A 143112-nucleotide genomic window follows, 5' to 3' on the forward strand; every position below is an offset into this window, starting at 1 on the left:
TCTGTGTGAATTCTTTAGTATACGGAGCATCATATCACTACCAGGATGTCCTAATCTGTCATGCCAAAGCCAATATGTGTCTGAATCCAAGAGATCTTCTCTTATTACATTATTGGATTCAATAGGTCGAATTGTAGTGACATAAAGTCCACTAGATTGACACATAAGCTTCTCTAAGATGCGCTTTCATCCGCAATCATTAGAGGTAATGCAAAGGAACTCTTTTCCATTCTCATTATGCGTTTCAGCATGGAATCCGTTTGCTCTAATATCTTTAAAGCTCAATAAGGTTCTATTTGCCTTAGGAGCGTAGAGAGCTTCAATGACTTTAATCAAGGTGCCATTTTCAATAGGAATTGGGCCATTCCATGTCCTTGAACTAAGCCTGATGGCCCAGCCATCGTAGTCACAGAGGAATATGTAGGCAACATCTCTACGAATAATTGCCTATGTTGTAGAATGGTGTGCGTAGTCGCACTATCCGCAAGACATTGTAGTTCATCCATTCATAAAAGAAAAGCTCATAATTAAAAAAAATGAGTCATAAAGAAAAGAACTCAACTTTTATTAATAAGCCAAATGGAATTACATCATCGTTTCTTTGACCAAGGAAAATCTAATCCAATAAACTAGCTAATGCAAAACAATGGTAGTCGTCTAACTCCTTTCAGTAATTCCAATGCAAATGTGACCAGGTGAGTAGAGAGATGTCGGTGGAGCAAAGCTCGCTTAAGTACCACTTATCTCAAAACCTTCCTAGACATCACACTTACATTGAGTAAGCCTACTTTGAAGAAAGACTAATACCATTGGCATCTACTACAAAAATAATATGGCAATTGCCTACATCTCTTGGAAAATCAAAAGACTTAATCAAAATTGCCAGTTTCTGGGTCTTGATCCTTGTAGTCTTCCACCCTTAGATCGAGATCGCCATCTTGATCTTCTTGTTCCATGTAATTTGCCTCCCTTGCTTCACGATACATCTTGTATGCGTTTGCAACATTTTGGGATGCTTTACATGCCTTTGCCCAATGTCCAGTTGATCCACATCGAAGACAAACATCTTTATGGTCTGGCTCCCTTGATCGAGATACTTTTGGTGCATGATTTGGACGACTATTAATTATGGTGGCGTCACCCCTATAGCCGGAGGCTCCGCCTCTCTCTCTCTCTTCACATGTTGACCTCCATGGTTCCGTGCACGCCTCTCTTGGGGATTTCCTTCCTCTTTAGGGTGAGAATATGGACCAGAACGTCCAGTATTGTCCCTACTTTTAGGGTTTCGCTCCTTGCATCGTCCCTTGGGGGCGCGACTATAGTTAGGCTCCAGAATAGACTTGGTTCCCACGGGTCTAGCATTATAGTTCTTCACAAGTATATTGTCGTGCTTCTCAGCTACGTTCACGGCACCAATGAGCTCATGAAACCTTGTGATATGTCCTGCATTCACATAAATCCTGTAATTCTTTGAAATCATTAGGGCAGAGATGGGGAAGGTAGAGAGTCTTCTTGATCAACATCATATCAGTTATGGTTTGGCCACAAAAATCCATCAAGGACTTAATACAAAGGGCTTCCGAGTTGTAATCAAGTACGGACTTGAAATCACAGAAGCGGAGGCTATGTTATCTCACTTCTAAATCAGGAAGCAGGGAGTCACGAATGTTGCCAAACCGCTGCTCAAGTTCCACCTATAGTTTTCTGGGGTCTTCCTCATTGAGGTATTCACTTTGGAGCACGTCATTCATGTGCCTTGTCATGAGAATTATGGCTTTAGCTTTATTTGCTTCGAAAGCACGAGCTTACTGTATAGAGAGCACGTTCTGACTAGGCTCTTAGATGGTTTCCAGAAGTCCATCAGCATTAAGATGTTAGCGCACATCTCGGACCCACCTATGGTATCCAGCGCTAGTTGTCTCTAGTGGAACAAAGTTCAGCTTATTTAGGTAACTCATCCTGAAAAAACAACACAAGATTAGGGTTAGTTTTGGAGCATAAAAAGGCTACCACAAAAACAATAAGAATTTCTGAGTGTAGTCGCTTCCAAGAAATTAGGGATTTCTGAGCGTAGTCGCTTCCAAGAAAATCCAATTCCAAGAGGGGTTTTAGATTAGATCGAAACAATGATGTATGTGGTCGATCGTTTTCTTCTCAACAAACTCTAAGTTTGGAGGACTCTACAAGCTCCAAGCTTGGAGTGAGCACGAACCCCCACAGTTCTGCTTTTGGTCTCCCCTCTGAAGAAGAAAGGGGGGGTAGAAGAAGGGATGTTGGAAGTTCCCGAGAAAATAAGAAGAAATTGAAAAGCTTCAAAGACAAGAACTTTTAGAAAAGTTTGCCTTGAAAAGATGCCGGAAATCTTGACCCGAAAAGATGACGGAGGTGGTCGGAAAAAGGTTGTCGGAGGTCTCCAAAAAAGTGGCCGAAGACTGGTGGCCAGCGGTGGTGGCCGGAGCTAGGCAGGGCTGTTGCAGGGATTGTGAGGAACTGTTGCAGGGGTTGTGCGGAGCTGCTGCAGGGGTGCTCGGCAGGTGTAGGCAGGGGCTTGCAGGGGGCTGGGCGCAGATGTAGGCAGCAGGTGCAGGGGCTCTAGGCAGATGTCGCTGGGAAGTCGGCAGGTGCTATGCAGGGCCTTCTGCAGATGTCGATAGGGGCAGCCACAAGGGTGCAGAGGGCTCGATAGATGCGTGCAGGGCTGTCGGCTGGTCTCGGTAGGTCTAGACAGGGGCCTGTGCAGGGCTGTCGGCAGATGTAGGCACATAGGTGTGCAGGGCTCGACAGTTCTCGGCAGCAACTCGGCAGATGCGCGGAGGGCAGGCTCAAGGCAGGCACAAGGCAGGGGCTGGTCTGATTTTTCCGATGGCCAGTTCAGGTGTTTTCCGGCAGATTCCGGGCTCCTTAGGACTAGGGCTTCAATATGTGGGGCGGTGGATGTTGGAATTTGAGGGCTACGAAATTAGGGTTTTAGGGTTAGGGCTCTCATGCTGATAACATGATTTAGGAAATCATAAATTGAGAGAAATTCGCTGTGTATTCTCATTGATAATAGGGGTCTCTTTATATAGATGATTGCAATGCATAGAATCTCAATCATACAAGGAAAGTAATCGTACATTGATTAGGAATCTAGATCCTTTTAATTTAACCATATTACTACTAGATCAAGTAACCTAGAGTTTGGGCTAAACACAAATTAGGATTTACTTGAACAGGATGTGGTTTTTTCACATTAACTATCACACATAAGGTGATACTTAAAAAGGTGACTCAATGAGCATCACTCATGAAACACATACATATTTCAACAAGTAAACATGGCCTAGCAAGTTTTATAATCACTAAAATTAAGAATTTCTGCCACAACCACTATATAAATTATATTTTGTTAGAGATCTACAAGTTGCTTTCTAAGGGTGTTTCACCCATAAGGACAAAAGTCTCTCAAACTCTCCCTAAAAGCTAACTCTCCAAAATCAGGTGCCATTTCGATCCACTAATTAAACCCATAATGCAACTCTTGTCTCTCTCTCTCACTCATCTCTCTATCTATCTGTTCACCACAAGCTCCACAACGTCACCCCCAAACTATAATATGGTTTACGGGTAAAATAGTCCCCACAAAAATTAAAAAGACATGATTATTATCCCTGTGGTAAAATAGTTGGGTTTATATTATGGCTAGTTTGAGATTGCTATGACTTTTAAAAAAAAATTGTTGCTGCTGTGTTGTGAGAATAATCAGCTATGATTAAAACAGTTTCGTGTTTGGTAATAATATTTTTAAAAGTGCTGTCAGTATATAAAACAACTGCAGAGTGTGTTTTGATCCACAGCAGCTTCTAAAAGCAACCTCTAGGCTGCTTCTAAAATCTCACTACTAGAATAACTTAATCAGACGACAGCCATCAGACGACACATGAATTTTTGCTGTCGTCTGAGTTAGTCAGACGACAGATTTTTTAAACCTGTCGTCTAACATCTACTCATCCAGCACATGAACCTTTGGTATATTTGAGAGATTTCAGACAACACTAACAAGAATAACTGTTGTCTGAAAAACGAAAAAAAAACTAATTTATATTTATTTTTTTCTCACTCAAAATACTAAAGCCTTTGTGAAAACAGGTGTTTCCCTCCCAAATTGCTCTCGGCCTCCGACTCAATAAAATTTTGGGTCACTCTCCCTGCTCCCAAATTGCTCTCGGCCTCCGACTCAATAAAATTTTGGGTCACTCTCCCTGCTCCCAAATTGCTCTCGGCCTCCGACTCAATAAAATTTTAGGTCACTCTCCCTGCTCCCAAATTGCTCTCGGCCTCCCTCAATACCGTTCCGCAGCCACCCCAACCCGAATCCAAACCCCAAGGCTTGGAACCGCGACGCCCTCACCACGCTCAAGCTCATCTGCAACCTCGGCAGCGTTATCCTAATTAACTCTCTGCTCCGCCGCGTTATCCTAATTACCTCTCGGCTCCGCCCTCTTTCGTCTTTCAATTCTTTGAGCCCATAACTCCATCTCGATCTGATACCCCCGATGATTACTCAGATCTCCTCCTCGTCTCCACTTTCCATCACCTCCTTGAGCTATTTTCCTCTCTAGATATACCAAATTCAACAGAATACAATGTTAGGAATTGGATCTAATTAGTGGAACCCCAACTGGTCCAACCGGCCTCCACACTTTGTTCTTTGTTTCTGGGTTTGCAGATTTCGGGTTCTTCCTGCTCTCTCTCCGTCTCTTTTGATTTTTATTTCTTTTTAGAGTCTCTGAAAGGTTTTCCAAAAAGTTACAATCTTTTCTTTTCTTTTCTTGTGTTTCAGCATCTGCTTTGAGAGAGAGAGAAAGAGAATCAAGAGCCAATCGATTCAGAGGAGTAAAGCCCAGGAAGTCGATTCTCCGCGATCGCCGGAGCAGATAAAGAAAACGCATCAGATTTACAGGTTTCTGCAGAAAAAGTATATACTCCGAATTTGTTGCATTTAATGGTTTTTGTTTTTGGATAGTAATTGGGGATTCTGCAGTTGAATCAGAAAATTGATCGGAAAATAAACAATGTTTCATTAGTTCAGTGGTGTTTGTATGCAATTAACTCAGAAGAATTCATTTTTTAGTCAGCTGAGTAGTTCTATGTTTGAGTATGCTTACTTCATGGAATGTCCTTTTCTTGCATGATTTGGTTACCTAAAATATGTATTATAGCTTGGTCAGGGTGGTAAAAGCAGCTGGACTTCTACACTATCCAAAGGTGTTAGCTTTGACAAATTGTCATGTTGTTTTGTGCATTTGAGAATTACTTAAGTTCAGTTTGCTATGTCTGTGTGTGGTTTTGTATTTGTAATTGAAGCACTTAGTGTTTGCTCTTACTGTGTTTGTCTTGGCTCTAATTTGAGTAGAAAACTAAGGAAGAGAGGGAGAGGCAAATTGGGTCAAACTAGATCATGGAATAAGCACAGAGGAGCTTAGTTAGCTAAAAGGGTGAACATTGAAAACATTTATATGGTACTGCTGGAAACATTTATAGGTGCGCCAATTATATGGTACTGCTGGAAACTTTTGTAGCTGCAGGTAACATTAATTATATTATCTACACCACTCTTTTGTGTATTTTGTTGATGATATGCGATGAAATCTTAACCCGCAAACATGGATGTATATCTCAGGTATGATGAACTTGCTTCTAACCCTAACATGGAGTACATTGCTGGAGGTAAAACATGGATTACACTTGGTTTTGGATTTCAATGTTGTTATTGTGGATATCTTAAGTTACTCCATTTGAGTTGCCCAGGTACTAAATGAATTGCTTTTTGTGATGCTCAAGTAATCCGATGATTTACGTCCTTCTTTAATTGTCATGATTCACCATAAACTAATTTCTCTTTACTTTCTGCAGTGTACACGAACAAAACATGAACTTTTCGAACTCATGTGGTTTTATAACTTGCAACAAGTAATTTTAGTTTTCCACCAGATTTGCTCGAACTTATATCTCCCTTCACTACTAATTCTTTTTCTAAAACGGGACTACTGTTACGAGGATGAGTCTGCACTAACATGTACTTGTGGTGTTTGTGTAATGGGTGGTGCAAGGTGAGCTTCAGTTGAAGCTTGTTTAAAAAATTTCACATTTTGCCTGCCAATTTAATAGTTGTACTCTATACTTCTTACAAATATAATAGATACTCAGAACTTGGTGTGGAGAACTGATAACGGTTTTGCTCAAGAAACTTAGGTCATACTTATTGCCAATTCACATCCGCTAACTGCTACAAAGTTGAGCATTTAAAAAGACTAGAAAATGGGCGTTGGATGGGTAACCGTTCAGCCAAGTGTTTTAGGTTTCTAATTTCGTTTCTCTAGTGTTTCATCTTTCTGAACTGATTTCTTTGTCAATCCTGTTTGAGAAGTTGAGAAGGCCAAGTAACTGTATCTCCAGAACCATTCAGCTTGTTGCTAAAAACAACTGGTCCAACCGGCCTCCAAGGAGTCTATCGTCCTCGATTGGTGCGACTTTGAGCACCAAATGCCCGGGACGGAGGAACCGTACACAACTGCGATGACGACGGCGCAACCGGCATCAGGTACTCTGTTCTATGTTTCCGGGTTTGCAGATTCTGGGTTCTTCCTGCTTCCTCTCTGTCTCTACCCATCTCTTTTCTGCTTAAAGATAAAATCGCATAATTGCAGCAGCCATGGCCACCGCGTCGCCCTTGGATTCTCCGAAGACAGACTCCGAAGCCGCCGACACGGAGCCAAACCCTAACCCTAATCCTTCAAACGCATTGTTCCCTGTTTCCCCAAACGACTTTGTTGTCTGCCTTCTCAGGTTCGCTGGGGACTCCGGTGGTGCATTCATGGGCTCTATCTTTGGCTATGGTTTCGCCTCTTCCTCTTTCTCTTTCTGTTTATCTGCCTGTTGCGTGGCCTATGGGAATTTGAGTTATTTTGGATGTTGATTTTAAATTTTTTACAAGATATTATATGCAGTTTTCATTTGGGATTTTGCTCTTTCCAAAGAATAAAAGGATTGTTCTTTTTGTTCAATACTGCTAATTTTTAAGTATGCTAGTGTTTGAAAGTTTGATGTTATGGTTTGTATGGTAGAATTGAGTTAAGGTACTTAATTTGATGCATGAGGGTGTGATTTGTGTCACGAACGGATGAATCAGTAATTGGGATTAAGTTGTTAGAACTTAAAACAGTATCAAAGGTTAGAAATTGCACGAGTCTAAGGTTGGAGATGGATTGGTGCATGATACATGACTGGTTTTGGCCTATGGTGTTATTGGTTTTGTAATACCATGTTTTTCCCAATGCAAGTACCAAGCCTTTAGAATTTGTCATGCAAGACAATTGTTTTTTACAGTGTTTTTTTCAATCATTGACTCTATCATGAATTGACAGCGTCATTGATTTCTGGGTAATCATGCACACATTGCAAGGGATGAAGAACAAACCATCCCTGTTAAATTTGGCTTTTGATTTGAAAGTTTGTACTTGTAAAAGGAAGAGATTCAAGGATATAAGTTTAGCACCAAATCAAATATGCACAGACCCTTCTTAAGAATCTATGCTCAACTATCTCAGTTAAATTGTTATATGTATATATGCAGTACATAGATCAAACTTTGAGAAACTTTTAAGAGAGATACATGTAAATGTGTCTGTGTGCCCATGGTTATATCATTATAGTTCGATGTTGTAATTCTGGTGGCGAAATCTTTTCTTTATCAACTATGTGATTATCTGTGTAATTCAGTACTTACTGTGCAATTGCATCGGTATTCTTCTATGAATGTCGTGTCTCAATAATTCAAACTTCTTCACTACCTAGTCATGGGATTTTGCAGGAAGTGTAAATACAGTACTGCGTTTCTTTATATCATGTATATAGTTATTATTTTCTCTTTATGTTTTAAATATGTTAGTCTGGGAGTTCATCATGAATTAACTCTTCGGTATGAAAAAGGTACATGCAGACATAGAAACTGAACATATTGTTAAAAACTAAAACAATATGCCAGCATTTGAGATTAAATTGACAATATTGTAATGCTCTACTTGCTCTAGAAATAGTAAAATAGAGTTAGAACTGCCATGTCTTTATGTAGCACTTAATTTTTTCAGTCTGACGATGATTTGATCCATCTGTGTGGAACTGATCAGTACTACCCATGAAGGCTATGGATAAGGGTATCATGCTCAATAGGAACAAGGTATTGGATAGTTTGCTGACCATTAAGTGCAAATCAATTTGTTTCAGTGGGAGAAAAAAGGGAAAGCAGCATATACCCAGCAGCATATTGATGAAGTCAGAAACGAGTGGGCAAAATTTGTTGTTAAAACATATATGTAAGCTTGTGGTTGGGTATCGACTTATTTTGGTAACCTTGATTTTACAAGATATATAGACAATATTATTATTACTTGCTAGATTGAGGTTACTTTTGGTTAGAATTGCTGGATATAGATATGTACTTTTGGAAATGTTTTGGATTGGCAATGTAAGAACAGATGACATTGATATATGACAATGTTATATTTTGGATTTGTTCAGGATATGAATGTTCATGTTTGCAACAATTGTGCAAAGTTAATTCAGACAACATATATAGGTCAAATAACTGTAGTTTCCAAAGGTATCACACAACTGAAGGGTTCACAAAACCATTGTCTGAGATCTACTCATACAACACATCTAAAAACAGCAAATAACACATCTAATTACAGTATCATCAGACAACACATAAATTTACACACATAATACCTATTGTCTGAGGAACATTCACACAACAGTTTTACTGAAGGACACATTGTGTGTAATTCCTTGCAACGACATGACCACACTATCACTGATGTCTGAGGTTCATTCAACACAACAGATGCTTCCGGCACATTGTTATCTCATACGCATTCAGACAACACATGCATCTCGAAAACTGTTATCTTAAATAAATTTCAGACAACAGGAGAAAAAAGTATATGTAGTCTGAGGTTCATTTCAGACAACAGATTCTTCCGGCACATTGTTATCTCATACGCATTCAGACAACACATGCATCTCGAAAACTGTTATCTTAAATAAATTTCAGACAACAGGAGAAAAAAGTATCTGTAGTCTGAGGTTCATTTCAGACAACAGATTCTTCCGGCACATTGTTATCTCATACGCATTCAGACAACACTTACATCTCTCAAACTGTTATCTTAAATATATTTCAGACAACAGGGAAAAAAGTATCTGTAGTCTGAGGTTCATTTCACTCAACACCAAAATAACAAGCAGTTGTCTAAGTCAACACGCATTAGATTTTGGGTAAATTCAGACAACAATTTTTTGCTTATATGTGTTGTGTGACTGAGCAACAGACAACTGTTTATCGACAGTTGTCTGAATGAGGTCAATCAGACATCAGGCTACTAGACAACAGCAGGTTTTTCATTCAGACAACAGTCGTTCGACAGTTGTCTGATTAACTTTGTGGTATAGTGTCTGCTGCCAGTGACCTATAACTTTCAATTAAAGCGGTTTTTTTTTAAAAAAAAAAATTTATCAAACACAATAAAATCTAAAATTTTGAATAAAAGCTGATCTTTTTTTAAAAGCGAAGCAATCCCAAACTTGGCCTTAGACTTGTTAGAAAAATTTGTAATAAGAGGAAACTTAGGGGAAAATGGTACTATTGGGTAGTTTTCTTTATATTTTTTTAGAGAATGACAAATTGCATTCTATTGCCAAGACTGTTATTTGGTTTTATTTACAGGGAACACTTTGGCCAATTTCATATTTTTCATGCAATTTTGCTGCAACCTATATTATCAATACAACCAGAATGATACACTTGGGGAACATAGAGTTGAATAACCATAACATACAAGTTAAGAGTAATAGCAAATAATGATATCATCTCTCTACATTGTAATTCTCATCGAGCTTTCAATAATTATTGGCATTCTCTCTCAAGTAGTTTCACATGTCTTCACTTTTGATTCTAGAGCTCCTTATTTTCTTTTCACAAATGTTCATATATATTATTAAGAGACAGTTCAAGATAACACTGGGAAGAGAGTTTCTATTGGGACCTCCAAATCTGCTCATTTGACCTCACTCTATTATGAATTATTAAAAGACATATATAACCTACTATAAAATGACTATTAGGGACAATAATTATACTAAAAAAATGGTTATATTTATTTTCTCTAGATTTTCCAATTCAATAATATTAGATTGCATTCTTTATTATTTTCTCTATCTATTTTCATCTTCCAATTTCACTACATACTCATTAAAGCATTCATATATATATATATATATATATATATATATATTAAGAAATAAAACTATGTTTAAGATAAAAATGTATGATATGCATATTGAACGCATATTGGTCAGGGAGAACAAAATAAATTGTATTATGCCCTAAATCTAAATCTATCCATTATATTTGTAAAAAGAAGAAGAAGAAAAAAAGATCTAGCAAATAAAAATAAATAAAAAATATTTAAATAATTAATCATGAGGTACAGAAAATAGAGAAACATTCATAATTAATCTTTTTTATTTTTAACAGCTAAAAAAGAAAAAGTAAATAAAAAAAAATCACATAATAGTTCATGTTATTTTATTTTTATTAATTTTTAAAACTCAATACCTTGTGTTTGATTTTTTTTATTGGATAAGAGATTTATGTTATCTGATTAAGGAATAGAGATGTAATTAAGATTTATAGAGTAATTAAATCATTGAAATTACTAAGTTTTTTATTATAAAGATCTTAGTTTGGTTGTAAATTAATTATATGAGTGAGATTATTTGAGGAACTTTAGTGAGGTTTAATGAGTAAATTTAGTATTTGAAAATTTGATAGGATGTGTAAAAAGCATAGAGGTCAAGTGAGTAAATTTAGAGGTTCCAATAGAAAAACTCCACTGGGAATTTCCACATGGGAATCAAAAGTTTAAAAATTAAGTTTGGGAGAATTGACCTGGAAAACAATATCAGGTTGCCATACAATAAGTCGACTCAACTACCATTTATTGTTTAATTTTTAACAATAAATGTCATTAGCACGACCAACCATATAATTGAATGCAAACAAAATCAATTTGGTATCATTTGAACAAAGGTCTCGCAAATATATAAAAGAATTCATCGTAAACAAATTGACACCCTCTTGCAATTGCTTCTTAATTTCCTTGAACAACCTTCAATAATTTTTAATATCTGCCGAGACTTGATCTCATAAGCAACAAAACTTACGCGTATTCTAGGCGGCCACACAATAATTTTCCTCTTTTAAAACCTGCAAGCTGTGTTTTGGTATATGCCAGTCTTGCTATTTAATTTTTTAATATATACAGTGTCTTTTTGGATTCAGACCAAAAAAAAAAAAAAAAAAAACAGTGTCTTTTTGGCGAATTGAAGTTACGTAGGATTAATTAGGTGCGGTATGCGATCACCTATCCCAGAAACTCTGTCCTGAACCTGTCTCTTGTGTAAAATAATGACACCTGTCTCATTAATTTAACGCCTCTAACTCCGTTAACTCCCTCCCTTTTTTCATTTTTTTTTATTCCGAAACTTTTCTCACAGTACCAATCCGCCTGGGTTTCTAGTGCAAGTTCATGATCGGCCCCTATTCACCAATTGCATCACAAGGAAGACTTTCAAAAACGTTGAAGAAGACCACCAAAATAACTATGAAAAAAAAAAGAAGCCCGAAATCAAAATCTCATCTTTTTCGATCAATTTTGTTTAGAGATGAATACCTTGCGTTGCTTAGAAACAATGTCTATTTATCAAGACATGAGATTATGAATATCTTCCCTTATACGAATGACAATTTTCTATAAGTACAGTGTTACATATAGTTGTTATATTGACGAGAGATTTATGGCATGTTGTCACCGTATATTATGAAGATCTTAAAGACACATTGCTAAAAGCAAAATCTCAAAAGTAAAGTGTCATTATAAGCGTTTTGCTTATCAAATCCTTGAAGAATTCAAAATGCAAGACCATGAATGGTTGAAAGAGCCTGAAGCTAACTTATGGAATCAATGAGTCTTAAGCTAGCTCATATGTACTCATTCCGTTATAGTTAACGCGACCCAAATTGCCTCGATGAGTATTAGGACAAGACTACGAAATCGAATTCGAATTATGATTATAATGTTGCAACATATTCTAACTTTCGCAAAGTTATGAATTATTTAGAGCTTTTGAAGAGCTTAGATGAGATGTATCAATACATAAAGATATTGATATGTATGGCTAGGTATGCCATGATGATTTTTCAATGTTTTAAAGTATTCAAAGTTAAATGTGTCAATTTCATTATATTGTCTAGCTTTGTTAGTATTGCTTTAACTTTGCAGGTATGAAAATTTGTGATGATCCCCTATATGCAAATCACACATGGTCTCACTTCAGTGATAGACACATCAAACCACTATACATGGTACATGTAGCTTATCGCATACATAATTGAGGCTTGCAACAATTAGGGAGAGACTCTCATCAGGGGGAGCATCCAGAAGTATGCTACCTATGACATATGCGCGTTGTGCTCTTTTTGTCCTTCGACCAGGGTTATTTTTGTCCCACTGGATTTTTGTTATCTTGCAAGGTTTTTAACGAGGCAATAATAAGTGCGTCCAATACCATCATTCATTGGTGGACATCCAAGGAGGAGTGTTGTAAATATTATTATATATGTGGATATCCACGTAAATACTCATTAGTTATGTACTTTGATGTAAATCCTACCTCTATATAAAGGAGGCTAATGAGGCTGAATGAGAACACTTCTACTTCCTCCCAACCATTCTCTCTTCATCTTCTCTCTACTTTTATAACACAATTGGGTTTATATTAGACTTGTTAGAAAAATTTGTAATAAGAGAAAACTTTAGGGGAAAATGGTAATTTTGGGTAGTTTTCTTTTAATTTTTTTTAGAGAACTACAAATTGCATTCTAATGCAAAGACTGTTATTTGGTTTTATTTACAGAGAACACTTTGGCCAATTTCATATTTTTCATGCAATTTTGCTGCAACCTATATTATCAAAATAACCAGAATGATAAACTTGGGGAACATAGAGTTGAATCACCATAACTTACAAGTTAAGAGTAATAGCAAGTAATGATATCATCTCTCTAAATTGTAATTCTCATCGAGTTTTCAATAATTATCGATATTCTCTCTCAAATAGTTTCACAATGTCTCTTTATAACTTGTATTTCACTTTTGATTCTAGGGCTCTCTAATTTTCTTTTTACATATGTTCATATATATTTTTAAGAGACATTTCAAGATAACACTGAGAGTTTCCACATAAGAAGCAAAAGTTCAAAAATTAAGTTGGGGACAAAAACGATATCTGATTTATCATATAAGTCGACTCAACTACCATATCTTGTTTAATTTTCAATGATAAATGTCATTAGCACGACCAGCCTAATAATTGAATGCAAACAAAATCAATTTGGTGTCATCTGAACAAAGGTATCGCAAATATATAAAAGAATTCATCGCAAACAAATTGACACCCTCTTGCAATTGCTTCTTAATTTCTTTGAACAACCTTCAATAATTTTTAATATCTGCCGAGACTCGGTCTCATAAGCAACAAAACTTACACGTATTCTAGAAGGCCACACAAAAATTTTCTTCTTTTAAAACCTGCAAGCTGCTTTTTGGTATATGCCAGTCTTGCCATTTGATTTTTAATATATACAGTCTTTTTGGCTAATATTAGATTGAAGTTACGTGGGACTAATTAGGTGCGGTATGCGATCACCTGTCCCAGAAACCCTGTCCTGAACCTGTCTCTTGTGTAAAATAATGACACCTGTCTCATTAATTTAACGCCTCTAACTCCGTTAACTCCCCCCCTTTTTCATTTTTTTTTTTATTCCGAAACTTTTCTCACAGTACCAATCCGCCTGGGTTTCTAGTGCAAGTTCATGATCGGCCTCTATTCACCAATTGCATCACAAGGAAGACTTTCAAAAACGTTGAAGAAGACCACCAAAATAACTATGAAAAAAAAAAAAAAAGCCCGAAATCAAAATGTCATCTTTTTCGATCAATTTTGTTTAGAGATGAATACCTTGCGTTGCTTAGAAACGCCATCTGCGATCTGATTGAGAAGCAGGGGATTTGGCACCGACCCGAACCGGTTCGACTAGAGAGACGGCAAAACCTCCGACGAAGACGTCCTGGGTTTCTGCCGTACGTATCTTCATCATGTTTGATTTTCTTCTTTCAGTATTAGATTTAAGTGGATTTAGGTAGTTGTGGTAAATGTGGTACTATAGCATTGAAAGATTATTGTAGATGGACAGATAATTAAAAGATTAATTTCCTTTGTTTGCCATGGCTTGTTTCAATGGATAGATTATTGTTGATGGATTATGTTAATTAAACGAGAATCTAGTGTGTGTTTTTGCTCTCCTCTTCATTTCTTTTGGAGTATTTACTATGACACGATTCTAACGTCATGCAATGATTCTACATTTCTAAACCATGTTCAAGGACTCGTGAAATGAAACTCCATGTAAATAGAAATTGAAGCAAGAACTATGAGATAAATGTGCATTTATTTTAGTTTTACATTGTCTCATCTGCTGCCTGAATAATTAACATTTTTGCCACACAGTACTGCACCAGAGCTGGTTGGTTTGCTGGCAGAGCTTAAAGATGCACTTACGAGAGCTTGAAAACAGGGTCAATCCAATTTTAATCAAGCTATTATTCATGTTTCATCAGCATTTTGTTTATAACTTTGAGTTTTATTCTATGCTTCTTTTGGTAGGAATGTCAGTGTTGTTGGCCTTCCCTCTGTTCTCATCTCTGCATGGAGCATTTGCTAGCTAGGAAGAGTAATCAGGAAATATTCTTATGATAATCCTGGTATATGAACTGTAATGACTTGTGGTATATTCTCCATTACCCATTGTTTGCCGTCAATTTTGGTCCTTGTTTTCAGATGAAATCTATCTCATTTATAGAATTTAATTTGGGGGGAAAAAATTGAGACTGTATACATGAATTGAAAAGAAGAAGGAAATTTGATTTACAGTTTTGTTTTACGTATCCTAAATCTTTCCTGATCATTTATCTTCTCTTATGTAATCTGCAATAGTTGCAAGTTGGGATGAATTGGTCAAGGAATTTGTGAAAGCTGGCAGTGAGGAGAATTAGGCAATCCTTTCCAAGGTCGACGACAAAGTTGGGTAGCTTAATGAATATATTGATTTCTATTGAAATATTTTGTGTGGTATTAGAAATGGGAGTTAATTCAAATTTAATCAAATTTGTTCAGCTGGTTTGGGAATTTAGTGTGGAAATCCTTGTTTAAAGTTGAAGCCTTTATGACTAGAAAGACCACAGTTCCTATAAGTGCAAGTTCTACATTTCCTTTTATTTCATTAAAAGTTGATGTGAATGGTTTTTGTGCAATGATTTATTTAATGCAGTATGATCTTAACTCTTTTTCTCAATGACTAATCTGATTTTGTTTATATCTGCTTTCTGGAATTCCATTGTCCAAGTTTCTGTTCTGGTCTTCAATTGATTGAATTATCTCAATGAATCTGTTATGGAGTCTTTAGGAATATGAATCTGGTATCATTATTTAATCTGCAATGCTTAAGGATTGGAGATGAAAGCTCATAGAATCTGTAATTTTTCAGGATGAATGTTGTATTGAGAATTCATTCTAAACATTTGGTCCTTTGGTTTGTCATTTTATTGGGAAATTGTAGCAGATAGATAGTGCAGATAAGCATGGAAATTTACTGAAGTTAGTTGACTGTGAAAAAGACTTGGTTGAATTGCAATTAAGCCATAGATTACACTGCAAAAAATCTTTCTAGATGCTCTTTCAAGATATTAACCCTGTCATTTGCTTTCAGATTGTGGAAGCTTCTCTGAATCAACTCAAATTGTTCCTGAGGTAGTTTTTCAATTTCAATTTCAACTTCATCTTCTTATTAATGTTTGATTGTGTTCAATTTAATTAGGATTTGGCTTTTTATGTCTGTTTTTGGTTGGAAGAAAATGGAGAGGGTGAGATATTTGGAAAGGGAGACAACAGATTTTGGAAGAGTATTTGGCCACGTTTCTACACCCTCAGTGATATCATTTGAGGTATTTTAGTGTTGATTTGTATGTTCTGAGCATAGTGTTTTCAACTGAAACTGTTGAGTTGAAGTGAAATTCCTAATCTTTGACCTGTGTTTTAAGGTCTTGACCTTAGATCCGTGTGAATTCAGAATCTTTAATTGAGAGCTGGGACTTCCAATCCGTGTTGAGGGGTTAGTGATCTTAGGATTGCATTAAAATCAGAATTATTGAACTTAGGAAAGAATGAGAAAGGATAGAGCTTTATATAGAATGATAGAACAGTATCGAGGAAAGTATAGATTCATGAGGCTAATGGCAGGATCTTATCAGCTTCTCTATGTTGTTGGGGTTTTTTGGTTTATTTATAAGGTTGGATCTAATTGGGGTGCTGATTGGATAGTTTTCTTTCCATGATCAGTAGGGTTCAGGCATGGAAAGGATGTTATGAAAACATTTATACTTCACAATTCACGTCATATTGTATCCTTATATCTGTACCATGCGAGTTAAAGCCAGCCTTTGATCTTTCTGCTTGCATTTTATTCCTTCTCTAGCCTCCCACCCCCTTCTTTTCTGGAGTAATGAAAACTTTATGACCTCACTGTTTTTGTTAGTCTATTACAGCTGACAACACCTAACACTTTCTGAGATTCAGAGAGAAATTTAGAAGAGAAATAGAAAAGAGATAAAAATAGAGAGAAAGAAGAAATTGATATATAGAACAGGGATATCAGACAGGCAGACTGAGTAAGAGGTACAGAAGAAAATAATTACAGGTAGAAAAGAGGGCGATAGCAAGAAGAAACAGAAGAAAGAAGAATCAGGGTTTGGAAGAGATAGATGTAATTACACTGAGGCTTTGTCTGCCAATAACAAGCTACAATTGTTCATCTTACAGCCTAAAACGAAGTCTAGATAATTCCTAATAAGCGTAGGTCAAGTATAGTTCCCTTAGTAGTCTTAACTCACTATGTCCCTAAATATCTTTATAATAAAATACTTTATATGAAAACCATGAAAATTAATGAGCATAAAGAGATTGTGTCTACTTTGGATCTAATATTTACTACATCTGCTGTTGGGTTAACTACTTGCATTAACTTCTGTAGGTCCTGATGCCCTCTCCACAAAGTTAGACCGGGAAAACCAATTGAGAAAAGCTTTTGAAGCTGCAAAAGGTTTGGAGCATCTCCATGAACAGGTTAGTCCTCCAGTGATTCACAGAGGGTTTAAGAGTAACAACATTCTCTTGGACAAAACATTCCATGCCAAAGTTTCTGATTTCGGATGGGCCAAACTACCCTATTTTTCATGCTTTCGTGAATTGCTTATCGATTGAATGCTGTTTGTAATTTGCTGAATCTTGAATGAAAGGATATGACTTCCATACCAAGAAATATGCTGGATGAAAAAGCCTGAGATTTCCATACCAAGAAATATTTTGGGTATTTTTTATATTCCTGGATTTATATAGTTTCAACCAACGATCAAGCTAGAGCTACCTATGACGATGAACAGCACTTTAGTTTATCCGTTTGTGGTCTTAGATTGTTCTGATGATGTAATAAATTGGAATACCATGAGAATCATTGCCTGCACTAACAAGGGAAGTAAACTTTAGTTTCAGTTTTCTTATGCAAGGGAGTTATCTGGTTTCTAACATGTGATGCATAAATTTAAAAATGGTTAAATACGAATGAAATCTTCCATAGTTTATGTTGTACACCTTCCATAGTTTGAACTTGATGAATGAAATTCGAAGTAAATGTCTATGTACTTAGAACTGAGTCTGTATTATATATGACTAATCTTTAGTGTTTTGTTATTAATCGTCTTTAGAAACTCAAACTATTTTGGAGGTAGGAACTCTTATTTTTTCCATTACTGTTTGATAAACTGTTCCGATTAATGTGTGGGGTTTAGCACTTTGATAAAACATCAAGTCCTTTTCGGTTATAATGAGGTTCTATGGACAGTTTATGAAGACTTGCTTTATTTTGTGTTTAAATTTCAATGTGAAGATATAGACCCTAATCGCATATTACTGCTTTACCCGAAGCTATGGCTTTTATTGTCAAGCATTTTCTTTGAAGGTGCAAATTTTGATTTCATGTTCTTACTAGGTTTGAATTTCTGATACTTTCTGTATTTGGATAAGTCTGCTGTAATGGGTTTTTGATTATGGTGCTTCTTCTTTCTAAAACAAATTTCTCTGTCCTATGTGTTATTGTCAATTGAATTCAAAAAGTGATGTGTTTGATTGCAGAGATACTTAGGATGCCAATACAAACTTTGAGCTGACAAAGTTTGATGATGAAAATATAAACTTTGAGCTTTTATGGGAGTGTCGGCTACGTGTCTTAGTGTTTGTGATATATGTACAGACTTTTCTATTTTGTATCCTTTTGATCATCGAGGAATTGTGAAATGCATTAGCAGTTCATCCTCTTACAGATCTTTGCTGACATGAAATTTCTGACCATCGACTTTTGTTGTACGGCTCTTCTCTTCTGGCTTTTAGGCTGCATCAGTATTGGAGAATGTGGATTATGGTATGTATATTAACTCTAAGTCAGTTCTTTGTGTACCTTTTTCCATGTATGTAAGGGATAAATTATGGTTTTGAATCATCTACTTTTCTGATCAGCGATGGTGATAGATCCAAGTTTTGGCTTCTGTTTGATATTCATAAGTCCCATTTACAGCTCACACTGTCATCAACATCACTTGCTTTGAGATAGTTGAATGTATTATAGATTTCTGTAAATATGTGTACAGTACACTGAATTTTCAAGAGGCTCTTTCTGTCTCGGAACAATATTCCAATGCATTTACAGATTTTTGATGCATACACAGAATTTTCAATTCTCAAATTCACAATCTAAATAAATCTCCAAATTCACTCTTATATGTCGATCTGGGATTCCAGATCAGTTCTCTGGAACATTCGATTATTGATGAGAATCTAGGATTCGAAATCAGTTCTTTGCATATGCATTTGACCCTTGGCTTCATATTCTGCTCAACGTACAATGGCAAAATGTAGAAAACTAGCTAAAGATGTGGTCTTATTTTTTTTTTCTTTAATTATAGTGATGAACTTTCAGTTTTTTAAAGTGTTAGATAGTGTCTTCTGTCAAAGGAGTTTCTTGCTTGATGTGCTCGCAATCCCAAAGTTTTTTGCTCTTGAATGTGTGTACTTGGGGTATGTTCTGGTAATTGGTGCAAAAACTTGATGATGCTTTGGTTTAATTTTTAGCCTGAAGTTGAGTTAATTCTTAATGCATGTTTGTTTTCATTTGGTTGGTATGTATATGAGAAATTTCACTTGTGTTATGTAAATGTAGATGCATATTGGAATATTGTATAAATTCAAATTAAAGAGTGTATGCATTAGTCATTCAAGTTGCTTCATTACTTTTTTCTATTTAGGAGTTAAGATATCTACAAGTTTGCATCTGTTAACTGCAAATTTTCTTGCAGAAAAGTAGTAATTTAGAGCCTACAAAGAAGGAAGGTAAAACAAGTGAGAGAGTGACGGCCAGGTCTGCCACCAAGGATAAGATTTTACTTCCTAGCTCTCCGACGACTTCTCAGCAATGGAACCCAACTCCACTTGTAGCCTTGAAGGCTTAAGCTGAACAAAATGCTGCTACCTTTCAGTTTCCTGGGCACAACAGAGGTCGAGCTGCACCAAATTTTATAGCTGAACTTATTGGTTTAAAACCTTTTCTTCATGACTTACCGGGGGACATACAGTTGAATCCCCAGATATTAGAAGTTAAAAGAGTAACAGCATGTAGCGATATCCCAGTTTACACTAGTCTACAAAGATAAGCAAATTCGTAGTTTCCAATTAACCCTGGCTCACAAGTTGTTCACCAAATCACAAGTTTAAGTTGATCTTTAGATTGCTAGCTAGGTATTACTGTGAAATCTTGGAGTTCAATGCAGAGATTATTAGTCTTAGGTTTTATTCGCCTTCTGCAAGCAGCAAAAGATGCATTATTAATGTTGAAGATTCTCTATTTCTTCAGGAGGATACATTAGTGCTTATAGCTTTGAGCCTTTGACAGATTTTGGTAATTTGCAATATATTTGGACAGAGAACTGTATGCAAACACGTAGTAGATTAAATACCAAGATTTATGAATGAAATGAAATGTACAGTTTGAAAAATACAATGGAGTGAATTAGACACAGAAATGAGCACAGTGAGAGATGGCAGTCAAGAACTCAAGATAAGAGTTGGACAAAACAACAAAAAACAGGCAAGACTTTTAACAGGAAGCTGGTTGACGAGACTCGGATCCAAATTGACCTACATCCCTAGCCGAGTAGCCGTTCCCTATTAATGGATCAAAGACAACTCCGAACTCAACAATTAGACTAACAAAGCTGGGAGAGGAACCAAAAAGAAGAGTCTTGTGGATTGAACCAGATTAAAGCACCAGCAGCAGCAAAGGCATGTAAACATTCGGGAGAGGTCCAATAAGAACCACACTGGTTTTTTCTTCTTTTCCTTGTTTTTCATTTATTGCTAAGCAGAAAGTAAATACTACATACACACAAGTCCACACATGCATATCAATTGAAATGCAGTAAAATGTTCATACAAGCATTTTCACCAACACTCGTTGTGCATACTTCGGTGCACAACATAGTAAGCTGAGAGAAAAACCAAAAAGAAGCTACAGTGCTCTCGATTGGAACTAGAACAAAGCACCACCAGGACCAAAGGTTGCACAGTAATGAGAAGAGCTCCAATAAGAATTACTCTGATTTTTTTCTGTGCGGTTTCTTTTTCCTTTTTTGTAAGCAGCAAGAAAGCAACACTAGCACACATGGAATAGAAGCACAGGAACTGAAATGCAGCTAAATCACCACACAAACCAATCAGACAAGCATTTTCGCAAACACTTGGTGTGCATAGCAGACGCCATAAGTTTATAACACACGAAGGCCCACTGCGGTGAACAATCTTCCACTTAAGTCGGACCAGAAAGGAGGAGCAATTTCGGCGAGGTGGAGCAGTAGAATCTGGAAGGTGGAGTAAGGTATTTGTCACAACAATAACAAATTTGAAGGTAGAAGCTAGCAAGAAATTCTAATGTGTATATAGATAACAGAAAGAAAGAAGGACTACTTACAGTGAGATGTGGTTATGATATCAAACCAGTACTTGCCAAATTCATTTTGTCGTCAGCAGTCAGCCACTTCTCTGGAGATATTACACAGATTGTCACAAATCAGCATTCCATATACAAAATTTTCAATATGAGGACTCTATTTGTATGCACGGATAGACATACATATAGCTTGGAAATTCCATGACTTTGGGCACCGGAGAGAAAATATATATATTGGGAAAATACAGAACATTGAACGCATTTTTTCTGTGTAGCCTTTGCTGTAAGATTTTTATAATTCTACTCCATGTTCCTATTCTCAAACAGAAGTTATAGTCCTATATCTCCGAAAAAGCCAGATGAAGTTTATATATTGCGATTCAGTTACCAATATCTGAATTTTGAACTTTGATCATTCTCTGTACACTATGCTAAGGAAGAGCTAACAACTCAGCCATATCGGACAAATCAAATTTATCCCAATAAACTGACCCATATCAGAAAGTACATAATCTCAGTCAAGTTCTAAGCATGACATGTTCTCAATATTGATATCTTCTCCACAGGCACCAGTTATTAAATGGATATATTGCAGATCCGACAATTCCATAACTTTGACATACAATTTTACATAAAAATAGCCAAGGAGAACAAAAATCTTACCACTTCTCGTCAAACATAAACGATATTTCCTTCCACACCCCATTATCCAAGAACAGATAATTTCCTTCTACTATGACCACTTTATTCCTGCAAAGAAGAAATTAGAGAGTTACCTCCACCTGTGAAAGATGCCAAAATCCAAATGACACAATTTTTGGACTAACATTATGGCTTAATGTTCTTGGCATCCTAAACCATTTATATCAGCTCATTTGTTACTGATAGATACTCCTGAAATAGCTAGTTGCATTTACTAATTTCAATCCACTAATGGCGAACAAATCCACCATCAAACTAAAATATTGGCAGATGGCAAAAGATATTATCTTTCTGACCTATTGAGAGCCCTGTTAACTTGTAGTAAATATGCACCTTTTACCCAGAACCTTGTTTCTCTTTATAGGCTTATGACTGTGCAAACAATAATAGGATGATGATGCAAAATATCACAGCAGAAAACCACAGCACACGGACACAGAATTTTATAGAGGTTCGACAAAAACTTTGTCTACGTCCTCTGTGTGATCTCTCTTGAGAATCACTAGCACTATGGAGAATAACAACTTGATTACAAGTACTTATTGAAATCCCTATGCTAATCCCCAACCTTTTTGCTAGATCTCTCTATCACCCTTGGCTCTCCCTGCCCCTGTGTTTGTATGTTAACTGAGAACTCTCTGAGATCTCTTCTCTGATCTGAGGACACGTTATGTGACCTCCCTGCAGCCCTATTTATAGAGTATAGGTGCTGGTTACAAACATGTCACATTAGGATTCCTAAAACTATTAGAACAAGGAAAGAGAGCTAGCTTTCCTATTCCTAACTAGAATAGAACTTACTTTCCAGGTCTAAATCAATAGGAATAACTCTTCCTATTCCAAAACCCATTGGGATACTAGAAGAATTCCTGTGCGCACTAATCTTCACTTACCCATCTGGTTTTGCCTTGAATCCTAATCAATTTAGGCATATCAACGAGCCAAATTCACAACAATCTCCACCTTGGTGAGTTGATACCAAACTGATTGCTGCAACCTCCAGGATATCTTGTACTTCTTGAAGTAATCCTGAAACCTTCAAGAACCTTCACCTTGGCAAGACTCTTCTTGCCTCAACACACCTCAAGTAAGGAGGTGCTCCACCTCAATCTCAACATGCTGTAAGATTGAGCAGGTTCAAGTAACACTTGAACTCCTCCATGGCAATGGTCCTGGTCAAACAATCTGAGACATTCTCCCTTGAATGAACTTTCTCAGTTGTTATCTTCCTTGAGATGACCCAATCTTCGCTGCGATGATCATAAACATCAACATGTTTCGTCTCTGCTTGAAACACTTGATTCCTTGTCAAATTGATGACCCTATTCTTCACCACAACTTCTTGTTGAATTCCAAACTCACTTATTAATCCATTAAGCCATAATGCCTCTGCGGAAGCTTCTGTTAGTACCATGCAATCTACTTCAGTGGTAGACAACGTCGTAGCTGATTCTTTGGTTGCTCTACAGCTCACTAAACCTTCACCACAAGTAAAAACATAACTTGTTGCAGGTCTTGTCTTGTCTATGTCTCCTGCCAAATCTGAACCCTTAGGACCAGCAATGCATGCTTGTTCTTGTTGTCTTTCAAACACAGATTCATGCTCCTTCGTGTCTCTCAAGTAATACAGAATCCACTTCACTGCTTGCCAGTGCCGTCTACCCGGATTCACCATATACTTTGACACAATGCTCAATGCTTGAGCTAAACCTGGTCTTGTGCAGATTCTAGCATAGATAAGACATCCCACTACTCTTGCATAAGACACATTCATCATCTCATCTAACTCCTTCGTAGATGATCTCTGCACACTCAATTGGAATTGTGCTACTGGTGGAGTAGACACGGGTTCATAAAACAGCCATATTTTTCCCGCTTCTCTGTCCCTCCTTTTCTTCACTCCTAGGATCTGTTGTGCAGCTTCCAGATCCTTTATGTCGAATTCCTTCCTTAGTTGTGTCTTTAACTTTGAAATTCTAGACATATCCTGACATGTAGTTAACACGTCACCTAAATAAAGTAGCAATAGTAAAACCATACTATCCTTGAACACATGATGATAAACGCAGCTATCCGCTGGTGAGATTTGGTCATAATTGACCTTTACTTTCTGCGAATACTCCTTGGCCAATACCCGAGCTTTGAATCTCATGGCTTCCTTATCACGCATTCCTTCATTTTTCCTATAAACCCACTTACAGCCAACCTGATTTCTTTCTTTGGGCTTAGGAACCGACTCCTGAACCAAGTCCTTCTGTATGGACTTCTTCATCTGTTCTAACATAGCTCCCATCCAACTTTCTTGTACATCATTTGCTAAAGCTTCCTGATACGTGGTTGGATCTCCTGGACTGAAACTTAGAGCATACTTGTCCAATGCTATGCTTCTCTGGAACTCTTGCCCAAGTGACTGACGAACCGAGTCGTAGGTTCGCAGTGCTAATTGCTCCACCTGAGCTTGTATTAATGACTGTTGTTGTTGCTCTAAGACTTCTTCCTCGATAACCCTTTTATCATGCTCCACCTGCTCAATTTGCTCCACCTGAGCTGGAGTTTCTTCCATGATCCCTTTGGTTAGAGGAACTTCGGTTGCTTTCTCTACAACATCAGTCTTCTTTTTTCACCTTACTTGTCTTAACTTCATTGAACGGCATTGTCTCCTCATCAAAAATGACATGTCTACTTAGAACCCTTTTCTTGCTGACAATATCCCATAACTTGTAGCCCTCTACTCCTTTCTCGATACCGAGAAATATGCACTTGCGTGACTTTGGCCTGAGTTTGGTTTGCTCATTGTTGGAAATATGAGCATATGCACTACTACCAAACACCCTTAAGTTAGAGTAGTCAACTGGTTCTCCAGACCATACCTCCTCTGCACACTTGAAGTCCAAGACTTTTGATGGTGACCGATTAACCAAGTAACACGCATGGTTAACTGCATCTGCCCAAAACGTGTCCGGTAATCCTGCATGCAACCGCATGCTTCTTTCTCTCTCCAAGAGAGTTTTATTCATCCTTCTAGCAGCTCTGTTTTGTTGGAGATTCTCTTTCACCGTGAAGTGTCTCGTGATTCCTTCATCCTTGCAAAATTGTAAGAACCTTTTCATTCTATATTCATTGCCACCGTTACTTCTCAAATACTTGATTTTTCTGCCTGTTAGATTTTCTACTTCTGTTTTCCACTCCTTAAACTTGGTGAAAACCTCGGATTTCTCCCTCATAAAGTAGACCCAAATCTTCCTCGAAAAATCATCTAAAAAAGTAACAAAGTACTTGAAGCCTCCCATCGACCTTACTGGTGTCGGGCCCCATACATCTGAGTGAATATAATCCAGCAATCCTTTGCTTTTGTTCTCACAATTTGCTAACTTGAATGCCACCTTCTGCTTCCCAAGAGTACAATCCTTGCAGAAGTTCAGTTTGCAAACATTGACACCTTCTAGCTTACCTTTCTTGTGGAGTTCCTGCATTCCTCTTTGACTCATGTGCCCAAGGCGATGATGCCATAGCTCAGTCTTGTCTTTTACCTCAGTAGACGTTGCAACTCCACCTATTATTGTAGTCCCTTGAAGCTTGTATAAGTTGTTAGGTTGAATGTCGCCCTTCATCACAACAAGTGATCCCTTGAGAACTTTGAGACTTCCCTCTTCAGAGCGATACCTATATCCGGCCTTGTCCAAAGTACCCAAAGATATCAAGTTCTTCTTTAACTTAGGAATATATCTGACATTCTCCAGCGTTCTAACAGCTCCATCATGCATTCTGATTTTCACTGATCCAATACCTAGGATCCTACACGATGAGTCATCTCCCCTAAAAACCTCCCCACTGCTACTATCCTCAAATGTGTCAAACCATTCTCGGATTGCACACATGTGGAATGTACAACCGGTATCCAAAATCCAATTTCTGAAAGCATTGGAGCTGGCTGCTACCACAAGGAGTTCACCGTCATCTTTATCTTGTTTGATGACTACATTGGCTGTGTTTGAACTCCCTGCCATCGCCTCTGCTCTCATCTTCCCTTCTCTGCAGTTTCTTTTCAAGTGGTCCGTAGCACCACATTTGAAGCAACCTTTCTTGTATTTTTCCTTGGATTTTGATGTACCCTTATTACCAGATTTATCCTTCTTACTCGTCAACTGACCTGTCTCCTTGCCCTTGACATGAATGCCTCCTTCTTGAGAGCTTTCGGTCTCCCTACTCATCTTAAAATAAGATTGAATAGCTTCGGTAATCTCACCGTACTTGAGAGAATCCTTACCGGAAACGAGTTTGGTGATGTAGTGCTCGAATGAAGCTGGTAAAGATCTTAGCAGCATAAGTGCTTTCTCCTCATCTTTATACCTCACATCCACCTTTGATAAATTGGCAACACAAATCTGAATTTTATTCAGATGATCCTGCAGATCTCCGCCTTCTTCCATCCGAAGACTATAGAGTTCGTCTTTCAAGAAGAGGTTATCCGCGTCAACCTCTTTGACATTGTCCAATGTCTTACTACTGTCCATATTCTCACCAATATGAACCTTACCCGCATAAACCTTCTCGAGATAATCCCAGGTCTCCTTGCTGTTCATATTCTCACCGGCACTAGCCAATACATGAACTAGTACATGATCAGCAAGATGTAGCTCTATAAAGCTCTTTGCCTTCTTGTCCATCTTCTGCCAAACCTTGTCTGCCATATCAGCTGCCTTATTCTCTATCCCGAGAATAGCCTCGTACAGACCTTGTAGAATCATGACACTTTTCATCTTCCTCTGCCATAATGTGAAGTTATCCTTCCCATTCAACATAATGGGCATCACATTGCTGCCTGCGTCTACCTTGTCATCTGCCATTTTAGAAACACCTTGAGCCTAAGCTCTGATACCACTTTGTAGTAAATATGCACCTTTTACCCAGAACCTTGTTTCTCTTTATAGGCTTATGACTGTGCAAACAATAATAGGATGATGATGCAAAATATCACAGCAGAAAACCACAGCACACGGACACAGAATTTTATAGAGGTTCGACAAAAACTTTGTCTACGTCCTCTGTGTGATCTCTCTTGAGAATCACTAGCACTATGGAGAATAACAACTTGATTACAAGTACTTATTGAAATCCCTATGCTAATCCCCAACCTTTTTGCTAGATCTCTCTATCACCCTTGGCTCTCCCTGCCCCTGTGTTTGTATGTTAACTGAGAACTCTCTGAGATCTCTTCTCTGATCTGAGGACACGTTATGTGACCTCCCTGCAGCCCTATTTATAGAGTATAGGTGCTGGTTACAAACATGTCACATTAGGATTCCTAAAACTATTAGAACAAGGAAAGAGAGCTAGCTTTCCTATTCCTAACTAGAATAGAACTTACTTTCCAGGTCTAAATCAATAGGAATAACTCTTCCTATTCCAAAACCCATTAGGATACTAGAAGAATTCCTGTGCGCACTAATCTTCACTTACCCATCTGGTTTTGCCTTGAATCCTAATCAATTTAGGCATATCAACGAGCCAAATTCACAACATAACTTTCATTGTTAATACTGTTCTCAGACATTGTATGAGTTCCCAGCTTTCTTTTGCTTTCCAATCAGTCATGTTTCTCTAATACTTGCCCCATATTTATAAATGTTTAGCTAGTGTAAAGAAGAACATTCATGTGAAAGGGACAGATTACTCACTGAATGCTCACAAAGATATCATCTTCTACTGGATCTCCAACACCATGGTCAAATGAAGATGCATATACTGATCCCTGCAACAATCTTTTGTTTAGAACGTATGTGACAGAGACAAGTAATCATAAGTAGTGAGCATCAAATAATCACCTGACTTCTCAGAGTCTTCAAAGACTTGAGTAGTAGCTCAGGGTTGAAGGTCCATGGAGCTGATCCACCAATTCATAACATCAAAGTTTAAATTGCGTACAAAAGGTTTCAAACTATAACTAATAAAATATAGAAAACCTCACCTCCCCTTCTTGCATGAGCTTCCTCAGGATTCTAATATGCGAGAAAATTATGGCAAATTAGAATCACCCCAAAGATATTCATCAACATAAATGTTTGCTTAACATATTCACATATTCCGAGATTAGTGCCAAATTGCTAATCATGTCGTGTAGAAAATAAGTGTTGCTTCAAACAAATTTAACTTTCTTACTTCCACTATCACCCAAGAAAAAAAGTAGCATGCCATGTGAAACTCGTCAGATGCATATATCACAGTAAATTAAACAGTTGAGCATCTCAGTTTAAAGCTGATACATGATCAAGGATGACAGCTACAATAATAGGACTTGGATCACTTCAAGGTTGGTGACTTTTATGAAGACAGGCTAATCAAAACGTCAAAATCATGTTTTGGGTATCCTAAAGAAAATATTCTGAAATCACTGCAAGTACATTCTAAGCTTTACTAGATCTTTCAATAATTTCATAACTTCGAGAAAGAAAAAAAAAACTGCTAGGACTGCCACCCACAAACCATGAGCAACTCAAATCCAGGATGACAAAAAACAAAACTCAATAATATCAGAAGGCTAACCTCCATTGCATCCAGCTGAGAACGGTAAAGATGGTATCCATCTATGGGAATTGGGAAGAACTGCAGCCACATCTAAAGGCGTAACTTGGGAATCCAATGATGAAGCTTTCTGAGGCCATAACTTGTTTACGGTCCGTACTACTTCAGATGCAAGAGTACTCTTTCCAGCTCCAGGATGACCAGCCAAACCCACAATATGCCTACACAGTACCTCAGCCAGATGGATAACTTTGAAGAGTAACAAGCCTAATTGATAATGAATACATATTCATATGGAGTTGTTGTTAACTTTCCAATAATGTCAAGCTACCCTCATAAACTAATATTTATTGCTTTCCTACACTCACATAGAGAGTGAAAAACAACAATAGATTAACATCATACGACTGTTAACAGCAACTCTCATCCAAAAAGGAAAAGTCATACCAATATTAAGCCAGGTAACCAAAGAAAAGGGGGTACAATAGTTATCAGTATACTTGTGCAGTTCATGGTCCCGGTTATAAAGATATACTTGTGCAGTTCATGGTCCCGGTTATAAAGATTATAGCATTGCATAAGAAATGTACAAATACAGATGCAAGAACTTCTTAACCCTATTGGAATCGATAACTTACTTCAAATTTGGATTTGACATTGCTGCTGCTGTAGGAACAAGGCGTTCAGCCAAAGCATCATATACTTCTTCTATACACCCTAGAGGAAACAGAAGCAACCAATCAAACAATCAGAAAAGGACAAACAAAAAAGAAGTAGACATTCGGTTCAACCATCAGAACCAATAGCCATTCCAAAAGACATACAAAGAAGACGCATATGTGAGACATAGCTTCCCTGTACTACTGGAGCTTCCCTCTTTTGATAACATAAAACCTGTAGAGAGAATACAGGGTATCAACATGAAAAACCCATTACACCGAAAATTGAAAATGTTAAAACTTTATGATCCGAAACACAAAGAGCCATTAGCAAACCTTCAGAGAGCTCCAGTTTTAGCAACCAAGGGTTGTCCAACTCTTCTAGTGCACCAGCAAGACCAAAGATTGCACAAAAATGAGAAGAGCTCCAATAACAAGCACTCTATTTTTTCCGTCTGATCCTTCCCCCACACACCCCCCCCCCCCCCCCCCCCCCCGGTCCTTTGTTGCTAAGCAGCAAGAAAGCAAGACTTGCACACATATATCAATACAAGCATAAGAATTGAAATGCAGCAAAATCACCACAGAAACAATCACATTTTACCAAACACTTGGTGGGCATAGCACAACCCATAAGTTTATAGCACATGAATGCACACTTTGGTGAACAATCTTCCACTTATGTCAGACTAGAAAAGACGAGCACTTGCGGCCAGGTGGAGCAATAGAATCTGGAAGGTGGAGTAAGGAATTTGTCAGAACAAGTAATAACAAATTTGAAGTTAGAAGCAAGCAGAAAATTCTAATAGCCCCTCCTCTAGAAACACAAAGAAAGAAGTTTTACCTATAGTGATATCAATCAGAACTTGCCGAATTCATTTCATCCTCAGCAGTCAGCTCCTCCTCTAGAAATATCACACAGATAGTTGCAAATCAGCATTTCATGTACTGGGAAAACACAAAACATTAAATTTGAATGGTAAATTGAGGCGTTTACCCAAGAAATCAAGATCTGTGTCTTCCTCTTCGTTGGTTAGCTGTAGCGTTTGGTCATGAGCTGGGAAAATCTTCAATTTGAGGCGGTTGCTCATGGTCGAAGTTTCCAAGGACGGGAATTTAGCAATGCAATTTCCCGAGCAAAAGCCTTGCAGTCTTGGTAGACCCAATAGTTTCAAATGTTTCAGCCGCCTGAATGTAATCTCATTTTTTGAATTGCCGTCTCCATCGCTTCCCACTATTTCCACCAGTCTTGGGCAATTCTCGACTTCCAGTTTTGTGAGTTGCATTAAACTTTTGGCCATGGAGTAAGTTATCAAGTATTTGAATCCATCGCAAACACTTACTCGCAAGCTTGTTAGATTGTTGAAGGATATTGCGGATGATCTCAGATTCCTTAAGCTGTGGCAACCATTCACTAATAGAATTTGCAGGTTTGGAAAATTTGGGATGCGGGGGGATGATTGTGAGTTGTCCTCCTCATCATCCTGGCCTAGATGCATCAGCTTCGCCATTCGAATAAGCCTCAACTCTTTTAAATGTGGGAGCTGCTGCTGCTGCTGGGTCCCAATCCCAACTGCACTACTACTGCTGTTTCCTTCTGGGTCGAGTAATTTGTCAAGGAAAACAACAGACTTGGACTCTGTACAAGTAACATCAAGAAACTTTAGTTTGCTAAACAACTGCGCTACTGCTGTGAGTGGACCATTCCAAAACACCATTGCTTCCATGGTCAACCTTTCCAAGTTGGGAAATGAATCCTAAAACATAGTCAACGCATAGACAAGATCAGATAATTTGATTATATAGTACAACGCATATACAGTAGAACTTATTTGGTAATTCTTGTTTTCAGAGGTGAGACAGAATGCATGTGTGCCTAGGACTGATACATTACATAAAATGCTAACAAAAAGTAGATCAAATATTAACCTAGCTTTTCATTTGTGTATGTACCTCTCCACCGCTATTTAATCTAAAACAAACATGATAAACCTCCAAAATGGAACAGTATGGGTCTAAGCTTTTGGATATCTGCATTTTTTGAGTTTTGAGTCATCCTTTTTTTTCTTTTTTTCATTATTTTTTTATTTATTGCCTGATTGCATAAACTTTTTTCCTTTCCTTCCTTGAACCTCCGTAGAGATTATCATTCTAGTGACATTCCTATCACAATACTTTTGGAATATTTTGGATGCTGAGGCAAAGTTTTTGAGGTACCGTATCAGGGTATATCATCTTCAAATTGATTAACAAAGAAAAATATGTATATCAAATACTCATACCTTCTCAATTGAAAAGAGGGACTGCCGATCAATAAGAGTACTGGAACTTTTCGGGTCACCCTTTTCTTGGAAACTTGAAATTTCTGTAACAAATATGTCCACTTTGTCGCATTTATACACTCCCAAATCATTAAGCAATGGCCAGCTAGACACATGTATATCTGGGTAGAAATTCAATAGTTGAGACAAATCATCAAAAGTCACTTGTGTTACTTTTGGAAACACAAATTTAGGTGTTGCTTGTAGTCCTTCCTCTCTTGCAACGATTTCCTCCACTCCACAGCTCCTCACTATCAGCCTTGTTAACTGTGGAAGATTTCTAGCCACCGAAACCAGGAAAATGTTTTTCAAACTCTCACAGGAATAAATTTCTACTGAATCTAGATTTTCACAGTCAAAAGATCTCAGCTGAGTTGCTCTTGACATGTCATGTATTCCTTTAACATCAGTTCCCTCAAGCTGAAATACTACTTGTACAGACTTGCACTCCTTTATCAATAAGGTGGCAAGAGCATTCAATCTTCCTATAGTACTGGGCACAAAGATACTTATTAGATTTCCACATCCATGTACTTCAAGGTCATTGAGTCTGCTAAAAGAGTTTGGAGAAAGTTGACTGTGCCATATTGCGGTCAAATTTGTCAAACCCTTGAGGGACAAACTCTTCAACCTCGGAAAGTCAACCTGTATAAAAATATATATTAGTCATCTTATGGAATTGTTAAAAAAAAACTTTGAAGATATGATACAAACAAATAGTTAAAGAATGTTAAACAACTTTGTAATTAGTTATTTCACCTTGTTGTCAAAAAGAAAAGGTTGCACTACTTCAGTCTCATAGTTTTCGCTTGAGTCGGTGTCTTTGATGTCATTGCCAATTGTATTACTTTTACCCACAGAATCAAAGATGAACGTCTCCAGTTGAGTACAACTACTCATCGATAAATTTTCCATGGCTGGGAATTTGACAATGCGAGTCGTCGAGCAAAAGCCTCTCAGACTTGGTAGAGCAGAAAGGTCCAAATGTTTCAACATCCTGAATTCAACTTCATTTTCTGAATCATCATTTTCATTGCTCCCCAATATTTCTATCATTTCCTCACAATCTTGGACTTCCAGTTTTGTGAGTTGCATCAAACTTTTGGCCATGGAGAAAGATATCAAGTATTTCAATCCCTTACAACGACTTACTTGCAAAGTTGTTATATTCTTGAAGGATATTGCGGATGATCTTAAATTCTTTAAGCTGTCGCAGTCTTCCAGCGTCAGAGTTTCCAGATTTGGAAAATAAGAGCATGCTGGTCCGAAGTTATCCTCCCCAAGATTCATCAGCTTCCGCATTCCGCAAAGGTACAACTGTCTTAAATGTGGGAGGGTCCCATCCCCAACTGCATGTATTTCTCCATTACTACTCACATTGACTTTTTCAAGACCAAGTAATTTCTCAAGAGAATTCAAAGATGAGTTGGTGTATGCATAACTACAAAGATATTTGAGCTTCCTGAACAGGTAGAGTGGCAGACTATCCCAATTCTCCATTACGTCCAAGCCTAACGTTTCCAAATTGGGAAATGAATCCTGAAATATCAATCACGCAACTCCTGGTCAGTTATGATCAATAAATATTTTACGTAGGGCAACAAAACTCAAATATTGATTTTTGGTCGTACGTAGCTTTGAATGGAGAACTTGATTAAGTACTTATATATATATATAGATTTTAACGCAGGTATGAAGAGGAATTATGTAAAAGTATTGTTACCTTCTCAAGTAAAAACAAAGATTGTTTATTTGGAGTGCAAAGATTGTTCAACTCACGCCTGACGTCTGCAAATATTTGCACTTTAGTACAATCGTACACCAACAAAGTTACGAGTGACGGCCACTTCGAAGAATGCAATCCTGGATAGAAACTCCTAAGTCGGGGTAAATCTTGAAATTGAACATATGTTAGTTTTGAAAAAACAAACATAGGTGTTGTCTGTACATCATCTTCTTTCGAGACGATTTGCTCTACCCCACAATTCTGAACTTCCACACTCCTCAACTGTAGAAGACTTCTAGCCACTGAGGCTGGAAATATACTTTTCAAACTGTCACATGAAACAATTTTTATTCCCTCTAGATTTTTTGAACTCTCTAGAGAAAGTTGATTGTTCCATACTGTTGTCAACTTTGCTAGGCCATCAATGGATAACTTCTTCAAGTTTGGAAACTCTATCTGCATATACATGATTTTCATCTTACTTGTGGAATTGTGAAGAGAATTTGTAACTAACCGAGAATATTAGAAATAAAATGTGAAATAAAATATGTCAACGTATTAGCAAAAAAGAAATTGGAATAGGTAATAGTTCACCTTGTTATCAAACAGAAAGTGTTGGATTACAACGTCAAGGTTTCCAGTTGAGTTTATCTCTTCAATTTCATCACCAATTGTATTTCTTTTAATACAGTCCTCCAATTGCAGTCTACCAGAGGATGGATTTGAAAATTCAGTATACTTTCTTGAGCAGAATTTAGTGAGCTTTGGAAGGTCTTTTAGCTCCAAATCTTGTAGTTGGCAAAACAGTTTCTCTGCAATCTCATTAAATTCTTCTATTGATACTATTGCTTCCATGATTTGACATCCCGATATCTGAAGACGTTTGAGTTGTAGAAGACTTCTAGCAGTTGAAGATGAGAACAAGAATCTTAAATCATTGAGTCCAGTCACCTCCAACCATGTTAAGTTCGGAAAACCAACCTGTACACATTCCACAATTCGATCATGTTTATGAAATCACAATGCAAACTCATTGTTAGAACATTAGAAACTGTCAATGTAATAAAATGCCCAAAACAAAAGTACAAAAATCAATTTGGTAATTTTGGACTTCATAATGGCATAGAATGACTAATCGATTTTATTTTTATATGAATTTTTTACATGAATTGTGGGATAGGTTACTCAGGAGAATGTTAGTTATAAAATGGTATGGGCCTGGGATAAAAAGGATTGTTATTTGATAAAAATTTAGAAGAACGACTGTAATAAATGTAGGAGAAATTTTCTATTATAAAAATAACAAGTTATTCAAAATATACTGATAAAAGATAAAAGAAAATGAGACAATTTAAGGAGTGTACCTTGCCATTGATGATGTATGCAAAATCAGTATTGTTTTGGACATGAAGATGTTTCAGTTGCTGAAAACCTTCAGTAACTAATTCATATAAAATACTATGATTTACACCCTCCATGTCCTCCAAATACAAGTCTTCAGTTCTCTTAAGTAGCATTTTTAAACCTTGGTCCAATTCATTGCTAGTGGTGAATTTGAGTTTCAATGCATTGAGGGTTTCATCGACATCAGCCCATTTCCACGCAGAACCAATACATATTTGGAATGTCTCCAACTTAGTGGTGAACAAATCTACTGGAAGAATAACATCATCTGGGATATGTAGTTGTAATGCAATTAGCTGATGCAAGTGCTTTAGCTCTTCAAGGCTTGCATTACTTCTTTCAGTACTGATGACTCCTTCAGCCTCCCATTGATTAAAACTATTTCCCATTCTCAAGTCTTCTAATCTTGTCAAGCTTGATAGAACATTAGGTGGAATAAGTTCGAGTTGAGAGCAGCCACTCAAATCCAACAATCGTAGACAAGTTAATTGCCCTATTTCTTTGGGCAACTGCTTAAAATTGGATCCTTTAAAACTGAGAAATTCTAAGCTTCCAAGTTGCCCGACTAGAGATAGATCTCCTAACTTGCAATGATCTAAACACAATGTTTTAAGACTCTTCAGGAACTCTAGAGATGGTGGTAGTGAAGGCAAAAAACTCAATTTGGTTAAATCAAGTACCTTGAGTTTTTCCATCTTTTCAAAAATGTTGCATGGAATTTCCAATGTAACATCCCTACTCCACAAAATAAACATTTTCAGTTCTGGACATTCCAAAACTTCAGGAAGACGGGGGATAACCGTGTAAGGAAAAGATATTGCCGTGCATTTTTTAAGCGAGTCCTTATCTGGCCAATCTTTCAACTCATCTTCAAGTGTGGATGATATGATGTGATTATCCCTGACCATAATCCGATTAGCAACATCGCCTACAAGATCATGCATTCTGCAATTTGAATTAGCATAGCCATCTAGCAATAGACAAGAATCTTTGAGTTTTTCAAGTAGAGAATACAATGCAATCAGTGCTTCTGCTAATGTATTCACGTTCTTTAACAAGCTCAGACCCATGCTATATTTAAACAGATCAAGGATATAAATAGTGTTCGAATACCCCGACATAATATGTCCACACAGTAAGAACAATGATTTAAGCTCCTCATCACCCAATTGATTGTAACTCCACTCAATAGCAGAGTATGTTTTCTCTGTCAATCCTTTTCCATCCAACCTTTTTAGGCGTCTGAAAGTATCTTTCCATGCTTGTAATGAACTATTTCTCAGGGATCTTGCAACAGTGACAATCAAAAGTGGCAAACCTCCACACTTTTCAGCTACATGGGTAGCTATAGTTCCAATATTGGGATTCTTAACAATATCACCTGCCGTCTTCTGAAATAAACTCCAAGCTTCATCTTTATCTAAAACTTCAAGAGGAAACTCCTTTTGTGTACCCATATCGGAAGATAATACTAGTTTGCTTCGAGAAGTCAATAATATTTTAAGAGTTTCCATTCGAGGAAGACCCACATCCCCCAAATCGATGTTTTCCCAAACATCATCTAGGATCACAAGAGACTTCTTGTCTTTGATCCTGTTATTTATTCGACGTGCTCTTCCAGCTAAGGTCTCAGTTTCGAGAATCTCGAGACCTAACTTCTCAGCAATTTCTTTTTGAATTCTATTGATGCTGGGATTCTTTTTCAGATCGAGTACCATAACTACCTCATCAAACAGCTTCTCACCTCCTGTAGCTAATTGCTTATAAACTTCTTTGACAAGTGTTGTTTTTCCCACACCCCCAATACCGTACACCCCAATCATGTAGGTATTAGAATTTCTCAATTCGTTGATTACATCCTTCGCAGCTGAAGTCCTTGAATCAAAGGCCTCATAATCTTGGAGAGCTGCTACACACACCTCTTCTTGGGAAGCAGCATATGCAATATTGTCAAAGTTCTTCTTTTTCTCATAAAGCTCAGCCACCTCTTGAGCCATTTTTGTTGATTTCCTGCTTAGATGATGACGAAGCTTCAGATTAGGACAAAAGCCCTGTAGACACTTGGTCTCTGCATGGTGTTCATCTTTCAAGAAGTCATCTGCTTCTTTAGTCAGCTGATCCACTTCAGTCAGCCAGTTCTGGACCCCTTTTTCAATTTTTTTACCTTTTCTTTCTTCTGTTTCAACAGCATGCTGCATGCTTATTCTGGCTCCAACTAAGTCACTGACTTGATTTTGTAGTTTTTTGAGGTTCTTGTTGTAGCAGATTATATAACCTGCTTGGCGTATAACTGGTTCAACCATGTACTCAGCTAGCTTTGCGACAATTGTAGTACCAATTTCAATAAGAAATGCCATGACTGTTGAAGATAAATGAAATCTAGTCAGATCCCTGTGACAACAAAATTCATAATTGTATTCATAAAGGTTCAGAGGATTTGAGATCTAATCCTAGTTTTGTTGGTGGTCTCCAGGGAAGAGGTTAAATTTCGAATTTTATGGCATGTTTACTTACTTGGAATGGAAAATAATCATGAATCAGATATATAAATGGAATGAGAGAAGAAAGGAATCAGTAATGATTCCGGAGGATTGATTTCTAAACCCATCTCCGCCCTTCGTAATCAAATTCCTGAGTATTCAGGAATCGATTCCTGATAAGGAGGTGGGACCTACATCCATTCCGATTCCTTCATGTGTTAGTAAACGCATGAATTCTTTTACCCGGAATCATTCCGATTCCTTTATGTGTTAGTAAACGCAGGAATGTTTTTACCCCGTAATCATTTCCTCTCATTCCAAGTAAGTAAACGTGCCCCTAAGGTTTTAGAAATGCAATATTTTTGCTTGTTTGGTTAAGTAGGTATAAATTAGAAAAGAGAAAAGGAAAAACAAACAGAGAAAATAAAATGAAACATGACATTTATGTAAAAGAACTTAACATACATGACTTAAGAATACACTGGGTCCATAAAATAAACGAAGACATAGCTTTTCTTGTAAGATTCATAGATTAATTTGGAAACAATTGCAACAAAGAGGATAGTAGAAACTGGATGGCAGGCCGAAATGCCGAATGAAAAGTTGAAAACAGTGGAATCCCTTGGTTACGCAACATAAATGTAGAAAGAACTAAGGCCATGTTTGGTTGGTGGAAAGGAAATGAATCATTTTCCTTTCTTTTGGGAAAGTGAATCCTGAGGGGGGCGGAGGAACCAATTTCCTCCACTTTTTCCTTTCCTTTGGGAAAGTGTATCCCTTCCTTGACTGTCCCAGACGCATGAAAGGAAAGTGTTTCCTTTCCCAATGCCCAGATTCTGGGAAACAAACATGGCCTAAGGGAAAAGTTCAGATACCATGATAGAATAAAGTAAAATTCAGATACTAATAATGATGATAAACCCTTTTCAAAATCGATAAGAAGGTAATATATTTATAATATCATTTTCTCATGTGTGCCAAGATACTATACCAATAGGCCTAATTTTTCTGATCCATGTAGAAGTATTAATTAAGCAAACAAGATTCAAGTTGTTGAATTTGTCTAATAACGAAAATATCCTTACATAATCTATACCATTATTAAAAAATGAGGTTTTATTAGCCAAAGTAAGTGTGAAATTACATATTACATATAAATCCTTACATCATATATTAATTTAAAATTATATATAATAATTGAGGGATAAGAAGGTCAAGAGTTCGAGCCCCATCAAGGGTGGGAATGGGGTGGGGTTTTTTTTTTAAAAAATAAAATAAATTGAGGGATAAGAAGGTAAATAACAAAATTAAAATTAAAAAAGATAAGAAAATAATTTTTCACTCCTCTGCAGATAATTTCTCACTTACCCAATGTGTGCATTCCACCCATGACAAAGCTTTTCACTATATGTAATAACTCCCCCCTTCTTTTGAAAAAATTTTCCATAATTATTCAGTTAATTGTTCACACATATCGGGTCTGATAAATAAGGAGGTCCAATGCTAATTTTATATGTATGAATAGATACAACCATTACGTATTACCTCCTCCTCCTTCTTCTTCTTTCTCTCATCTCCTATCAATTTTGTCTCATTTTTCTTATCATGACCATTTTGGTAAATACTAGGTAAATGTTACATATATATTTTTTTATTAATATTTTATATTCTATGTAAACGTATATATATGTGTTAATATTTTTGACTTCATTTGCCTTCATTTTATGGGACAAATTGGACAGAACAAAATATTTAATAGATCACAATTAATAAAGAAAATATGACTGGACTATACGTCCACTATTGAAGTACAAAATTATACTTTTATTAAAATTGAAGTACAAAATTATACTTTTATTAAAATTCCTCAATTGTAGTGAACTTTAATACTATTAAACAAATTCTCGAAAAAAAAAAAAAACACTATTAAACAAAAAATTTCATAAATATATCTTGATTGCCTTGTGGTATTGTTCAAGACAGTTGGAATAGTGATGGTCACTAACACATAACGGTTACCCATGAAATCTTGATTGCTGTTTCTATCAACTTATTTTATTCTCTTTAATTTTATGTAGATGGATAAACTTATGATCACTAGCGGACATAATGACATTTTTTTTAAATATATATTAACCTCAATTATACAATTGAGAACTGATTACATCAACGAGAACGCATACTCTATTTGGTCTAAAATATGAAGGTTTATACTTAGGTGCAATTTATTATATTTATAAGGTAGGCACTCATTATATTACTGAGGACTTCTATATCTTTTGGTCTAATATTACCTTTTACGATATTTACTACACAAATGTTGTCACATTTGTAAAATGATTAATAATGTTATAAATGAGGTAGTATGTGAAGTAAGTACACAAATACGACAAAAATTATCATTTGGTACATCAATTGTTGTAGTTTATAGTAAAATGGTGATCAGATAAGTAATGATCATATTGATGATAAAAGTATCGAGGTTTACCACTCCCAGAACAGAATCGAAGGTATGCACTCATTATACTACTGAAGACTTCCATATCTTTTGGTCTAATACTACCTTTACCATATTTACTACATATACAAATGAGACAACATTTATAAAATGATTTATAATCTTGTAAATGAGGTCGTATGTGAAGTAAGTACCACAAATAGCACAATCATTATCATTTGGTACATCAATAATTGTCACGACTTACGGTAAAATGGTAGTTAAATAAGTAATCATCATATTGATGACAAAAAATATTGAGGTTTACCACTCCCACAACACAATCATTGTCACATTCAAAATTGTTCATGAAATTGTATATGAATTATGAGTGAAGTACTTACTACAAATAGAACAAATATTACCAGTTTTATATCAATTATTGTGTCAGTTTGTGGTAAAATGTGTCGTCAGAAAGTAATTACTCCATGTCTCCATCGATGATGGAAATTACATAAGATAGTACTCTCATAAGACAGATAACATATGCGTGTTTAGTTTAAATAAAGAGGTTTACCAGTATAATTAATAACACATTTGTGATCACATTTATAAATTTGTTCACAAAATAGTACTAACTAGTTATACGTGGTGTAATTGCTACATTTAGAACAAAAATTACCACTTCAGCTAATGGTCGAAAATATTAAAAAAACTAGTTATATGGCAAACAACCCAAACCCATGGGTGAAATAGGTTGGGTTGGTGACCTGTTTCACGCCTCAATCCAGCAGGAACTGCACCGCTCTACTGACCCGATTCCAGTCCCTGAAACGACCTTCGTCCGGTTCCTCTGCCCAATTGCCGGCTCCTCTTCCTAATTGCCGGCTCCAGCGTCCTCCACGGCGGCTTGGGCCCCTCTCTCCTAGCAAGCTCGACGGATTAAGGACGCTTATGCTGCACCGGCCCATAAGATCCATTTCCTCGGGAACCCAGAAAGAGAAGTTATGTGGTTTTCTACTTTGTGAAGCTCCTCGTGACGAGAGTAATCGAGAAACTGGAAGAGCCTCATCGGAGGAGATTTTTTTGGATCTCCGAGATTGATCAAAAGCTCCTCGACCTCATCGGAGATCTAGTTCGAGGCGAAGATTTTTTTGTAACTCACTTTTTTTTTTTCCTTTGTAATTGTGTATTGCCATTGTCAAGCCCACCCGAAGTCCCTAACTTGATACTCTCAAACTCTCAATCGAACTCTTCGGCTATCCGTCTCACGTTCTCTCAGAGACTCAGACTTTAGTCCGTCCACCTCTTCGTCTTCCAAAAAAGCTTCAATTCCAGACTCAAATACAATCGGTGAACACTTTTAATTTATGAAATTGTAAGTACGTGTTCAATTCAATTTGGGGCAAATTTTAGGGTTAAGAATTTATGCTGAATCATATGCCAAGCCTTGGGCAGAGACAATCATAACCGTTTCTTCAATCACACCTCCTTTGCCTTCATACAGTTGTGGTTCGCGCTTAAGAAGTAAACTTCTGTTTTTCTTTGGGATTTTCTTTGTTACTTGGGTTCTGCAGTTCTGCTGCGCTTTTTCTTTTGTTACTTAGTTGGTTTGATACTTTGATTAATTGATAAGAAACTGCATTGGAGTTGCCATTAAGATTTGGATGGTTCAATATAAGGCTATTCCTTTTTCTTCCTTAATTCTTCATATAGTTGTGATTTTTTCTTGCGGGCGATTTTTCCTCTACTTTTATCAGAAACCAAAAGTGATTTTTTTTTTTTTTTTTTGTGTGGCGCTGTGTTGTTCTTTGGATTAGAATATGTCAGAGGCTCTGAGCTTGGTTAATTGGTTTGATACTTTGATTAATTGATTATAGTTTGATTTATTAGATTAGAAGATGTCTGAGCTTGGTTTGATTGAATGGAGTTAGAAACTGAGAAGCCTGAGGAAGAGAGAAACGGGTAGCGTTACCTGGATCTTTCGGTTTAGCGGTGACCCGCGATCTGGATCGTACGACCCAGAACGCGGTGCGTTCGCAAACCTAATCACAATATCGAGCGATCCAATAGTTCTATGTTCTTAAACATCTAAAACTTGTCTTCTAAAGAGAAAAAAACTGACTGCTTCTGAGTTCTGATGATCCTAGTCATATTCATATCTCTTTTCTCAGTGGGCTGTTCTTGACATCTTGTATCTAGATTGCAGACTTCCTATCATATTAAAGACAAAAATTTATTGCTCGTATTTACTTTCTTTCTTCCTTGGATAAGGCCAAGAGAAAAAGCTATTTTATTTGAATTTGTTTTTTTTCTTTGGCTCAATTAAACCTAATTTGATAAGTTTGACCAGCCATTAAATGATTAAGTTCATTTTTCTTTTCTTTTTTTGTAAAAGATGATCAAATGATTTCACTCCTACCCCATGGTGACTCGAACCTAAGATCATAATCATAGGTAGTGGGTGCTCTAATCACTGAGCTAACACCACTTCGTCGATTAAGTTCATTTTTCTGTTTTTAGCTTTATTAAAAATTAATCAACAAATTTGATCTTTAGAATATACTGATCAAAGTAAATTGATTGAGTATACTTAGCGTATCTCGTACCTAAATAACTGACGTACTGCGGTTTTGTACCTAAACGACCCGCGATCCAGGAGCAGTGATGGGAGAAAGAGCTTTGACTTCAAAATTCCGGAGAGGAGGATCCATGGAGAAACTCTCACAATAGAAGCTAAATAAAAAAATAAATAAAAGGAAGAAGTTCGAAACTTATTTTTTTAACTGATCTAATCTAATCTTCTTGGAAAACAAAAGAATGATGATAAAGACGAGTACAAGTTTCGGTATAAAAAAATATAATATTTCATCAAATTAAATATTTTATTTATTTTTAGCTAAAAATTTCAATTTGAAAAATGCTATTGATGGCATCCGATAAAGACTAGTTGGTGTTTTAGTATGTAGATGTTATAGTATTGGGAACTTCGGTGATGCAATTGTGTAAAACGTTTGCTCAATTATAGTTTGAATAATTTATTTAACAACATTGCTGGTCTAGCGGCGTGAAATGCTAAATGTTCTTTTGTTTAATTATAGTTTGATTGTTAAATCCGTTTTTGAATTGGTGTATTCCAGTAAGGTTTGAATCCAATCCCACCTAAGGTTTGAATCCTTGATCCGCTACTGCCTATAGTATAAATTGCTCCAAAAATTGAAAAGAAATATAGAGCAAATAAGATTGAAGAAGAAAATTAAAGGACATTAAAGGACATACCTTAGCTGTTTGGTAATGACTTATGAATGAAGGTATGTTCCTCCTTCAAATTCTCTGCTTAAAACAAGATAGAGTAGAAACAAAATCTGTATCTGCGAAAAAACATAAGAATAAAGGTAAAACGAAAGAATGAAAATTCTTCTGTAAAACATTAAAAAAATAACAAAACCATGCATGAGCTAGCAGAAATGATGTAAAGGCAATACCTTTTTTTATGGCTTTTTTTGAATATTATGAGAAGTACGTGGAGCAATAATCAGAGTAAAATTGAAAAAAGGTCGCTCGCCACAAGTGTGTAGGCCGGGGCACAAATCCGAAGACAAATGAAAAAAATGGATAAAACTCGATCTTTCGGTTTTAGATATCAAAAGAGAGCAAAGGAAATTTAATCAGCGAGCTGTTTTATAGGGCCTGAAGGTAAATGAAATCAGAAGACAAATGAAAACAATGGGCAAAACTCGATCTTTCGCCTTAAGATATCAAAGAAAGAGAGCAAGGAAAGCTTAATCACCGAGCTGTTATATAGGACCTGAAGATAAATGAGAACAAGTACGAGAAAACGTTATGTGAAGGTAGATGAGTCAACGTTTGAATAGTTGGAAGAGATGGATCCAAGCCAAGCTGTCAAGTCTATGATTATAAAAAGAGAAAATTCACGTCACATGCTTTGCTTAGTAGCTTGCACCTTAATTTGCGGAGATTTGATGCTTAATGGCTGTGTATTATATGGTGTTGGCAAAAAATTATGTCTGCAGTAGTTGACTTAACTCAATGATGAACTTAATAATTGAATTTAAAAAGTGAATTATATGCAGATAATTGAGGAGATTAATTAGCATAGAACCTTGACTTGGTAGCTGAACCAGTAATACGTAAGGTATCATTTGTACCAAAGAAATAGAGCAATGGGGGGAGCTCTGTCCCACTTATTAAAATTTGACTCCGTTAAGTCACAATATTTTTTCTAAGAAATTTGGCCGCCGCCTTTCTTCTCCACCGAATGAAGGCTGACATTTTCGACCTCTTTTATCTCCAGATTAATCTTGCTGGAGCCTTGAAGGATTTCTTTTCGCTGTTTCTTTAATTCCCCCCCCCATTCTTCAACAGTTGAAACCCAGATCTTTCTTCTTTTGTTAAAACCAAAAACTTGATATTTGATTATAGATATTTCTTCTTTATTTTGTTCTTTTCACTGTTTTTTTTTTTTTTTAAACCAAGATATTTCTTGTTTTGCTTCCCCATACTTGATTATAGATCCAGATTAATTGCTCGTGAACCCAAATTAAATTGATTGCAAAAACCCCAGATCGTAACAAGCAATAGCTATATAAAGCAACGCAGAAAACCCATCAGTTCTATCTTTCTGTGAAGCACTTGATGACTTCGATATATATTCATAAATAACATGTTCTCTCTGTAATTGAGAACCAAATTGGCATGTATAACATTAGGATAATTGAGATAAAGAGTAGCGGGTTATCGACTGGGCTGCATCCAAGGGCGTAGCTAGCTTAGGGCGAGAATGGTCAATTGACCCTTCTCAATTTTTAGAAAATCTTTAATTAGTGTTAATGATCTATGAATCTTAATGGAATGAAGTAAAATTGACCCTTCTCAATTTTTGAAAAATCTTTAATTAGTGTCAATTTTTAAAATTCAATACAAATTTATCTTAATTAGTTTTAATTATCCTTGAACTTTAATGGAATGAAATAATATTTTACACTATTAATACACTACATATATCTAATTAATACGAATCTTTTCAAGGTTTTCCTACCCTATTGATCGATATATGCCTATATGCGCATATTTACGATTCTTTAATAATATGCTAAATTGAAGTAACACATAAGTTTTTCTATATTTATCATTCATCTTAAATCCCAAAATTTATTCAACATGATTTAAGGATCTTTCAATTTCAGCATAGTACAAGAAATATTACACCTAAATTTTCTTAATTATACTAAAATATATATTTATTTGGACAAAAGATTGTGTTATTTTTAGAGGACGACTAGAAATGAATATAATTTGTTAGTTAATAAAGTTTGACCCTCCTCCTTTCAAAAAAAAAAAAAAGTTTGACCCTTCTAAGAGAGATTTTTGGCTACGCCACTGGCTGCATCGGCCGGAATTCTTTTGAGTTCAAAACTTGTTTGTACGACGGCAAGTAATGAATGTTTTTGAGTTTTTCATCAAAGGAAAAAAAAAATGAGTTTAACAGAGTTAAGACTAATGTTATGTAGAATACAGGTGGTGGGACAGAGTAGGGATAGAGTGACAAAATAGGGAGGCTAACAGGGCCCATCTCAGATGAACGTGAAGATAGAGCAGAGTCCTTGTTTATTAAAAGGGAGGATTCTGGATCACATCACATGCTTGCCAACTTAATTTGCGGGGACTTTGATACTTGATGCCTGTATTATCGTTGGTAAGTTTGTAAATTCACGCTATCGGGGATCTCAATGCTCAATTAAAACATCTTTTTGTTTAGTAAACGTGGAATTCGTATCATGTATTCACTTGTTGGCAAGTTGGTAATGTGAATCCGGCATCTAATCCATCTATTGGGGATCTCAATATTCAATTAAAGCATCCAAAAGTTCAGTAAACGTGAACGTGGAACCAGACATAAAACTGAAATTGATTAAATTATGTTTAGTCTCTATACTATGACCATTTTTTCGTTTCAGTCCCTGACATTCTTAATTAATCTGAAAAGTCCCTAACGTCAAAATTTCCGTCTGATTGGTCCCTCCCGCGTCAAATTAGGAGTTGGCCTTAAGTGAAATGTCCAATATACTCATCTGTTATTTCTTTTTCTCATTTTTTTTTCTTTTTCCTTTTTAATTTCTTTTTTTCCTTTTTTTCTTTTTTCTTTTTTCTTTTTTCTTTTTCTTTTTCTTTTTCTTTTTTAATTTCTTTTTTGTTTTTTTATTTTTCATTTTTCCTTTTTCATTTCTTTTTTTTTCTTTTTTCTTTTTTCTTTTTCCTTTTTAATGACCATCGTATCCTGCTGCATCAGTAGCGCCACTTCGGCGAACCAATCAAGATCGACCCGAAACCCCAATTCTTGTTCTCCACGCCCGCGGCCCTTTTTTTTTCTTTTTTCTTTTTCCTTTTTAATTTCTTTTTTCCTTTTCCTTTTTTTATTTTTCATTTTTCCTTTTTAATTTTTTTTTCCTTTTTTCTTTTTTCTTTTTTTCATTTTTAATGACCATTGTATCCTGCTGCATCAGTAGCGCCACGTCGGCGAACCAATCCAGATCGACCCGAAACCCCAATTATTGTTCTCCACGCCGGCTTTTCTTTTCCATCACTATTCTTCTTCTTCACTTTTGGTTTTGGTCAACTTGGCCATCAAAAACCATAATTTCAACCAGACCCAAAATCCAAATCACCATTTTGAGCAAGACCAAAAAACCTCAGGGTCTGAAAAAATGGTAGATTTCAGTGAAAAATTTCCAAATTGAGGCTTGATGTGGAGAGAGAAAGTGAGATTTGAGTGGGAGAGAGAAAAGTAGGCTGTGAAAACAAGAGGGGAGTGGTTTAGCGGCGAATTTCCTAGCTAATTGGGATCTGCTTGTGTTTGGGAGATGGCGTCGGTGACGATGGAGGCGAGGGTGGATCCCAACAGAGGGAGATGGCTTCAGAGAAGGTGAAGAAGTGATTGATCAGCTCCTAGCCTCTTGCTTTTGCTCGATGTCCATCTCTGCACCGCCAAAGGTAGGTCTTTGCTGGGTTTGGTTTCAATTTGGGGAGAGAAACAGATGGGTTGTGGAGTTTGATCGGAATGAGATTGGTGGGTTGAGGAAGGAGAAAGTAGGCAAAACAAAAAGAAAAAAAAAGGAAAATAAGAAATTAAAAAGGAACAAGAAAAAAAGAAGAAAAAGAAAAAAAGAAATTAAAAAGAAAAAAAGGAAAAAAAAATTAAAAAGGAACAAGAAAAAAAGAAGAAAAAGAAAAAAAGGAAAAAAAGAAATTAAAAAGGAAAAAGGAAAAAAAAGGAGAAAAAGAAATAACAGAGGGGTATATTGGACATTTCACCTAAGGCCAACTCCTAATTTGATGTGGGAGGGACCAATTAGACGGAAATTTTGACGTTAGGGACTTTTCAGATTAATTGAGAATGTCAGGGACTGAAACGAAAAAAAGGTCATAGTACAGGGACTAAACATAATTTAATCCAACTGAAATTAACATCTGTTGTTAAGTTAACTAACTGAACGCGCCTCATGAGCCAAAGATAAAAAAAAAAACAGAGCTCGAGAATTTGTCTCTCCCGGTAGAGCGTAGTTGGAAAATCCGTTGTTATGTCTCTGTCCGGGAGGGGATTTTAGTTGTTTTGGAGTGCATGAGTTTTTGCTTCCATTCCGGTGTTTGTTTGCCGTTGTGGGTTGGTGATGGTGTAGAAGGAGGACAAAAGTGACTCGGGTTGCAGATCCATCTTCCCCAGAAAGGGATGGTCCACATCGGGTTGTCTTTGAGAGAATTTCTTAACTAGATCGAGCTGCTTCTCCTTCGACCTATTTCTTAATTAGAAACTCATTCCAATATTTTACACCTACACAACATTCATGCATTCTTCATCTTAATTTTCTCTAAAACAAACTAAATACATACATGGCAAATGCCTTACAAGTAAATTTCTATGGTGCCACTTCCTCTATTTTCCCTAAATCAGTCCTATTCATTTTTATTTTTTTTTGGGTTTTTTTTCTTGCCCACCCCAAGCCATTATGGCCACTTTGCACTTATTGGCTCATCGACGGACGACGACATATAAATATGAAGGAACTGCAGCCTTTTATGTTCTCTTTATCTATATTATGCCCAGGGGTGGACCGACATAGAAGGCTGTATGGGCTTGAGCCTAGACAAGATTTTGGGCTAAAAACCCTTAGGTATATATATATATCTCCCATACCCAACCCAAAGAAAAAAAAAAAAAAAATTTGGATAACAGCTGCTCCTCACGACCTCACCGCTCGCAGTCGCAGACTCACAGTCACTAAGTCACAGCAGGTCTGCCGTCTGCACTCAGCAACTCACACCTTTCTCCTTCCCGGCTTCCCGTAAACGAGGTATGAAGCTCTATGCCTCTATCGTATCGATCTCCCCTGTTTCGAATTTTTGATCATCTTAACATCTCTGATTCTCTGTGTCTGTTCTTCTCGTGCTTTGTTTTCCCAGATTCCCAGATCTGAGATCTCCTCTCGCAGTCAGTCGGCCCAGATCAAGAGCCTTGCCGTCCGCCGTCGCCGATTGTGTTTGCTGCGGACACCGTGCTTCCTCCTCGACCAAATCAACTCCGTGAACCCCCAATTTCAACCTCGATTCAGCTTCACTTCTCTGACCTCCGAATTCTGTCGCTTCATTTGCTTGATCGCACTTCGGATTCAGCTCCGGCAGTAATTCAAGTCTGCTATGCCTATATCTGTGTATGTATGTATCTGGGTTTGTATCACTTGACATTTTTTTGTGAATTTTTTTTTTTTGGGTGCTGGTTTGTGTTTTTCACTGCTTATTTGTATATTTGTATAATTGCATTTCAACTATTTTTAGTTAGAAACTTAGAATTACTGACTGAATGCAGAATGACTGATTGTGCACTTCTATAATTAGCCTCCCACTGGGTTCCAAACCTCAAAAAAAAAAAATTGTGCACTTCTATAATTAGCCTAGATAACATTTGAATCCTGGATCCGCTCCTGATTATGCCTATTGAATTTGGATTGATGTTGGCAAGTCCAGTTACAACTTACAAGAGAGGGATACGTGCAAAAGATTCTCTGATGCCTAACTCAATGAAATTTTAAGTTGTAATAAGTGGAGTTGGGCTTGATTGCTTACCCAGATTGTTCACCTTACCAAGTACTTATATGTGAGTTTGAGCAAATATATTAGTTAGTGCGTGTGCGCAACTTCCACAATTCAGGCGTTAGTGGGTGTTGCTATAGATTCAGTCAAGCCGACCGATTCTGTCTTATCCAAATCCACCTCAGAGAGTCAAGTTTCTCAAATAGATTCCGCCTCCCTCTGGACCCATTTTTTGACTAAACCTGATTCAACTTTGTCAGACCCTCCTCGAGGGGATTTCACCTTAACCTATCCAATTCTTCCTTAGAAAGATTAACTCTAAATAAATTTGTCCTCGAGAGAATTTCTTAACTAGATCGAGCTGCTTCTCCTTCGACCCATTTCTTAATTAGAAACTCATTTCAATATTTTACATCTACACATCATTCATGTATTATTCATCTTAATTTTCTCTAAACAAACTAAAAACGTACATGACAAATGGCTTACAAGTAAATACCTATGGTGCCACTTCCCCTCTTTTCTACCTAAAATTTTCGGGATTTTTCTTAGCCATCACAAGCCCTTATGACCACTTTGCACTTATTGGCCTCATCAATGGACGACGACATATGTATATGAAGGAACTGCCGCCTTTTATGTTCTCTTTATGCCTGTAACTATGGTGTGGAAAAAGTTTGGTAGAAGATCTCCTCACATACTCTGCTGACTGGCCTGGAGTAAGAGTGAAGGCTTCTTAGTCAAGAGGTTATTACTAGTTATGCCTTTTCAATTTGGATTGATATTGGCAAGTATAGTTAGAAGAGGGGGATACGCGCAAAAGATTCTCTGATGCCTAACTCAATGAGATTTTAAGTTGTAATAAGTAGAGTTGGGCTTGATTGCTTGCCCAGATTGTTCAGCTTTCTAAGTATTTATATGTGAGCTTGTGCGGATATATTGGCTAGTGCGCGTGTGCAACTTTTACAATTCAGGCGTTAGTAGGTCCTTAAGGCCAATCTTAAGATGATGTGGGGGAGGGTTTCCCGCTTGCTACGGATTAAGTCAAGCCGACCGATTCCGTCTTATCTAAATCCACCTCAAAGAGTTTTCGCCTCGACAAGTTTCTCAAATAGGTTGGGCTGCCTCCTTCTCGACCCATTTTTTAACTAAACCCGATTCGACCTTGTCTAGATCCGTCTCGGGAGAATTTCACCTCGATCTATCCAATTCTTCCTTAGCCAGATTATCTTTGAATAGATTTGTCCTTGAGAGAATTTCTTAACTAGATCGAGCTGCTTCTCCTTTGAACCATTTCTTAATTAGAAACGCATTCCAATATTTTACACCTACACAACATTCTTGCATTCTTCATCTTAATTTTCCCTAAAACAAACTAAATACATATATGACAAATGCCTTACAAGTAAATTTCTATGGTGCCACTTCCCCTCTTTTCTGAGTAAATCAGACCTATTCGATTTTTTGGGTTTCGGATTTTTTCTTGCCCACCTCAGGGCTAATGTTATGACTATATTGAGTTCCTATGTCTATTTAGCTAAGACTCAAAGAAAGTGACTCAAAATATTTTGAGACGTACATATGCCCATCGGTTCTTCCTTATGTATTCCTAGCTCCAAAATTGTATCCACGATCAGAACCAACATAAGTATTATGATTATCATTAGCATATTGGTTGTAGTGTCATGATTTGCCACTCCCTCTATCATTTTCATAATTCACCTCACGATTAGTATAGTCATAACTATTGTCGGTGACTACTTATTGTAGTCACTATTTATTGTCGATGACAAACAAAATTTCGAGATAATTTTGGTGCGAATTTTATATATATGCTATATATGTGTAGATATTTAGGAAATTAAAAATATCGTACAATTTAATGAAAAATTTCAGAAAATTTCAGAAAACTCCTCACAAAAATGACATAGCATATAAATTTCATATAAGTATTTTAGAATTACGAAAATTTCAGCTGTTTCAGATAAATTTCAATCCTTGTTAGAAAGTGAAAATAGTCCATGTTAGCTAGCAGACCAAGAAAAACCAAATTAAAACGATCGAAGTTACGATTACATCCACTCTCTCAGCCGCTACGGAATTGAAAACTGCATAACAGAACAGAACATGTTCAGTGTTTCTGTGTTCTCAGCTTCCTCAGACCTCGTAAGTTTCTTCTGACTCTCTCTTTCTTTCTCTCCCTCCACTGTTGGGTCTGTGTTACTTATCCACTGCGTTATTTTTGCAGAGTTTTCATTTGGGTTTTAGAAATAACTGGACTTGTGGAAGACCAAGCGCTTCTCTCTCTCAGGTTTGTATAGGTTTCAATGCCCATGTTTCCCATTTCTACATTGTTAACTTACTTTCTGGTTTCGTAGGTGAATTAATCTGAAATGAAAAGAATCCAGTTTGAAATTTTGAACTTTCTGTACATTCTGCTGTCATTATTTTTGCTGTCCTGGGTTTCTGGTTTTCCATCTTTGTAGTTGTGTATGAGAATCGTCCTTTTTTTTTAAGGATGAATTGAAAGTGTTGATTTCATATTTTTAGCAATGAGACTGGACTTTTCTATAAATATCTTGAAATTGGGGAATTATTTATCAAAAGAGCATATCCATGGCAGAGAAATTGGAGAAAGCAAGATACACCTAGTTTTGAAGTTGGAGATTTTATATCCTAAATGGAAATGATTGCATTAGTTGGATTAGCTATGATAGGACTTATGATTGATGAAAGGTTTAAGCCATTGGACTTATAGAAAGCTGTATTCTTGTGTGCTTCTTGTGAATATGTTAGCTGCCCATTTTGGTTTTAGGCTTTGGGAGCTGGACGCATATTTTATTCTTTCTATACCATACTTCAGTTTGGTATATTTATCCTCAATACATACTGGTCGCTTGTTTATTTTTCACAAATGAGAATGAAATTGGAGCGGATGAATCAGAGTTATGAGTAGTAATGTAGGAGACAAAATCTTGTGCATGCCATCACTGTAACTTCAATATTGAATTCCGAGAGTTTGCTCCCATGACACTGGAGTGTGCCATCAGACTTCAGGAAGCATAGGTCCTAATGTTCCTTCCGACTTGGTTTCTCATATATAACTATTGGGTTCCACTGCTGCATTACGTTGGACCATCTGGCATTATCAGTGTTTGCCCCTCTCAACTGGGGAAGAGAGTATCCTCATCTTTGAAAAACATGTCAGATTCGATTGTTGTATAAATTTAAATCAAAGAGTGTATGCATTAGTCATTTTGAAGTTGCTGCATTGGTTTTTCCTTTTAGGAATTAAGATATCTACAATTTTGCATCTGTTAACTCCAAATTTCCTTGCAGGAAAGTAGCAATTTAGAGCCTAGAAAGAAGGAAGTGACGGCCAGGTCTGCCACCAAGGATAAGATCTTACTTTCTAGCTCTCCGACGACTTCTCAGCAACAGAACGCCACTCCACTTGTTACTGCCTTGAAGGCTTCAGCTGAACAAAATGCTGCTACCTTTCACTTTCCTGGGCACAACAGAGGTCGAGCTGCACCAGATTCTATAACTGAACTTATTGGTCTAAACCCTTTTCTTCATGACTTACCTGAGCTTCCTGAACTTGACAGCCTCTTTTCTCCGGAAGGGCCAATTTTAGATGCACAACAACAGGCAGCCAAACTCTTTGGCTCATTGGAGACATGGTTCCTTGTAGGAGGTACGACATGTGGAATTCAAGCAGCCATTATGGCTACTTGTTCCCCTGGAGATATTTTAGTTCTCCCTCGGAATTCCCATATATCAGCTGTATCTGCTTTAATATTGTCTGGTGCAGTACCCAAGTACATTATCCCTGATTATAATTTTGACTGGGACATTGCTGTCGGGGTCACTCCATCACAGGCACGTCTGCTATAATGACAGTTACGATTGTTACTTTCAAATGACTACTTTGTTACCTCTCAAACCAGTTTATCACTTAAGAAGATTAGATAATTTATTGTTCAATTGAATCATGATAGTTGGTAAAGCACAATAAATTTTTTAGGATGTTCTATTTCCAGCTTTATTTCCTGTTTGCTGTTATATGTTTTAATGACTTAAAATTGGCTGTAATAGGTGGAGACGGCTATCAAGGAAGTGAAGAAAGAAGGGCAAAAGGCAGCCGCTGTTTTCATCACTTCCCCAACATATCATGGTATATGCAGCAACTTGAGCGAGATAACCCAATTGTGCCATTCTCATGGGATTCCTGTAATTGTTGATGAGGCCCATGGGGCACATTTGGGATTTCATCCCCATATGCCGAATTCAGCCATGCAGCAAGGTGCTGATATAGCTGTCCAATCCACTCACAAGGTTCTTTGCTCTCTCACACAATCATCGATGTTGCACTTGTCAGGTAAACTTGTAGATAGAGAAAAGATTTCTAGATGCCTTCAAACACTTCAAAGCACTAGTCCTAGTTATCTTCTTTTGGCATCATTAGATGCTGCTAGAGCTCAAATTAGTGAAGATCCTGAAACTATTTTTGAAAGAGCATTGCAACTGGCTATTGAAGCTAGGAATATGTTGAGAAAGACTAGAGGTATTTCAGTGCTTGATGTTTCAAGCTTCCCTAAGTTCCCTGCAATTGATCCTTTGCGGCTTACTATAGGATTTCGACAGCTTGGCTTGTCTGGTTATGAAGCTGATGAAATTCTGTATGAGGATCATGATATCATTTGTGAACTTGTTGAGACCCAATGCATTACTTTTGTAATTACCCTTGGAACTTGCAGAGAGCATGTTCAGAAGCTTGTATCAGGCATAAAGCATCTAGCAGCCACTTCTGCATCGACTTGTGCTGATAAAAGGAAGGTGGACGGCGATAAGCTTGCACTGTTTGCAGATATTAAAACTAGCTTGATTCCTAGAGATGCATTTTTTAGTGGTAAAAGGAGAGTGAGTATCGAAAAGAGCTTGGGTAAAGTTTGTGGGGAGCTTATATGTCCATATCCACCTGGGATTCCAGTATTGATTCCTGGGGAGATTATCACAAAAAAAGCTTTGGATTATCTGCTACATGTTAGAAGCAAGGGCGCTGTCATCACTGGAGCTTCTGATTCCCAACTTTCTTCCATAATTGTCTGCAACAAGTAATGCTTCCAATGGAGAAAGTGTAACTAAATGTCAAATTTTTCTGCTTCAAAGGAGCAGCAGTTGCACATGAAATAGATAAATGTACAGGCTTACGAACCACAACCAATTTATTCAAGAGGAAAAAATTTTGTTAGAAACCAACATTAGCATTCAGATGCTATTGATGTTATCAAAAAACATTCAGATTTTATTGAATGATTCGAGTTTTGAGTTTGGTCTCATCTCCCAGGTATTTGGTCTTAGTGTTCTTTTCAGCTAATTTTTTTGGGTGGACCTTTTCTAGTTAAAAGATTGAAATTTCTTTTTCTTTTTTCCTACAAGGGATGAGAATAACTTTCTTATGTGTGTATAACTTTTGCAATAGAGTGATTCTATTTAGTGGAAATTCTACGAAACATCAATGTTCCGATACATCAAGTAGACTAATTCAATTCAGATGTTGACCGGCTCCAATTATTAGTAGACTAATATCAGACTATTCTATTTCTATATCGAACTAACCTATCTTTGTATGGAACCAAGTCTATTTCTGTATCCAACCAAATCTACTTGATAATTTGATATATCAGTACATTAGGGTGTGTTTGGATGATAAAATTATGAAATCCGTAGGAATTTATAAATGATGGAATCTTTAACTCCATCAATCTAAAATTCCATTAATTGCAATTTCTATAATTTGGTTGTATCTATTTAGGATTTGAAATGTGTAATAAATTAAGAAAGTTTAAAACAAATAAAAAAATAAAATAGAAAAAAACCTTGTTTTGGAAATGAAAATTGAATACTGCAAAGAAATTTGTAAATGACATTTATTTTGGTAGAAATTGAAATGAAGAATTTAAATAATGAATTCCTTGGTTTTCTTCAGCTGAGAAATTTAAATTTTCCAATCTAATAATGTTGGAGGAATTGGCTTTGAGGAATTATGAAATCCTTATTTTCAATTAACTTCTATCATTTTTTCCCTCATCCAAACACACTCATAGAACTTTCTATAATTTACGGCGGTTACAAATTGAATTTTGAACTTTCTATAATTCTCTCGCTGCTTTCGAGATTTCGCACTTTTTAAAAAGAAGGAGAAGGGGTAATGTGGGTTTTGGAGCATTGAAACTAGACATGAGTAAAGCCTATGACAGGGTGGAGTGGAGCTTTCTAAAGGTTGTTCTTCAGAGGTTGGGGTTCAGTTCTATCTGGATTGATTGGGTTATGCGCTGTGTGCGCACTGTCACATACTCATTCATAGTGAATGGGGTTCCTAGGGGTCGTGTAATCCCTTCACGTGGGCTGCGGCAGGGGGACGCTATCTCCCCGTATCTCTTCCTCCTTTGTGCAGAATCCTTATCTAGAATGATCTTGAGGGCGGAGGAGACAAACGAGATTCATGGTGTTCAAATTTGTTCAGGTGCTCCTTCTATATCACATCTCTTTTTTGCGGATGATTCCTTTATTTTTTTCAAAGCAGAGTGGGAAGAATGTGTTGTGTTGAAAGATATCTTCAAGAGGTATGAACAAGCATCTGGGCAGGTTATTAACTATCAGAAGAGTTCTATTGCTTTTAGCAAGAATGTGAGGCGTGGTAAACAGGATGAATTAGCTGCTGTCTTGGGTGTTGAAAGGGTAGAGAAGCACGACAAGTACCTTGGGCTACCAATTGAGATCAGCTACTCGAAGACGGAAGCGTTTAACTTCTTGATAGAAAAAGTCCGAAAACGTACTTCTGGTTGGAGAGATAAGACTCTGAGCAATGCTGGTAAGGAAATTTTGATTAAAGCAGTGGCACAATCTATTCCAACATATGTCATGAGTTGCTTCGAATTACCTAAGCACCTTTGCCATGAGATGCATAGCTTGATGGCGAAATTTTGGTGGGGTGATAGGGTTGATGGAAAGAAAATACACTGGTTATCTTGGGAGAAGCTTTGTATTCCTAAGTCGAAAGGTGGGCTGGGGTTTAGAAATATGGTGCACTTCAACCAAGCTTTACTGGCTAAGCAAGGGTGGAGATTGCTCCAGAACCCCAACACTTTGCTTTCGAGGTTGTACAAAGCACGTTATTTTCCGGAGTCAGACTTATTGGGGGCTCGGGTGGTGGGGGGGGCTTCTTATGCTTGGCGGAGTATTATGCATGGGTGTGAGTTATTACGCAAAGGGCTTCGCTTTCAGGTTGGTAGAGGTAATCTAATTTCCACATGGAAGGACCCATGGCTTCCACTTCCACATTCTTTTCGTCCTTTTACTATGCCTATGGAGGGGTGGGAAGACAGCAGAGTCGAGGACTTGATTGATTGGGAAGAAGGGGAGTGGTGTTGGCCCCTAATTGAGGCTCTTTTTTCACCTATGGAGGCGAAGATTATTGCAGGTATTCCCCTGAGCGTTAGGGACACAGATGATAGGCGGGTTTGGCACTACGATACAAAGGGGAGATACTCAGTAAAAAATGGGTATCATGTGGCTAGGAAGGCGGTGGGTTTGACGGATTGTGCATCTAGTTCTTTGGGGCAGGTTAGAACAAAAGGGAGGTACTGGAAGCGTGTCTGGGCTGCTAATATTCCTCCGAAGGTGAGATCATTTATATGGAGGTTGCTGCGTGGTGTTCTACCTATGAAGAAAGCCTTGGCTTATAAGGTAGCCATGCATGATTTACATTGTGTTTTTTGCGGCTTTGATATTGAAGATGCCTTGCATGTTTTCAAATCATGCAACGTAACTCAATGCTTCTGGTCATTTGGAAAACTTGGTTTGAAAGCAATTAAGGTGCAAGGGAATGTTCTAGAAGATTGGGTGTGGAATGTGATGGATGTGTGTGCTGTGCATGAGTGTGATTGGTTTTTTATGTATTTGTGGGCCCTGTGGTGTGAACGCAATAGCATAGTGTGGAAAGGTACCCAGTTTGATGCTTTGAATACGGCCCTGAGTGCGTTGAAGGTTCTACAGGATTATCAATTGGTCCACCCAGTTCAGTCTACAAAGAGAACAAGGTCCCGGACTAAATGGACTTATCCTCCGAGTGGACGACTGAAAGTCAATGTGGATGGTAGTTTTCGACCCGAGTTGGGCGTTGGTGGTATTGGGGTTGTTATCCGGGATGAACAGGGTAATTGTGTGGCTGCTCTGGCTAGGTATTTTCCTCATGCTTGCTCTGCGTTACACATGGAAGCGGAGGCTTGTAGGGCAGGACTATTGTTGGCCATTCACCAGGACTATGCGGAGGCTGAATTGGAGAGTGATTGCTCACTCGTGATTGCAGCCATGTCTCAAGAACATGATGACCTTTCTGAGGTTGGGCGCATTATCGACGATTGTAAGTCATATTTGACATTTTTTCACTCATCTCAGTTTAGGCACATTATGCGTGAAGCAAACGGTGTTGCTCATAGATTAGCACACCTTGCTAGTTATAATGCTCTAAATGATGTCTGGTTAGATGAGACTCCTGTTATTATTCGGGATGTTCTCTATGAGGATGCTTGTAACATTGCTAGAGGTCAAGGCGTCATGTCCCCCTCTATGCAACTATTTAATTCTAATATAATAAGTCAGGCGTGGGGATGAGCCTCCCAGCTTGGCTGGGTTCCAAACCCCTTCAAAAAAAAAAAAAAAAAAAAACTTAAAATATGAATCTTCACCTGTTTCCCTCATTAATTTCCGGAGAAGAACAGATTAACATTTTTCACTACAAACACTTCAAATATCAACACTGCTGACTGCTCCATATTTGATTCAGTACTATAAAAGAAAATATTATTGTAATCTGTAATTCAAATTCTATGTTCCCTCTTGTATTCCATGATTTCATTAAATAAGAAGTGTGTGATTTCATTAAATAAAACAAGACTTGAGGGCAGTCAGACACTCACCATTTTCACCAAAAAAAAAAAAGAGAAGAAGAAGAAAGATATGTGTGTGTGCGCGTAGTCCTGGAATCGTATAAAGCACAAATTCTTTGCAGACACATATTCACAGAAATAAAATTCATAGTCAAAAAAGAAAAATTGCTGCTCTATTGCACAAGCATAATTCGACCGGTTGGACCTTCATATGATCTGCAATTTCTTTTGATTTTTTTTTTCTACACAAGACGAGCATCAAGCTTACAACAAGTCAATATGCCCTAGACCCCAAAATGTTCTTTCCTCTCCTCACAAGTTCAAAACCCTTCCTATTCTTTGCTGGATATACCGTATATAACATTATAGTGTAAGCCAACACAAGCCGAGATAAGAAAAACAAGACAGATACAACGTGAAAAGGTCCCCAGAGAGAGCAAGAAAGAGCAACCAGTTTTAAGAATGACATAGGCCCTTCTAGCTCGACTCTGTGCTGATATTTAAATTACTATTGTAGACCCTTGATGGAGTTCTTGTTTTGGCTCGCTTCTTTGTAGGTCGACCAACAGGGTCAAACACATGAGCCTCCAAGTACGGAGAACCAAGTTGCAACTCTGTATCATCTGGACCAGCCCATGCTATGGGATTTGCTACAGAAGATTAAATCAGAGTTAGTTTTGTGTTGATTCGTCTTCTACATGAAGCAAAAGATAACATTACTGAGTATCAAGTCTATGATCAAGGGGTTCTCTATTTTCCCCAAAAAGGGAAGAAAAAAAAAACATATTACGTAACAATGATGGCTAATCACTCATTTTCCTGCCTCCATTTTATAAATCAAATGATGTCATATTAATTCTTATGATGTCCAAGATGCAAACAGCAAATACTGTAAAAGCTAAGGATGTACAGGACATCCACTCGAGGGTTTCTAGGGTCGAACCACATAATCTTTCTGATAAGTCAAGACCAGTGCAAAAAAGAAAACCAAAACATCCAGCAAAGAAGATGCACAAAAACTGATTGATATCCACGTCAGTACTCAGTCCTCAATTATGATGTCCAAACACTGATTGAACTAAACAATATATGTATCAAGTGTAAATTTGTCAGACACTTGTTTGACTAAGCATCTATTAGGCAAAATTCAAAAAGCAAACTACATATCGTGTTTTTCCCTGTTTCAAACAAATAAGACGAAATATGCACTTCCTTTGTTATGAAAGGAGCAAAATAGTCAATTTCTAAACTTGTTAAGATAGATGTTATAGTGGCAGACATGCCTCAGTCAAAGCATAAAGCTTTTACACCTCAGAAAAGCATGGCAAATTGGCAATCCATATTGACATACACAGCAAATGATCTGACGGAAAACAGAGTCTCTAATTCAGAAGAATTAAAACAGAGTATATAAAATGCTTATAAATACTCACCTTCAGTAGGTTCAAGAGTTCTACTGGCATGAGCAGCAGCTGTCAAACGAGGAGCAGCAGGGCGTTTCCTCACATAATTCTCCTGCAGAGGCCTTGGAATTTGAAATGAAAATTGTGCCATAGATAGCCCATCCACCATATACTCAGGATGTTCAATCAAATACCTGAAAACCCAAAAGCAGCCAAATCATTACTTAAAAGAGTCCAAATACATCTCTATGTGATTCACATTGCACTTATTTGCACTAAAAATTTTCAGGGACCAACCAATCTCAATAAACAGAAACACTAAAAACATACTTTTGAACCTCCACCATGGACCGAAGTCTCTTGCCCGACGGCGCTTGATAATAACTGAAAAAAAAAAAAAACACAATGTATCAACACAGGCACATTAGATTACACTCGAATCAGTATTATATTAGTAATGCTAATGTTGCCCATAATGACAATGTCACACTTAAATAGTCACATACACATCTGCAAACTTGGTGCTTCCTTCACCTCGAATCCTGAGTAGCCGTTGCCAGCCGGGCGGTGGCTGAGCAATGTTAGGCCTATCAATGGCCCAGAGCCGGCTCCCGTCTTGAGTAATGTCAGCCGGATCATCACACGAAATCGACGGCCTCCATTCCTTTGCAGTCTCACAGTAGAACGGCCGTTCCAGAATGTGCTCCCGGATTTGCTCGTACTGCTCCTTCGTCGGAATCAGCCTCCACTTGAAGCAATTGGCACACTGCACAGTGAAGGCCCCGACCGACGGCAAAACCCTAGGACCTTGACTATTCGAAACCGAGACCGGAGAAATGGATTTGTTCAGATTCGGAATCCGATTCACTGTAGCAGCGCGATTGGCGTCACCGCCGGCATTCGCGGCGACGGCGGGATCGTAGAGCACGAGCTCCTGGGATTGGAGATGGGACTGGAGAATCTCGTCGGAGGAGGAAGGGGAAGACGGCGGCGACGAGACGGAGGAAGACGAAGGAGACTGGGCGGGTTTGTCGTCGTTCGTTTTCGGCTCTTGTTCTTGTTCGTCGTCTCTTCTGAGCTTGAGGGTGATCTTACAAGGGCTCGGAGTCGTGGATTCCATTGGGCACAGATCCCCGAACACCTCCTGCCTGTGAAGAAACGAAAGCGTCAGAGAAACGGGGGGGTTTGGGTGCGTAGCCAGATCTGGGGGGTGGTTGTTTACCTGAGGATGGATCAGAGATCTGCGGCGGTGATCGGAGGAGGAGCGATCGGAGGTCAGGAGCGCATGGAGTGGTGGGAACTGGGAAGGTTTTATCTTGTTTAGGAAAGAGGAGGAGGAGGAGGAGGAAGGTTTGGGGGAGTGTTCATAAATGTTTGAAGTGGAAATGTCTTTTGTTTTTGGGTAAATTTTGGGAAAGGGGAGGGGTTTATTTAGCTTCGATTAACTGGAGTTTGTAGTTTAATTAATTCAATTACCAAATGCGAAGTATTTAGGATTAAATTTGGTTTGGGCTTAAATAGCAAGTTAATACGTTGCACATTTAACACAACGGAATGCTCATTTCATACCCTTTTGAGGTTATTTTGCTGTTAGAAATTATTATCCGTCGTGTGATTTTATGTTCGACTAATAGATTAGTTACTGTTTGAGTGAAAATTAAAATAAAGAGACATTTAAAGGAATTATTACTAGAATAAATTAAGAGTCTTACGTTGTGGATCTACTATTTAATTCTTTGGAAAATATTATCATTTGATGTGGAATAGAGAGAGGATTACAATAAAGAGTTGGAGAGAAAGAGAGATGTCTACTGCTTAGACCATATGATACATGTTTTTCTTTTTCTGTTTTCCAGTTTTGATCAAAATGTGTTTCTTCCTCTTCTTAATCTTTGATTCGATAGTGATTTCAAATAAATAAGATTTCAAAGTTTGAATTTTAACTTTCTAAATTTTATGGATAGGCTAGAGTATGTGATGATGTTTCTTCGAGACATAACTGATCCGATACGCTACCAATCTCATTTTCTTTTTGTGGTTTAAAGATTCTTTTGTATTGATTTGTGTTTCTTAACTTACCTCAAGCTACTTGGTTTTAAGTTTTAACTAATAAAATACATTAACCTATATCTAAAAATACAATTTAAATTGAAAATCAATTCTAATGAGCTGAAAACGAAAGAAAATTAAAAAATCTACTACTCTTCTATCGTAGAATGTACCCATCCAAATTGAAATTAATTAAACTCTTGAGTTTTTCATTTTGCAATTTCATTAAAAAAACAAAGACTGGGGTGAGAGAGGCTCGAACTCTCGACCTCAGGATAACTCACTCTTTAAGCTATGAGACCTACGCGCTAGCCAACTGCGCCACCACCCCGTTGTGTTATATTTCTCCATCTCTTCAATATATATGATGCCCACAATAAATGTACTATAAGTCTGCCAACAGTTGCCGTTTCGTTACAGAAAGGTAGCTTTCAGTCTACGATGTCCAGATCAGTATTAGGTGGCCAGAATATAACGCATCTCCAACCAAAATCTCTTTTTTCTTCACTATTTTCTCAATACAACAAAAACTGCCTCACATTTTGAATTCATATTTTAATACTCCAGTTCAACTTGTACAGGTGACGGAGAAGTTACAGAGTATGCTATAAATGTATATGAGATTGACTGGTAATGGGTAATTACGTTTCTTTGGTAAGAAAAGAGATCTTCATTAGAAAGAAAATACAAAGAAATGGACAGGACATCAACCTAGTAAGACAAGACCTCCTAGACGTTACTATGGTTCATTAGTCCCTGACCAAGTAAATGAACAAACTGCTGCGCCAGCACCCAGCAAAACACCAAAAAGAAAAGGAAAGAAAACCACACACAACAGAATGAACGAACTGCTGAATTGCAGTCTAAGCAAATAGCAAACCATTTATTCCTAAAAACTGACGAAAATGAATCACCAAATGATGTCAAATATGTCAAACCGCATCCCGCTTCACATTCTTGTTCCTGCCCTGTCTAAATGCAGATGATCGAAAAGAGAGCTATAACAGCACATCTCCACAGAACCAGCCCCCTTCTTTCATGCTTTAAAAACTGTTAACTTCGAGACAACAAAGTCACACGATCTAGAAATATGAAAAAATTTCACCAAGAGAACTGTAGCTGGGTATGGAAGTTAATAGATCTCTTTGATCAACAAGCAAATTTAAGGTTTATTGCAAGGGTGACACAAACTAAACTGGCACAAGTAGCACATCAAAAACAGACACCTCTATAACTAGGAAAAACTTACGAACCATAGGCCTCATAACCTAGAGCAAATAAAAGCTAAATAAAAAAAACAGCAAAGAAATAAACTCTAACCTTTTTGATTGAATTCCATTCCAATTGCCTAGTGATGTCATTAAACATAAATGGAATCATTCTATAGAGGAACTAAAGAAAACATGAACTCATATTTCTTGTGAGGGGTTGAGAAACCTCGAGGAGACAAACTAGTGAATATCCTTAAAATATTTCCTCAACTACTCTAGAGTCCTTGAGAACATTTGATAACTCTTGCACACCTGGTGTACATACTCTTGTATGCGTACAAGTGGAGTGCTAGTGTTTGTAAATGTATGGCAGCAAAATAAAAAAGAACCTCAGATTGCAAGGTAATCAAGATACTATATGTACCAAGTTTTCAAAGAACAGAACAAATCAGCTATTGATAAATATACTGAAGAAATCCCAAACATGAGGATCAGGCAGACAGAAGACTTGGGCGTCCTACCAAGTAGCAGGCGATGAATCACCACTGCAAGTTTAGCTGCTAGACGCTATCACTGAATCTAAATAAAGCAATTTTGGTTTGATTTAAAATAAGGACACAACTGATTCAGCCAAAAACTGGGAACAATGACCGACAAGCTCACAAGAAAAAGCAAAATTATTAGCAAGGCTTCCTTTGGTACTGGCTGCAAATTACTGTTTTTTCAACTTCGATCTATATACAAACCAAACTTTGTCACCAGGGAAGCATCCCACCCAAAAATACAGCGAAAGATTCACTTTTTCTTGTACTGATGATAGGTAGCATGATTAACAAAGTGAGGCATGTAAACAGATTTATAGCTGCAACACATAAGACTTGTGATAATCTGAGCTACAAGAACATAAAAAATAATGGAACTGCAATCACTTTGATGATCATACAAAGTGCTTGGCTTTTTCTTTTCTTTCTTTTTTTCAAATGGTGAACAGTATCTATAACATGACTGGTTTCAGCCCTCACATGGGGCTGAAAACTAGTAGTCATCCATGCTTTACATTCCTCAAGAAACAAGATGCTATCGGTGTAGCAAAACGTGGAATATATAATTCCTGAGGGGTTAAACATAACATGAAGGTACAGCTTTGTTCACTCCGCGAAAAACAAAAGATTATATACACAGGATTATCAATAAATAAACAAAAAACGCAAACAACCAAAAACAGGAGAGCATAGAATCATAAAAGCAACCGCCCATCAAACTGAAAATGCCCCGAAGCAATGAAGCACAAGGAAAATTATTTATGAAGCATAAACCCATTAATATGAACTCAAATTACAAACGCAAATTTCTCATTAAAATATAATCCATTGTTCGTCATGCCAAAGCATACACAATACTCGACAATAACATACTAAAAAAAACTAATACCTCCTCTCTAAAGTACTACACTACACAGTAGTACCATGAAATAAACCATGTAGATTCGACGAATAGGCGCCGACCCATGACCCCACCGATCGGGGCCGACCCGACCCGATTGGGATCGGATCTCAGACGGGGCTGAGAAGCTGAGAAAGTTGGGGCTTGGGATCGGAGTTCATGCCGATGACGATGATGAGAGGAATGAAACCGTAGTGAGTGACGACCTTGGCCTTCTTCATGGTCCAGGAGGTCCACTCCTTGACGGCCTGAGAAATTGACCGGTCGTCGGAACCCTTGGAGCCCTTGTTGGTCGTCTTGCCCTTGCTCTTCAAGCTAACCCTCGACGCCATTTGATCTCTGAGTGCGAGGCTCTCTCTCTCGTTCTCTCTAGAAATTGTGGTGTAAAGCCCCAATCTAAAACCCTAATTATAAGCAGTGCTTATTATAGGGCTGCTCTTAGAGAGAGAGAGAGAGTGACGTGTGGCGCAAATCACAGCCGTCCATTTTATTTTCTTTCCTGTCCTCCAAGTTTCTATTAACTCCAATTCCTTTTTCTTCTTCTTTTTAATTAAACAGAGATGGGAATTTGAAGTTGTGCAGGAGTAGGGATCAGTCTAATCAGAATGAGCCTCGGGCTTTTTCAATATCATCATTTTAGAAATAAAAAATAGTTAATGGTATTTTTGTAGAATTTATTACAAAATTCATGATTCCAACGATCTCTATTGTTATAAGGCCTTTGGTTAACTAGACAAGTGACCGCAGAGTATCAAAAACATGAGGAAGTCTCGCACCACTGGAACCCTATTGGCGCCGACTGAAGGTGCTAAGCACGAAGATGGCGGTCTCGGCCGTCCCCGTATGACACGCCAGGCTCGTTCTGGCGTTGGCTTTCTTCCCATGGTCTTTTTATGGATGTTTTGTCAAAACCGAGTTCTGATTTCGATCGGATCTCTCCCCTCCCTTACCGCAGATCCGCTCTTGAGGGTGAGGAGTTATGCTGGTAAGTGTCTGGCCTCTTGGGCTACTGATGGTGGGATGACGTGTGCCATCTCAGTGTGGCCTCCCAGCAATTTGGCTCGACGGTGTACGGCGGGCCTTGGCGGATTCAATTTATTTATTCTTGATTTTGACGGAGGAGGTGTCGTGATTGGGGTGCAAGTATCGAACATGGTGGCAGCGAACAACCAGATTGGATGGAGCTCTGCGTCGTGGGACGGAATTGTTTAACCGAGGGGATCCGATCTGAGAGGCTGGAGGCACCGCTGGGGGCATCAGGGCGAAACAAACCCTACTCGGGCTGTGATGGTGCAGGTCTCCAGCGACTTGTGACGGCAGGACGAGGGCTGCGCCGGGTCTCTGTAGTACCAACGGTGACTGGGACTAGTATGCTCGAGATCAAAGCGGTGGCGAGTCATGGGCAAGAAGACGGCCCAAAAAAATTGGCGGGAAACCCTAGTTTTGCACTAGGGTTGACCGTTTGTGTTGACTGAGCTGATTTCTAGGCCAAGGATGATTGGGCCTAGGGTAGGGATTGGGTTGAAGGTAGGGACTGAGCCTATTTGGCCCAAATATGAAAATGGGGGCTATATGCTGCAAACTCTCAAGAAGAGCCTGCGGAGCAACCTGATGCCAAAGTTGTCGGCTACGGAGGAGGCTGCATATGGTGTTGGTTCCAACCCTACGGGGCAGAGACTCGCGCTGTTATAAGTCCTCAAAGCTTTTAGACATTCTGGACTTAAGCCTTTTGAAGTAGGGGTAATTTCTATAAGCTTTTCTAAGACGTTTCTAGTTGTTATTTGTACCACAATTGTGTGCTTGGCAGATTATACTAGATGAATATTTTTTCCTTAGAGAGTGAGATTATTCTTGCATAGATTAGGCTTGCTATTCAGCGAGCATCCCTTTAGACTTTAATGAGTTTAGTTGTGGCTTAGATAGGTTACCTGGTTTGTCTCGGGATTTCTTATGTAAGTTCTGTTAGACTCTGGCCTGTTTTCATGGCTTGATTACTAATGCAATCAATTCCTATTCAAAAAAAAAAAAAAAACGATCTCTATTGTTACAAGTTTATGTGTCGCATATGTAATAGGTTAAATCTGTCAACGACTACAAGTTCGGTCCACGGTTTAGAATGGAGACTATTTTGTATTTTGACGATATGGTTGTTGTAAGGGTTCTATGATGAGAGTTTTGCATAACTCGCTCGCTCTTGGTTTTAGTTCAACTTCACCTAGCTTGTAAAAAAAAGTCAGTCATAGGGTAGATGTGACTCTTTGCAAGTCAAGCCAGTTTTGGGCTAACCAAGATACTAACTTGGGTTCGGATTTGAGTGATCATCTTAACCTGATGATCAAGATAATCTATAAATTAGGTGTGAGTGGGGTGCAATCCCATACTTTTAATGTTTTTTGATACGCGTCAAGGATGTCCTTGATATAACCCCAAATGACGTTTTAAATTTTTCAGCCACCCTTTGATCTCCCCAACATTTAGTGACTTGTAACAAAAAGAAGGAAGAGTTAGAATGTGGTGCACCTTTCCGCAAAGACTTCGTAAGACATTGTAGGAAATCAGAGATCTTAAACTCAATTCATTATTATTTTTCCCCTTTTCTCGGGGCTGTGACCACTTACCCAATTTTAGACTAAAAATTGCCCACTTACTCCACTAGGAGATTTTTAACGCCATCTACCCAATTTAATATTTAAGTACATTTTTGCCCTTAACTCAATTATTTAATTACATATGCATCTCCTTGTCTCTCTCATCCCCCATTCCCCCGATCTGCTCTTTCTCTCTCATCCCCCATTCTCTCTCTCTCTCTCTCTCTCTCTCTCTCTCTCTCTCTCTCTCTCTCTCTGTGGCAGCGTGCTGGGTGTGCGCAGGCGGGGTGGCGCTAGGATGGGCAGGCGTTGGGCTGCGCAAGACGTGGGTGTGCTGTGGTGCGCAGGCGGCGGGGCAGGGCTGCCTGATTCTACAGCGATCTGTGTTGGGATCTGCGCTGTGGGCTGCGCGGGTTGGCCGGCGCGGGTGTGCTGGCCGCGTGGGTAGGAGGACGATGGGATGTTGCTGTGCGAGCAGGAGAGGGACTAGGTGCGGGTGGAGGCTAGATCAAAGGCTGGGAGGCTCCGGTGAGGAGGCTGGATCGAAGGCCGGAATGCAGGCGGTTGGGATCGGTGCTGCAGGTGGTTGGTGCTGCAAATGACTCCGGTGAAGGGGAGGCGGTGTTGCAGTTCCTTATGGGCTGACGGAGAAGAAGGACGATCTGGTGGGTAGGCCGCCGGGAAGAATTTGATTATTGTGGGTTTTGTTTGATGGTCTACTGGGGGGCCGTAGACACATTATTGGCCCCTAGTAGACTTTGAAATGAGGGACAGGGATCACTATAGTGTGGTGTTTTGATAAGTGACCTGTTGTTTTCTGTGTATTAAAGTCAAATTATCTGTGAATCCTACAAAATGGTGCATTTTTGGTGGTCTATTGGGGGGCAGTAGAGACATTGGACTTTGTATTGGAGGCCAATGATCTACTATCTGATCAACAATGCAATAATATGATTCTTGGGGGGCAATAATATGATTTTTGGGGGGCAATAATATGCATATTAATTGATTAATTGTGCCTGTAGTGTATTCATTTTGGTTTTGGGAGATTATGCAATTCACTGAGAGGGCAATAATATGATTACTGGGAGGCAATAATATGATTACTAGGGGGTAATAATATGGTTACCATGTATTATTAGGGGGCAATAAATTCAGACGCTAGAATCCGGTCAACAGTACGGTGGCCGGATTCCGGTCATCGGTCAACCGATTCCGGATTCCGGTCATCGGTCAACCGATTCCGGATTCCGGTCATCGGTCAACCGATTCCGGTCACCGGTGGCCAGATTCCGGTCACCGGTCACCAGCCACTGGTCATCGGAGCACAGCAAGGTAGAGGATGACTTTTCTCTCTAAGTGAGAAAGAAGGAGAGGGCAAAAAAGTCCCAAAAAGAATAAAAAAAGAATTAATTGGGTAAAGGGGAAATAATCCCTTTAGAGTGTTTTGGATAAATGAGGTTAAAAAACTATTAGTGGGTAAATTTTAAGCTAAAATTGGATAAATGATCATTTCCTCTTTTCTCTTTATCATACAACAATTAGTAAACGACTACGGGAGAGTCGAACTCATGACCTCTCTTTTTCAACTAGAGTTAAAAATGCAACTACGCCATTGGCCCGTAAATACCAAATACAAAAATAAAAAAAAATAACCAGTAGCATTATTTCGCAGCCAAACAGCAGATAGAGAGCTTTTAGGTGAGCATCGCAAAGACGCAAATTACAAAGGCTACAAACTCTAGAGAGAAGGGCCAGCAAGCAGTGAAATAGAAGAAGAAAATGGGAGGAGGAATGGAGGCAAACAAGAACAGGTTCGTGGAGGAGTGGGGCGCGGCCAGAGAAAATCTCGAGCACAACTTCCGGTGGACTCGCCGCAACTTCGCCATCATCGGAATCTTCGGCATTGCTATCCCCGTCCTAGTCTACAAGGGCATCGTCCGAGAATTCGTAATTACTCTCTCTTTCTCCTTTTCCTCAATTGGTATTCAACGTATTCTACTATGCTTTCAGATCTCTCTGTCATTACGACTCCTGGGTTTCGAAATTTTGTTCAATTTTTTTCTGGGTTGTTTGACTTTCTGGTGAAAGAATTGGTCTTGGGGCAAATTATGTTCTTTTTTGAGCAATAACAAGTATGGATTGGATTGCTTGATATGGATTTATCCCATATTGGTTTTACAAGTAGTGTAGATTCTACATTTCTGAAGGGTTTAGGGTTGTGATTAAAATCGTTTGGCACTCTTTAAAGGCTATCGGATTCTGTACTGTCCTATAATTTAGGGTCTACATAGTTAAGGAAATGGACTGTTTTCATCATGAAAGGTATTCTGCCAGTTAATGCTTAATCTTGCTATTTGAGACTCCTGCTAAAACTTATGTTGTTGAGACCTCTAGAACTAGTTTTAGACCTCGTGGGAGGTTTTCGTCCTTGTCTTTTTTAACCATTCGCACAGTACAGCCTAAATCTAGAAGCTTTTTGTGTGTTGGATGAGGAACCTGGAAGTGTCATGGGATTGCAAAAGATGGGATTGGGAAAGTGATGGGATGAATTGTGTTAGGACTTATACAGTTATTTTGCTGGTGATGGGATGCTTAATTATCGGATTTCTAATGTCATATTAGGATATAGGTTTAGTAACAATGAATAAACACTTCGACAGATACTATATAATGTGCTAATATGAAAGATAAACACTTGAAGAGAAGATGACCCTTTTACACCAAAATTCAAAATCCTTTGAATTTTGCAAGTCCCATTTTTCAATTGCCTACTCAGGTACTTGCGGATTTGGGATTTTAACTACCACGTAAACCTTCAATTTCATAATGGAGTTTCACATCCAAACTCATTAAGAAGATGCTCTAGCGGAGACAATGGTGGAGAACCCATGGTCACTCTGTCATATTAAAGAGCCGATATGTTCTAGTTTCCTCGGGTTTTAATTCTCTTGTACAGTCGTACATTTCTGCTGGAGGAATGTCAATTAAATTTCTCTTCGTCTGGAGCCTCTGTAAGAGATCAATGTAGATAGTCAATGAGGTTTCTGTGCGAGAATAAACTTTTCTGCAGATTCAGGGGTTTGAGGGTCGAGGGTGATTTAGATAGCTTTTAGCTAATATAATTGTTAGTTCCATGGCTTTATTTCTTGTTTTCATTATTTGGCCTTTCTTAATTACTTTGCTCTTAGTTGCTTGCTTTGTTATGGTATGGGCGCTTGTGAAGCAGTTTTCTCTTTTCTTTGAAAGTGGAATCATTGATGCCAGGAAATGTATTCTTGTTCATTATTTCAATTGTACCTTTTGATTAGCAATAAGTTGCCAGATTACCTAATACCTTTCCTATATAACATTTCCTGATATCTGTTGTAAAGTTGTCACTTTCTCCAACTTCAATTTTTCCTGCCAACATACTGGTAGTTTTCCTGTTGGACACTTTCCTCTCAATCTCATATTAGGCACTTCGTTCATAAAGTCCATTACAGTAAATATGATTTCTCTCGAAAAACTTCTTTTTCTCCAATAATATTTCTTTAAGACGCAGTCTCTCCCTTCCTCTCTCTCTCTCTGTCATACATTTTATTTTCTTCATTGGAGCTTTCTGATTTTCTTAGTTTACAATATCCTATCCAATTTTACATAATACAAAGAAGTATAGATGTAAAGGTTCTTTTGCTAAATGTAAAAGTTTGAAGTAGTCTCTGACACACACACACACTTTTTTTTCCTTCATTGGAGCTTTCTGGTTTTCGTAGTTTGCAATATCCTATCCAATTTTACATAATACAAAGAAGAATGGATAGATGAAAAGCCTTCTTTGCTAAATGTAAAAGTTTGAGGTACTGAAATTTTTTTATTCTGTTTTGTGGATGTGATTAATCATAAACAATAGATGTTTTTACCTCTTTGTTTTTCTTTTTAATCAATCTCGATTTGTTTTATTATCCCTAAGTTCACATGGCTGCCTTTATAGATTTTGGTCTTTTGTAACACTCTTAGTTGCTGTTACTCGTCGTATTCACCGGCTGTTTCAGTCAATGAACCATTTTGCTTGCTAACATTTTTCATTTCTATGGTGACAGCATATGCAAGATGAGGATGCAGGCAGACCATACAGGAAGTTTCTGTGAGTACTGAGACGGTGCTTCACAATAACTGTGGGACTAGTCATAGAAGGTTCTCTACTGGACCCACAGATTTTACCATCCTTGTATGGGAAAGCATTTCCTTTGTTAATGTCAACGTTCATTAAACATAATGTTATGTGAATTTGCCTTTTATTTTGGGTTGTATTTTTCTGAATACTGCACAATCAATGGTAAACTTCTGCTTTTACTAGTATTTTGTCCAGTTTAAGTTTGTTGATCCTTATTTCAGAGATATGACCTCTCACAGTCACTGACATACACAGAAACACATTCCCACTATCTATCCTCTGATTTTGGTTTGATTCCAAGTTTAATTGAAATTTTTGATACCCTATGCACTACACAAGCTGACATCATATCATTTCATTTTAGGGGCTGTGACCACTTACCCATTTTCAGCTTAAAAATTGCCAACCTACTCCACCAAGAGTTTTTAAACCTCATTTACTCAATTTAACATCCATTGACAGTTTTGCCCGTATTTTAATTAATAAATTACATCTCTCTCTCTCCCTTCCCCCTCTTCGATCTATTCTCTCTCTCCTCCCCCCTCACCGGAGACTTTCCTTCTCTCCTCGCCAGATCGTCGTCCACCTCGTTCCATCCTCGCTGCGCAGAGGAAAAACGTCACCCTCTCCAATCATTCCCTTCTCCATGCCGGAATCAAAAGCCCAGACGCAGATCGAAAAATTCTGATCGGATCCAACCCATATCGGGTCAGATTGCGCTGAGCCAAGCAACGTCACGATGATCCCATCAACTCCAGTCCACCCCCGAACTAGCAACGCCACTCTACGCCGCCGACAGCCCTGAACTCGACGTGGACAAGATCATTGACGCTGGTGGCAAACTGTTGATGGTGGAGTCGGACTCCACAACAGATCGAAGGACTTGAGGAGCGAGCGGACTCGGTGGCCGATGAGTCTGATTCGGATTCCGCGAGGGCTTGGGTGTGATTCACTCTATGCTCTACCATCCCACCGATCCCCTGGTCCCAAATACCCCAGCCTCCAAATCGTTGCCGGGGAAGCACCAGCGAAAAAAAGCCGGTCTCACACTTTGGTGGGTGCCCAAAGCACTTTTTTTTTTTTTTGGGTATACTGTGAGCAGAAGGCTTATAAGGAAGGAAAGAAGAATGAAGAATGAAAAAAAAAAGGTTTTATTGAGGAGTTATATATGTCTATTGCGGGTCAATAATACAATTATTAAGGGCCAATAATAAGATTATTGGGCAATAATAAGATTATTACGGGGCAATAATAAGATTATTTATTTCGATAAACCTATAAAGACTTTCAAAATTGTAAACATCTTCATTTTTCATTAATTATTGATCCCTAATAAACTTGTTACTAGGGGGCAATAATATGATTACTGGGTATTATTGGGGGGTAATAAAATTAGACGCAGGAATCCGGTCACCGGTCCGATAGCCGAATTCGGGATTCCGGTCACCAATCCTCGGATTCCTGTAACCGGTCTCCAGATTCCAGTAATCGATTGCCGGATTTCGATCACCTGTCTTCGGAGTCCGCTGCGGGCCACTGGTCACCGGAGCACAACAAGGTGGAGGATGACTTCTCTCTCTATGTGAGAAAGAAGGAGAGGGCAAAAAAGTCCCCAAAAAAAAAAAAAATAATAAAAAAGAATTAATTGGGTATTAGGGAAATAATCTCTTAGAGTGTTTTGGATAAATGAAGTTAAAAAACTGTTGGTGGAGCAAGCGGGCAATTTTATTGTTGAAATTGGGTAAATAATCATTTCCCCTTCATTTTATCTACCAAAAGCAGAATTATAATGAAGTGGTAGTCTGTTGTTTTAGTGGTTTGATGGAGGTGATTGAAACCACATGTTAAGAGCATTAAAATCATGAACAAGAGCTTTTTCATCACAAAGAATGAATTTCATTAGTGCAAAAGCACTCTTCCATGTACTTCAAATCATTGAAGTTGTAGGTATGAATCATGCTTATTGCTTAACATAAACAACAATGATACTGTTTGGCAAAAGCCAACTCTCAACTTTAACAAGATGAAACAATTACATACACAAGCAAAAGAGCTGCAGAGAGTTTATGCCCTTTATATGGGAGACAGAGTCTCTATGAATGGAAAGGCGTCTGTATAGGAATGGCGGAGCTTTAAATCGTGAACAGCTTCCCGAGACAGAACAAAACCCGTATGTCTTTTAAGCGTCCCATCACTCAAATTGCAGGAGACAACTATACATTCCATACCAAACATAAATACCACCGCCTCTGATTCCCCTTCCTTTTCTCCACGAGTAACTCTCAGTACTGAAGCAAGGGACAGGTCGCTGGAAAAGCCACACATACCACGGAGTGTAGCTCTTATGGTGTCAAGATTGATATGGTACCTCACTGACCATACAGAGTAATCTTTCTCCAACTCAAACACATCGAGTTCTAGAATAAAGGTTGTTGACATTACCAGATGCAGATGGCCTCGAGACTCCCCAAAATAATTGACAGTTCCATATATCGAAGACTGGGGCATAGGCATTGGGTTCAAGCACTCTTTGTCCACATCAAAGTAAAGAGAAGTCTGCTGGGAACTATACCAGTGAATTGCTCGCCTGCAGAACACAGGTTCATGGAAGTATATTGTCCTGGGTGCATTAAAAGATATTGAAGATGGGTTCCAAGTTTTGGTCTCAGAATTATATAGGTGAAGTATATAAGTATCCAGATTCTTCCGAAGTACACACACTAGTTTGAAGTACGGTGAATGCAAAGGATCAAAAGCCAGATTTAGAGCAAGTATGCGGTACTGAAAGAAAGGAAAAGAAAGGGTCTTGAATTGCCTGGTAGTGGGATTGCAGACGTAGAATCTGAAACCAGAATAATGGATTCTTGTTTGACTGCAGGCGTTTGAGATTGTTGGGATAACATGCCATATATCTGGCAAGAGAACATCATCCTCTGTCTGCGTGAAGTCATCAGAGTATTTGAGTTCATAATTTGGATCATTTTTTAGGTAGGCCGAAGAACACAAGAGCAAACCATTACAAGACTGTAGGATCTTGATCCGAGGGGCACCAAGGTAGCTCAGATATGGAGGGGCAGTGAGTTCAGAGGGATTATTGTGTGTCAGAGGAACATAGTGGAACTCCGGAGTGTGCAAGTAATCATTGTTTAAGAGTAGGCCAGAAGGGGAAGTGATGCCTCTCCAGCGGATGTGGGTGACAATGAATTCGGGGCTGGAAATGAGAGAAAGCCACTGTTTGGACACACATTTGAAGCAAAGGAGGGATTTTGGGGGTAATCGAACAAGGATTTGGGATAGAAGATCTTCGTTGTTGGCAATGTCCGTGGCTGATGATGAGACTGACATCACTCAAACTAAAAGAGTTACGACTTTCTGTAAAACAAAAGAAAATAAACAAAATAACAATTAGAAGAAGTTGGTGGAAAGTGAGTAAAGGGAGCAAACAACCATTTATACAGACCAATTCTACTGCAGCAAAGGGAAAAGAATCAGTATACAGTAATATTACACATTCTGGCAGGTCTTCATTGTCGTCCTCCCAGTCCCCAGTTTTAATGGTGTGTGGTTTATCAACGGTCTATCGTGTTCTGTACAGAACTCTGGAAGTTGTATTATCTGCTGTCTAACTCCTATTGTAAATGCTGCAAAGAAAGAAAATTCCACGAAATCAACAATCAATACATTCATTCTGAGTTTCAACCAAACAGAAACTTCTGATTTCTGAATTTGAGAATCCACAAATCAGATATCAATCAAAGCTGAGACTGAGAGAATGGGATGAATAGGAGTCATCCACTCCCGCTGAGCTGTCAACATGGCTCGCAATGGTGACTGCTCTTTCATTTGTGTACATAAAACACATACATGGGATATGTTATTGAGCAAATTTACGGTTCTGAACACAGCCGCTCTTAATCCACTGCTCAAGATTAGATAGAGCCATCATTGGAGTCAAGTTTCAGCATTATGCTCTATACACAACCTCTCTTAGCAACAAATCCAAACTAAAAAATTCACTTCACTCTCCATTCGAAAGATGAAAACTACAAGCTGAGAATGCATTTTTACAGCCTAAATCTCAATCTAACAAATATGCACGATCAGAAATACATTATTTTTCACACAACTAAAAGATTTCTCAGACCAAGAATACCAGTGGTATGAAACAAAACTCTTCAATTTCAATCTCCAACATAGCAGATCCCTAGTTGGGCTCTTCTAGAAATACTGAGATTAGGCAAAGATAACGGGATCATAGTAAAAAGAATTGGGTAAACTGCATATGGTGGGTAGTAGTAACTTCAGTTTTATTTAGCTGATTTTTGCCGTTCAGATACAATACCCTTCATAATTCAAACATCAAATCCACAAACAGACACAGACCCAAAAGCTTATAAGCATTGACAGACCCAGATTCCTACAATGTTTTGCAGAGTATAGAGATATTGAAGTTGAAAATGCCAATCAGATGAAAACACAATCTGCAACGATCAGTCATCATCGTAAACAAGTATAGGCAAGTAGTTGTGCAGCAGAGCAATGAAAGAAATTTACCTTTGAAGCAAGTAGCAGAACATGAGATGAAGACTGCCAAGAGTCCATGAATTGGGTCTGACAATGAGAAAGGGGAAAACAAAGCTGGAAGAAGGATCGAAATGCGGAGAAGAAAACAAAAACTTCACATAAGCCAAAATTTGACACCGAATCAAGTTTTTTTTCTTTTTTTAATCGAAGACACCCAATCAATGTTGTTTTTAATTTATAACATAAATTCGGTGAAAAATAAGAAGAAGAAGAAGGCAAGCTTGAATATTATTATTGGGAATAAATGCAAACTTGAGCAACAATTCAGTCTTCGACCAACTTGTTGATAGATTGACATCGAATTCTTAAAGTGAGATGCGAGTTGTGGTGGCATAGCTAAATAATTTTTTAGTTATTGGTTAGTTCAAATGTTGTCGTAGGGAGTTTCAATTTTGTAGTCTAGATGGTTTTCAGTAGAGATAGTCTTCTCAGTCCTAGTCGCGGTTTTGCTGTGTACTATGGATACAGTATTGCTCATGGAAATTGTTAGCGTGAGTTATGGCATAACATTAGAAATGTAATGTGTTATACCGTAGTTAGTAATTACATATTCTATGTGTGGTAGAGAATAGAGACGTAAGTCAGTTGTATTCTTGTAATCTTCTTTATATACCTCCACTATGAGATGAATATAGTGTCAAAAAATTCATTCTTGTTCAAGTAAACTCTAATTTGTGTTTGGCCCAAACTCTAGGTTACTTGACATAGTGGTAATAGGGTTAAATTAGAAGGATCTAGATTCCTATTCAATGCACGATTACTTTCCTTATATGATTGAGATTCTATACATTGTAATCATTTATATAAAGAGTCCCCTATTATCAATGAGTATAGACAGTGATTTCCTCTCAATTTCAGTTTCTCTACAACACGTTATCAGCACGAAGCCCTAACCCTGAAACCCTAAAATTCATAGCCTTCAAATCCCAGGAACCACCGCCGCCCACCTTGAATCTTTCACCTCTAGGAGCCCAGAACCGGCTGCGCTGTCCCCACAACCAGCCAGAATCAACCTGAACCGGCCACTAGAAGTGACTGAACCGGCCCCCAAGAAGAATTCGTTGATCTTCTGCCTGATTTCGCATCCTTCCCATCCACCGATCACCGCCACCTTTTGTCAGAAGCTGCAGCGCCACCCCAGCATCCGGGAACCGGTGACAACTTTCTGGGAACCGGCCGTCAAGACCCCGGACCGACCAATAGAAGCCCTGACGTTCTCATTCCGGTCTGCATCTGCCTCCCTCCAGAAAGAAGCCTAGCCCAGAGAGATCAAGCCTCGGCCCAGAAGCAACTGTGCAGCCTAGGCCCAGTAGAAGTCAGAAGCCCAGAAGCCTGAAGCTCACTGACGTCAGCCCTGCGTCATCAGCCACGTCAGCGTCCAGTCAGCCTGCCACATCAGAATCAGACCGCCACTTCAGCACCTCGGTCAACTCCAGTCAATCTTTTTCCGGCGACTTTTCTGGTCAATTTCCGACCACTTTTTCTTGTCAAATTTTCTAGCGACCTATTTCGAGATATTTTTTTACTAAACGGTCCCTTATTTTTTAGAGTTTTTAAATTTAATTTCTCCTCTTTTTCGGGGACTTACAACCTCCCTTCTTCTACCCACCTTTCTTTATCATAGGGGAGACCAAATTAAGCCGAACTGTGGGAGTTTGTGCTCACTCCAAGCTTGGAGCTTATAGAGTTCTCCAAACTTAGAGTTTGTTGAGATAAAACGATCGACCGCAAACATCATTGTTTCGATCTAATCCAACCCCTCTTGGAATCGAATTTCTTAGAAGCGACTACACTCGGAAATTCCTAATTTCTTGGAAGCGACTACGCTCAGAAATTTTATTCGTTTTCGTGGTAGCCTTTTTCGCTCCGAAACTAACCCTAATTTCTTGTTCTCTTTCAGGATGAGTAACCTGAACAAATTGGACTTTGCTCCATTGGGAACAACTGGCTCTGAATATCACAGGTGGGTTCGTGATATCCACCAGCATCTCAAGGCCGATAGAATCTTGGATACGATTCTCGAGCCTAACCAGGACGTGCTAACTGTTGAGCAAGCTCAAGCTTTGGAAGCAAATATAGCAGCCTTAGAGGCAAATAAGGCGAAAGCTATCATCCTAATGACTCGTCATATGGATGATTCGCTCTAGTACGAGTGTATGAATGAAGAAGACCCCAGAAGGTTGTGGGTCTCACTCGAGGATAGATTTAGCAACGTCCGTGACTCCCTGCTTCTAGACCTAGAGGTGAGATGGCATAGCCTCCGCTTCTGTGATTTCAAGTCAGTCCTTGACTACAACTCGGAAGCACGTCGCATTAAATCCTTAATGGAATTCTGTGGTAAAGAGATCACAAATGCGATGTTGATTGAGAAGACTCTCTCTACTTTTCCCGTCTCTGCATTGGTGTTTGATAAGAACTATCGAATCGATGTTACTGCAAGACGAATCACAAGGTTTCATGAGCTCATTGGAGCTATGAATGTCACTAAAAAGTATGACAATATCCTTGTGAAGAACTATAATTCGAGATCCATGGGAACATAGCATATTCCGGAATCTAATTATAGTCGCGCCCCTAAGAGAAGGCGCCAAGAGCGAAACCCTAACCTTAGGGATACTTCAGGATTTTCTGGTCCATATAATCGCTCTACTTAGGAAGATAATAGCTAAAATAGGCGAACACGGAACCGAAGAGGTCAACATGGCAAGAGAGAAGGAGGCAACGCCTCTGGCCATGTTCGTGGCGCCACCAACACTAAGAGCCATCTAAATGACGCTTTCAAAGCGCCTCAATCAATGGAGTTTGAGCAAAGAGATGTATGTTCTCGATATGGAGTGTCTGTTCATTGGGCACACATTTGTAGAGCTTGTGAAGAAATCGTCACCGCCTACAAAGCATATTGTGAAGCAAGAGAAGCTCACTATATGGAACAAGAAGATCAAGAAGATGATCTAGAGTGAAGGGTTGAAGACTACAAATCTGGCTGGGATCAATAGATCACCAATTCTGTTTAAGTCTTTATTTTTCCAAGAGATGTAATAGGCAATTGCCATATATTTTTGTAGTAAATGCCAATGGTTTGGCTTTTCTTCAAAGTAGGCTCACTCAAAGTAAGTGTGATGTCTAGGAAGGTTCTGAGATTAGTGGTACTTAAGCGAGCCTTGCTCCACCGACATCTCTCTACTCACCTGGTCACATTTATTTTGGAATTACCGAAAGAAGTTAGACGACTACTATTGCTTTGCATTAGCTATCATTTTGGATTAAATTTTGTTTAGTCAAAGAGACAATGATGTAACTCCGTTGGCTCATGAAACATCATCCAAAGATGTTGTTGCAGAAGCACATGAAGAAGCACATGAAAGATCATCCAAAGATGTTGTTGCAGAAGTAGAACTATTACTCCCACCACAATAAGGCACCAAAATGGTGCTCCCATTAGAATCCCTCACCAAAATATCAACATAATTCAATTAAAAATCAAACATACACCTAAACATCAGTTTTACATCCATATCACTTGATAACACACAGCTTTTATATCCAGGGAAAGAGTACCTCAAGTCGAATGAACCAAGATAATGATTAAAACCGAAAGAGACCTCCCTCACAATATCATTAAATGTATGCTTCATATCAAGAATGAACATGATCGTCTCAAACATATACGTGCACCTCACATAAGGTTCTGCATCCATGGCTAAGTTACTGCAATTACACATAAGAGGAAGAATAATTAGCTTCTATTCGCAATATCAAACAGAAAAGCTATTGGAATCAGATTGAAAGAATACTAGCAGAGAAAAAGAAAGCTACTACCACAGTAAGATAAAGACACTATAACAGTTATACATAGCTACTATATGTAATCAAAAAGGAAAAACGAAGACATGATAAAGATTGGTATTATAATGAAATATAAAGACAGCAACGTGCCGCTGCACCGCGAACCTATCAGTCTATCAATCAGCTTCTAGTTTTGATATGAATTAAAAGGAAAGAGGAAAAAACAAAGAATATATAACAAAACAGCAAATGAATAATTCTTTCATTCTGTTAGTTGCTTTTTCTGAACTGTATCAGTAGCATTTACAAACTGCATTAGTAACTTTGACTGTACAAATCAGCTAAAACCTGCATTAGTTAACATAGATAGCTATGAACAATCAACTTGCACAATAGTTTCATAATACAATCAACTTTCAACAAAAACACATGATTGATACAGTGATGGAATCACAACAGCTACGCATGATTTAACTATAAGCTACGCACAATTTAGGTTTAGCAAAACAAAAATGAAATCACATTTATGGAATTTGAAATACAAATCAAGCTAAACAAATCGCAGAGAGAGAAGGCTGAGATCGAATCAAAACAAAAACAAAATTACAGTGATGAAAATTGAAGTAAAAATCAAGCTAAACAGAGTGCAGAGATATGGAATTAAACATCAATGATCGATTAGAGACTGTTGCAAACTAGAGGGAGAGCTTCATCTTCGTTTGCGAGCTAGAGAGAGAGAGTTTCGTCTTCCTGAGCAAGCTAGAGAGAGAGCGCTTCACGGTTTGCTAGAGAGAGAAAGAGTTCCTGAGCGAGATAGAGAGAGAGAGAGAGAGCTTGACGGTTTGCTAGAGAGAGAAAGAGTTTCATCGTGGTAGAGAGAGAGACTGAGAGTAACTGAATCTGAAACAGAAATTTAAATAATAGATAGGTGAGGGTAAAATAGATATAACATAAAAATGAGCTGATGGTTTTGGGTCCTAAAGTGGCCTTATGTGTACAAAACAATTTAAGTGGCCTTACAAGTCATATAAGTCTCAAAGTGACAGTTCTTTGTAATTTTCTAAAGAAAAGAATCTAGTAAAATGTCCTTGTTAGTAACAAATCCACCTCATTGACCAAAAAAAAAAAAGAGTAACAAATCCACCTCAAATGGAAAGATTAATTCAATTCTTTAAAACAAAAAAAATAAAAAAAGGAAATTAATTAGCTTTTTAGAAGGTGAAAACCCCCAAATTTTCAACCACGGCACATTGCAAACGAGAAATGGCAAGTAGAGGAGGAAGAAAAGGGTCCAACATCAGAGCTTCTTCCAGTGCAGCTGAAGTGGGCAATTCCGAAGATCTCTTGAACGAGATTCTAGTTCGCCTCCCAGCCATACCAATTCTCAGGTTCAAATTAGTTTCAAAGCAATGGTACTCCATAATCTCTACCCAAAAATTCACAGTCACTTACGCCAAAAGAAACCCAAACCCTCGCTTGGGGTTTTTGCTGCATACTCGACTTAATTTCCAACCATGCCCACCTACTCTCTTCCTTTCTTTGGGTGGTAAACACCCAAATTTCCTTGACATCCCAAAACTTGAAATCCATCATGTCTGTAATGGGTTGTTGTGCTGTTCTAAGCCTCATGTGCATGCTCCTGAAATCACTTCTTATTATGTTTGTAATCATTCTTCTGGGCAATCAAAATGGCTTCGGGTTCTTAGAAGCCCATGCATTGAACGTGTAAAGGCTTTTAATTTGGCCTTTGATCCTTTGAAATCACCTCATTACAGGCTCGTTTTTGTGAGTGAATTGTCTTCGTTAGATGAGTACCATTTGATCAAAATTGATGTTTACTTATCCGAGACCGAGTCTTGGAGACCCTCCAAGAAGGGGATTTACATTTTGCAATACGACATAGGGTTTCACATTGCCGTTTACTGGAAGGATGCAATTTACTGGTACAATCAGAAGAATCAGTCTTTGGCATATTTCGATTTCGATGACGACAGCGTGGAGAGTTTGCCAAAGCCACAAGTTTCTGCTGGAGCCATGACTTATTACTATTTTGGCGAGTCGGGTGGGCATTTGCATCTTGTTGGAGCTTGTAGACCTTGGACTACATTGTTCACTGTCTTCGAAATGAAGGAAGATAGGTCTGGGTGGTTTGTGAAGTATAACGGTGATTTTGGTGCTTTAGCTGCTGCATTTCCGAAGATGGTTACTAATAAACCAAATAGGCCTTATGTGTTTTCTCTGGTGAACCTGTTAAGAGGTGAAAAAGAAGAGGAGTTGATTATTGTGTTAACAATTCCCGAAGGTGTGATTGGGTATAATGTCCAGGATAAGACCTTTGAGAAGCTGTGCAATCTATCTTTGAGTGAACGTAAAATGCAGCAAATGACATTTAAAGCTCATCAATATATTGAGACCGTTGCTTCGATATGATAATACCAGTTGTTTTGTGGTATCTCCTGGCTCCTTCTATATATCATTACCTTTCAGCATGATGTTTTTACTGTTTCTATCTCATACTTGTGACAATATATCAGTCATACAATAAAACCTTTGGTTAAGAACTTTAGATGGAGGAGTGTGCCTTGTTGCTTTTGAGCTAATATTGACTAGGTTCGTTTATTCTCATTGTAAGCCTTCTATATATGATCAAGGAACCGAAAATAAAATTTCTTATCCTATATTTTGTTAGAAGGAACTTGAATCTTTTGCAGATAGATTGGAAGTAGTCATAAAATGTAATGAGATACTTTGTTAAAGATACAGTTTGCTTTATACAATGGCAGAGAGAGAGATATATATATTCAGTACTTCTGTTGCACTCTGTACTCAAAATTATCCATTTAGTTGTAACGCCCCAATTTGCACCTCTCCAAATTGGTTACGTTACAGAAAGTGGTATCAGAGCAGCAGAGCAGTAGTTTAAAATTTATTTTGGTAACTTCTCTTGACATAAAAGTTCTTGAAGTTTTACATTTTTGGAGAGCAAATTTGCTTGACAAAGTTTTTTTTTTGTGTTGGCTACTGCTTATTACCTTATACAATGTTTCATTTGTATTTTGATAGCTTATATTTCTTACGTTTTCTTTTATATGTAAAAGCCCATTTTCCGATCGTGAAATATTTGGTTTGAAATGTTTGCTGTTGAAAGTCCTTTTTTGAACGAATCTTTGGATTTCGGAAACCTTGCATTTCCCTGTTGATTGGGAATCTGAGCTTTCATTTTTGGATTTTGGTTTTATTATGATTGGACCTTGGTGCTGATTTGGTTTTTAATTAGAAATAAATTTTCCTTTGTTTTGAATTGTTGAGTTTATTGGTGCTTTTGAAATTCACAGTTAGTTGCTTATTTGTGGCCATATCTAGCCTTGGAACTTCACCATAACTCTGCATTTCAGAAGTCATCTACTGATTTTTGTATACCTATAGCAGCATTGTAATTTCTTGATTAAAGTCCGTTACTTGCTACAATTCTCTGCTGATGCTTTGTTGATCCTATTGGCATGACTTACCTGTGTACCAAGTACCAATTTCCACTGTTAGGTGTCAACTTGAGTATCAGTTCTTAAACTTGAATTTAAGTACTTTCAGTTGAGTTCAATTTTCTGTCTTAAACTACCAATCTTTCAAATTTCGTATCAAATAATGCCCAAGGGCAAATTGAGTTCTAAAAATGCAATCCCCAATGATTTGTTTGTGTACAATTACTTTATATTTGATTTTCCATTGTTATGAACTGAGATTTTTGAATAGGGTCATGTATTTACTCATAGTTCTGGAAATGTGTTTCGTGCTAGTTTCAAATTTGAACTGTCAAAGTCTAGAATTTGAAATTATATATCTACTTCATATTCTTGAAATAGAAGATAAGAGTTGTACTTGGAGCTTGAGTATACAACATTTACCCCTGAATTATATTTAAAGGGGCTTCTCAACTCTATTATTTTCATACTCATGCCCGGTTTTGGCAATCTAATCTTCAGCTAAATTCTTAGAAACTTCTATTTAAAGTATTCAGACACTAGTTTTGTCTTAAAGATATTATTTGCATCTGGCTTTAGGTTCTTGCTTTCATTTTGGGTTCAAACCTCTTCTTTCCAAGTTGGGAATTTGAAAATATCTGGTTGTTTAATCTCACACGACCAGAGATCTTTCCTAAGCTTTAAATTTTGGTTGGACCCTAGATTCAATTTCTTCCTTATGTTCCTATCAAGTTTAGTGGTAAGCCCGCATAATTCACGATCAAGATCATGATCAACTTGATATAGATTTCTTTGTATTCCGAATTTTTTGCCTACCATCAGTTTAACTCCCATTGTTGTGATGGCTTGACTTTTACACATCATTGTTGTATAATTGCATAAATATTGTCAAGCTCCTGTGTTAAACATCTATTATTTGCAATCTCTTACATTCTTGTGATAGCATACACCCATAGCTCGTCCAGCTCGTGCACAGACCAACCAAAGAAAACTAGTTGGATATTCAGACAAGAGAAGGCGACCGTGGTTGAGTAAAATATGCTAAGTTGAGCAGGTATGTGACTTTTATGGTTAAGATATATGTGACTGAAATGTCTAAGTATGTAATGAGTACCTCTGGTCTATTAAGTATGGATTAGCATATACTTGTGATATTTGAGACAACCTTGATTTCGGTTGACGTTGTTGATACGTTCATGCTTTATGACATGTTGATATGCTCTTAAATATCAGAGAATGTGGAAGGGACTGAGGTCCTATTTGTTATGTGTTGACGTCTGATGATGTCAATAAAGTTTGGCACGTGAAGAAAAGTACTTCAGAACTTCGATATAACCTTACTGCTGAAGTAACCTGCAGTTTTGATATTCATGGCTACCGAATTTCATACGGTCACTCTGATTTGTGGTTAGTTGGTATGTAATAGCTTCCCTACTTAAGTATATTGGACAAATGATATCATATCCTTTTTCCGGTATCCTCTCCTTTGCCCCGAGTGATGGCCCGACCGGCCGGCGATATTTATTTGCATATTAGTGATTGTGACGACCTAAATTTTAAATAGGATTTGGTGTTTGTTTATTTTGTGTTGTGGACTACCAATTGTAGTTTAGATTGGAGTTTTGTTTTATGTCTCAGTCGGTTATTTAATTTATTTTGTTTTAGACTTCTATTGGGGTATAGAAGCCTAGTCACAATCTAATTAGACAACACGTGCTATTCACTCGTTATTTCTGTGTTTTTCTTTTTCCTCAGCCATAACGTCATTCCTACTTCTTCCACCGCTTCTTTTGCCTTGTACCTCAAAGAGTGACCTCTATTCACTCACCCAAAGGTCAAAATCTGCACTTGTGTAATAGCTTCAGAGAGATTGTTGTGAACCCACTGACCTCGAATTGAAATCCCTTTGGTTACTTGCAGCTATCGCCAGTAAGTTCAAACTTTTCTACCTTCTAAAAACCCATTCATTCCGTTTCAGCCTTTCTTTGATTTTGGGTATAATTTTGTCGAAAATTTGGTTTAGGTGGTTGGAATTGCTGATTATAGAGTGGGTGTTAGCATTTGATTTTGGGTTGCCGCTTGTAGCAGTGGATTGGGGTTTTGTTAGCCGCTGAACTAAGGCTTGAGGTAGGGAAGACAAAACTTTCTTATAGCTTAGTTTCTATTCTGGTGTGTTCGTAGTGAGTGTGATTGCTTTGGACTGTTTTCTTTATGAATTGTTTTGAGATTCTTGGTTCTGGGTATTAATTGATTTATAAGTGGAATCTTGATTGATAGAACTGCTTTCTCTTCATTCAACCTTGGTTTCTTTTCATTTTGCATCAAGGATTATACAAAGTATTGATGCCTTACTTCTCATGATTAGTACACCTTGTTTCTAGTTTTATCTGAATAGTCTTGAAGCAAAAGTTTAATAATGATTTTGGAAGCATTACTCTCTCGCTCCCAATTTTTCCTCTTGTTTATTAGTCACTGTTTTGAGTAGAGTAGTAGTTGTACTCTCCTCTAATTTATCTATATTATTGGCCTCTTGACGTCAAAATGGAACTAGCTTTGGAGCTATAAGTGCTGGAACTCTTCAAAGTTTACCCAAGAACTACAGGATGATTTTATTCTCTTCTTGCGAAGCTTTGCAGCTAAGAATTTACATATAGCTGCTGCATGACCATGTTTACCTATTAAAAGCTAGTGTTTAACAAATATTCTCTCACCAAGTTTCTGAGTCAGCTCCTTCTCTACTAACTTTCATAAAAAGCCCTTTGTTTATTCACCTTTTCTTTTAATTGAAATTATTGTCAAAAAAAAAAAGGGATTTGTTCTTTTCCATTATGTTTAAAACAAGTAAGGGATTTTTTTTCAAGAGATTGTTGTTTTGGATTGAATTCGAATTTGATTTGTTTGGCAAAAGCTGTTAAGTTTTGTACAGGAACGGTGTTTTAACATGCTCGCTATTAAGTTTTGAGACTACTTTCCATTTATGAGATTATTTGGAAACAAGTTCCATTCTTTGACTATTCTCTCATTTTATCTGAGAGTTCAATTTTAAACCTTATCTTGGCAGAACTCTATTGAATTTGAAAACAAAAGAGATTTGAAGTTCTTATCTGAACTCCTTTGACTGTTCAGTTTGGTTTGAGAGACAAAAGGGTTCTGGAAAGAGTCTTGGATTTTAAATCGTTTTAGTTGGTTAGGCCCGGGAAAAGTGAAGTAGGGATTGTGCTTCCCTAGGGTGAAAGACCCAAAACCTGATCAGGATCCGCTTGTACGGGGTGTGCTCGGTGGCCTTAATACGAGCAATGGGCTCTAACTGGAAAAAGATGGAATTTCAAGGATTTCGTTGGGATTTAAGACGAGTTTTACTTTTCCCAACATATTTGAATGTTTACCAGGACAGTTTTGGTTTTATGTTTACTCTTCTCTTCTGGTTCAGTTGTTTATGGAACTGTTTTAAGCTAGTTTGTGTCTTTGTTATAAGGATGAGCCTTATGTTATAACTTATATCAATTGTGTCATTGTTTTCTTTCCAAAGATTTTCAGCAGTAACTTTTAAGGTTTAATTCCATTAGTTTCTCCCTTTCTACGTGCATTCTAAATTAGAATCTTTGCTATACCAATCTTTTGTTGTACCTACTGAGCTTGTGAAGCTCATTCCCTATATTCTTGTTGTGATTTTCAGGAAAGACGTCCATGAGTGGACATATTAGTGAGATACCAGAACTGTCTTGAGCAGAAAATGTTGGAGCTTTGTTTTGCTTGTGAAGTGTGTGCTGGACTTTGCTTTCCTTGTTTAAATGATTGCTCCTTGGTGCTGGATGTTCAACATTCCAGAATTTTGCTCTTTTTGTTTTTTTTTGCAATGTACATTTGTTGTAAATGACTGACGTGTTAACCTGGAGCATTCTTTTGTAGTGGAAAACCTTGTAAGCAAGTTGCTCTTTTGAGCTTGTAAAATGTATTACTTTTCTCTCAGATTTTTTTTGAATGCTTTTTTTGAGAAGTGTTCCTTTGGAAATTTTTGGTAAAAAGTCTTGTTCAGTGAAGGATTTGAATCATGCTGTTAAGTTAGAGTTTGAAAACGTCCAGTTTGCTTGTGTTACTTTGGTGCTCACAGAACGGTTCATACTTCAAAAAAACAAAAAAATGGCTTACTCTGATTTCAGTTTTTAATCTCCACTTTAGTCATGACTCAAGGTTGGGTTGTGATAGTGATGGACATGTAGGGAAGACTTGTAGAACCACCATAAGACTGTTTTTTTATGAGAGCAGATTTTGTAAACGCTCTGGAGTCATTTGGTCGTGTTGGCTGCATCTAAGCATTGTGTAGTTCTGTACCCCATCGTTACCTACAGCGGTAATATAGGACCTGCTAATAGTGAGTAATGGACTGAGGTCAATTGACATTAGCTTCCTGTCCTACTGACCCAAGTATTTACTTCTTTTGTGTCTAAACTCGTGATTTATCACAACAGTTCTGCGTTCCTGTAGGTTTCAAAGTAACTACTCGACTAGAATGGGGAATGTGGTCCGAGTTTACTTGGATGGTGATTTTCCCATTCACATGGAATTGTAGAAGTAAAAGAAATAACATGGAATTGTATGTGCTCGTCGAAAATGCATTTTACTGCAAATAGCATTGGTATTGATAAGATATTACTATCCGTTACAACTCTAAGTAGGTCAAACTACCTTTGAATCCTTTATCTCTCAAGTCTGGTTTGTCACCATCTAGCCAAATATTCTTCATTCCACTTCCTGGATAAATTTTGAGCTCAAGGTTAGTTACAGTTATGATCTACTGAGCTCTCATACCATGTTGTCCAGTTCTTAACTACCTCTCCTGGTTTTGTTTTCCTTTCTATTGCAATTATTTGGCTCTAACTATTTTGTTATTTTTCATTTGTTTCATCTCTTTTATCATGATCATCTGTTCAGTTTTTCGTATATGCTACTGTGCTTTGTATTTCCTGGTTTTACTACTTCTGATTTTAGTAATTCTGTAAACTTTGAGAACTCAAATTTGATATGAAGAAGGTTTATTATGTTTAAGCACGTTTCTTTTCAGAACAGATGCTCTAGTTTGTTTACTCACTCTGTACTGCAAAAAGAAAAAATATTCTCCATCTACAAAGCTTTTTCTTTATGCATTTGCAAGTTTGAAATATGAATTTTCTTTCAAGAGCCTACTGATTTCTTCTTAACTATATGATAATCACTCGAGTATTTTCACCTCCTCAGTGTTGAACCCAGATTTATTTTAAGAAATTTCATTTCTTATCTTTCTTCCTATTTTATTCCAAGTCTGGGCATACTTTGTCGAAAGTTTTATACCATAACACTTTTTCACCTTCAATTGATCTTTGCAGCTATTTGGCCTTGCCCTAATGTGTTTTTCCTTATAAAATGTGCTATCAAGTATTGATTGTCTGTCAACCTTTTAACAGTATGAATTAGGGAAACTTACTGCCGACATTCTTGTGCTGTGTTCGTTGTATTTGCTAGTTCAATACCAACCTCTTATGAGTGTGCTAGTCATTGTTGATGCAATAGTCCCAAAACTGAGGACTTGTACGTCTTATTGAAAGGTTACTGGATTGTGATTTTGTTGAATCACAGCAAGACAATTTTCGAGGTTGAAATGAGCTTGAGTAGTCTGACATGCTATCTTTATTCTAAATTTCGAGGATGAAATTTTCTTAAGGGGGTGATACTGTGAGACCCTGAAAAACTAAAGAATTCTATTTGGTACTTGGGAAATTTGCAGAAATCAATTTGGGAATGGCATTGTACTAAAGCAAGTGACTTCCGGAGAAAATAAAGTTTGAAGTCTCCATCAGTTGGTAGGGGTTTTCGGTGTTAAAGTTTTTTCTTTTTTAGAGATTGAAATCATTAAGTAACACATGACATATCTCTGGACCATTAGGTTGGTCAAACTGAATCAAAAGGGAGTAACAATGATCATCAGTTCAGACACGCGTCCTTCACCCGTGATAACCCCCATCTTTCTTTAGAACCTTCTCCTTTGTTTTCTACTCTGATCAAACCTTTTCATCCCTGGTGAAACTCCATTTCTGTAGCAAAAGCGACTCAGAAGAGAGCCAAATCTTCTGGTTCATTAATTCTTGAATTGAGAGAAAGTTACAAGGTGAAAGTCTCTTCTGGACACGCCCTGTCAGCCAACTTCGACAGCTGAAAACTGCCACTTCTGCAGTTCACATCACCACGACTTTTTCATGAAAGTTGTTCGAAATTGCGTCTTCTCTACTGTGCTCGAAAATCATGATAATCCAACGGTTAATTCGTTCTCAATCAAGGTGAGACCGCTTACAGTTCAGTGAAAATCCTGTTATGAGATACCACTGATATTTGATTCTAATTCGTGTTTGCATGTCCAATCCTCTTTCAAATTCAGTTTCTACTCAGATTGGGTCATGTTTCTCCATCGACATTGAGTTAATTTCATGAAGTTTACATCTCCATCTTGAGTTCACACAATTGATTTTACAATTGGTAAGTTTTTCCTCAATCTGTTGAATTTCATCTTTTCTAGTTCAATTTTCATATAGAATCTCATATTCATTAAGTTTTGCGATGCTTAAACTTACCATTTGCACCTGTTATGACTTGGGCCTTCCCATAATCTGATATCAAAACCGTGTTAAGGTTTATTCATACTCAAAGTTCATTCATATCATAATCTGACCTTCTGGACCTTTACTTATCAAATCCATATGGCTCTTGATTGTGTTCATGCTGAGATTTTAATTCATAAACCTAGACAAGTCAAGAATCCATCACCAACTGGTTTGATGTCAATCAGAGTCAAAATGAATTTTTGACAAATTTTCTAAGTTGATAGAATGCAGCTGGAATTTTTAAGAAAAACTGAACAGTTCAGTCCGTTTTCATCCATCTTTTCCCCTACTTCCTGAACTCCAATTTTCTTGAAATTTTAGTATGTTGTACCTTAACATGTCAACTTAGGATCTGGAAAGTTTCAAGTTCATTGCTCTTAAAATGAATTTTTACTAATTTTCTCAACTTGAGCTGTTCCAACCCTTATATCTCTTTGTCCTGTGTCCTACCTTGATAGTCCTTGATTCTGTTGAATCGATTTCCAATGGTTCAGTACTATCTGGCTTTCCATATGAGAACCTTTAAATTCTAGATATAGGTAGTGTTACATATTAGAAGCAAATAAAGAATTTAGACACCGAGTTATGGATTTATAGAAAATGGATCATGGGAATGATAGTTTGCGACCTTTATTATTAGGAATGGGGACATGCAGTGGACTTCGATCACCAAAGGAACAATGATAGAGGTGGTGGCTAGTTCGCTGATATGTTTTCCATTGCTAAGCTATCAAGCTACTTCATATTCGATTCTAGGTAGGGAGGCTCCACCCTAGTTAGTGCTCTTTTGCTTTCTTTTTATGGTTTGAAGTGGTTTTTAAGATTTAACATTTGAGTTCATGAGATGACTTGAGAGTGAGCGGGGCATAGCGACTTCCTTGGGTTTCGCTCCCCTAAACCTCTGGAGGGGCTGTACGGACGGGGCGTAAATGGACACTCTCGCTACTCTTCACCTGTTGTTGAAGATTTAAATTTTCGGTGAGGATGTAGTTGGCTAGTATTAGACCGGTCATCAGGTTTGATTTTACCCGGGTACTCTTTCGTTTTCATATGGTTTCACATTGGGAGTTCTTTATTTAATTTTTATTATATTTTACTCAACTAGCGCCAAATACTATTTAGTTTTAAAACCTAGCTAGGGTTGATGTTTGAGCAGCGAGGATGAAAGCTCACCCATACTATAGTTGGTCTTGCAGGTACTGTGCACGAGGATTGAGGAGGATTTCGGGACTGATCTGGGTGTTACATTTTTTACTTGACTCTTTGGTATATTTACCTTCACATTTTATTCACCTCTACTAAATTGTCATTGTTTGATTGAGGTGAATGTTAACTTGTATTTGTGAATCTTTGCTGAGCTTCTTAACTTCGTATTCAGATGGTTTGAACCAAACTAAAATTTATTTCAATGCTGTCCTTTCAGTTTTGTTTCAATTGAGTAGTAATGTCTCTCTTGACATCGTTTAGTTATAATGTTCTTTTAACAAACAAGAATAAAGTTTTCAATTTCATCTCGCTTTAAACTCTACGTTTTCTGCCAACTCTTGCCATTTCATTTCTTTTTTTTTTTAGTTAAATTGCCTTGCGTCTCTTTAGGACATGAGTTATGCTTGCTTAGCTTGTGCCTCTAAAGGTTCGCGGCACTGTAACGTAGCCAATTTGGAGAGGTGCAAATTGGGGCGTTACATTAGTAGTCAATTGGACGGTAAAAAAAAAAATTCTTCTCTTTTCACTTTTGTAAAATCATTTAGGGGATTTTGTAGTTGACTTTTTATAGGTTCACATCTTGAAGAAACTTTCTTCAAGGAAGTTGTAGAGGACGGTAAATTGAGTCCGTAGACATGTAGCACTCTAAAATAAGAGTTTGCGTGAATAAGTTATGGTCTATGAAAGTTAGATTTACATTAGAAATTTACGAAGATATTTGGGGGCAAAACCGACCTTTCAGCCTCTAAGTAAAAATTGATGGGAACTCTAGCATTTTACGGACCGCCCCTCATTCTCTCTCAGGTCAAACTAACATTGAACCATTGACCGGCGGGGCGACCCGACCTGCTGTGTGACCCGAACATCGACCCTAACGGAACTTCCTCCTTCGGCCACCTTGGCTTCTCCACGGGTCGGAAAAGGGTCTCATCCTCGCCTTGAAGCTTGTGAAGGTAGTTTACACTGAATCAAGCCACAAAAGGAGATTCGAAGCGATTTGTGCAGTGGCAGATCCAAAGGCTTTACCCGACCGGAACTCCCTCCTCCGACCATAGCTTGTCATCAAATTATCTAGGTTTTGTAGCTCTTGCCTTAAGGATCATGCTGGTATTCACTATTGAACTCAATTCGATTCAAGGAGGCTGATTTGAAGATTTTAGGAATTTGAAGCTTTTTAGGTAATTTATGACCTTAATTTTTACTCGAATCAGACTTTGTCGTAGTTAAGTGATTGGTTAGGCTTGTTGTGATGATTTGATTGGCATAGGTTTTGCAACCGATCTAGGGTTGGAACAACTGCTCGTGGGGCCCGTGCGCAGCCACTTTTGGCTGCGCGTAAGGCCTCCTCTAACCTCCTATGGTAGTTCGTTAGGTAGAGCTCTACGTTATGAACGTATCGATACGATCTTTATTGCCTTGAGTGAATGTTTGGTGAGTGATCGAATTTGAGAAATTTTGGGATTTTGATTTGTGGTGCTTGGATTATCGTGATTTTTTCTTAGGTTGTTCGAAATATTGTGTTAACGAAACTATTCAAGTTCGAGCCAACTCCAATGTGAGATCAGATTTTTGGGATTTATGACAAATTTATTTAATGAGGTTTCAGAGTTTCGTCTTGAATTCAAATTTATGGTTTACAATTTATTTCCAACATGAATGTTGGAATTGAGTACCATTTTATGATTTGAGAAATTAGTATGATTTTGGTACGTATTTAATTGAATATTGACATAAGTTGTGGAATTGATTTCTATTATGATTTACAATTTTTGATAAGCCTTATTGATTGAATTTGAGAAGGCCTGCTCACCTAAGGGACAATTTTTAAGGGACTGTGAGGGACAAGTAAATTTGACGGCTGAAAATAAATGCAGAGTTTTAAGTTATTTTAATTTCTATTTTTATATTTAATACATGTGGTTGAGATGCATTTGTCCCTCACAGTCCCTTAAAACTGTGCCTCAGGTGAGCAAATTTGTGAATTTGAGTAAGGTTTGGGAAATTCTAAATATGTGAGGTAAAATTATGATCATAACCTCCCTTGAGATGTAAGAGGTTAACTGTGGGGAGTCGATAATTCAGGCTTGTGGGGGATTATTATTAAGGAGGTTAATTAAGGAGGCTAATCATATTATTAATTGCATGCATGCCTTACGTGGTCGGCAGTCCCTCCAGGTAATAGTCCAAAATATATCCAGTCGGCAGTATCCTCTAGATGACATGATATGGTTAGTCGGCAGTACTCTCTGCCCATTACCTCCTAGTATTTCGGTCGGCAGTACCTTCCAATGCATCATCTGGTCGGCAATACCCTCCATATGACATGAGATGGTTAGTCAGCAATACCCTCTAGCCATCGCCTCCTAGTATTCCAGTCGGCAGTATCCTCCAATGCATCATGTGGTTGGCAGTATCCTCCAATACATCATCTGGTTGGTAGTATCCTCCAGATGACATGAGATGATTATTCAGCAGTACTCTCTAGTCATCACCCATTTGTATGTGTTGGTGAGTAGTAGTATTCAGATATTTCAGCTACAGTGAGAAGAGTATGTCGGTTGGCAATACCCTCTGATGGGTCATTTGATCTGCAGTACCCTCCAGATGGCATGAGACGACTAGTTGGTAGTACCCTCTAGTCATATCCTATTTCTTATGAGTTAGTGGGCAATAAAATATAGATATTTGAGCTAAATGTATAGTGTAATCCGTTCTTCCAGCATCTTCCGTTTAGCGGTTGACATTATGAGTTAGTAGGCAATACAATATAGATATTTGAGCTAAATGTATAGTGTAATCCGTTCTTCCAGCATCTATTCAGTTTAGTGGCCGGCTAGAGATTACTACTGGTGAACTGATCTTAGTAGCCGCCTAGTGAGTGCTACTGGTGATATGATTCTAGTGACCGTCTAATGAGTGCTACTGGCGACATGATCCTAGTGACCGTTTGATGAGTGCTACTGGTGACATGGTCCTAATGGTAGTCTGATGGGTGCTACTAGTGATATGATCCTTGCGGCTATTTAGTGAGTGTTGCAAGTGAGGTAACTCAGCTAGTAACCACTTAGTGAGAGTTATCGGTGAAGTGCTAGATATTTATTTCGTATTATCGATTTCTGGTTTAAAATAGATTACTTTAATTAGTACTACTTATTTCGTATCAAAATTTGATGATTGAAATTTAAGCGCAGGGACCCATATGTACTTTGGTTGGAGTCAGTTGTTATTATGGAAGCAGGTAGACTCCAGGAGTTGGAGATTGAATTTGAGTAATAGAAGTATTGAGTTTGTTTTACATGTGTGGGTAGTCCACTTTTAGAGGAAACTTTGCCAAATTTTTGGTCGAACTTCTCTTGAGGTGGGCTACGCATGCTCACTTCGGATTTCAGAGTAAAACTCGGAGCAGGTCCTTTCAACTTTATCTACTTTCCATGAGTTATATAGTTGCTTTGCCAGTTGTAGTTTTGGTTCCGTTTCTTAAATTTATCTTTGTGTCTAAGAATCTTTGCATTTTACATCCTTTCTCAATTTGATGTTGAAATACGACCATGTTTCTTGCGCCAAGCTAATTTAGTTTCAATCATAAGGTGGGATAGACATTAGAGTTTAGGGGACATAGAAAATTGATCTGGACATGAGAAGCACATACATCTTTGAATTTCTAAATGACCAAAACATGTAAAATTTAACAACAAAATGGACCCAAGTTGCCATCCAACCATAACACAAGGACCAAGAAGGTAGGAACTTGGAAGTCTGGTTTCGTTGACAAATTGGCAAATCTGGAATATAAAGATAAAGATGTCTCTGTTTAGTCTAATTGCCTCTTTCTTTTTATTAAGGATAATATAATCAAATAACCAAATAGACGTAATTTTAAATAACATTTGGTTGCAATGATCATTGAATGAAGACCTAATTTTAGTATTGTTTCGAGTAGACCATTATGTGTGGAAACAAGGTATTCTTACTTTTCTTTGAAACATAAGATGTTATACACAACTTAATTATTTATTTATTTATCAATTCAAACATGAGGATTCCTTTTGAATGATTGCAATATCGATTGGATCGAAAAAAAAAAAGTGACTGCAATATCAATACTCTTCCTGTAAACTCACTGTGAGTTTTGTTTAATCATAGTAGACATCAAGGACAGTCAAGATTCAACTACTAGTTTAAAAACTTAATGGATTAAATTAGTAGCTAACTTTAAAAAAGCAAGTGGCCCTGATTTGGTTATTGCCGGCCTTCACTAATGAACGTACCAATATCTTACTTCCACTTTACTCTGGCCAACATTAGATATCTGAACTAGGGATGGGAATCACATCCCCGGAGTCATTCTATACCCCCATCCCCGCCCCAATCTCCAATAAAAATATATTGAAGATTCCCAGTTTCCATCCCCATTGGGGATTAAGCCTCCAAACCTGCCCCAAATCCCCAATAAGAATTTAATAAATACAATATTTTTTTGTCATATTGCTTTTTTTAAAATCAAAATCTACAACAAATAAATTTAAAATATAATTAAATTCATAAATCATAATTCAGTGACTGCAAAAGTCAAAACATCATTAAAATAAAAGTGTAGCTATTAAACTAAAGTAATAAATGTATATATTTGCGATTTATATTATAAACAATAAATTAAAAAATATATAAGTTAAATATATGTATATATTATTGGGGCGGGTTTAAGGATGGAGATCACAATACCATCCCCACCTCATCCCCAATCTTAGATAGCGGGGATTGGGGATCTCCAACCCCATTGCCCATTTGTCTCCGAATTCTCCCCCCATTAGGGGCGGGTATCCAATGGAGCTTCGCCCCGCTGGGCATTTTTGCCATCCCTAATCTGAACCAATAATAAGGCATTGGAAATATATATGAAATGAACAAACCCTATCCAGAGCTCTCTAATGTCTAATCTAATTCACTGATATGGAAGCCAAATGATCTGTAATGTAGTATTGCTTTGCCCTGTTGGAGTTTTGTCCAAAACCACAAAACGTCTTGAATACCCTATCCTAATATTTATAATCACCTAAAATTTTATGCCATAATCACATTATATTATATGCCCGAGTCGTAAAATATCATCTTCGGAATCGTACAAACTCAGGGAAGAATATACAATTGAAAATATGAGATGAGAAATTCTAAACTTTCTCGATTAAATTGAGAAACATATAGATATAGTTACAAATTTAGCACACTTTTGGATATTAAAGGAACAAATAATAAGGGAATGGAAATATGTTGAAATGATCAAACACAAGCCAGAGTCTCTATGAACTGATAAGCTTGGAAGCAACCAATCGGTAATGAAGTATTTGCCTCGGTGGAGTTCGCTCCAAAATCACAAAGCTCCTTGAAGGTCTTATGTCTAAGATTGTAAGATATGAACTTACCACGGATTTGCAGCAACAATAATGAGTCTTCTTCATTCTCTTGCACAAAGAGGACACTAAAAAGACAAAATCGAGAATCATGGGCGTCAGGGTAGCTCCAAACCATCTATGGAAATGCCTTGACAATCGTGGTGAGGTCAACTTGGTATTTGGGAATCCAGCTAGAGTAGTCTTTCTTCATCTCGAAGACTTGGAATTGAGTGGTGCCAGAGCCGTAGATTTCAATTAGGTGCAAGTGACCACCAGACTCGCCGAAATACCTTAACCTCCTCTTGCTCCATTTCTCATTTGATGGAAGGCTAGGCATTTCTCCAAGTTGCTCGTGGACAATATCAAAACAGAGTGAAGCCGCTGTTGGACTAATCCAATGTATTGTACCATTCCAAACAACCCCGTTGTAAAAAACCATGTCGATTGGAGCATTGAAAGGAGACCCGGAAAGCCTCCAACTGAGAGTCTCAGACGAGTATATCTCAATCTGGTAATGATCATTTGCTGCTGCTGCTGCTGACGAGGAAGAACAATTTCGAACACAAACAACTTGGTAGTGAGGTGATTTAGAAGGATCAAAAGCTAAATAAACACCAAGAATGGTTGTGGATTCATCACACCCTTTGGCATTAGGTAGAGGAAGCATCAAGAATTGCCTTGTTGAAGGATTACAGATGTAATAGTTGTAACTCTTTCCCATTTTGAAAAAGCTGCAACACAACATCAAGCCATTGCATGACTGCAAGATTTTGGTACCTGCAGAGTCACTAATGAAACCGAGAGAAGTAAAGGGTGGCTCGGAGTTTCTTCTGCCGCAAGATACATGATCAATGAGCTCGGTTGTTCCGCACAACAGGATGCTAGCAGATGCAAGACTGTGATACTTACGACTGAATCGGGGGTTGGAGAGAAGAGAGAGCCACTGCTTGGAGACTCATTTGAACCGGAGAAGAGACTTGACAGGGAGGCGTAGAAGGATGTCTGTGATAAGATCTTGGTTGCCAGAAACTGCTTCTGCTGGAGGCAGTGGATCCCAGAGAAGCAGCAACATGTTTCTGCTTCAATATCTCTCCTGATCAGGAGGAGGTGTATTCACAAAATAATTGTGCATACACAAAATAACTTGCCCTTTTAATTAATAATAATTACATCAAAATAATTGTTTTAGAACACAACTCATTCACTAAATATGTGAGGTAAAACTATGATCATATACCTCCCTTGAGACGTAAGAGGTTAACCTTGGGGAGTCGATAATTCAGGCTTGTGGGTGATTATTATTAAGGAGGTTACTTAAGGAGGCTAATTATATTATTAATTGCATGCATGCCTTACGTGGTCGGCAGTCCCTCCAGAATATATCCAGTCGGCAGTACCCTCTAGATGACATGATATGGTTAGTCAGCAGTACTCTCTACCCATCACGTCGTAGTATTTTGGTCGGCAGTACCCTCCAATGCGTCATCTGGTCAGTAGTACCCTCTATATATATGACATGAGATGGTTAGTCAGCAATACCCTCTAGCCATCGCCTTCTAGTATTCCAGTCAGCAGTATCCTCCGATGTATCATTCGGTCGGCAGTATCCTCCAGATGACATGAGATGTTTATTAGGCAGTACTCTCTAGTTATCACCCATTTGTGTGTGTTAGTGAGCAGTAGTATTCAGATATTTAAGCTAGAGAGAGAAGAGTATTCCGGTCAGCAGTACCCTCTGATGGGTCTTTTGGTCAGCAGTACCCTCCAGATGGCATGAGACGACTAGTTGGCAGTACCCTCTAGTCATACTTTATTTCTGATGAGTTAGTCAGCAATAAAATATAGATATTTTAGCTAAAATGAGTAGCTGTATAGTGTAATCAATTCTTCCAGCATCTTTCGTTTAGTTGCCGGCTAGTGATTACTACTGGAAAATTGATCTTAGTAGCTGCCTGGTAAGTGCTGTTTGGCTCCAATTTTGTTGCAGCTGGTCAACAGTCTCTTTTCTTGCGCGGGCGTGCCAGCACCGTTCGGGTGCTGTCGTCGGGGGTGTCCCTTGACCTGACTTCTGTCGAGCGATTGTAGACAAGGAGAGCACCAACCTCGTCGCGGGATTCTTTGTGCCTCGTGGCGAGGACTTTTGCTGAGCTTCTTGAAAATCACAATCGATACTCGATGTTGTAGATCGAGCAGAGCGAGAACCACTGGGAAGTGAGGAGAACTTGCTAAAGCGTGACTTTAGCTTGACTGGTTTGCGAGGGCGTTACCCTTGCTTGGCTGGTTCTGTAACCGTTGTGGTCGCAGCACTACCGTCGGCTCCCGAGGAGACTAGGACTGAAGTACGTTGGTAGAGGGTTTGGTGGCACTGAAAGTCGGCTTCTGAGAAGACTAGGACTAGGAGTGTGATCACCGGTAAGAGAAAGAGAAGGAGAGGAGTTGCTCTTAGAGAGGTTGCTCTAGAGAGAACTTAGATCATCTTAGAGATGTTTTGATGTTGTGAATGTGTCTGTGTGATGAATTTGTAACCTCTATTTATAGGCTACCATGCCAAAGCAGTTGGCATTAAACAAATGATAGTGGAGCATTAATTGGAGATAAGAAATGATGAATTTTGGAGATAAAGAGATAAAGAAGCATAATTGGAGATAAGGAATGATGAATTTTGGAGATAAGGAAGCACTTTCGGCTGCACTTTCGGATCCTTTATTCCCTCAATTATATCTCCATCAAGAATTCAGATTTTTACCATGACTTCTTCATAAAAAATGTTCCACTATGAGTGTAGATCATCCTGGGAAAATTTCAGAGCTTTTGGTATAGTGGTTGGGCCAGAAACGCTGCTGGACCTCTTACAGGTCCAGTTTTCCAGTTTTTCTTCTGTAGAAAATTGGGCTGATTGTTTGAAGGCTTTTCACTTGAAACTAGATCTTGCACTCTTCATAAGAAATTATCCTTGGGATGTCTAGTATTAATCTGGAAAGTTTCAACTTATTTGGATCTTGTTTGGTTAGTCTTCCGCCCCTCTTTCCTTGTTTAGCTCGGTTTCTCCTAGCCGAAGTAAGAAAATGTGCTAAAGTTGACTTTTCATTTCCATGCTTCCATCATTTCCTTTTCTTACAGCTCGCATAATTCTCCATAGTAGGCTTTATTTAGTCTCTAAATAATATATTTCGAACTTGTCGACAATATATAGCTTGAGCTACTGACATTGGCTCAATTTCTCCAACACATGCCTTGTCAGGCCAAAATGCTCATTTTGGGTCCAAACAAGTGCTACTGGTGACATGATTCTAGTGACCGTCTGATGAGTGCTACTGGTGACATGAACTTAGTGGTCGTCTGATGAGTGCTACAGGCGACATCATCCTAGTGGCTGTCTGATGAGTGATACTGGCGATATGATCCTAGTGGAATTCTGGTGAGTGTTGCAAGTGAGGTAACTCAGCTAGTAACCACTTAGTGAGAGATACGGGTGAAGTGCTAGTTTATTTCTTATTATTGATTTCTGGTTAAAAATAGATTACTTTAATCAGTATTACTTATTTCGTATCAAAATTTGATGATCGAAATTTAAGGACAGGGACCCGTATGTATTTTGGTTAGAGTTGGTTGTTATTATGGAAGCAGGTAGACTCCAGAAGTTGGAGGTTGAATTTGAGTAATAGGAGTGTTGAGTTTGTTTTACAGGTGTGGGTAGTCCACTTTTATAGAAAACTTAGCCAAATTTTCAGTCGAACTTCTCTTGAGGTGGGCTCCGCATGCTTACTTCGGATTTCAGGATGAAACCCGAGACGGATCTTGTCAACTTTGTCTACTTTGTTACTTCCGGTGTTGATCCATGAGGTATATAGTTGCTTTGCCAGTTGTAGTTTTGGTTCCATTTCTTAAATTTATGTGTTTAAGAATCTTTGCATTTTACATCCTTTCTCCATCTGATGTTGAAATACGAGCATGTTTCTTGCGCCAAGCTAATTTAGTTTCAATCATAAGGTGGGATAGACATTAAAGTTTAGGGGACATAGAAAATTAATCTGGACATGAGAAGCGCGCACATACATCTTTCAATTTCTAAATGACTAAAACATGTAAAATTTAACAACAAAATGGACTCAAGTTGCCATCCAACCATAACACAAGGACTCCCTGCCAAAAAAAAAAAATAGAAAATGGTCCGTACGGTACCCGAATTTTTCCTCCTTATAACTTTTGGTACCTGTAGATACCTCTACTAGCAAGGCTAGTTTGCTACCTCACCAAGCATAAACAACACCCTCATGGGATCCAACCGCTACTTGCATCTTGTAGCCCTATGTTCAAGCTACGCTACGGTATCCGGAAGTCGCAAATCCGTCGCCGAGAAGCCACCTCTCCGGCCTTGCCAACATGCCCTCACAAATAGGCTTTCTAGACTAGAAATGGTGGTTGCTTGTCCCACATCGAAAACAATGTAAAGGAGAAGCATTCATTCACCTATAAAAGGAATGCTTCCTCCCACTTAAACACGATCCCATTACATCTCTTGTAATCTTGTTAGGCCGCAAGGCTCGACACACTAGTACACATTCAAGTGGACGTAGTTTCCCGCTAAGGCGGGAGACGAACCACTATACATCTCGTGTCTCTCTCTCTCTCTCTCTCTTTCTCTTTCTCTCTCTCTAAAGCTAACTAGAGATCCAACGGATCCAAACGTTAACAGTACCTAAACTTAAAAAAATATCAATTCGGTACCTGAGGTTCTTTGCCCGACCGAGGATTGGTACATATTTCCGTTACCTCCATTACGGAACTCGCCAACTGGCAATTTTGAACTTAAAATGACCAATTTACCCTTTATTTTATTTTATTTCTTAGTTGTTCTTCTTCATATAATAAAAAAAAATCAAAAGAAAGTTTTTTTTTTGACGGTGAATGCAAAAGAAGAAATGGTGTCTGAAACACCATCTCTCTCTCTCTCTCTCTCTCACTCTCTCTCTATAGCGTCTCAACTGAAGCTATCCACATAGCTGAAATGGTGTCTAACGGTGGTGCATCTTTTGGGGATACTGGCCCATCTTTGATAATTAACAAAGAGAATAACAATTAAGCATATGAAGGAGAAGACAAAAATTACAGAGATGAAGAAGAACTTGAGCTAACTTGGCCTCTAGAAAGAGCCGCAAGAGATTCCATTTCTTATAAATACTTAAATAATCTCATGTGGATTTTGCTTAAGTTCATGTGGGTTTTGTTAATTTCATCTGACTTGTGTGATCTTCATCACAGGTTGTCGAATTGGCTGATGCATTTCCTGAGGCACCTTCAGCAAGAAACTCTCAATGAGAAGGATATTGGATTGATTTAATGGGGTCTGAGACATATAGAACTGCATATTTTGCCCCAGACTGATCCACAAAACTAACCATCTCAGAGAAAATTTTACTCTCTGAATGTGGGTGTTCTAGTTCCTTTTTAGAATCAGATCCTTTGTGGTAGAACACCACCAAATCTGCTTCCCCATTTGGTCTCTTCTCCATCCTCAAAAGAAAATAATCATGGACCGAATGCAGGTCTGAAAGCTTTTGAACATCATCACACCACATAGAGCATGACTCCGAGAAACAAACATTACTGAATCCAAAATTCTGCCCACAAATCTCTGACATCCCTGACACTAAAGAACTTTCCATAGCATCATTCTCTGATGCAGAAATATAGGGGAATGCCATGGAGAAATTTGATTGTGTGAAAGAGACTTTGAGCAAGTCCACAAGAGCTGGATTAGCATGTTTGTTTGCAGAAATATCCGAAGATTGCAACCCTGTACCAACCGTGCAACCCTATACCATTCCAATTTTATCAGATGTCCCCGAACCCATGTCTATTCCCAAGGAGCCGAAGCAGGGAATTTTATTTCCAATTGAGTAATCAAGCACTTGGAAGGCACGCCTCTGAATCCAATCCTTCTTCATGATTTCTCAACCTGACCGGTGAGGACGTAGTCGGAGACTCGACCGGAGATTCAATAGGCATCTGACGTGGCGGCGATAGATCAACCAAGCGTGAGTGGCTGCTTGAGGTTGAGCTGGTTCTTTTTCTTCTTCTTCTTCTTCTAGGCTCTGGGTCTCTCTCCACTGACTAAAGCTAGCTCCATGGTGTAGAGAGAGAGAGAGAGAGAGAGAGAGAGAGAGAGAGAGAGAGAGAGAGAGAGAGAGAGAGAGAGAGAGAGAGAGAGAGAGAGAGAGAGAGAGAGAGAGAGAAAGAGAGAGAGAGAAGCAGACGAAGGATAATGAGAGAGGAAAAATGCTTAGAGAAAAAAAAATTAATTGATATGTGAATGGACGAAACTACCCTTGTAAATTTGCTAGCTGGCAAGTTCTGTAACGGAGGTAACGGCAATATGTACCAATCGTCGGTCGGGCAAAGAACCTCAGGTACCGAATTGATATTTTTTTAAGTTCAGGTACCAAAAGTTATAAAGAGGAAAAGTTCAGGTACCGTACGGACCATTTTCCCAAAAAAAAAAAACCATAACACAAGGACCAAGAAGGTAGGAAGTCTGTTTTCGTTGACAAATTGGCAAATCTAAAATATAAAGATGAAGATGTCTCTGTTTAGTCTAATTGCCTCTTTCTTTTCATTAACGATAATATAAGGGTGGTGCTATTCACACACTCCTTTTAATTTTCTATTAGTTTAATTCAATCTTTTTTATAAATTATCCTAACTACCTTCCTTTGTAAATCTGTTTCTTTTTCTTTTTTCTTTTTTCTATTTTCTATTTGGCAATTCAATCATGAATCAAACATCATTATACAATAAATTAATATTTTTTTACCTATAAATGATGGAAAAATAATATGTTTATTAAGTGTAATGACTTGTATTATTAGAGAAATAATATGCTTCCCAGGTAATCACCTTCACCCAACTAAATCCAAATTGTAAAGTTTGTCCTCATACTTTGCAAAGTACCAAACTCAATACTTGTTTTTTTATGACTCTTAATTCAAGTGCATCATTCTCAAAAAAAAAAAAAAAAGGAATCAGTGTTTTATCCACTTCAGCCACAAGCTTCCACTGTTCCACACTTGATGATGTACACAAAATTTGGAGATGCTCTACATAATATTGAATGCAATGAGTTGCAATCTTCGTATGGGGACAAAATTATATTCTACTAGCATAATATAGTAGAACAAATCATGTCTATAATTATAAGGCCATCATTATTAGGTTGTTGTAAAGTTCTATAGTTGCTCAATGGATTCAAATACACCAAATAATTTTAGTTAGAATCTTACCAGGAATAATGGAATCAAAGGGGCTCGAATGATCACTGAACATATATATATATATATATATATATATGTATGTATATATTTTCTATGTCTCCATTGCAAATCAAATGTAAAATCTTCTCAAAAGATGGGTCTAAAGTTTCTTGTTCTACCATAATTAAACTTCAAAGCATCATATTAGAAAGATCGAATGACTATGCTATAGAAGTTTTAATGAAAAAGAAAAAAGGGAATTGAAAAGAGTTTTGAAGCCCTCTGAGTCGGTAGGAAAATAAGGGTTTAAGATCTGAGGATGATTGACTTACTAAATAGAAAAAAGAAAAAGAAACATAATTATAAGGAATGGTAGTTAGGGTAATTTTTAAAAGAAAATTGAATTAAAGTAATAGAAAAACATATGAGGTGTATGAATAGAGAAAAATGGTGTGTAAAAGCACCACCCTAATATAATCAAATAACTAAATAGACATAATTTTAAATAACATTCGGTTGAAATGTTTATTGAATAAAGACCTAATATTAGTATGGTTTCGATTAGACCATTATGTGTGGAAACAAAAGGCATTCTTACTGTCATTAAAAGACACATGGAGGATTCCTTTTGAGTGATTGCAATACCGATTGTATCGAAAAAGAAAAAGTGATTGCAATATCGATTGACTCTTCCTATAAACTCAGTAGGTGTTTTGTTTAATCATAGTAGACATCAAAACTCAGTAGGTGTTTTGTTTAATCATAGTAGACATCAAAACTCAGTAAGGACAGTCAAGATTCAACTTCTAGTTTAAAAACTTAGTGGATTGAATTAGTAGCTAACTTTAAAAAAGCAAGTGGTCCTGATTTGGTTATTGCCGCCCTTGACTAATGAACTAATATCTTTCTTCCACTTTACCCTGGCCAACATTAGAGTTTATGCTCTAGATAGCTTAACCAATAATAAGGCATTGTAAATATATCCAGAGCTCTCTAATGTCTAATCTAATTCACTGATATGGAAGTCAAATGATCTGTAATCTAATTCACTGATATGGAAGTCAAATGATCTGTAATCCAAAATCACAAAACGTCTTGAATACTCTATTATAATATTTTATGCTTAAGCAGTTGAGCTATAATCACCTAAAATTTTATGCCATATTCACATTATGTTATATGCCCGAGTCGTAAAATATCATCTTCGGAATCGTACAAACTCAGTGAAGAATATACAAATGAAAATGTGAGATAAGAAATTCTACACTTTCTGGATCAAGTTGAGAAACATATAGATATAGTTACAAATTTAGCACTTTTGGATATTAACGGAACTGTTTAAGTATAATGTATTTGAGAGAGATTGATGAGAGAGATGTGTTCTTATTATTGAGAATAGGAGCCCTATATATAGGGATTACAAAGTGCTAGTTCTAATGTTACAAGGAATACCAATCCGTGTAGGATTGGGAAATCTAGAACCTTCTCTCCTATTGCTACTCCTAGTTTGATAAGGCACACTAAATCGATATTCCTTCAACACTCCCCCTTGTGCCGCTTCAAACTTGGTGGTGACGCTTCATCCGTTGCCTCGTTAAAAACCTTGCCAGGTAACAAAAACCCTGTGGGATAAAAATAACCCTGGTCGAAGGACAAAAAGAGCACAACACGTCCTTCACTCTTCGAGATCGAACATGTAGACATCATAACTCCCCCTGATGTCGATATCTCCCCCTGATTGCTATAATCGTGGGAGTTCGGATAACTTTCTCAATCCGATGCTCTTCACATGTTTCTCGAAGGTGGATTTAGGTAACGACTTAGTGAATAAGTCCGCTACATTATCCTCTGATCGGATTTGATTCACTTCAATCTTTAGGAGTGATTGTTGTTGCTGATTATAAAAGAACTTAGGCGATATATGCTTGGTGTTGTCGCCCTTGATGAAACCTAACTTCATTTGTTCAATACAAGCTGCATTATCCTCATAAATGCATGTAGGTTCATTTGTGGTAGACTTCAAACCACAACTTCCTTGAATGTGTCGAATTACGGACCTTAGCCATATACATTCACGTACAGCTTCATGTAGAGCAATAATCTCTGCATGATTTGAGGAAGTAGCAACAAGGGTCTGTTTTGTAGACCTCCAAGATATCGCAGTGCTTCCCATGGTAAAGACATAACCAGTTTGGGAGCGACCTTTGTGAGGGTCAGAGAGGTACCCTGCATCAGCAAAACCCATCAAGACATCATTGTCGTTTTGATGGAGGGAGATAGGAGAATGCCGGCCACCATGAGCGGTGGCGGCGCCGGCGGCGGCAACATGGCCGGCGGCCATTCCATGGACGGGGGCGTTTTGCCTCTTGGGGTCCAATCCCAATTTTCCGTCATTCCTTTTCTCTCTGTAGGGATAGAATAGGCCCATATCAATCGTACCTCTTAGGTATCGAAAGATTGTCTTTATACCAATCCAATGGCGGCGTGTTGGCGCAGAGCTATGTCGAGCTAACAAGTTCACTGCGAATGAGATATCCGGTCTTGTGCATTGAGCTAAGTACAATAATGCGCCTATTGCACTCAAATAGGGCACCTCGGCCTCTAATGGTTCTTCGTCCTCATCCCTTGGACGAAACGGATCTTTTCCGGGCTCAAGACTACGGTCGATCATGGGAGTACTCGTAGGCTTTGCTTTATCTTCATTAAAGCGCCTTAGGATTTTCTGAGTATATGCAGACTGATGGATCAAGATTCCATCACTACGGTGCTCGAGTTCTCAACCGAGACAAAACCGTGTTTTCCCAAGATCTTTCATCTCAAATTCGGATTTCAAGTATTTAGCAGTTACCTTCAACTCATCTAGAGTTCCAATTAGGTTCATGTCATCGACATAAACTGCTACGATTGCAAATCCGGAACTTGTTCTTTTAATGAACACGCATGGGCATATTTCATTGTTAATATATCCCTTCCCAATCAAGTAGTCACTTAGACGGTTATACCACATCCGTCCGGATTGTTTTAATCCATATAGTGAGCGTTTTAATCTTATTGAAAACGCGCTCCGTGGTTTAGAGCCACTTGATTTGGGTAATTGAAGTCCATCTGGAACCTTCATATATATCTCTGAATCTAGATCCCCATAGAGATATGCTGTAACCACATCCATAAGCTGCATGTCAAGTTTTTCGGAAACTACCAAACTGACAAGGTAGCGGAACGTTATGACGTCCATTACGGGAGAATATGTCTCCTCGTAGTCAATTCCAGGGCGTTGTGAGAAACCTTGCGCCACAAGGCGGGCTTTGTATCTAACAACCTCATTTTTCTCATTACGCTTTCTAACAAAGACCCATTTATGGCCAACAGGCTTTACACTTGGGGGTGTCTGCGTTACAGGCCCAAATACCTGTCTCTTTGTTAATGAATCCAATTCAACCTGGATTGCATCTTTCCATTTAGGCCAATCCGCTCTTTGTTGACATTCTTCAACAGAGCGAGGTTCGATATCATCATATTCTATAATTCCTTTTGCAATATGATATGCAAATGCATCATCAATCGCCATAGAATTTCTATCCATCATCTCATGTACACTAGTGTAATTTATGGAGATCTCTCTATTCTCTGGAGTTGGTTCTGACATTGGAGCGTCCCCCAATGATGTCTCTTGGACATAACCATAATCCGGAATATTCTCATGAGATGGATTATTTACATCGATGATTAATGGATTATTTTGTGCCGAACTCGCTTTCTTTCTTGGGCGAGAATCCATCGAACCTATGGGCCTCCCGCGCTTCTTGGCGGGAGCCGTGGGCCTAGCCACAACGTCACCATCATTGAGAGATGGGACGTTGGCGCCATGCTCATGCATTCTTGAGTTGGCGTCATGTCCTCTACTTTTAGGGACATCAATCCTTGCAGGCACGTTTGCAGCAGGTATGTGTGATCTCGTCACTTTAGTGATATCAGAAAACGCATCAGGCATCGAATCTGCTACGTTCTGAAGATCGAGAATTCTCCGCACTTCAATTTCTGACTGTGCGGTTCGGGGATCAAGATGAGACAGAGTGGGGACAGACCACGACAATTCCTGTCGTTCCTGTTGAACATTGATGTTCTTATCTCCCCCTAACGACGGGAAGACTGTCTCATCGAAGTGACAATCCGCAAATCTAGCGGTAAAGAGATCGCCTGTCAAGGGTTCTATGTAGCGGATAATCGTTGGAGAATCATATCCAACATAAAGGCCTAATCGTCTTTGAGGACCCATTTTGGTGCGCTGTGGCGGCGCAATAGGCACATAGACTGCACACCCAAATATGCGTAAGTGTGAGACATCAGGCTCATACCCAGTAACCATCTGGGACGCAGAGAAGGGTTGAGTGGCAGTGGGCCTCAGACGAATAAGCACAGCTGCATGCAATATTGCATAGCCCCAAGCAGAAATAGGGAGATTGGTGCGCATCACCAATGCTCGAGCAACCATTTGTAGTCGTTTAATGGTGGCTTCTGCGAGACCATTTTGGGTATGAACATGAGGAACAGGATGTTCAACATCAATCCCAATGGACATGCAATAATCATCAAAAGTCTTTGATGTAAACTCCCCAGCATTGTCTAATCTTATAGACTTAATGGGATGATCAGGGTGGTGAGCCCGTAACTTAATTATTTGTGCTAGGAGTTTAGCAAATGCAGCGTTCCTTGTGGACAATAGCATGACATGTGACCAGCGTGTCGATGCATCAACCAACACCATAAAATATCTAAATGGTCCGCATGGTGGTTGAATGGGTCCACAAATATCACCTTGGATTCTTTGCAAGAATGGTATATTTTCTTTGGTGTCCTTTGCATAGGATGGTCTCGATCCTAACTTTGCTAAAGAGCAGGCTTTGCAGAACGAATGATGGGCTTTAGAAACAACCAATGAGGATTTTGGTTGAGCCATGAAGTCACAATGGACCTTAGAAGTAAAAATGGGAGTCAAGGAAGCAGGGGTGGCGTCAAAGCCACCCTTGGGCCGCAGGGGGATGGCGGCGCCGACCGGGGATGGCCGGACTTGAGGGGGGGAAGGCGCCGTGAGGCGCAGGTGCTCCTCCTTGATCCAAATTTCGAGTTTTACTTCCTTTCGTTCTGAAAAAAGGATGTCCGTGTGAAGTCTTTAATATACGGATCATCATGTCACGACCTGGGTGTCCCAAACGGTCGTGCCAAAGCCTATACGTGTCGGAATCCCATAAATCATCTCTCATGACATGGTTGGATTCAATTACTCGAATAGTGGTTGCATACAACCCACTAGAGCGACACATAAGTTTCTCTAATACTCGTTTATGTCCGTAGTCATTAGAGGTGATGCAAAGGAACTCTTGTCCATTCTCACAATGTATTTCCACATGAAAACCATTGGCTCTTATATCTTTGAAATAATAAAGTTCGAAAAACATGTCTACGACATGAGATAAAATAAATCGATACTTTATTAATAATATCCAATGATGACACCAAAGTTTCGTGACCATAATCTAATCCAATATAAAAATCAAATCGTAGACAAATCGTAGTCACTCTATCCGTTCGGCAATTTCAATTTAGTTGTGACCAGGTAAGGTAAGGCGAGATTTTGGTGGAGCGTTGCTCACTTTTAAAACCGTTCTCTCAGATCAAACCTTGCCTAGACATCACAAGTACTCTTGAGTACGCTTAGAGGGAAAGAGTTAATACAATAAGTCATTTTATTGATATAAGGCATAATTGCCATGACATAATTCTTGGAAAAATAAAAGACTATAAATAAAAATCTGCGGTATTTTGTCTTCATCGCCAGATTTAAAGTCTTTGTGAACTCGAAGTCTTGATCACCATGATGCGACTACCTTCGTAGGTACATTGCAAATTCAGGTCCATTGATCAGACGTTCCATATCAGAAATAGACACCATAAAGAGGATTCTCCCTTGATTGAGGCGCATTGGCGCAATATGCATAGTCCCTAGGACTGGTGGCGTTGGAAAGTGGTGCCCATGGCCAACGTTGGCTCCATGGTTTCCAACCCTATTTCCCTCAAAATCACGCCTCCTACGGTCGTGGGATTGTCGCCTTGAGCGATTACCTTCTTGAGCATTTCGATCGTATGGATCATGACGTCGATGGCGACTTGCTCTAGCCATAGGACGATGCTCTTGATAGCTATCTTGAAGCCTATCAAATCTTCTTTTCACAAGTTCATTGCCATGTCTTTCAGTAGTGACCATAGCTTCAATAAGCTGTTGAAAACTTGTGATTCGCCTTGCATTTACATGAGTCCGGAATAATTCAGAGGACCTCATAGCATAGACGGGGAAGGTATTGAGGGTTTTCTCAATCAATTGGTCTTCTGTGATTGTTTTTCCACAGAGACGCATCATTGCTTTGATGCTGAGAGCTTCCGAATAAAATTGCATGACAGTGTCAAATTCATAGAAGCGAAGATCGTTCCATTCTGCTTCTGTATTCGGAAGAATGGAGTCACGAACATTGCCATATCGTTCGCGAAGCGCATGCCAAAGCTTTATGGCGCTATCCTCATTTATGAACTCAAACTGGAGGTCACTATCCATGTGACGTTTCATAAAGGCAAGTGCCTTGGAATTATCTTTCTCAGTTTGAGGGTCTGGAGCTGTTTCTATAAGACAAAGCTCTTGGATTGTATGCAATAAATCACGGGCAATGAGGTGGATCTCGACATCAGTGACCCAAATTAAGTACCTTTTGCCTGCATAATCCAATGGAACAAAATCGAGTTTGTTTGTGTTTGACATCCTGAAAGATGAAACAAAAACAAGTTAGTTTCGGAGTCAATGCTTCTACGAAAACTAAATAAGATTTCCGAGCTATGCTACCAAGAAATCGATTTCCAAGAATAATTGGATTAGACCGAAACAATGATGTTTAAATGGTCAAAATCTATGCTCACGAACGCTCTTAGTCCGTAGCTTACGAACGCTCTTAGTCCGTAGCTTACGAACGCTCTTAGTTCGTTAAATCGATGCTTACGGACGCTCTTAGTCCGAAGTCTTACGAACGCTCTTAGTTCGTTAATTGCGTGAATCCCCACGATTCCGCTTTTCTCAAAAATCGAACCCACGTTATAAGAAAGGTGGGATGTAGAAGAAGGGAGGTTTTCAAGTCCCCGAGAAAAGAAGAAGAAATATAAATTCTGAAATTATAGGAACTTCAAAACTTACTCTTTTGAATACTTACTTGTATTTGGATCACGCGCGTGTCGATGCAGGCGTGATGGAGCGAAGCAATCCGAGTAGATTCTGTTCTGAACAGCTTGTACCTCGATTGGTGTACAGATCTCAATATGACTCCGATAAGGTTGAAATTCGGAGGTTAGATGGAAGAGACAGAGACGAACAACTTTGATGAAGAAAGTTTTTCGATCTGAGCTTCCGAACTAGACGTTTCGAGGCTTGCAAGAAGACGGATGTGCACAGGAACGGGAAAAAGATGCAGTGGGTGTGCGTTGGCTTGTTTGCGCAGCAGGGATGCTTCGGTGGCAGCAGGCTGGAACGCAGGGCTGCAGGGAGGGGGCAGCAGGGGCTGCTGTGCAAGGTTGCAAGCGCACGGGCTGCAGCGAAGGCTCTGCTAGCTCGGGCTAGGGGCTGATTTGTGAATGAGTTTTGGTTTTCTGTTTTGTGGTTAGAGTCGTGCTGATAACGTGTTTAAGTATAATGTATTTGAGAGAGATTGATGAGAGAGATGTGTTCTTATTATTGAGAATAGGAGCCCTATATATAGGGATTACAAAGTGCTAGTTCTAATGTTACAAGGAATACCAATCCGTGTAGGATTGGGAAATCTAGAACCTTCTCTCCTATTGCTACTCCTAGTTTGATAAGGCACACTAAATCGATATTCCTTCAACAGGAACAAATAATAAGGGAATGGAAATATATTGAAATGATCAAACACAAGCCAGAGTCTCTATGAACTGATAAGCTTGGAAGCAACCAATCGGTAATGAAGTATTTGCCTTGGTGGAGTTTGCTCCAAAATCACAAATCTCCTTGAAGGTCTTATGTGTAAGATTGTAAGATATGAACTTACCAGGGATTTGCAGCAACAATAATGAGTCCTCTTCATTCTCTTGCACAAAGAGGATACTAAATAGACAAAATCGAGAATCATGGGCGTCAGGGTAGCTCCGAACCATCTCTGGAAATGCCTTGACAATCGCGGCGAGGTCAACTTGGTACTTGGGAATCCAGCTAGAGTAGTCTTTCTTCATCTCGAAGACTTGGAATTGAGTGGTGCCAGAGCCATAGATTTCAATTAGGTGCAAATGACCACTAGACTCGCCGAAATACCTTAACCTCCTCTTGCTCCATTTCTCATTTGATGGAAGGCTAGGCATTTCTCCAAGTTGCTCGTGGACAATATCAAAACAGAGTGAAGCCCCTGTTGGACTAATCCAATGTATTGTACCATTCCAAAAAACCCCGTTGTCAAAAACCATGTCGAATGGAACACTGAAAGGAGACCCGGAAAGCCTCCAACTGAGAGTCTCAGACGAGTATATCTCAATCTGGTAATGATCATTTGCTGCTGCTGCTGACGAGGAAGAACAATTTCGAACACAAACAACTTGGTAGTGAGGTGATTTAGAAGGATCAAAAGCTAAATAAACACCAAGAGTGGTTGTGGATTCATCACACCCTTTGGCATTAGGTGGAGGAAGCATCAAGAATTGCCTTGTTGAAGGATTACAGATGTAATAGTTGCAACTCTTTCCCATTTTGAAAAAGCTGCAACACAACATCAAGCCATTGCATGACTGCAAGATTTTGGTACCTGCAGAGTCATCAATGAAACCGAGAGAAGTAAAGGGCGGCTCGGAGTTTCTTCTGCCGCAAGATACATGATCAATGAGCTCGGTTGTTCCGCACAATAGGATGCTGGCAGATGCAAGACTGCGATAATTACGACTGAATCGGGGGTCGGAGATAAGAGAGAGCCACTGCTTGGAGACGCATTTGAACCGGAGAAGAGACTTGACAGGGAGGCGTAGAAGGATGTCTGTGATGAGATCTTGGTTGCCAGAAACTGCTTCTGCTGGAGGCAGTGGATCCCAGAGAAGCAGCAGCATGTTTCTGCTTCAAGATCTCTCCTGATCAGGAGGAGGTGTATTCACAATCATTGATGGAACAGTGTCAAGGCAAAAATATTTGGATTAGGATTTTGTATTCACCTGTGTAAGAATTGGCTTAACATCCAAGTTTTCTTAAATCAGTGTCCCCAGAAAATTAATCATGACTTTACTTATTTACATGTGTCTGATAACTTGCATCATACTCTGTCGTCCTCCTACGATATCTCCTAATCTCTTTTGCTTTTGTATGATATATATGTAGTGGGAATCTTTACCGCCTACGAGCTCAATTACGGATATATAATTGATTCAACCCCCAACATCATCATCATACAAAAAGAGAATTAGAGATTTAGAGGAATCGACCCCTATCTTTGTCTGTTACTATTGATTTAGCCCCTAATTTTTAACTTTTAATTACTGGCATATCCTAATTTTTATTGTGCCATCTACCCCTTATATCAAGTACTTCCATATTTTTCTCGATCTTTTGGCTAAGGTACATGTAATTATTAGTACTCACATAAGAAATGTTCGTTAAGCTCATCTCAACTGCGCTAGGCATGTGAAAGTATTTTCAATTTTTTTCTGTCATTTAATCTCAAACTATAGTTATTATGATATGTTTTTCCTTTCTATTTTCCATCGTGTTGGATTATAATTTTGACAATCAATACAAAAAGACCCTCATATCATATGAGGTCAGTTTAACATACGCTTTGATGAAATCATTCAAAATGAATAGCGAAGTGTGAATGAACAGAAAGATTTAGATGTTGATGGGCTGTTGTTTCTGTTGCTTTCAATTTTAACTTTTGAATACTTTCTTGCTTTGTGCTTAAGAAAAGTCCATATGTTTGTTTTGTACGGTACGACGAGTTGGGCTTTATGTTAATGTGTGCATTCTGCGCACTTTATCGGTCCTAAGAGCAAGTTCACCTATTGAGGTCACTTGGTCTAATATTATTCACTGTTTTTTGCCTTTCATTTCCACCATCTAGGTCACTGAGTCCGATACTGTTCACAAAAGGTCACCGAATGTTAGTTTGCAGGTCACAAAATTGACCCAAAGTGACCTTTTGTGAACAGTATCTGACCTAGTGACCTAGATGATGGAAATTAAAGGTAAAAAGTAATGAATAGTATTGATTCAATGACTTCAACGGGTGAACTTGACGAAGTAATAAGTTTATTTTCTTTATCAAATGGATGTAGCCTCTTAATTATAGAACAAAATAAAGTGTCGTTAGACTACTTCTGGATACTTCTTAATGTTAGCATAGCGTAAAAGCTAGATTAGTTGTTATATGTAAATGTTTGAACATAGCACAGACCATCCTTTAAAAAAGAGAAAAAAAATTAGAGGATAAATTTACTATTATGGGAAAGAAAATGTGACAATTCCACTATTTCGCCTAATATCTAATACTCCACCAGCCTGATCCTCAATCGTGTGTGCGAGCGATTAACCATCAAGTGTTTGTGGTATTGACGCTTGTTTAAGGAAAAGAGATACGGACATGGTGCAGAGGATATAAGAAGAGGCATTATAATGTCCACGAGAGACATGTGAAGGGAGCAACACCTCATTTATATCATATCACGAATTGGGAAATGTGTTCCCCCACGTTATCTGTGTTGATTGTCTTTTATTGATGATTTATGTTGATTGTTCAAACACAAGGATCATGGCGATGAATTGGTGATGGGGAAACAGAATTATGAAGAAAGAGAACCGAACCGCAACCAAACAACTCCGAGGCGAAATTACAAAATTTTGGCTCGCTGGCAAAGGATATGGTCCATGGAGTCATTTCTTAGCTCCACGTACTCGTTTTATATATGCAACTTGCTGTTATGTTCGTCACCAACAGTGGCACCACAGCTTAGTATTTGGATGACGACGGCCGTGTCGCCGGCGATTTGGTTGGTGTGGTTGGTGGCTTCCGGAGATAGGTCAGTGATCTAGAGCTATGTTGGATAGGGAGCTTGGCTGCTTGGGTTAGGCTTTGGATATGGATGTGGGATTTGGGTGGTTTTTGAAATTGGATTCTCCCGGGTTGTCTATCGGTACTTTTTGTGGATCATTACCTTAATAGTACAGTAATAAATAGTTTTCTCCTGGTTTTTGCGTATTATTACATCATTTTCTAATTAGTATAATCTTTAACAACAATCACTTATTAACCATCTAAGGTTGGTCGAGCTGCCCAGTATGAAACCCCCATGTCTAGAGTTTGAGTCCCACTAGTTTATTTATTTTTGTTTCCCCTTTGTATGCAAATGTTAGGTTGGTAATAGTTGGGAATTCTCCGAATATTGATTGGGTGGGTGTATTATTAACTCGCTCACATAACCGAGATGGCTTTTTGTTACCTCACTCCAAAAAAAAAAAATAATAATATATTCAGTCGTTCAGGATTATCACATGTTCGTGATGATTGATGAGATAACCTAATTTGTCCATGTAGTCTTACTTTACTAGTGATTGGTCAATTTTTATTTATTTATTTTTTCCCCTTGTATTCAAATGTTAGCCTGGTAATAGTTGGGACCACGTACATGTGATATTTCTAGATCACACAATAAGAACTTGTGATTATACCTTTTCAAGTAAACTTTCACTTCTATGAATGAAATAAGGGTTAATGCTCATACACCCCAAATTTGGGAAAATACTTCTCATACACCCCAGTGTATTATTTTTGTTCCCTTTTTCTCACTTTCTTTCCTACCTACCCGTCTTTTCAAAATCCCTACCATTAGTATCCCTTTGTGGTTTTGGTCTGTTAGAGTCTGCATCTGCATATGTCTCTTTCATAAATTTATATATGTTGTTTTAGAAACGTGGTGGGCCCATCAGAGTTTGTTTCATTTGAATATATATGTATAAAGCTGACAGTCATCCTCTAATTCGAAAGGTAAACAGTACAATTTACTATTCATATTCAATTGTAGACAGACTTGAGCTTGTTGCTATATGCAAACATACTACTAAAAAACTGCAGGAAGAGAGAGAAAAACTGAGAAAATTAAAAACCTATCGAGACAGCCTTGATAGAGAATCTCCCAATTACTGGGATATTAAATTATTTGAGCATTGGTTAGATCCGCACATCACTGGTATCAAAGCTTGTAAAAGGCTCAAAGGAGAACCCCTCCTTAATGGGGACAATGTCCGAATTGTTACTAGAGAAAATAAATTCTCTACTAAAAGCTTCTGATGAGAAATATCAGAAGATGTTACTGGAAATATCTAGATGTCAGTCGACACTAGAAACAATACCTGCTATAATCCACCAATTGGAAAGATTGGAAAACAAACTGGATTATATCAAAGATCTTCCAAAAACGGAAGAAGAAAGACTGACAAGTGTCAGTAGAAAAATCAAAGAACAGCAAAAAACGCTGGAATCTATACTGAAGGACAAGAAATTGCCTACAGTAAAAAAGAAGACTAATGGGTTCAAACCATTAGAGAAACCAGACTCAAATCGTGTTCCTAACATGATTTTTCTGGAACCATCTACTAGCCAGTCTAGTATCCGGTATGAAAACCCGGAAAATACAGAAAAAAGAGAAATGAAGATGTTAAGCATCTTTGGAAAAAAGAAAGGAGTTCAACTCCTAAATTCTGAAGAATTTGAATACAATGAAATCGAGCATGAGGTAAAAAACTCCTCAATTCCAAAGCTAGATTTCAAACAGATCTACCGACGGGGAACATTTGACCTGATGGACAGCCATCATTTCAAAATACTTGAATTCACAACCCCCTCAACAACAGGAGAAACAGATCTCTTGATGATCACCCCTGCTGAAGTTGCCAGAGCACAAGCAAAGCAATACCAATTTATGCACATTGGAGCAGTCCAAGTCGGCATAAAACTATTGGCAAGAGAAGGCATCAACTGTTCAGTCCTATGTGTCCTACAAGACAACAGATTGACAGACTTCCAAGCTAGTCTGTTGGGAACTCTAGAAGCATCACTATGCAACCAAGTAGCATATTTCAACTGCTTCCCCAACTTTTCAACCAGCTTGAAAGATGCAGCCCACTGCCTCAGACTGAGAGTCAAGACAGACGGGATCTCAATGAAAGAAGAAATGCAAGAATTGGCAATAGTATACAGAGTGTACTATAAACTGATGAGCACCACAGTGGAACCAAAGACAAGGATCTTCAACATCCCTGGTCTCACTACTGGATTCCTCACCAGCCAGAAAAACCATTCACAGCAGATTCATAAGGTTGCTTGGAATGAAGTAACTTTTCCTCTTGAATGGAAACTGTCCGGTCCAAAAAAGCTGCCGGAAAGAGCAAAAGCAAAGATCTACGAGAGTAGACGCACTGGAGAAATCAGCCTCAACTTTGAAGATCACAGGAAAAGTGATGTCTGTCCTGAAAACATCAGGATAAACAACAATCTTCTGAGAAGAAACTATAGCACCAGAGAAGCCGGTGTCAGTGGTACAAAACCCACTATTGAAGAACCAATATCAGAAGAAGATCTGGAAGCTGATCAAGATCTGGAAGCTGATCTATGCAGACCAGTCCATATGCTCAGGGCTGAGAAGCTCTATGATCTTTACAAAGAAGCTGAGAATTGTGAAAGTCCTGAACGATTAGAAAAACTAATCGAGGAAATGAAAGAATTCAAATGCAGAAAGACAAGAAAAGTCTTTCCTTACCAAGATGTTGAAATGGAAGAAGGAGGAAGCTCCAGAACTTTCATAAAAAAAGAAACAAGGGAAATAAAACTCCCAGTTCAGAAAGCCCCCACGGGTAAAAAAGGAGAAAGAAATTCTCAAAGATTCGTCCCCGAGGACAATCTGCCAAGAGTTCCGATCACGAACTATGGCATCTGGTTGAATCTAGACAAGAGTCTAGACAAAAGAAAAACCATTGATCAATGGGTAGATAGCCTGATGATGGCTTCTGCACTGACCCTTGGAAAATTTGAAGCACCAGATTTGCAGGTGTACTATGAAACTACTCTCACTGGAGTGGCAAAAAAGTACTACCTATCTTTCAAGGAAACTACCAGAGGAAGAGACTGGCTTGAAGAGATAAAAAATTCAAAGTCTCCGTATGATTTTGCAGTACCCCTGTACGATCAATTCTGTGGAGATCTCTCAAATCTGAGTGAGAAAGCCAAAGAAACGGCAAAGTCGAATATCTATGCTCTCAAGATCTGTGACATGAGATATTTCGAAGAATACCTGAATGAATTTCAGGAATATTACTGTACAATTGGTGAACTAGAGAATACTGATCTAGTTAATCTGTTGCACAGAAAGCTCCCTGAACCATGGAGAACAGCTGTGAGAGAAAGCATAGCTGAAAAACCAATTGAAAGATTTTCAGTTGGAGGAATTGCCGACAGAATCCGGCAACTACTGAAGGAGCAATGCAAAGCCAATCTTAGAGCTAAGATGGCCAAGAAGCAACTCAAAGGAGTTGAAAATTTCTGTTACGGAATACTGGATATGCCCACTAACTGGGGATGTCATGAATCCAAATTCCACAGAAAGAAGAAAAAAGAAAAGTATTACTCGAAAAAATTCAAAAAGAGTAATCAGAGAAAAAATTGGAGATTCAAGAAAAGCTCCAATTACAAGAAGCAACAGGATGAAGATCCAAAAAAGAAATTCTTCAAGAAAAAGAAGAATACTCAGCAGCATAAACAACCTAGCAAGAAAGCTTGCAGATGTTGGTTGTGTAAAGCTGAAGGGCACTATGCCAATGAATGCCCAGAAAAGGGTAACAGATCTACTAAAGCTCTCTTTGAAGAATATGAGCAAATAGTAGAGGTAGCAAATATGAAAGGCTACGAAATAGCCTATTCTGATGATGAAGATGACGACAGGTCAGTCTATTCTGCCTGGTCCGAAGAAGAAGAAAGTTCATCAGAAGAGTCTGAGATAGATTCTGAAGTAGAGTACTTCGAATCCAGACAAATGAACGTTTTGAAAGTCAAAAACTGGGAAGAAAGCAAGACAGAATCCTTCATGTCTTCTTATCAGGTCAACCCTGGTTCATTCGTCTGTGACTACTGCTTATGTCACGAGAAGAATGGTCTCCCTATGTTCTGCGAAGAGTCTAAGAAGACTTATCATAAAGAATGCTTCATAGCTGAAGCAAGAAGAAAAACCAAGGATGGTCTTGTCAGCCAATGGGTTGAGCAAGAATATGAAGAGTATTTCGCTGAGAAAAAAGCGAAAGAAGTTGAAACTCTGTTCCAGGAAACCATGGAACAAACAAAGAATGTTGCAGCAACTGTAGTCCAAGAAACGACTACTGAACAACCTTCTTCCTCAGACATAAAGGAAGAAATCATCGGTGAAGAAACAATCGATGAAGATATTGAACTGGTTGAAATACCAGAAAATGTCCATCTCTTAGAAAGACAAGAGATAGCTGCGGATACTGATACATGGGATCTACTTGGCCAACCTTCCGGCAAGTTTGACTACAAAGTCAGATATGATCCTCCCCCCTGGTTCAGTAATCCAGACAGCAAGAAGATAACTCCTACAGATTGGGATGATGATGACAAATCCCCCACTCAGGAAAATGTTCCAAAAGAATGTAAACCATTCATTCCAACGGAACAAGCTCAAGAAAATGAGCTTCACCAATCGAAAGCCGTCTCTACAAGTAGATACAGCAACTACATAGAGATCGGACTCAAGTTCCCTGATCACAGGAAATATCATCTACATGCTTTTGTAGATAATGGATCAGGTTTTACTGTTGCAAAGAGATTTGCAATTCCAGACGAACTCTGGAACGAAGACAAGAAAAAGTCAGCTACTGGTGTTACATTCGATGGAAGCCATCTCACCATGAAGAAAGTAGCAAAAAATGTTCATATCACCATTGGTGGAGGAACATTTATCATCCAGAATGTTTGGCAATCTGAAGGCCAAGGATCTGATTTCTTGTTGGGCAATGATTTTATTCTCCAACAACGATTCATTCAGGATGAAGAAGCGATAGGCTTCAGAAAAGGAGAACGGGTGTTCTGGGCTGACCGCCTCACACAGGCATTCAGTGTGGCCGGTCCCGGTTTTACTACTCAGTATCAGAGATCGCAACAGAATAGTGGTGATCTTACCCCCTACAAACCCAAAATCCAACCCATACTCCAAATCAAACAACAAGAAGAACTGCTTGTTGAAGAATCCTCAGAAGAAGAAGAAGAAGCTAGTGAAGATGAAGAAGATAGTTTCATCCACGAGCACAACCTCAAGCACTTTCAGAACAAGCTTGAGTCTCAACAAACTCCCACTCTTGACAAAATCAAGAAACTACTCGAGCAGAATGTGGATACAAATCCTCAGAAGTTTTGGGAAAAAGACCCAGTGGTCTGTGAATTGAGATTGCATGACATGAATGCTATCTGCCATGTCAAAGCCATTCCTCAGTACAAAGAGGAAGATCAAAAAGAATTCAGAAGTGATATTGAAGATCTCCTGAAGAAGAGATTAATTCAACCTTCCACTAGCCCTCATCATGCTCCAGCATTCTACGTGAGAAATCATGCAGAGAATCTAAGAGGAAAAGCTAGAATGGTTATTGACTATAGAGATGTCAATAAGAAGACTGTCAAAGACGGATATCAGATCGCTCAAGTCAGAGTCCTGATCAACCAGCTCAGAGGAGCTAAAGTCTTTTCGAAATTCGATGCAAAGTCGGGTTTCTGGCAGGTCAAGATGCATCCTGAGAGTGTACCTCTCACTGCATTTGGAACACCACAAGGTCATTACGAGTGGCTAGTAATGCCTTTTGGTCTCAAGCAAGCTCCCTCAATCTTTCAAAGAAAGATGGACAACATCTTCAAGCATGTAGCGGAGTTCTGCGTCGTCTACATAGATGACATCCTGGTCTTCTCCAAAAACAGAGAGGAACACATGAAGCACCTCCACGAGGTAGCAAAGCTGATAGTCCAGCATGGAATTATCCTAGGAGAGAAGAAAATCTTCCTTATCCGCGATGAAGTTGATTTCCTAGGAATAAACATCAAGAATGGAGTCATAAAGCTCCAACCTCACATCCTTGAAAAGATCTGGAAGTTCCCAGACAAAATTCCTGATGCTAAGAGTCTAGAGAGATTCCTTGGTGTCATAAATTATGGGAGAGATTTCATCCCTAGAATCTCAGGGTTAACAGCAATGTTATCTCCCAAGACAAGTTCCAAAAGGAAATGGAACTTCACAGAAGATGATGAAAAGATCGTGAAGCAGATAAAAGACCTCTGCAAGAACCTCCCTCCTCTTCAACAACCAGAAGAGAATGATGAAATTATCCTCCAGACAGATGCGAGTGATAATTACTGGTCCGGTGTTGTTCTGGCGAGAGCGCCTGGAACTAACATTGAAAAGATCTGCAAATTTTGTAGTGGCAAGTTCAGCCCTGCAGAACTGAATTATCCCACAGGGGAAAAAGAAATTTTAGCTGTCAAGAAAACGATTTTAAATTCTCCAGCTTATCTGGGAAAAACCTTTACTGTCCGCACCGATTGTGCTAGAGTAAAGAATTTTAAAAATTTTAAACTTGACAAAGCTGCTGATAGGGGAAGATTAGCCAACTGGCAATTGTTTCTTAACCAATATGATTATACTGTTGAATTAATTGCAGGAAACAAGAACTATCTTCCAGACGCATTGACCAGAGAACTGGCAATGTTCAGCCAAAGAGAAGACGACGAAGGTCGTAATCCCAGAAGCAGAAGGACTGGGAAAGAACAGGAATCTGAAGAAGATCCTAAAGAAACCAAGGAGAAAATCCTTAAAAGGTTTCTGCTAAGCTCAAAAGGCTTGGCCTCAACTGATCAATCCCAGGGTAAAGGATTGGCTAGCCCGTCTCAAACGGCAGACGGTAAAGGCACATCAAGACCGTTGACGGCTGCTGCTTTGCCAAAAAGCAGACCAACTCCTAGTGGAGTTATAAATGTTTTTAATTACGAATTAAGAACTTTTGATACTCCTGTGTTCAGAACTGGCAGGAGACTAGCGTATCACCAGAAGGCAATCCTGGACAATCTCTTATTTGCCTTTCAAGAAAGAAGCAGTGGATTAATGTTCCCAGCTCTGTTTGCATTAGCTGAAGAACTCTACGAGAATGGTAGACCACAAAGTGAAGAGCTTCATACACAGCAGAGTGCTGTAAGGAAAGAAAAACTATCCTTCCTTGAAAGTCCAGAAAGTGCTAGGGTCCCTATCATAGCACTCAATGAATCAGACTGGTATGAATTCCATAATCTGATAGGAAGGCACAATCCTGAAAACCTAGTTCCTCCAACCCTCTTTATTGTCTCAGGACCATATGTTGGAAGATACCTGGTAAATGTTCAGAGTGAACATCCTCAAGAACACAAGCTATGGCTTGTTGAAAATGGTTTTGTCCATAATTTATGGACTAAAACTAATGATGATCTAAGAGGCTTGCCGCCTATTATTGTCAACACGGTCAAGAACATCAGAAAAGACAACTGTATGCTTCGTCTGAAGTTCAGATCCACACCTCCTGAATGGATCCAGAAGACAGATGGTGAAGTTGAATATATTCCTCCATATCATTATGTGAGAATTATTCAAAGAAGATATCTTCAACCAGCCTGTGTAGCATACAACGGCCAACCGAATTCTAGTATTCCCTGGATGAAGGCCATGGCTCTTGACTACATCAAAAAGATCATCTCTGAAGACATCAACAACACATTCCTGGCAGCAGGAGAAAAGACAATTATCACTGCTTACGATCATCCTGACGTAGTCAGCAGCGATATATTCCTATCTCTAACCAGAAAAGAGATAGACTCGACAATGGCATGCATGCGTTGGGTGGAAAAGCTTGAAAATGACAACCACTACAAGATGTATGTTGATACAGACGTCGAGGATAATGCAACAACAACTCGCATGGCCCAGACAGACAACAACTCCTTTGTCTTTGGCCACCATTCTGAAACGGACGAGAACATGTGAAGCTACAGGTGAAGAATCAGCACCAAAATAGCAACTGTAGAACTTTAGACTTTTCTAAAGCTACTTTTGCTTTTTCCTTTTCAAAAAGAAAAGGTTAAGTGAAAAACATTTCACTTTTTCCTTTTGCTTTTCCCTGACCGACCTCCACCAGCAGGAGCACTACGAAAAGCAGAAGTCACGGAGTTGTCCTGTACATTTTTGTATTTTGAATTCTAGTTTGAGTTCCGCTCCCTATATAAGGAGCTTCAGCTTCTCTTAGAAGGCATTCGAAGTTTAGATCAGAAAAACTCCTCTGATAATAAAAATAGGAAAATAGCAGTGTGCTTCCCTTCCTATCTAGGTGTGAAGTAGTGTGCTTCCATTACAAGTAAGTAACTGTTCTCATTCTTATGGATAGCTAAACAGCTTTTGCTGTTTACCTGAGAATGAGGCTCTGACTGTTCAAAGTTTTATATGTATATTTGAATAAATAAATTCAGATGGATGTTCACCCACTTCTTTAATTTATAAAATGTTTATGTCATTATCTTTACATTTTGTACTCATATTTATCATGCATAGTTTACTATGTCAAAGTTTGAATATTCGAATGCATACATGCATCCCATGGAAAGCTAAAGTTCTAAAGCTTTACTGGTCAGCCAAAAGAATCAGTTTTAAAACAGGAAAATTAGGACAAGCAGCAGTGATTCCGCCCTGTGAGTAGCCGTTTAGACAGGAAGTCGTTAGGCGAAATGTGGCATGTTGAAGGCTAGTCTTGTTTTTGTTTTACTGTTTTTTATTGTTTCCTTTTGACTGAATAGAACGGTAGAAGAATCTAAGGTCAACATAGGATACAGAGGGCATTTGTTTGTTAAAACTATCCATGTGAGTCTTTGTCTTTTGTCAATAGTGAAATACCAAAGTGTTGGGCAGTTGGGAAAAATACCAAGGATTTTTGGGTATGCGGGAATTACCCCATGAAATAATGTGGCTTCCTCTTAAAAAGAAAAAAAGTTTGATCTAAAAGGAGGAAATTAAAGCTGCCAGAGCACTGTTCACAGCATTGTTCCTAGCACTGTTTATTGAAAATACGGTTTTGCCCCAGACTTTTGAAGAAATTACAATCTTGCCATATAATTTAATTTTTTTTTTTTTTACAATTCTGCCATATCCTTTCATTTTTTTTAAAGGGAGAACAATTCTGTTTTGTATTTGTAAATTTCTACAAATCATGAAAAAAGTTTATTTTTTATTGTATCTCATTTATTGTTAATCTATTATCAACAATAAAACAAATCATATTCTAAAAACACTAATGTTTTTTAGATTGCGACTATTCATATATTACATATGAATTGAAAAAAAAAAATAATAATAATAAAAAACCCTCAGCATTGCGCAGATCAATTTGCTAGTGTAAACCCGATAACCCCAACAAAGGAAAAAGATGATGTGCCACAACTAGTCCTTAGAATAATGTTGCTTGAAGCTTTTTAAGTAATAGCTTGGATCAGTTTCAAGTACAATATGAACAAAACCAGCCTCTGATCATATGTCCCTACCCTATCATGAATCCATGGATAACACATTACATTTGAGAATTTTTACTATTTTATATTAGTATATGACCTAATTCAATGATTTCAACTGTTAATCTTTTATATTCATGTCCAAGAATTGTGTCTACAAAACATCAACAAAATCCATAATTATTTAGTCATTCAAAATTGTGTAAATAAATTTAGTTTGTTAGATAAAACTAAAACGTACATTGTGCTAATCAAATGCTTACCCGTTTTCTGATTCAACTAATTTTTTGTAGAATTCATATGTGTGTATGTAACCAGAACTCGACCCGTTAATCCGCAATCGCAACCCGGTCGGAACTTCGCCGTCTAGCCACTAGACGGCGGTGCACTGGTCTTATTTGCTTCATCTCTTTGCTGTAATTCTGCATGTAGTCCTGGATCATCTAATAATTAGGTGTAGAGAGAGAATAGAAGTGACAAGTTTTGGGTTTTTTTTTTTTTTTTTTTTTTTTTTTTTTTTTTTTTTCTGGGAGAATTCGACGTGTTTTCCGGCAGCTCTGGTAGCGATTTGAAATGCATGAGGTATGAAAGTTAATCTACTCTTCATCTTCTACACGTTGGTATAATTAGTTTCTGAAATTGGTTGAGTTTTAATGAATTGATATTTTGGGTGTTGTTAACGTTAGTGATCCGTGGGATCTCTAGTTAGCTTTAGAGAGAGAGAGAGAGTGTGACACGAGATGTATAGTGGTTCGTCTCCCGCCTTAGCGGGAATCTACGTCCACTTGAATGTGTACTAGTGTGTCGAGCCTTGCGGCCTAACAAGATTACAAGAGATGTAATGGGGATCCTTTAGTTGTGGGAGGAGGCATTCCTTTTATAAGTGAAGGAAGCCATCTCCTTTACATGGTTTTCGATGTGGGACAAGCAAAGATAACTATTCTAGTGTAGAAAGCCTATTTGTGAGGGCAACTTGGCAAGGCCGGAAAGGTGGCTTCCCGGCGACGGATTTGCGACTTCCGGATACCGTGGCGTAGCTTGAACATAGGGCTACAAGATGCAAGTAGTGGTTGGGCCTCACCATGACTTGTGGGTGTCCCAAAGAGGGTGTTACTTATGCTTGGTGAGATAGCAAACTAGTCATGCTAGTAGAGGTATCTACAAGTGTCATCAGATTTCGTCGGAGTTTACTGTTCACGACAACATTTCCTGTGTTTCTAGGTTCATTCCCAATGATGATTCTTATCCTATAACTGAAATTGGAACTCAGTTATGCTCAATTTGTTGAAAGGTATGGTTTAGAGAACTCAAAATGTGAAGCTGAATAAGAAAACCTATGGGTGGGTCACCTAAGTTCAAGAACTTAAGGCAATACAGTATTTACTGTTGGTGTGGGTGTCAAGTGCAAATGCAGGGATTTGTATAATTACTACAAGTAAACGGTTGAGAGATCGCAATTATGTTTAGAGTGGAAGTTGAGCAACGTAGTATTCACTGAGGTAATAATCATATACAGCGGATATGAATTTGTTTAATGGGAAAATATCCATTTACCCAAATTTGAGCTACATTAATCCCATTTACCCAAACATCTTATAAGATTGCCCACTTACCCAACAAATTACATATTTTTTGCCGTAATACCCAATTAAGTTATTTTTTAAATTTATTTTTGAGATAATTTTGCTCTCTGTCCCTTTGTCACTTAGAGAGAGGTACTTCACCGGACTCGGGTCACCGGCCGCCGGAATCTGGCGACCAGTGTCTTGTTTTATTGCCCCCTAATAAACTTTTTATTACCCCCTAATAATACTCAATAAACTTTTTATTGCCTCCAAATAAACTTTATTGTCTTCTAATAAACTTTTTATATGTTGCCTCTCAATAAACTTTATTGTCCCCTAATAAACTTTTTATTGCCCCCCAATAGAAATTTATTAGGGGAGGGGGGTAATAAAAGTCTCCGACGACCTCTTTGCAAACTTCAGGCAACCTCCAGACCGATGACCAGAGTCCAGCGTCCTATTTTATTGCTCTCAATAATAGCTAATAAATATTTTATTACCCCCAATAAAATTTATAAAAATTTAGGATTAAATTCAGTTTACCCCCCTGAGGTTTGGGGGTAACTTCATGTTAGTCCATATCCTCTCAATTTAATCAGAAACACCCTTGAGTTTTCCAATTCCAATCAGCCGTGTCCAATTCTTGAATCTCCATCCAATTCTTCCGTTAAGTGATGATGTGGCAGGATACAAAATTATGAAATTTTTATAATACCCCTTGTCAAACCTAATTGAAAAAAAAAACTAATATGCCCCTAATTTTAGATGAAATGTCCAGAAAAACAAAGAACCACCGCTAAATAGAAGGCCAAGACGGTGGCACTCCTGTACCAAAATGCCAATGACCATTGTTTAAGGGGGGTGAAATTTGCACTCCCAAATTTACAAACCGCACCCCATTTAATTTTTTTAATAATATTTCTTATCATCTCTTTTGCCACATCATCTTTTGTTTGATATTAAACAAGGGCAAAAGAGATGATAAGAAATATTATTAAAAAAATTAAATGGGGTGTGGTTTGTAAATTTGGGGGTGCAAATTTCACCCCCCTTGTTTAATATCAAACAAATTCATCATGCTCAATAACTTTCTTTCCAGATCACATCACATTGACTATTCCTAACATGCCACCAATATCAACTCTGCCATTGTCATGTTTCATCAAAACCAGACGTCAATTCAACAATCATTTTCTCATATACAAATTCCATTGGCATTTAAATTGCAGGAACAATTGTTCAAAGAGTTTCACAAAATTACCTTTGTTTCAGAATGATCACAAAACCCAAATCCTTGCTCACAGTTTCGACTTAAACTCCAACAATTTCTACCAGCAACCAATTAGTGAATTCAACCTTCTCAAACAACCCAAATAAAATTGATCAATCCTTGGGTCGACACCAAACTTCACAATTTTGGAAATCAACCATCCGTAACTATCAGACGAGATGCAATAAGGTCCGAAATAAGCTGGAAACAAACCAAAGGAGCTGAGACCATCACCGAGAATAGTGACACAGCGGTGGCACAACATACCTGTTTCTCCAATTTAACCCATTCAATAAACTGAGTTTGACTACCAGATATAAGCGGCCCAGATACTCGCGAAGCAGAAGGCCAAGACGGTGGCACGTCGGAGCCCCGACCAGTAAGCCTCCATTGTGAATGTGGCTGGAAATATCTGTCCGGATCCGGCCGACTTTATTAAGAGAATTGGGGCAGATTTGAGAGAGAGGCAGCGGGAGATGGAAGCTAGGTGAAAATTTACCGAAATGAATATTTTGTTTATGCCTAACTGCCACAGTTCCAGCTATACGAACCATTCCTCCGATCCTTCTCCTCCATCCACGACCGAATCAACGCTGCCTCCTTCTCCAACGAATCAACCCTGGGCAAGGCGCAGGGTCAGGATCGTTGTCACCATTGGCTCCGGCTTCGTCGATAAATTGTTGGTTTAGGCATGTGATTATCTGAAGAAGAAGAACCGGGTCAAGTTCTAGAAGACTCGGGTTGAGAGGTCGAAGAGGCTTGAAGGGAGGCAGAGGGCGGTCGGGTCGGTGAATTCGGACCACAACTGGTGCGCCGCCATCGTCGATTGGTCAGCTTCCTTGAACCGGGTCACGATTCCGGTAGACATTGTGAAATTGGTGATTCCAAAGATTTGATTTTGGGGTGAGGAATGTGAAGACTGAGAAGAAATCAGAGATGGGTCTTTGGTTTCTATGTTAGTGCTATGAGAAGAAGAAGAAGAAGAAGAATTGGACACGGCTGATTGAAATTGAAAAACTCAGGGGTGTTTCTGATTAAATTGAGAGGACAGGGACTAACATGAAGTTATCCCCAAACCTCAGGGGGGTAAACTGAATTTAATCTAAAAATTTATTGGGGGATAATAAAAGTCTCCGGCAACCGGTGATAGGATTTCGGCAGCTGGTTACCAGAGTCCGACGGCTTGTGACGGGATTCCGGCGACCGGTGATCGGAGTCCAGTGAGGTCTCCAATGACTTTTTAATTATTTAAAGGAAAAACTTGTTTTTTTACATTTAAATTAGATAAGTGGGCACACAAATCTTTTAGTGGAGTAAGTGGGCATTTATTGGGTCCAAATTGGGTAAATAGTTAAGAGCCCTTGTTTAATTGTTGGAAGTTAATAGAGTAGACCAAGTCAGAATATAAGAATAGGAATTAAGGTGAGATGGGTTTGCCGAAGCGTTCGGCGTTATTGAGTTATAATTGTTATTGAAAGCAGAATTGATTAACATGTTTTTTTTGTAGGGGAATTTCATTATACACCCAATTTCTAAAAGATCTAATAGAAAAAACCCACCTATTATTTCTTTTCAATTTACACCCAATTATTGCCAACTAGGATAAAAACTTAGATTTCATTTTTTGAAAATTACACAAATAGCCATAATTTAAATCTGGCAAACATAAGTCAACTAGCAAAATTAACATCATCTTTAAATACCTTAATTGTTGATCTTTTTTATTGGTCCCATTATTATCGCAATTTTCATTAAATTCATCATGATTACTAGAATTATGGATATTTTTTTACATAATTTTCTGAAATTCAAAGGTTAATTACAACCTAAAGATTAGACAGGTATGTTTAGCTAACTTGATTTCTAGAAATTTTCATATCAACCTATTTATTAGAATCATTTTCAACATCAGCCTCTTTTTTAGGTATTCTATTATTGCGAGTTGACCATGTTTATTAGGTTGAAAGTCTCTATAATATATGCGTATACCTATATAATGAAGTACTTGATCACCAGAACACTTTTTCTAGTTAATTTGATTTCAAGTATGTATCTAATATATAGGAGGTTTCTTTTTGTATGACATGGACACCTCTATATTACGATCATTTTTTTTTTTGTATCATACCTCTTTATTAGGTTTTCTATTATATTATACCTATGATCGTAGAAGATACGACCTTTTTTTAGATTGAAGGTTTATGGTATTCAAGCCTCACTTACATCTAATTACTCAGTAGGTAAATTAGAAATGTAGTTGTTGAGAGTAGAAAGCTATCATGGGATTAATATGACAATATACCTAAAAAGAAGAAGAAAGTAATCCAAGAACAAGATACATACCTTATAATTAGAAATCTTTCGAGAATATAGAGAGCCACTGAGTGTGAGCCTAGAAGTGAAAACACAATAACAAAAGCTTTGTTTCCCATTTCTTGACCGCATCTCGAATCATTTTCTTTTCTTTAAGAACATTTCTTTAGTCGTTCTTCATAGACACAAGAAAGAAGTATCATACCTGCTTGCCCCCCGCCATTTCTTTTAAGCAAGAAAAACATTTTCTCCCAGTGATTGAATCAAAATCTCTTTTCATCTTTTGAAACAATAATTGACCCCATCAAGGAAAAGAAAATTGAAAATCTATTCGAAAACAAAATACCTACATATAAGGAAAACAATAATTGAAATTTGTGCTAGAAATGAGCTACTATTGTAATGAGCATATATAGAAATATATACTCAAGTCAGTAATCAAAATATAAAGTAAGGAAGAAATTAAGGACGTAATTGATTATGATTGATTTTTTAGCTTAATATTTTAAGAGTTAAATACTACTTACTCCCTATACTTATAGGGTTTCGTCGTTTCAGTCCCTGATATTTGAATTTCACCTAAAAAGTCCCTGAACTCTCAATTTCCTCCCAATTCGTCCCTACCGTCAACCCTCCGTCCAACAGTCCGTTATCTCGCTGAGGTGGCAGTCATTTCCATGCCAAGTCAGCTGGGTGCATTAAATTTCAAAGGAAAAATGACCAACTTACCCTGTGCTTCAATTTTTCCATTTTTTCACTCCTAACTTGATCAATTTTGTTGCTCCAAATCCCCAAATCACATAGATCATAAACCAAAAAATGATTTCTGCTAATTTTTTGTGGCATAATAACCCAAACAATCAGAGTAAGCTGGAAGCATGGCATAATAACCCAAACAATCAGAGTAAGCTGGAAGCATAAATTGAGCAATTAAGGTTCATCAACTATGAAGGTTCAAGACAACCATTCACCTACATTCATAATAAACCCAAAACACATGGTATTTTCAGCAATAGCAAGCCACAAAACAGAGATCTAATTTACCCAAAATAAGAAAAATCTGAGCTTTACATCCTCAATAATTGTTCAAGTAGAAGATAGCTCTAATCATCTTATCAAAAGATTAGAGCTAGCAACCAAGTGTCACAGCACAAGGTTGCCCAAAAAAAGGATGCCTAAAAATTAATAATCTGCTTGCTAATGTCCGTTCCATTTCGACAACTATTTTCCATCTCCTTTACCTGAGTATTGCTTGATCCTTTGAGAGGACCTTGTAGCTGTTGTATCTTGCTTCCTTGATGCCTTAGAAGATTGGACTGGCCTTGAACCTGCTGGGGCAGATGCAGCTTGAACAGGCCTCGATGTTTGCTTAGCAGATGCTGCAGCTTGTTGAGGCCTTGATGCTTTTGGAGCCGACCTATTTGCTTCCAACCTTGATGCCTTCAAGGCAGCCATTTTTTTCTGGAAACATACACAAAAACCCAATAGAAGTACATGAGCAGAGTTTAAAAAAGGTTGAGAATTACATACATGGAGATATAGAAAAGATAATCAATTAGGTTACCCTTTGGTACTCTGCCCTTTCTTTCGCTTTTTGCCTCAATTCATTATTGGTCATGGACTGTTTCTTGGCTTTCTTGGACTGCAACAAATAAGGAACAAGTAATAAGCATGTTAATTGACAACCACACTTCAAATGACAATTACTTGAGTCATATAAGTACTTTATACTCCCATTTTACCTGATTTTCAGAAGTTTGTCCCTCCTCATTGGAATTCTTCCTCTTCCTATTCAATGTTGCAGTCTTCTTTTCTTTTGGGGGTAAATGTCTTTGACAACTTTTGATGTTGTGACCAACTTGGCGACAATTACGACACCTCAGCGATCTTTGTACCCTTCCTAGTTTAACACCACCATCTGTCACCTTTTCTGAAGCATGCTTGAATCTTTTTGTTTTTGGTCTTCCAAGTTGCCTTGTATATTGGGGGGGTAAGATAGGTGGATCCTCACCTCTAAACCATAAATCCATACTATTAACAGGCTGGACCAGGTTGCTATAGATACTCATATAGGTCTTCTTGAGATAGCAAGCTGCCACATAATCATCCGGGTCTTCCCTTTTCATGTAAATGGCAGAAATAGCATGCTTGCAGGGAATTCCAGTCAAGTCCCACCTCCTGCAAGTGCATGTCCTCATTGCAAGGTTCACTACATTCTTTGATCCCTCAATATTGTCAACCTCAGCAATGTCTCCACCATTGAATGTTGCAATACAATCCACAGCAGCCTTTTCCTTGTTTGTCTCTATAATAGCCCTTGACTTGGGGCAGATATTCCCATGGTATCCTTCCATTTTTTCCTTCCTCACTGCAATCCGTCTCATTAGCTTTACCCTTAATTCTTCAAACATAGTCACAGGGGGCTTACCCCTAGCATCTAATATCCAGGCATTGAAACTCTCACAGATGTTGTTAATCATGATGTCACAGTCCACATCTGTGTTGAAGAAAGCCCGACACCAATGTATAGCTGGTCTCTCAGGTGCTGCAAACATAATCAATTAGGTTGCGATAAAAAACATCATATTCTAAAGAAAATAGAAAAATGGAACATTGCAAGTAAAAGCACAAAAAAGTACCTGTCATCCAGTTGTAGGCATCATTATCTAGGCTTTTCATCTCATTCATTTCTTTCTGAAAATAAGGCAAGGTGGTTGCCTTCGCACAAGCCCACATTTGATCCTTCATGACCTTTCCCGGAAAGAGCTTTGTGAAATTTGTCCACATATGCCTCACACAAAATCTAATGTGAGCCCTTGGGACTACCTCTTCAAGTGCAGGTATTAAACCCTTTTGTTTATCACTTATAAACACCCAACCCCTTCCTTCATGTTCAATGTCCAGATCCTTCACCAATAACTCCAGAAACCATATCCATGCATCCTTGGTTTCCAGCTCCACCATCGCATATGCAACCACCCATGATGTGTTATTTGCATCAATTGCTACAGCTATTAACAGTTGCCCCCCAAAAGGTCCCTTTAGTTGTGCCCCATCTAGTCCAATGACAGATCTGCATCCAGCCTTGAAGCCATTTTTTAGAGCTCCCAAGCAAATATACATCCTTTTAAAAACTGGCCTCTTGCTACCTTTAGGAAAACTACACTTAATATCAATAGAGGTTGCTGGATCAACCCTCTGAAGCTCCCTGCCATAATCACAAAGCCTTGCATATTGCTCTCGAATGCTTCCCTCATATTCCAACAGAGCTTGCCTTTTAGCTTTATATGCCATTGAGTTGGAAACCCTTGCTCGAATGGTTGAGGACATTGTTTTTGCAAGAGATTCTGCAAAAACAAACAGTTAACACTTTAATATATGGTAAAGCAACACAACTGCAAACATAATTAAGCAACACAAATGGACAACACATTTAGACTTTGAACTTTCATACCTGGCTTCACACTCTGATTAACCACAATTTGGTCCTTAAACTTTGCTGTCAAATATCTAAGCTTCACCATGCTATTGTTAAATTTTCTTGTGCACTTGTGTGTACCATCATATCCCTTGATCATGAGAGTGCTCTCATGCTGCATTTTGGAAGCAAACAGAAAGAAGGGACAATTGTCCTCCTTGCATACAACCCGCAGCGTTGTCTTATCATTCTTGATGAAGATATATTCCCATCCACCTTGAATAGCATGCTCCCTCAATGCATCTCTTAATACTTGAACTGTGGCAAACTTCTGTTTTAGTTTAAATTCTGGTTTCTTCATGTCGGATTTGGGATTGAATTCCAGTCCTTCATCTTCAAGCTCCCCATCTGAATTTATGATAAAACCCAAATTCTCATCATCAGAATCTTGAAAACCAAACATGGCCTCATTATCTTCAAACTCAGTCACATTTTCTTGCTCACTTTCCCTTTGACTACTAGTAAGCTTTACACCAGCTTTAGGTGTTCTTTGTGTAGCTTCTTCATGCACAACTCCTTCCATCCAATCCTCATTGTCCTCATCACCATACTGTTCATACTCCTCATCATTGGCCTGGGGGTCATAGTCATCATCCTCACTGCCATCTTCACCAGAACTAACTTCCTCACTGTCATCTTCAATAGAAACCCCTTCCTCACTGCCCCCATCATCAGAAACCCCTTCCAATCCACCAAAGGTCTGAATAGCATTGAAGTAATCGATATTTACATCATGAAGACCTGAACTTTCATTCTCTACACCACTAGACATCCCCTGCACACTAGACTGCCCTTGCACACTAGATTGCCTTTGGACGCTAGACTGCCCTCCACCACTTGTGACTTTCCCTCCAGTTGAGCCTTGCTTACCACTTGAAGTATACTCCAACAGCTTCTGTTTTCCCTTGTCCTTTGGATTAAGACCACAAGCTGTGCTTGCTTGAGTTGGTACATGGTCTTGGTCAACCTCTCTGATCTCAATTCCCTTGCTTCTTCCTGGTATTGGTTCATTTGATATCTCCTTAATCACCACACCTGGCTTTTTTGTTGGTTCATCCGGTAATTCTTCTATGACCACCCCACAGCTACCTTTTTGACTGAAAAAGAAATCTTCAAATATGAAGCAATCCTCATCCTCTTCCCCAAACACCCCTTTAAGCTCCATGTGGTCCAAATAAAGTATGATCAACCGCCAATAGGGAATAGCTGTACACATAACCATCACGTCTGCATCTGTTTCCAATTTCATCAACTCATCAGTTTCATCCCCACACCTATACCAGTAGTCGATTCTTTGGTGTTCATATCCCAGATTCAATTGCTTAGCCATGTTGTCAACCTCTACAAGGGACATCTTGTCCTTGTCTACATTATCAAAGTAATCCACCTTTCCAGCAACATATGTGCCCTGCCGCAAGCACCCTCCATGATAAACTTTAACCGTAAAATAGTCTGGATGTTCTGCAAATTCAACAATGAAAATGGTTGGTCAATGCATATGGTCAATTAAAAATAGTTAGTCAATGAAAATGGTCAACCAAAAACATTTAGTCAATGCAAAAAACACTTAACCAAACTGCCTCCATGAATAGCTGAAAACAAAAAGGAACCAAACAAAAAAGCCTTTACAGGGCCAATATTCTTCACACATGGGAGACAAAGACAAGCACAATTCTTTACTTTACTAAAAGCCAAACTAGGACCACAACCAGAAACCAGACAGAAACAGCAATATTAAAAGCCAAACCTACACATCCAACCACAATTTCGACAGTATTAAAAGCCAACCTAGCAAATTCAACAACCACCGAATGCAAATCTCAATTCACTAAACCCACACACATAGTAGGCACAATCTCTATTACCACTCAATACAATAAGCCATCTTTCTCGAAACCCAGAAAGGCAGAAACCCATAAACCGTACCATATCCTCAAATTTTAATCAAACTCTTGCACTCGAAACCATCACCACACTAAGAAAAACCATTTTTAGCTACCAGCAATCCCATTGCAATAACCCAGAAACAGAAGGCCTAACCAATTTTAAAAACCCCAATTTTGTATTTCAAAACTGTAGATTTCGTCATCTTCAATCCCTTCATATCGGAGATGAATAGTTCCCCTCCAAAACTTACCATAATTCGGGATTTCATCCTTCTCATTCTCCCGGTCTGTAGCTCGAGGAACCCACAAATCAGCATCGTTCGCGACCATGTCGCCACCACAAAACGTCGTTCTTCTTCGACTCAGGTTGCCTTCCTCGCTCCTAGTAACATGATAGGTTCTGGGTTCTGGGTTTTCGATTTGCAATGTTGCCGGATCTGGGTTTTTTGGGAGTTTGGAACTTGGAAGAGATTAGATCCGTTCTCACAAAATCGATTTTTCAGGGTTTCTTGGGAGTTTATGATCTGATTTCGACTATATCAGATCGAACGCACCGTAATAGAGGCAGGGTTGTTTTCGTCATTTTACAACCGACGTGGATCCACGTGGAGCCAGGTGTCGACTCAAGTGGCGCCAGGTGTAGACTCAAGTTGCCACATCAGCATCTTAACAGACAATTTTGACTGAAGGTTGACGGTAGGGACGAATTGGGAGGAAATTGAGAGTTCAGGGACTTTTTAGGTGAAATTCGAATGTCAGGGACTGAAACGATGAAACCCTAAAAGTATAGGGAGTAAACAATATTTAACTCATATTTTAAATTCAAATGGATGATAAGATTAAGCATGTTACTTAATTTAACCCTCCATAATCAGAAGGGCATATTAGATATATCAAAAGAATGAGAAAAACCATTAATTATAGACATATACTCTATATGGAAGGTTTGCTTATATAGAGTGGGTGTAAATTGAAAGAAAAATATCTATGTGTTTTTCTCAGTAGAAGCTTATATTTTTGGGTTTATATCTAATTTTCTCTTCTTTTTTTTTCAAAGATAATCTTCATTAAACCCACGAAGAGGCAGGACTGAGAAACCCAAATAATACTACAAGGAAAAAGCAATGCTCAAACCTAAATCAACAATGAAACAGGGCAGAGAGCATTTCCCCTAGCAAAAAGGAAAAAGCTAAAAAAGAAACTAATCAATAGGAAGGTAATCATTCAATAATACACCAATCAAGGACGGTGGTGGCACATATACCCAACTTTTCAGATCCACCATCCGCAGGGCAAGGGAAGTTACACAGTGGGCTGCGCAGTTCACTTCTTTAGGGACCCAGTCCCACCTAATCTGTGAGAAATCGGTAGTTTTTTGATGAATTTTTAGCAATAAAGGGAGGATGGTCCAAACTCCATTCTCAATAGGGCGATTAAGAAGAATGATGAGTTCATGAAAATCATTCTAAAAAATGACAGTGGATGCCCCGTATCTTAAGCCAAATCTATAGCTTTGCACAAAGCATCAGTCTTGGCCACAATAACCTAATTAGCTACAATCGGAATGGCTTGTCCACTGTTGGCGATGAAATATTCCGTAGAGGATATCAACTCACCAATAAATGCGGATTGGAGCGGGAGCTGATCAGGAACAATCTAGAGGCTTCCTTGGAGTGTTGACTTGGAGTTGACTTGGAGTTGACTGTCGACTCGAATGAGAGGGGGGGGGGTGCCTGCAGAAAACCCTCTGACGCTAAAGTTAGAAACTGTTTGAGTTGTGTGTAATAGAAAGAGTCGGAATGAGATCATTTACTTGGACGTCAGGCCTCCTTTATATAGGCGACGACTAGACAAGCCGCCATTATTCCCGCTTTTATGGGTGCATTTACTTACATACTTATGATGAAGATTAATGCTGCATTAAGTTAATCATGACACATTTACGACGGTCATTCATCTCGCATTCATAGTTGTACTTATTGCGCGTAGTTATTATCGCAGTTAAAGCTGTAATAATTGTCGCTTTCATGACTAATATTTATTGTCATACTAACTACGGAGTTAATTGCCTTAATTGTGGGTCTAGTAGTAGTTGACCACCCCCACAATGCCTCCAAATTTTCTCTTTGGACACTCATCCTAAGAGGAAATTTCCATATCTCTAGCTGTTTCGAATCTTGCCTCGAATATTTCACCGAGCCCTGGCCGCCCCGATTCTTTCCTTGGGCCCTGGACACCTCGAATCTTTTCTCCTGCCTTGGCTACCCTGAATCTTTTCTCAGGCCCTGGCCGCCTCGTTCTTTCATCGGGCCGTGGCCGCCTCGATTCTTTCCTCGAGGAAGATTCATTTTCAGCATGAGACATGGAATTGCCCCCATTTCTTATCAACTTCAGATAGCCTGAGACGAGTAGTCGACAGTACCCTCTAGTCACACCCTATTTCTTATGAGTTAGTCAGCAATAGAATATAGATACTCCAGTTAGGGCGAATGGTTGTTTGATGTAATCCGCCCTTTTTACATCATTCTTTTAGTGACCGCCTAATGAGTACTACTGGCGATTGATCCGAGTGGCCTCCTGGTGAGTGCTACTGGTGAATGTCCTTAGTGACCACTTTGTGAGTACTACTAGTGAGACAATCCTAGTAGCCACTTGGTGAGAGCTACAGGTGATTTAGTAGCCGTTATTTTTGTGATTAGCAACTTCTTCTGTTAGTGGCCCCTTAGTGAATACTATGGGTGAGTTGATCCTAGTGGCCGCCTGGTGAGATGTTCCTAGTACCCACTTGGTGAGATGATCCTAGAAGTGCTAGTCATTTAATTTGTGTTATTGATTCCTAGTTTAAAACAGATTATCGTGATAAGCAATATTGAGTTTGTATCATAATATGATTAAGATCTAAGGGCTGTGATCCATTAAGTGTCTAGTTGAAAGTAGGTTGTTATTATGAGAAGCAGGTAGGCTCCAGAAGATTGAGGTTGGATTGTGATACTAGAAGTGTTGGGTTTGAAATTGAAGGTCTTGGGTAGTCCATTTTTCAGAGGTTTAGGAGAAATACGTACGTTGGATCCCTCAGGGCCACTTCATATTTCAGAGTAAAATTCGAAGCGAGTCCTGTTAGAGGTGCTGGGTCGGGTCGGAGATCGAGCTATTGGACGGCCTCGAAATCGGGTTGGTCAGAGTAGGAGGATGGAGGCGGGGGTGGGTTGTCGGGGTTTAGAGAGGAGGGGAGTGTAGTGGAGGGGGATGATGAGTGGTAAAGGGAAATAGTAAATTGAAATTAGTCATATTATAAATACTAGCGTTATGACAATGCTAATAGACTTGTAAATTATCATTGTACCACAATTTGTACAACTCTCCCTAGCACAAATGGTTGAGTTTAATAATGCTAGAGAGCAGCAACTTGGGTCTACAAGTCTTGCTGTTGCACTAATAACTAATAGGGAGATTATCACAAATGGTCACTCAACTTTTACCTATTCGACACTTTGGTCACTCACCTTTTAAATATATCACTTTAGTCACTCAACTATTACTCTGTCAATTATTATTATTATTTTTTTGATCAAATAAGAACTTCATTAATAATGAACTGCTTATAACGAGTTTTTGGCGACATCTCTTACTCAGAAATGGCCACTAGACTTCCCACTGGAAACCAATATACTAACTCTAAACTTTCACTACAACTGTATGACAAAGACAACAAGCGCAGGAGCAGTAAATCCTTGACATCTCACCTCTTGTCCAGCTAGTAAGAACTCTAAAACTAGACAACTCACTTGTGTCGACACTAACTCACCAACCAGAGTCCTCCTGACCAGCTTTTGATCGACCAAGCCAACACTCACTGTGACCTAAACTCGACCAAAAGGATTGCCGGACATTCAAACCTGGGACTAAAACACCAACACCATCACCTCCCTATTGTCAACACCATCCATCCACCACTGCTCCAAAACGCCAACTCCTCCGACCCAATCCCAGACAGGAAGGACCCACTAGAAGGCCAAGGATGATCGTCTATGCCAGACTTTTCGCCACCGCTGCTAACCCAACTCCAGAACAGGAACGACCCCTAAGACTGCGAAAAGAAGATTATCTCTGCCACACTTTTAGTAGCGACATATTACCAACAATAAAATAAAACCAAACCCTAAACTAACAAACAAACCAAAAAACAAACCCTAAATTAAAACTGGAACAAAAAACTAGAGAGCCCAGTCCTGGCCCAAAAAGATGGACCAAACCCGAGCTTTGACCCATGAGAGAGGACGACCCCTAGAAGCCTGCCATGCCTCACATCCCCGCCCCAGCCTCTGTCGCCAGACCACCGCACCACACCGCATTCGCAGGACCGCCGACTTGAACCCACTGCCTTTCCCGACAAACCATGAATAAGCACCGCCCCAAGCAGACGAACCCAATCCCAGGCCGGATCCAAGGGTTCCAACCCAGAACAGATTGATCCGATTGGCAGAAAGATGTGCCTCCAAGCCATGCCACCACCGACCAACCTCCTAATGGTACGACAACACGCCACCACAAGCATGTCATCGTCAGACCTCCAATCCCCCAACACCGAACTAGTCCGCCGCTGAAACCATCGAATGGTGAAACCAAGCCTGAGAACTACTGTGATCTCCTCCTTCCCCATTGCAGCAACTGCTACCTCGACCCACACTCAGTCAACTAAAGCCCGTCCGACGACGGCGCCAGGGCTCGCCGCCGGACAGGGATGGAACGCGAGAGAGAGAGAGAGAGACTCTGTCAATCACTTTAGTCACTTCGTTAATTTTTTTCATTAAAAAAAATTATTTGCCACAATATTAATGATATTTTCGTCCAACAAATTGTAAAAAATAGAGAAATCTATATTAGAATGATTGGGAGAAGTGATTAAAGTGAGATAAAATGCCCCTTGGATGACTAAAGTGATTGACAGAGTAATAGTTGAGTGATCAAAGTGATATATTTGAAAGTTGAGTGACCAAAGTGTCGAATGAGTCATAGTTTAGTGACCATTTGTGAAATTCTCCCTAACTAATAAGCACATATTTCCTTTTCTTGTTTTTTGCGCCCTATGGGCTTCATGAAGTTAGAATTGTGATGGAATTGGCATGAAAAGATTAACAGCTTTTCCATTACTTGATCCTTTTAGAATTGAATAAAATTCTTAATAATAGAATAATTGTCAAATGAAGAAATCGTTATCTTTTTTTTTTTTTGGGTCAAATGATAATTCATAAGCAGTCCAAGGCTAGAAATATAAACAATAGGCCAAGCCATAAGCAAAGCCCAACCTGCAAAGTTACCAAGTCAAGCCCAAACAGAAGACAAGGGAACCAAAAAAGAAAAAAGAAAAGAAAAAAACAGAAAACTGGAGTCTGGAGATGAAGAAATCCAGCGACAGAAGCATGAACTCAGCCAAACTAAGAAACAGAGCTCCCCGAAATGGAGTCGCCGGTGAAAATTATGGCAATCAGGACTTCGGCTGAGTCATGGGCACCCAAAATCCGAGCTAGAAGGCGGGGAGCATAGCAAACCATCTCGAGAGAGAACAAAAACAAGGGAAGAAGGTGGACGACGAATCCAGACCTCCGAGCACTTCTTCCTCACAACTAGCGAGGCCACCAAGTGGGCAGCCGAATTCGCTTCTCTGGGGATCCAAAACCAAGCAGACTGTTGATGCAAGGTAAAATCATTATTGATTTTTGAGGTAACTGGAGCAATTTTTCCAATGGCAAGTGCTTGATTTATTGATGATGGGAGTCCACTAAAGACCTTGACTCAGACTCAAGGAGGATTGGGACATGAGGAACGCGCTTCGTCAGTTCTACAGCTTCCAAAGCAGCTCTAGCTTCAACCTACAGGAAGGAGCCAGACAAACAAACTCGCGTAGAACCATCGACTAGGGCTCCATGGTTGTCCTTAGCTAAAGCGCAGACACCTGTAAGGTTTGTCTTCTTAACCCCTACCTAGTAAGTGCAGAATATGTAACGACAATGTGGATGTGACAGATCAAACACTAGCCAAAGTTTCTGTAAACTGATATGCATGGAAACATCCAATCTGAAATGCAATATTTGTTGTGGTGGATATTGGACCAAGCTTCTTGAAGGTCCCATTCCCAAGATTATATGATAGAAACTCCCCAGGTACTTGCAACAACAGAATTAAGTCCTCTTCATCTTCTTTGACAAGTAGCAGATTAAATGCATAAAAAACAGAATCATTAGCGTTAGGGTAGTTCCAAACCATCAGTGGAAATGCATCAACAATCGCTGCTATGTCAACTTGGTACTTTGGAAGCCAGCTAGAGTAGTCTCTCTCCATCTCAAAGACATGGAATTGAGTCGCGCCGTAGACTTCAATTAGGTGTAAATGGCCACCGGACTCGCCGAAATACCTCAACCTCCTGTTGCTCCATTTATCAGTTGATGGAAGACTAGGCAATATTCCGAGGCGTTCTTGATCGATGTCAAAACATAATGAATCCCCAGTTGGACTAATCCAGTGTATTGCACCATTCCAAAGCACTCCATTGTCAAACACCAGGTCTGGGGCAGCGAAAGGAGACCCGGAAAGCCTCCAAGCCCGAGTCTCGGAAGAGTAAGTAACGATGCGGTAGCTATTGGATGACGATGGGGAAGAACAACTTCGAACAGACACAACTTGGTAGTGAGGCGACTTGGACGAATCAAAAGCTAAGTAAACTCCAGAAATAGTTTTGGACTCGCAATCTGCTTCAGGAAGAGTCGAGACTTGCTTTGTGGAAGGATTGCAGATGTAATAGCTGCGGCGTATACCAACTTTGTGAAGGCTGCTGCAGCACAAGAGCAGGCCATTGCTGGACTGGAGGATCTTGACACCTGCCGAGTCGTCGATGAAGCTCAGGGATGTGAAGGGTGGGTCGGAGTTGCTTCTGGCGAGGGATATGTGGTGAATGAGATCGGTTGTTTGACACAAGATGATGCCGGAGGAGGCGAGACGGCTGCGGCGGTGGTGGAACTGGGGGCTGGAGATAACAGAGAGCCACTGCTTAGAGACGCATTTGAAGCGGAGGAGAGACCTGACGGGGAGGTGTAGAAGGATGTGGGTGAGGACATCTTGGTGGAACATTTTCAGATATTTGTCGGTAGTGTCGGTTCTCTACTTCTTAAACCAATGAAACATTAATCGGCTGCCGATTATCGGTACGACAATCAAATGGAGGAACATGTTTCCCCTGCCTTCAACAGTTAAGCTTAGTCGTCATTATATGAAAGGGATTTAGAAAAAAGTATGATAATTGATAATTCACCAAATTTTACATGGTAGCCATGTGCATTGAAAGCTTGTTGGGGTCAAATCACGGATTTTTGCTGGACGGTGTCCTTGTTTTTCATTTTCTTAGTTTGTCCTTGTTCGAATTAGTTTATAGACCACGTTGTATTCTATGTTTATAAAATAATTAATTAGAATTATACTTTTTGAATTATATATGTATTATATTTTGTGTGGTGGCTGATGTAACATTACCACAACATTTAATTAAATATTCAGATAATGTTGGAGTTTGTGCTATATCAGTTGACAATCTGCTACATAAGGTAGGATGCAAGATATTCACCTAGTATTACTCTTACGTCCATACAACTATTTATGAATACACGATCCTTGTTTGCTGCTAATATATTATTAGGCGAATTATGTTAATTGACATAAACTATTAGAGCTAATTTCATTTTACATTCTTGTTTTTTACACCTTAAATCAGTTGTGACCTTACACTTTTGCTCTCAAATTTAATCAATCTTGTTCAATTATTAGTTTTTTCGTCTAGGATTTTGTAAATTGCAAACATGGCTCTAATGTGTTCCCTCGTATGATGATGATTCACTAATGTAGTATGTAAAATTATATTGTAAGTGATGAAAATTTCAAAATAAATCACGATATATTTATCAAAATACTTAAGGGTATAGAAGAATTACTGAAATAATAAGTACATGAGTACCCGTAATGAAAGTAAAAAGAGAAAATTAGATAAAAACCCAAAAAACAAAGCTCTTATTAAGAAAAACCCATCCCTATATTTTCTTTTAATTTACACCCAATTCACAGAATTGAATCTTCCTTACAAGTTTTAAATCTATAATTAAGATTTTTCATGTTTTTTAGTTTGACTTTTTTGCCCTTCTGATTGAATAAATAAAATATTCTTCAAATATAGCTGTTGACTATTTTTTGAATTTAAATATTTAGAATTTAATACAATCAATTTAATCCTTGATTTTTCTCTTATTTAAAAAGATTAATTGCCTTAATTATCCTATATTTCTTCTTTTCCGATGTGATCTATATATTTGCTATTTTTTAATAAATATGGTTGTGTATCATCAGATTTGTTATATTCCTATTATATAAATATTTCTCTTTCTCGACATGATTAAACATCCTCTCATTAAGGTATGTTATTTTGCTTATCTGTTCTAATAGGTGTAGTTATACAATCATTCCATATTCATTAATTTTCTAAAATGGTCGAGTTAATGTAATTATCTCATGTAAAATGTATTTGATGTAGATTGATTGCTTTAAGATTTTTTTTTTCCGCCCCTACATTTTTCTCCACATAGGTGCCTGATTCTATGGGGTGGTCAAGGACCACATAATAGTTATGTGTAACTGTAGAGTTTGCTTAATATATAATTATCCCTTAATTTTGGCACATTAATTTTGAATGTGCAAGAGTTTTTGCACTATAATTTAGCAAACTCATTATTATCATTCATTGTTTTACAATTGAAAATGAACTTTACAATATTAAGAAGTTTATTTCTAATATCAAGGTAATTTAAATACACATTCTTTTTGAATGAATAAACCTAAAAATTTATTGAAATAGGGACAATGAGCATGATGTTCATCCAGTATTGAAATAAACAATTTTAAATTTGTTTTTACAATTGAAATATAAACTTTACATTTTCGAACCTAATATAAAGAACATTATAACACTTCATTTGTCATCTCGACTAGCACTTTGCAATGTAGTCTTCAAAACTCTCGCAACTACTAGTGCCCTGCATGTTGTGATTCCTTATACAATTGCAAATTACCTTCATGGATCTATTTCAAAGGTAAAACTCTATTAGGATTTACATACATATATCCAAAATATATTATCTAAATTATAGGTATATTAATTG

General features: G+C 38.4%; 12 protein-coding genes, 2 long non-coding RNA genes and 1 other non-coding gene across 34 annotated transcripts; 5 read left to right on the forward strand and 10 right to left on the reverse strand.

Annotated features, from left to right (window-relative positions):
• The first annotated feature begins 4155 nt into the window (after window positions 1–4155).
• On the forward strand, window positions 4156–8563 carry LOC112200655. 7 transcript variants are annotated; one of them, XR_005810454.1, is made up of 5 exons: window positions 4156–4715; window positions 4823–4942; window positions 5396–5567; window positions 5663–6583; window positions 6690–8563. It is a non-coding gene; the product is annotated as an uncharacterized LOC112200655 (long non-coding RNA). The 7 variants fall into 7 exon arrangements; XR_005810455.1 differs by having other exon boundaries at window positions 4156–5567; window positions 5663–6092; window positions 6410–6583; XR_002936403.2 differs by having other exon boundaries at window positions 4156–5567; window positions 5663–5790; window positions 5896–6583.
• A 5242-nt stretch (window positions 8564–13805) lies between these two features.
• LOC112197642 lies at window positions 13806–19999 on the forward strand. Of its 8 annotated transcripts, none has more exons than XR_005809130.1 (9): window positions 13806–14243; window positions 14671–14738; window positions 14827–14948; window positions 15157–15242; window positions 15929–15969; window positions 16071–16163; window positions 17249–17340; window positions 18406–18691; window positions 19623–19999. It is a non-coding gene; the product is annotated as an uncharacterized LOC112197642 (long non-coding RNA). The 8 variants fall into 8 exon arrangements; XR_005809128.1 differs by having other exon boundaries at window positions 13808–14243; window positions 14827–14924; XR_005809126.1 differs by having other exon boundaries at window positions 13807–14243; window positions 14671–14948; window positions 15157–15230.
• Window positions 20000–21927: 1928 nt separating this feature from the next.
• On the reverse strand, window positions 21928–29626 carry LOC112197641 (putative uridine kinase C227.14). The gene is given in 9 exon segments (XM_024338395.2): window positions 21928–22018; window positions 27649–27722; window positions 27796–27854; window positions 27939–27969; window positions 28514–28561; window positions 28563–28713; window positions 29131–29209; window positions 29317–29386; window positions 29488–29626. Coding segments are annotated over 8 exon segments (546 nt in total). The 5' UTR covers window positions 29330–29386; window positions 29488–29626.
• Window positions 29627–29651: 25 nt separating this feature from the next.
• LOC112197640 lies at window positions 29652–43287 on the reverse strand. Its single transcript, XM_024338393.2, has 10 exons — window positions 43005–43287; window positions 42799–42890; window positions 34563–36961; window positions 33793–34179; window positions 33196–33654; window positions 32232–33011; window positions 31434–32117; window positions 30149–30908; window positions 29996–30056; window positions 29652–29882 (listed from the first exon to the last, which is right to left on the reverse strand). Exons 3-9 carry the CDS (start codon window positions 36957–36959, stop codon window positions 30007–30009), a joined length of 5517 nt encoding a protein of 1838 aa, XP_024194161.1. The 5' UTR covers window positions 36960–36961; window positions 42799–42890; window positions 43005–43287; the 3' UTR covers window positions 29652–29882; window positions 29996–30006.
• Window positions 43288–50613: 7326 nt separating this feature from the next.
• On the forward strand, window positions 50614–53855 carry LOC112196114 (arginine decarboxylase). The gene is made up of 4 exons (XM_024336424.2): window positions 50614–50790; window positions 50873–50935; window positions 51964–52506; window positions 52723–53855. The coding sequence occupies exons 1-4, from the start codon at window positions 50752–50754 to the stop codon at window positions 53743–53745; spliced, it is 1668 nt and encodes a 555-aa protein (XP_024192192.1). The 5' UTR covers window positions 50614–50751; the 3' UTR covers window positions 53746–53855.
• A 3877-nt stretch (window positions 53856–57732) lies between these two features.
• On the reverse strand, window positions 57733–60413 carry LOC112200063 (methyl-CpG-binding domain-containing protein 2). Of its 3 annotated transcripts, none has more exons than XM_024341062.2 (5): window positions 60204–60388; window positions 59488–60129; window positions 59312–59365; window positions 59012–59175; window positions 57793–58228 (listed from the first exon to the last, which is right to left on the reverse strand). In XM_024341062.2, the coding sequence occupies exons 2-5, from the start codon at window positions 60099–60101 to the stop codon at window positions 58056–58058; spliced, it is 1005 nt and encodes a 334-aa protein (XP_024196830.1). In that variant the 5' UTR covers window positions 60102–60129; window positions 60204–60388; the 3' UTR covers window positions 57793–58055. The 3 variants fall into 3 exon arrangements, with proteins under 3 accessions (XP_024196831.1, XP_024196830.1, XP_024196832.1); XM_024341064.2 differs by lacking the exon at window positions 57793–58228 and adding an exon at window positions 58722–58941 and having other exon boundaries at window positions 60204–60390; XM_024341063.2 differs by having other exon boundaries at window positions 57733–58228; window positions 59488–60413.
• An 858-nt stretch (window positions 60414–61271) lies between these two features.
• TRNAM-CAU lies at window positions 61272–61361 on the reverse strand. The gene is given in 2 exon segments: window positions 61272–61307; window positions 61324–61361. It is a non-coding gene; the product is annotated as a tRNA-Met (tRNA).
• A 2161-nt stretch (window positions 61362–63522) lies between these two features.
• Window positions 63523–64092, reverse strand: LOC112196226 (mitochondrial import receptor subunit TOM7-1). Its single transcript, XM_024336537.2, has one exon. It carries the CDS (start codon window positions 64014–64016, stop codon window positions 63795–63797), a length of 222 nt encoding a protein of 73 aa, XP_024192305.1. The 5' UTR covers window positions 64017–64092; the 3' UTR covers window positions 63523–63794.
• A 3866-nt stretch (window positions 64093–67958) lies between these two features.
• LOC112198186 lies at window positions 67959–70613 on the forward strand. Its single transcript, XM_024339263.2, has 2 exons — window positions 67959–68222; window positions 70355–70613. Exons 1-2 carry the CDS (start codon window positions 68055–68057, stop codon window positions 70400–70402), a joined length of 216 nt encoding a protein of 71 aa, XP_024195031.1. The 5' UTR covers window positions 67959–68054; the 3' UTR covers window positions 70403–70613.
• Window positions 70614–72307: 1694 nt separating this feature from the next.
• Window positions 72308–75261, reverse strand: LOC112201002 (F-box protein At5g07610). Of its 2 annotated transcripts, none has more exons than XM_024342008.2 (3): window positions 74983–75261; window positions 73889–74069; window positions 72308–73800 (listed from the first exon to the last, which is right to left on the reverse strand). In XM_024342008.2, exon 3 carries the CDS (start codon window positions 73771–73773, stop codon window positions 72502–72504), a length of 1272 nt encoding a protein of 423 aa, XP_024197776.1. In that variant the 5' UTR covers window positions 73774–73800; window positions 73889–74069; window positions 74983–75261; the 3' UTR covers window positions 72308–72501. The 2 variants fall into 2 exon arrangements, with proteins under 2 accessions (XP_024197776.1, XP_024197775.1); XM_024342007.2 differs by having other exon boundaries at window positions 72415–73800; window positions 73937–74069; window positions 74983–75255.
• A 4762-nt stretch (window positions 75262–80023) lies between these two features.
• LOC112200069 (F-box protein At5g07610-like) lies at window positions 80024–86253 on the forward strand. Of its 4 annotated transcripts, none has more exons than XM_040518544.1 (4): window positions 80024–83692; window positions 84033–84206; window positions 84301–84404; window positions 85954–86253. In XM_040518544.1, exon 1 carries the CDS (start codon window positions 80062–80064, stop codon window positions 81226–81228), a length of 1167 nt encoding a protein of 388 aa, XP_040374478.1. In that variant the 5' UTR covers window positions 80024–80061; the 3' UTR covers window positions 81229–83692; window positions 84033–84206; window positions 84301–84404; window positions 85954–86253. The 4 variants fall into 4 exon arrangements, with proteins under 4 accessions (XP_040374478.1, XP_040374479.1, XP_040374480.1 ...); XM_040518545.1 differs by having other exon boundaries at window positions 80024–83331; window positions 83511–84206; XM_040518546.1 differs by having other exon boundaries at window positions 80024–83331.
• An 8939-nt stretch (window positions 86254–95192) lies between these two features.
• LOC112198853 (F-box protein At5g07610) lies at window positions 95193–97055 on the reverse strand. The gene is given in 2 exon segments (XM_040518654.1): window positions 95193–96581; window positions 97045–97055. Coding segments are annotated over 2 exon segments (1200 nt in total). The 3' UTR covers window positions 95193–95392.
• Window positions 97056–100817: 3762 nt separating this feature from the next.
• LOC112198854 lies at window positions 100818–101453 on the reverse strand. The gene is made up of 2 exons (XM_024339953.1): window positions 101418–101453; window positions 100818–101321 (listed from the first exon to the last, which is right to left on the reverse strand). The coding sequence occupies exons 1-2, from the start codon at window positions 101451–101453 to the stop codon at window positions 100818–100820; spliced, it is 540 nt and encodes a 179-aa protein (XP_024195721.1).
• A 2535-nt stretch (window positions 101454–103988) lies between these two features.
• Window positions 103989–112163, reverse strand: LOC112196293 (F-box protein At5g07610). Its single transcript, XM_024336606.2, is given in 2 exon segments — window positions 103989–104089; window positions 110681–112163. A coding segment is annotated over 1 exon segment (1233 nt). The 5' UTR covers window positions 111948–112163; the 3' UTR covers window positions 103989–104089; window positions 110681–110714.
• Window positions 112164–139154: 26991 nt separating this feature from the next.
• On the reverse strand, window positions 139155–141134 carry LOC112198855 (F-box protein At5g07610). The gene has a single exon (XM_024339954.2). It carries the CDS (start codon window positions 141038–141040, stop codon window positions 139940–139942), a length of 1101 nt encoding a protein of 366 aa, XP_024195722.1. The 5' UTR covers window positions 141041–141134; the 3' UTR covers window positions 139155–139939.
• Between the last annotated feature and the right edge of the window lie 1978 nt (window positions 141135–143112).

This window comes from Rosa chinensis, chromosome 4, assembly GCF_002994745.2.
Source record: "Rosa chinensis cultivar Old Blush chromosome 4, RchiOBHm-V2, whole genome shotgun sequence".
NCBI lineage: Eukaryota > Viridiplantae > Streptophyta > Magnoliopsida > Rosales > Rosaceae > Rosa > Rosa chinensis.

What these genes read in the sequence shown, in the direction of transcription:
- LOC112200063 (XM_024341063.2), bottom strand. Translation starts at nt 60,101, where the DNA reads ATGGAATCCACGACTCCGAGCCCTTGTAAGATCACCCTCAAGCTCAGA. An exon ending in AGCACCAAGTTTGCAGATGT is followed by an intron (nt 59,366 to 59,487) that starts GTATGTGACTAT and finishes TTTTTTTTTCAG; the next exon opens with TTATTATCAAGCGCCGTCGG. An exon ending in AACTCTTGAACCTACTGAAG is followed by an intron (nt 58,229 to 59,011) that starts GTGAGTATTTAT and finishes AATCTTCTGTAG; the next exon opens with CAAATCCCATAGCATGGGCT.
- LOC112198855 (XM_024339954.2), bottom strand. Translation starts at nt 141,040, where the DNA reads ATGTTCCACCAAGATGTCCTCACCCACATCCTTCTACACCTCCCCGTC.
- LOC112201002 (XM_024342008.2), bottom strand. Translation starts at nt 73,773, where the DNA reads ATGTCAGTCTCATCATCAGCCACGGACATTGCCAACAACGAAGATCTT.
- LOC112200069 (XM_040518543.1), top strand. Translation starts at nt 80,062, where the DNA reads ATGGCAAGTAGAGGAGGAAGAAAAGGGTCCAACATCAGAGCTTCTTCC.
- LOC112196226 (XM_024336537.2), bottom strand. Translation starts at nt 64,016, where the DNA reads ATGGCGTCGAGGGTTAGCTTGAAGAGCAAGGGCAAGACGACCAACAAG.
- LOC112196114 (XM_024336424.2), top strand. Translation starts at nt 50,752, where the DNA reads ATGTTCAGTGTTTCTGTGTTCTCAGCTTCCTCAGACCTC. An exon ending in TCTCAGCTTCCTCAGACCTC is followed by an intron (nt 50,791 to 50,872) that starts GTAAGTTTCTTC and finishes TTATTTTTGCAG; the next exon opens with AGTTTTCATTTGGGTTTTAG. An exon ending in CAAGCGCTTCTCTCTCTCAG is followed by an intron (nt 50,936 to 51,963) that starts GTTTGTATAGGT and finishes ATTTCCTTGCAG; the next exon opens with GAAAGTAGCAATTTAGAGCC.
- LOC112198186 (XM_024339263.2), top strand. Translation starts at nt 68,055, where the DNA reads ATGGGAGGAGGAATGGAGGCAAACAAGAACAGGTTCGTGGAGGAGTGG. An exon ending in AGGGCATCGTCCGAGAATTC is followed by an intron (nt 68,223 to 70,354) that starts GTAATTACTCTC and finishes CTATGGTGACAG; the next exon opens with CATATGCAAGATGAGGATGC.
- LOC112197640 (XM_024338393.2), bottom strand. Translation starts at nt 36,959, where the DNA reads ATGGCATTTCTTATTGAAATTGGTACTACAATTGTCGCAAAGCTAGCT. An exon ending in CATACATCATCAATGGCAAG is followed by an intron (nt 34,180 to 34,562) that starts GTACACTCCTTA and finishes GAATGTGTACAG; the next exon opens with GTTGGTTTTCCGAACTTAAC. An exon ending in CACAGATCTTGATTTCTTGG is followed by an intron (nt 30,057 to 30,148) that starts GTAAACGCCTCA and finishes TGATATTTCTAG; the next exon opens with AGGAGGAGCTGACTGCTGAG.
- LOC112198854 (XM_024339953.1), bottom strand. Translation starts at nt 101,453, where the DNA reads ATGAAGAAGGATTGGATTCAGAGGCGTGCCTTCCAA. An exon ending in TTCAGAGGCGTGCCTTCCAA is followed by an intron (nt 101,322 to 101,417) that starts GTGCTTGATTAC and finishes GGAATGGTATAG; the next exon opens with GGTTGCACGGTTGGTACAGG.